Consider the following 144,179-nt stretch of genomic DNA (forward strand, 5'->3'; position numbering starts at 1 on the left):
CTGCTATGAACTCTGATTCAAAGGCACATTGCTTTCTCTTAAGGCATCGTAGGCTTAAACGTTTAGATTTAGTGATTAAAAGAAAGATTTATTTCAGCGCAAGACTAGAAATTACACAAACATATGCAGCAACAAAGCATTAGGGACAACACTCATCTGGGAGCACCCTGGAAAACATTACACGTTTCTCCTTTGGGCGCTGTGGTCCTCACAGGTGACCGCTACCACCTTTACCCAGAGAATTGTGCGGGCGAATGAAGGCCGACGGGTACCCACGCGGACCTAGAGGGCGCCTACCATCGGTGCGGAGCCCACCCACGCGGCCCGGCCAGGCCAGGCCCGGCACCACCGAGCGCGGACCTCCGGCGCATCCTAGAGCGGCCACACGCGGCCACAGCCCGCGGGGCACTTCCGCCCGCGCCGGCGCCGCCCGGTGGACGGCTGGGCCTTGCTGCGGGCCTGCGCCTCCCTCGGCTCCTGCCGCGGGCCTCGGGTAGTGGGTGAGTGGGACGGGGAGCACCGGAGAGGGGCGGGCCAGGGTCTGCGCCGCCGTCTGTCCGCGTTCGCCTTGTGGGCCGAGCCGCGCGGGCGGGCGCGCTTCCTCCGGACTCGAGGGCCGGGCCGGAATGGAGGACCCAGGCCCGGGGAGCGCCCGGGAACGAGGACGCGCCTAGTCTGTCCTCCACCCCCCCACCCCCACCCCAAGGCGGGAGCCCCCGCCCACCCCTCCTTTGGGAAATTGACATTGACTTGAGGGCGAGCCTGGGCTCGCTGGTGGTCGGAGACCTGGCCTGTGGCCCTGACTCGGCGTTGGCATCTATTTGTCTCCGGGCCACGGTTCTTTCCTTTCCAAAATGGAGGAAGGCAGTATGCGCCCTACCTAGATCACAGGGTGATTGCAGGGTTGGCGCTGCCTGTATGGAAACTGGTTCTCAACCCGGCAGCCTTTAGAATCGTTTGGGAAGCCTTCCCAATGCTGAGTCCCCAGAATCACCAGGTGATTGGGATATCCTGCCGGGACGAGAACCACTGGCCGGGAGTGTCAGGTGACAGTACTGTGGTCGTGTGCTGTGTTCTCCACTGGAATGTGCACTTGGTCCAAGGTGGATCATAGCCATGAGAAAGCAAGTGGCTGGTTTTATGTTCAAGAAGACAGGAACCAAATCCGGTCTGGTCACATTGAATTCCTGGTGCATAGAATGGTGCATGCCACAAAACATGAACCATTGTAAATAAAGTAATTTCTGATTACTTTCCGACCTACTGGGTGGGTTTTGATCATTTGGCTCATTTTTTAACTTTTTATTGTGGAAACTTCCACACATTGAAACAAGATACTGTACCGAATTCCCAACTCTGTTGGGTGACTCTTACGCTCACCTCACTAGCTTAATTTGAAAGCAAATCTGAATGTTCCGTTTTGTCTATTAAATACTTGTTTGCGTTTATAAAACACAATAATTCCTTTTTAAAATATCAATTTAATAAGCATTTCATGTTACCATCTATCCAGTCAGTGTTTACATTTCCCCAGTTGTCTCTTTTTTCTCCCAGTTCTCTTTTTCAGTCTGCCCAAATCCAGATCCAAACAAGCTACACATGACATTTGGTTGACATCTCTTATATTTCATTTAATCTCCTTATGCCATCCCTCTTTATTTTTTTTCCTCTGTATTTTACTTGTTGAAGCAACCTATTCATTTGTAACATTTCCTACGTACTGGATTTTGCTTCTTCCATCCCTGTGTTGTCCTTTAATAAACTGGTATTTAGATTACAGGCTTTTTCAGATTTCAGGTCCTACTTTTTGGCAAGAAAACCTCATAGTGTTATTGTGTACCTCCTATTGCAGCCCACCAGGAGTTACATAAGGTCTTGTTTCTCTTTGTGGTGTTAAGATTGGTCAGTGGGCCTTTTCTCTACAAATCGCACTGCAGGGTAACTAAATAATTGGCCAGACATTTACAGAAGGATGCCAACTAATAACTTCAGAAGGAATGAGAGAATATCACCTTTTGGCAACCTCTAGTGAAATAACCCAGGCAATGATTAGTGGTTGTTAAACATCAGGAAGAGAGACATTCAGACAGCATGTGCTTCCTGATGGGAGTACCCAATACCATGTAAACAAGCATTCTTGGATAAATACTTATGAAATATTCTTGGATATGAATGTGGGTGGTGGATATAAACCAAGATTGGCCATGAGTTGATACTTGTTGAAGCTTGGCGATGGTCATGTGGTAATGCACTATACTAATCTCTCTACTTTTGTATGTGTTTGAAATTTTTCAAAATAAAATTTTATTTTGTTAAGTTTGACTAATTGGCTAGTGAATTCAGGTCAGCCTGATCCATCCATTATAGTTCTCCATGAGCCTTTCACTAAGTGATTCTCAAACAGACTGCACATTAGAATCACAGGGGAAGAATTTTTTTTTTAAATACTAAAACACATGTCTCACTTGCAGAATTTCCTTTTTAATTGTTCTGGGATGGAACCCAATTATTGATATGTCTTAAAAGCTCTCCAGGTGATTCTAATATGCTCTCGAGTTCTGTACCATTGGCCTAGATCCATTATTTGTTAGGGATTGCAGAGTGATTATATTTTATTATTCCTTCTGCATTTATTAGCTTTTAAAATGTTTGACTTTCTATATTGTGTTATTCCCATCTCTGTTGCAAACTGCAATCCAACAGGAAAGCCTCTGCAAATTACCTAATTATCAGAGGAATGCTTGATTTTGGAAGTAGAAGTGTGGAGTAACACATGGAAGGGACAGTAGCATAACCTAAAGCCTGTGCATGAATTGGAGAGATGTACCATCTGTATGTGTGTGTGTGTGGGGGGGGGGGGGGGTTGGGAGGGCTGAACTGTGTCCCCAAACGGAAAGGAAGATTCGGTGATGTGTAGTTAGAAAAGTATGTTCAGCCTTGTGACCCATTTCTTTTTAATAATCAGTATTAAATAAATGAAATAAACATTGAAAATAAAGTCATCAGATGCTGCTCATTGCAATGAAAACCAATCCAAAGATTTAAAAGAAAACTTAATGACCACTCCCCACCATCACCATTTTAATCACTCCTGAGATAACCAATATTAACAATATGCTGTGTATCCTTACACACAGACTTTCTCTCTCATATAAATGCAGAGGTTTGGGGCATTGTTGTAAAAATGATGTTGTAAAAATCTGTAACTTTTCTCATTGTCGTCCCTCCCGGACAAGAGTTACAGAGCTGACTTAACTGCAGAATAAATAGTTGATGGTAGGAATGTACAGTAAAATATTCAGTCATTGTCCTGGTGAAATATATTCAGACCGTGTCCAAATTTTAGCCACCTTAAAAGTACCACCAGAAACATTGTACATAGGTCCTTTATTTCTATAGGGTCGATTCCCCAAAATAGGGTGGCTGAGTTAAAATGTACTGTTAATAGCATCATTATTATTGGTAATGTGTATTGCCAAATTGCACTCCCAAACATAAAAGCAGTTTATACCTCTGCCAGTAGTAACATGAGAATACCCATTTCCCCTGTGTTCTACCTATGCATTCTTCCCTCCTTCCCCCCCAAACCACTCTCAACCACTGGTCTTTTACTGTCTTCATAGTTTTACCTTTTCCAGAACATTACATAGTTGGGATTCAATTACAGTTTTTAATTGACTGGATCTGGCAGTTTTTTAACTTGTTTTTGTACGTGTGAGCAGCCATCCAAGGTTTGGTAACTTGTGGTTTTAACTCACTAAGAGTTATTCAAATCTTACTTGGGATTTCTGTATAAGAACCCACTCTCTTCTGAATAACGAAAAGATAAATGAATGGTAAATCTCACAACGACCTGTTTTTGGTGATATCGAGCAGTGATGTGTAATAATCCCTGGGTAATCTTTTCATTGCAGGGTGGAAGATGTCTATGGATGTGACATTTCTGGGTACGGGTGCAGCATACCCATCCCCAACCCGGGGTGCCTCTGCTCTGGTCCTTCGGTGTGAGGGCGAGTGCTGGCTCTTTGACTGTGGGGAGGGAACTCAGACACAGCTGATGAAAAGCCAACTTAAAGCAGGTTAGTGTGCATTCAACTCTCTCACCAAGACTATCTCTTACTCTGCTTCATTTTCTTGGTTCTCCTTGAGGCTTTTGCTCAGAAACAGCCCTCACAGTTGCATCCCACTTCAGTGCTAGAGCCCTGGCAAGGTTTGGAAGACCCTCAGGCATCCAGCCTCCCCCACTGAACTTTATCTACTTGTTCATACTGTAAATGTTGAGAGCAAGGATTTATATAGGGTTAGGGGGTGGAGGATGGGTTGGGATACATGAGGCATATTAGATGGATACTACGCAAGCAAAGGAACAGTGTACATGATTCCACCAGGAGATGGTTGTCAGTATCACGAGAAGATACAAAGAGTAATAGACGTTCAGAAGAGTGAGGTGTTCTTTTTCATGTGAGGTTATCAGGGTAGGCCTCTCACAGAAGGTGACCTGTGAGTCGTTGAAGGAGGTAGAGGGATTTGCTGGGCTGGGGAGATGAACATGCAAAGGCCCAGCACCAGGGAGACTGAGGAGTACAGTGGCGCAAAGCCTTGGCCTAGAGTCAGGCCAAGCTGGGTTGCAGTCCTAGCAGTGTCTTGGCTTTTGGCCTTAGCAGATCAACAAACTTAAGGCTTATTTTCCTTATCTTTTTTTTTTTTTAATGTTATGTATTTTTGAGAGAGAGAGAGAGAGAGAGAGAGACAACGTGCACGAGCAAAGGAGGGGCACAGAGAGAGGGAGACAGAATCTGAAGCAGGCTCCAGGCTCTGAGCTGTCAGCATAGAGCCCGACATGGGCCTCGAACTCACATGCTACAAGATCATGACCTGAGCCGAAGTCCGAAACTTAACCGACTGAGCCCCTTATCTTAAAACGTGGATAGAAACTCAAGTCAGCTTAAAAGGGGTGTTGTAAAAATTACATAAAATAATCCCCTTTCTGTGTGGTTGTTTCTTTCTCATCAGTTAAAGCTTAGCTCACATGCCATCTCCTCAGAGACTTTCCCTGAACCCCTGGAGTTCAGTAATTCCTCGTTCTTCTCAGGCATTTTACGGCTTTGTGCTATTTTTATTGACTTCTTAGCATCAATATCTAAAATTGTTATTTAAATAGTTGTTTCTGTGTTCGCTGTATTTTCCCTGTATGATAAAGTAAGCCCAAGGATCATTTATATCCTTAGTAGATGCCTAGTAAATATCTGATCAGTTAATGCATGAATAAGGTGTTCAGCACTTAGTATGGTCCCTCTCACTTACTGCATCTTGTTAACTGGAAGTTATTGAAATTATTCCTCTGATTCATCACAGTGTGTGGCATTGATGGCTATAAGAAAGTTAGTTCTAGTGTCCAGGGATCTCTTAGTCTAGTGGTGGGAACTGATGTATAAGTAGTCATAATGTAATGTGATAAAGAGAATAATGGATCTGTTTTCTAAATACTTTTGGAGCACAAAAGAGGGGGACGTTAACTGTGTGTTCAGAGAAGGCATCCCAGAGATGGTAACAGTACAGCTAGGATCTAAGTGATGATTAGAAGTTTCTCTGGGGAGAAAAGTAGGGATGGACTTTCAAGGAACAGAAAAAGTGAGCAAGAAGTAATCGAGTTTCTAGGAGAGAAGTGACATGTTTGGCCAGGATAAATGAGAGGTAAAAATGCTGAAAAAGTGAGGGCAGATTATGAAGTTCTCTGTGGTTTGCTAAGGTATTTGGACCTTCTTATTCTGTTGGCAGTAAGGAACCATTAAAAGTTTTTAAGCAGGGGAATGATATGGTCTGATTTATGTGTTAGGGACAGAGTTTTCTCGTGGCAGATGTACTGGGAGAGACCAGTGTTAAGGCAGTTGCATTCATCTGAGAGAAGAGAGAGAGGATGAGGGTGTAGGGATAGGAATGAAGATGAGACTCAATTTAAGAAATACTTGTAGACCTAGCAGGGAGTGGGTGACTGACTGAATGTCTAGGATGTGAAGAAGTGAAGGATTATTCCAAGTTACAAGGATGGTGTCTGAGACCTAAACAGGGAGACAGGAAAGGAGCTGTTGGAGGAAGGAACTAACGCATTTCACTTAGGACTCGTGGCCTTGAGGTGTACACAGTTCAGCCTAAGACCCTGAGGTCTTAGTATAGCAGGTACTATACTTTATTTCCCTTGGGTCACACAGAGGTTCCTTTCATGAGAACTCTCAGGGAGGAGCAGGCTGGCGTGGAGGCAGTAATACCCCATTTTATTTTATTTTTTTTATTTTTTATTTATTTATTTTTTATATATATATGAAATTTATTGACCAATTGGTTTCCATACAACACCCAGTGCTCATCCCAAAAGGTGCCCTCCTCAATACCCATCACCCCCCCTCCCGTCCCTCCCACCCCCCATCAACCCTCAGTTTGTTCTCAGTTTTTAACAGTCTCTTATGCTTTGGCTTTCTCCCACTCTAACCTCTTTTTTTTTTTCCTTCCCCTCCCCCATGGGTTCCTGTTAAGTTTCTCAGGATCCACATAAGAGTGAAACCATATGGTATCTGTCTTTCTCTGTATGGCTTATTTCACTTAGCATCACACTCTCCAGTTCCATCCACGTTGCTACAAAAGGCCATATTTCATTTTTTCTCATTGCCACGTGATATTCCATTGTGTATATAAACCACAATTTCTTTATCCATTCATCAGTGGATGGACATTTAGGCTCTTTCCATAATTTGGCTATTGTTGAGAGTGCTGCTATGAACATTGGGGTACAAGTGGCCCTGTACATCAGTACTCCTGTATCCCTTGGATAAATTCCTAGCAGTGCTATTGCTGGGTCATAGGGTAGGTCTATTTTTAATTTTCTGAGGAACCTCCACACTGCTTTCCAGAGCGGCTGCACCAATTTGCATTCCCACCAACAGTGCAAGAGGGTTCCCGTTTCTCCACATCCTCTCCAGCATCTATAGTCTCCTGATTTGTTCATTTTGGCCACTCTGACTGGCGTGAGGTGATACCTGAGTGTGGTTTTGATTTGTATTTCCCTGATAAGGAGCGACGCTGAACATCTTTTCATGTGCCTGTTGGCCATCTGGATGTCTTCTTTAGAGAAGTGTCTATTCACGTTTTCTGCCCATTTCTTCACTGGGTTATTTGTTTTTCGGTTGTGGAGTTTGGTGAGCTCTTTATAGATTTTAGATACTAGCCCTTTGTCCGATATGTCATTTGCAAATATCTTTTCCCATTCCGTTGGTTGCCTTTTAGTTTTGTTGGTTGTTTCCTTTGCTGTGCAGAAGCTTTTTATCTTCATAAGGTCCCAGTAATTCACTTTTGCTTTAAATTCCCTTGCCTTTGGGGATGTGTCGCGTAAGAGATTGCTACAGCTGAGGTCAGAGAGGTCTTTTCCTTCTTTCTCCTCTAAGGTTTTGATGGTTTCCTGTCTCACATTTAGGTCCTTTATCCATTTTGAGTTTATTTTTGTGAATGGTGTGAGAAAGTGGTCTAGTTTCAACCTTCTGCATGTTGCTGTCCAGTTCTCCCAGCACCATTTGTTAAAGAGGCTGTCTTTTTTCCATTGGATGTTCTTTCCTGCTTTGTCAAAGATGAGTTGGCCATACGTTTGTGGGTCTAGTTCTGGGGTTTCTATTCTATTCCATTGGTCTATGTGTCTGTTTTTGTGCCAAGTAATACCCCATTTTAGAGAGTAGGGGTTGAGGTGGTGGGATGATTAAAACAGAAACAAGAAACTGTTAAGTGTGGGTACTAGAGGTGTGGGTGTGGGGATTAGTCGTTACTTTTTATTTAATACCTGTGTCAGTTACCAATGCTGTATCACAGATTACAAATTTAGTGTCTTACTGCTTTTATTGTCTCATAGTTTCTGTGGGTCAGGGAGTTTGGGCCTGGGTTGGCTGGCTTCTCTGCGTCAAGGTCTCACTGGGTTGCACTCTGTATTTGGCTGGGGCTGAGGTCTCATCAGAGGCTCATCTGGGGAAGAATCTGCTTCAGAGCTCACATAGGTTGTTGGCAGGACTAAGGCTGCCTCAGCCCCTAGAGGTCTCCTCCAATTCCTGATCATGTGGGTTTCTCCTTTGTGGTAGCTCGATTCCTTATTGCCATCCAAGGGCAAAGAAACTCCAGAGCAAGTCTGCTAGCAAGGTGGAGTCTTATAACATAACATAATCACCATAATCACACTGCATCCCTGTGCCATATTTTACTGGTTAGAAACAGTTTGCAAGTCCCACCTACACTCAAGGAGAAGAAATTGTGAAAGGATATGAACATCAGGAGCCAGGGGCCATGGGTACCACCTCACGTCTATCTGTTACAGTACCTTTCTCTAATATTTTATATTTTGTAGCTATTTTATATATGTTTTAAGTAAACATTTTGCAAAGCTAAGCCTCATAAAAAATAAATAAAGTCTAAGGGAATCTTTAGTTTACTAAATTTGTATTGGCTAAAAAGATTACTGGCTTCAGAGGGGAGGGTGAGATGGTAATCCTAGAATATTATCTATGACTCTTTAGCATTTCAAAAGCCCTCAGTCTCAAACTGGAATGCAGCACCCTCAATTTATCTCGGTTACTTTCAACCCAATGTGGACCTGTTATTTGATTCGTTGAAACCCTGTCAGCTTATACTCCTCCTCTTATGAGTTTTGTAAGGAAGTGCTCTCTGTTTATCTAAACACACTTCTTTTAAGCTTCCTTGGCACTAATGTGCAAGCATCTGATTAACAAGTAATAGGTTTGTCATGTCTTATTTCCTTCATAATTTTTTTTTTTTTTTAATTTTTTTTTTTCAACATTTATTTATTTTTTGGGACAGAGAGAGACAGAGCATGAACGGGGGAGGGGCAGAGAGAGAGGGAGACACAGAATCGGAAACAGGCTCCAGGCTCTGAGCCATTAGCCCAGAGCCCGACGCGGGGCTCGAACTCACAGACCGTGAGATCATGACCTGGCTGAAGTCGGACGCTTAACCGACTGCGCCACCCAGGCGCCCCTTTCTTTCATAATTTTAAAGAGTGAGCTTAAGCTTTTCTTCTTTTTCCCTTAAAAATGATTATAAAAAGGGGGCGCCTGGGTGGCTCAGTTGGTTAAGCAACAGACTTCGGCTCAGTTCATGATCTCGCAGTCCATGAGTTCGAGCCCCACGTGGGGCTCTGTGCTGACAGCTCAGAGCCTGGAGCCTACTTCAGATTCTATGTCTCCCCCTCTCTCTACCCCTCCCCTGCTCACGCTCTGTGTCTCTCTGTCTCTCAATAATAAATAAATGTTAAACAATTTTTTTAAATGATTATAAAAAGTATTACAAAAGTATGATGAAAAAATGTTTACAAAAAGTATACTTAGGGAGCACCTAGCTGGCTCACTGAGAGGAACATGCAACTTCTTGATCTTGGGGTCATGAGTTCGAGCCCCACGCTTTGTGTAGAGGTTACTTAAGTAAATAAATAAAGACATTTTAAAAAGTGTACATTCTCATTGTAAAAATTCAAACAAAGCAGAAAAATATTTAAAAAGCCTAAAATCCCCCTTATAGGTAAATATTTTATAGATGTATATATGTTAAAGGTATAGGTATATTTGGTGTGTGTGTGTGTGTGTGTGTGTGTACAATTTTGCAAAACAGTATCATATTAGGTGTAACCTTTTTTTTTCAACTGAACAATAATATATTGCAGATATTTTCCTATGGCAGTAAGTATAACTGTGTCATCGCTTAGGGGATCCTTAGAATTCCACTTCTCTATGGATGGCATATTCCCCTGTAATTTTCTTGTTCGCAAGTGAAAGGAAATTCATGCACTTTGCTTTCTTCATTTGATAGCATCCCCTAAATTTGATAATTGAGGTTGCTATTCTGAAATCAAGTTTCTTGAAATGAAATGTTTGTCTTCCCTGAACCTGTGATAACTGTGGGAAGCAATTTTGACTTACTTAATTTGTCTCACTTGCTTTGGACTCACAGATTGTTTTGGTGTTCAGTTTTGGCTTTGTTTCACACCAGATAGGGAGAGGGCCCAGAAAGTCTCACTTGGCAGTTTTAAGGTCAACGTGGAGATCATGACTCAATAGCCATTCTAGTTATCTAGTTCTTTTGTCTGCAGAGGCCTCAGGTCACACTTATGTGTGTCTTGGCAGCTCGGACAGCAGGAAGGGGGGTGATGAATGGGTTCCAAGAAGTCAAAAGACAGCAACAACAGGGACTAAAAAGAGAAAACAAAAAGGAGCATACTGAGGATACTTCTGGAGTGCCTCAGGGTTCTCCAGATCTCAGATCAGCCTCTGCCCAACTGTTGTTCTCTGCCATGGGGCCTGGGTTTGATGTATTAACTCAGGAAAGACTTACTTGGAGAACACTTTCGCCTTGATGTCACAGGATAAATCACATTACAATAAACTATTCCTGTTCTTTTATGGTATCAAATACTTGAAATAGATGGGCCATGAGCTAGGAGCAGAAGCCTCTGTTATACTAAAATTGTGTTAATTGGGATTGTTACTTTTAAAATGCCTTGTGGTGCATCTCAGAGAAATGCTAATGTGGCATCATTCCACATACCAGCAGTAGATTCAGTTTACCATTGATGAATTCAAGTTACGACCTAAGCCAATATGTACTGAAAAAGCCATTGTGTTAGCTCACGTTGAAAAGAAGGCATGGGCACATGTACGTTGACATAATACCATAGGAGATCTTCCCTCTGATCTACATTCCAGCACCTATTGCCCACCTTCCCTCTGGGTTCTTCACCCCTTTCCTCTCCTGCCTCCTCCTTTCCCCCTCCTGTTTCATCTTTTCCTCCTCCCCCTTCAACCTCACTCAGACAAGCAGGCTCTGTCTTGGTTAATTCATCTCTGTCCAGTGCAGAGGGTTCTTACACGGCAGTTTTGGGTTCAGGCATTGGTCCAGTTGGAGCCTGGGGAACATTTGTTTTGCTGGAGGTATGTATTTTTTATTCTCAGAGGGAACAGTAGAGGGCACTGTAACTGTCAGATGCTTTTGACGTTTGAGGCCTATCTAGTTTAAGTGAACTATTTTGGTACACTTTTTGTGTCCCTTTTCTTGCTTGCTTGCTTGCTTGCTTTCTGGCTTTCTGTCTTTTAAATTTTTTTTGAGGTTTATTCATTTTTCAGAGACAGACAAAGCATGAGTGGGGGAGGGGCAGAGAGAGAGGGAGACATAGAATCTGAAGCAGGCTCCATGGTCTGAGCTGTCAGCACAGAGCCTGACACGGGGCTCGAATCCATGGACCATGAGATCATGACCTGAGCTGAAGTCAGACGCTTAACCAACTGAGCCACTCAGGTGCCCCTGTTTCCCTTTGTTTGCTTTGCTTTGCTTTGCTTTGCTTTGCTTTGCTTTGCTTTGCTTTCACACTCTTTGTTTCCCTTTTCTTCCCTTTTCTTTTTCTATTTCCTTTCTTTCTGTAAGAAGATATGTAGGAAAATACTCTTAAAACTGCAATACTATGTAAATTGAAGATGCTTTATGAAAAAAGTTACATCTAGATCTTGTTAAAACATAAAGCCTGTCTTGCTTCTGAAATCATGTAGAAAAATATAAAAAAATACGTTTATGGTAATAAATAAAATTCTAAATTCATTTTGCTGCTTTCTATGTAAGTTGTTACACATGTTTCAAGTAGCTTTGTATAGGTTTTTATTTCTGGAAAAACTCCCAAATTTTTTTCTCTGCCTCAATCAAAAGGGAGAATTACCAAGATTTTCATCACACATCTTCATGGAGACCATTTCTTTGGCCTTCCTGGCCTCCTCTGCACAATCAGCCTGCAGAGCGGCTCTGTGGTTACCAAACAGCCTATTGAAATCTATGGCCCTGCCGGGCTTCGGGACTTTATCTGGAGAACCATGGAACTCTCTCACACAGAGCTGGTCTTCCCTTACGTGGTCCATGAGCTGGTGCCTACAGCAGATCAGTGTCCAACAGAAGAACTAAAAGAATTTACGCACGTGAATAAAACAGACAGTCTTCCCAAAGAGGGACAAGGAAGAACTATCCTACTAGACTCAGAAGAAAACTCATACCTTCTGGTTGATGATGAACAGTTTGTTGTAAAAGCATTTCGCCTCTTTCACCGAATTCCCTCCTTTGGGTTTTCAGTCGTAGAGAAGAAACGACCAGGTAAACTCAATGCACAGAAACTGAAAGACCTCGGTAAGTGGTTTTCTTTCTTCTTCTTTTTCTTCTTATCAGTTGAGCTGTTGTTAGCTGAAGCTGTTAGAAGTGTCATAATAACCTTCCTTTCCTTTCTCCCAGGCCCGAAACTGACATTTCTCCACTTATTTCTTTTGCCCAAAGTCTGCTTATTAAGGGAAATTCTTGAGGGCAAAAGGTGCTATTCAGACCAAAATCCAAATATATACTTGCATCCTTTTCTCTTCAGCTCCCTGGATCCACATTTTTAGTCTCTCTTATCTTCAGCTAATGCTATCTTGCTTGGGAGGGTGGTTGTTGTTGTCCTAGGTCTAGGCTTTTATTTTTTCATGTCTTCCTTTTGAAATATGCTTTCAGTGACATCTTTGGCCTGAGAATTTTTGCCAGAGTTCTTAACCTTGCAACTGCAACCAGCTACTTTTCTTTGTTTCAGGATTTTCTTTCTTTATCAACTTTGCCTACTCATTCAACCTTGATTAAATTAATTTGATGTTCAGAATACTATGTCTCAATTGTTTTACATGCCTGGGTTCATCATAGGTGGAAACAAGCATACAGAGATAGACTTGGGCCCCATCTGAGGCTGTGTACCTCCTCCCTGCCAGGCCATCAAGCATGAGAGGATCTTCAGCACCTCTCTTGAAGCAGTGTCCAGGTCCTTTATACCTCCAGCATCACCACCTTCCTTGTCATGGTCATGTAGACCCTATAAAAAGCATGATGGTATCTTCTGTAGATTTGTTTCTTTTTTCTTTTAAATTTACTTGTTTTTGAGAGAGAGAGAGACAGAGTGCGAGCAGGGAGGGAAAGAGACAGGGAGGGAGACGCAGAATCTGAAGCAGGCTCCAGGCTCCAAGCTGTCAGCACAGAGCCCAACATGGGGCTCGAACTCATAAGCTCTGAGATCATGACCTGAGCTGAATTCAGACACTTAACCGACTGAGCCACCCAGGTGCCCCTAGATTTGTTTCTTTATGCAAACTCTTCCTTCCTCCTCAACTAAAACAAAACGCTAAATAATGAGGAAAAGTGACTTAGGCCAAAGGTATTTTTATTATCTAAAAGCTGTGGAAATACTATTATATTGGGAAACTTTAAATATGATGTATGCTGGAATTAGCGAACACATTCTATTTGTTTATAGGTATTGTTCAGAGTGATGATCATCAGGTGTTGTTCTATATTAACGTAAGATAATTAATATGTTTTACCAAACCTAATTTGGTAAACATGGAACTGCCCTGCCTACGAAGAAGATTATGTATGATTGCCAGAAGTTCTCCTTGATCTTGTGATCCAAACAATCCCCTCAAACAATTTTTTTTATTAAGTTAGTCAGTTTGTAGGTACTTTGTCATTATTTAAATGGACTCATTAAATTTACTCAAAAGATGAGCTTGTTAAGTAAAGCGGCCTCAAAAACTGTTATTCCTGTTCACAGCCGAGAATCAAAGCTGATAGCTTGACCCTAAGAAGGTCTTAGTGGGACTTAAAAGCTTAAAACTCATCTGACGTGTGCTTGGGAAATGTTTTAAGTACTAGGGCATCACTAACATCAATAGCCAACACTGAACTTTTAAAAATGTATAAATATTCCAGCTTTCCACAAGTAGTAAAATATTTATAACGATTATGAAAAGAATTGGATGCCTTTTCCATTTTGGTGCTGTTAAAACAGACTCTCTTAACAAGTCATAAATTCCATTCCCATGATGTGATGTTATCTGCCTCCATCATTAGGTGTGCCGCCAGGTCCTGCCTATGGGAAGCTGAAAAATGGAATTTCTGTTGTTCTGGAAAATGGAGTTACAATTTCTCCCCAAGATGTCTTAAAAAAGCCTATTGTTGGAAGAAAAATCTGCATTTTGGGTGACTGTTCTGGGGTTGTGGGTGACGGAGGAGTGAAGCTGTGCTTTGAAGCAGACCTGTTGATCCATGAAGCGACCCTAGATGATGCCCAGATGGACAAAGCAAAGGAGCACGGCCACAGCACACCACAGATGGCAGCAGCATTTGCAAAGTTGTGCCAAGCAAAGAGGCTAGTTCTGACTCACTTCAGTCAGAGGTACAAGCCAGTTGCCTTGGCCAGAGAAGGAGAAACAGATGGGATTGTAGAACTGAAAAAGCAAGCCGAATCAGTGTTAGATCTCCAAGAAGTGACTCTAGCAGAAGACTTTATGGTGATTGGCATTCCGATCAAGAAATGAAACCCGGGTTCTGGAATACATACTGACATGTCTGTGAATATGTTCCTGAGCCAACAGCCAAGTTGGTTGTTGTAGTTGGAGGTTGTGCTTCTAGTTTTGGTCTGAAATTATTTGGGTCCTAACCACCCTAAAAAAGGATAGAGCTGCATTGCTGAGCTGATTCAGCAGTGACAGGGAGCAAGCTTTTGGATAATAAATCATTTTAAAAAGAAAAAAACCAGCATCCTTCTTAAAGCCCAAATTTGACAAAACGATAACCTGTTCAGGTATACTTTTTGTTCTGTGGCTGCTGCCTCAGGTGTAAGCCAGTACCCCCATGCAATCCTGGGCTTAGCTTCTGCCCAGGTTTATCGCTGTTGTCGGCACAGTATATAGGGATTGGCCCTTTGGGCTAAAAATGGTATTTTGGCAGTTTGTTGAATCTGTTCATATTATTAACAGAATACAGAGAAATGTAATGAGACATTGGACATGCAGGATTGAAGGTAGCATATTAAATCTGTATTTGTTTGCTGGAATACTGAATGCAGGATCAAGGTAGGTGTTTATCTTCAGTCGTTGTTTTATGGAACTTTCTGCTGTGCTGTAAACCTGTGGGTCTCGGCTGGGGGTAATACCACTCCCTTAGAAATTATGGGGATGTTTCTTGTCAAAATGACTCGGGGGCTGGAGAGGGGTACTACTAGAATTTAGTCTGTAGGGACCAGGGGTGCTAGATAACTAAAAAATTTGAGTCCTGTACAGTGAAAAATTATCTCCCCCCAAAATGCAAATCTCAGGCCTTTTGAAATACACAGCAAGTTAAAACCTATACTCCCAATGTAAATATACTTTGTCAAAATTAGTGATGTGAATTGAACTACTGGGTAAGTCAAATTCTGCAGCAAGCATTAAAAACCTAGCTACATGAAGGTATGGGGATTGGAATGTTATATCAAATATTATTTGACAGAAATGAGCCATGAACTGGAACTTATGAATCTGGAGGTAAAGAAATGATATCTATTAAACTGAAGTTTAATTGATGTGTCCCTATTAATTAATAATTCTTTGAGCACAGTTTCAATAAGCTAGCTTTTCTTCCTTCTTCCTTCTATCTGCCATGGGGTTATCTGACTCATTTGACAGTGTTTCTCAAAATGGGTTACATGGAAAGCTAGTCTCAAGCATAGATTCATTCAGAAGGATTTCCTAATCACATTAGTTTGGGGAACACTTTATGTTGTGTGTCCCTCTGGAGGTGTTCTAGTTCTCGTCAATATATTAAAAACTGTACTGCTTGAGTGATAACAAACCAGTCTTTGGTGCCAGAAAGACTGATTTCAGAGTCCAATTCTGTACCTTATGGTGGTACCTTTGTGGCCTGGTGCAGATTACTTACTCCCTGTCAGCTTCAGCTTGCCTTTTCCTTTTCCTTTTCCTTTTCCTTTTCCTTTTCCTTTTCCTTTTCCTTTTCCTTTTCCTTTTCCTTTCCATTTATTTTGAGAGAGGGAGTGTGAGAACGGGGAAGGGGCAGAGAGAGAGGAGAGAGAGAAAATCCCACGTAGGCTGCCCGTTGCCAGCGCAGAGCCCGACGCAGGGCTCGAACCTGTGAACCGTTAGATCATAACCTGAGCCAAAATCAAGAGTTGGATGCCTGACTGACTGAACCCCCCAGGTACCCCTTGCTCATTCTACACTAGGAAAAATAATGAGACCTACTGTGTAGGATTGCTGTGAAGACTAAATAGGAGGAACATAGCATAAAAGGAACATAGCACATGGCTTAAAGGTTGAGAAGTCCTGCAGTAGAGGGGCCTGTCATCTGTTTTGGACCCCTTTCTCAGTCCTGTTTCACCACATACCATCTATGAACATGCAGGAACCTAGAGAATTTCATAGTACACATATTTACAAATTCTGTCATGGTATATACTGTTAAATCCCTTTAGGTTCTTTCTGGGACTTATCTCACAAAAACTTTTGACTGCTGATTCTACCCTACTCTAGGCTCCCGGGCCACCAAAGTTTGACCAGCCTAGCATATCTTGGTTTCCGAACTCAGTTACAACAAGCATTTATTAGACACCTAATGTGTGCCCAACCCTGTACACCAGGGACTGATTGGTAATACTCCTGGGGCTCTTGAGGTTAAAGACTGTAGCTTAATCACCTCTGCATTCTTGGAATTACCCACTCATCATAAGCACTCAAAAGTGTTTATTGAATGAAATGAGGCCTTGATATCATGACTGCATAAACTATATGGCCTGATGTTGAGGACCTGTGCTGAGCCCATTTCATTATTGCATTTGTCTAAAAAAATTTGGCCACCTGTTTGGTTGTGCTCTGTTCAACTGAGTACCAACTAAGTGCCGGGCTTTACCGTGTTATAACTACATAAGTGAATATAAGACACAATTTCAGGCTCAATGTCTGGTGGTAGAGACTACTAGTAAACAAAAGTAAATATACAATTCCTTCTCAGATTCTAATTTTGTAGCCTGGCACTCAATTTTGTTTTTCTTAAGTGTTATTTGGTAACTGATTTGAGCTGTGCCCTTAGAATCAGACCCTATTAATGTATGTGGTCTAAGTCATCAGAGACCATGGGAATGTAAGATTGATCAAACGTAGAGTGTCAGTCCATAGTGAGAATTCTTGGGCTCTCTCCTGGCCTAGAATTTTTTTTTTAAGTTTATTTATTTTTTTATTTTGAGAGAGAGAGGAGAGAGAATCCCAAACAGGCTCTGCACTGATAGTGCAGAGCCCAATGCGAGGCCCAAACTCATGAACCACGAGATCATGAGCCGAAATCAAGAGTCAGACGCTTAACTGACTGAGCCACCCTGGTGCCCCTAGTTTTTTTCTTAATGGTAGGACACATCCTAAGAATTCGTGGAGCTAGAATTAAGAATGAAGATTATACTGGACTTCCCAGAGCCTATAATATGCTCATGGTTGTATGACTCTAAGAGAGGATTAGAATATGTATCGTGCCCCAAAGTTATTTGATCATTGAATCCTTTTTGCCAAGGAACATCTTGGAGCACAGGAAAATACTGTTTCTTAATACTTTTCAAAATTATTATATTTATATTTTTTACCTGCACTATTTATTGAGTTAATGAATTTCGTATTTACACAGTATTTTTTGTCCTAAACTATTTATTTTTTTCATTTATTATTATTATTATTATTATTAATTTATATCCAAGTTAGCATATAGTGCAATAATGATTTCAGGAATAGAATCCAGTGATTCATCCCCTATGTATAACACCCAGTGCTCATTCCAAAAAGTGCCCTCCTCAATGCTCCTTGCCCATTTAGCTCATCTCCCGCCCACCCAAAACCTCTCCATCAACCTTCAGTTTGTTCTCTCTAAACTGACATTCTGTCAGGAATCTATAGGTACCTGCTTGCTTTAAATTTTAAAAATGAACTTTCCAATTCTCAAAAGGTGTTTAGACTTGCCCAAATAGACCCCAAATCTGTTCTGTTTTTCTAATACTAATGCTTCATTAATATACTTTTAATGAGCTTTTAATTACAAAAGCAGCATATGCTTGGCAGATAATTTTTTTAAAGAATTCCAGGAAGAAGATTACTCATAATTCTGTCACCCAGAAAGCACCTACTTCTCATTCACTGGTGTTCAAATGGAGGTGTGAATCAGTATCAATCAAGGTAGGCCGTAGGTGAACAAGGCAGGACATAGGTGGACAAGGCAGGATATAGGCAGACAAGGTAGTACGTGGGTGGACAAGGGTGTGTAGGTAGGCAGAAGTCCTAGGGCTGTGATGCCAAAGCCTCTAATTCAGTAGGTCTGGAGTGGAACCCAAGGATTTGCACTTCTAGCAAGCCCTCTAAGATACATGGATGTCTGACCATAGTGGGAGAAAAAGCTCTTTTTCTATGCACTAAAAAAAAGAAAGGAAGAAAGAAAAAAAATGGAGTGTGTGTAGATATTTTATATATATTTAAACATACTATGTTTGGGGCGCCTGGGTGGCTCAGTCGGTTAAGTGGCTGACTTCGGCTCAGGTCATGATCTCACGGTCTGTGAGTTCGAGCCCCGCGTCCGGCTCTGTGCTGACAGTTCAGAGCCTGGAGCCTGTTTCAGATTCTGTGTCTCCCTCTCTCTGACCCTCCCCCGTTCATGCTCTGTCTCTCTCTGTCTCAAAAATAAATACACATTAAAAAAAAAAAATTTGAACATACTATGTTTATGTATGTGTGTATGCTTTTACATGTAGGTTGACTTCAACTGTTTTTCTAATTTCACATTACGAGCATTGTCCCGTGATGTTAACTGTTCTTTGAAAGCATGAATTTAATGATTATAATATTCCATTCTATAGATGTAACATAATTTAACCTATTTCCTATTTGGGGGGCATTGAGATTCTTTTCCATTATGTATAAATAATACCATCATAAAGATTCTTTGGTGTCAATCTTTGTATCTCTGAATATTTCCTTAGGATTGATTGACTTATTGGAAGGCCAAAACCTCTGACTGTTGTTTTAGACTCTGCATAGGAATCACCCACCTGTTTTCTAGCTCACAGCAGTGTGAGAGAGGCCTATTTTGCTAGTCATTGGGTGGATTATACAGTTCATCAGTTAATGACTTTTCTAACACTTCTCTTCCAAGATATTTGTCTTGTAAAGATTATTTTTGCCTCCTAGTGCAAATAGCTTTATTATGTCTTTCAACTAGCATGTATAATTCAACTATAATTTCCTTGACTATTCTTATGCCAACTTAAAAAAATTGAACAGTTTTTACTTAATGGGGTATAAGTCCTTACTGCTTTAAGTGTGTTCATGACCGATGTACAGGGAAGGTACTTTTGTCTTTGCAATGTACTTGTTCTGTCCTTACTGATTGATGGATTTTTCAAGTAATGAATGAGTCAATATTTTTTCTTATTTGGGAAGAATAAAAAGAAAATGTTGGTAATGCTTTGAATATTCACTCTTGGCAGGATAAGAATAGAGTTTGGGCATGGTGGGACATGGGGTAAAATCAAGAAATTCTTTTCTTCCAAAGTAGAAAGTAAACAGTGTTTAAAACTGGAAAATAGAGGTGCCTAGGTGGCTTAGTTGATTGATCATCCTACGCTTGATTTTGGCTCAAGTCACAATCCCAGGGTTGCAGGACTGAGCCCTGTCAGGCTCTGTGCTAAGAGCATGGAGCCTGCTTAAGGTTCTCTTTCTCCCTTCACCCTCTCTCTCCCCCTCGGGCACTTTTCCTGGCTCACACTCTCTCCCTCTTTCCCTCTAGGATAAAAATTAAAAACTACTGAAAAATAAATAACGCTTTTAGCATGCTGTATTAAAAAAGAAAAAAGGGGGCACCTGGATAGCTCAGTCAGTTAAACATCCAACCCTTAATCCCAGCTCAGGTCATGATCTCACAGCTCATCAGATGGTACCCTGTGTCAGGCTCTGAGCTATCAGCACAGAGCCTGCTTGGGATTCTCTCTCTCCCTCTCTCTCTCTGCCCCTCCCTGCTCACTCTCTCAAAATAAATAAGTAAACATTTTAAAAGGTAAAAAAATATATATTCTCCTAATAATAAAGGGGGGGGGGTGTAGTCAATACCAGATGAATAGTTAGGAGTGGAGGAAGGGATCTTGAGTGGAAGGTGCGAGGGGTATGAGGAGGAATGATCAGAGGACTACTGACTTTTATAACCTAATATAATATGAGTACCAGTTGCTATTTTTAAAATACTGTTTGCTATTCTGAATGATTTATGTGTATATGTATTCATTTCGTTTAAAAATTATATGAAACACATAAATATCATTCAGAGTAGAATAATCGTATCAGTTGCTGGTTTCCACATGGCTGCTCCAGGTATTCGACAGTTTCTCTCAAGCTTTTTTTAACATCCAATCCATTCTCCCTACTGAAAAGTGATTTTTTTTTTTTTTTTTTTTTTTTGCAAAACGCAAATCTGAGCCCAGCATCCCCTACTTGAAACTTTTTAATGGCCTTGCCTTAACACCCTTTCCAACCTAATCTTTCTCCAAAGTGGCATTCATTTTTGCAGCTCCAGCCACGGGTCCTTCTTTTGCTTTGTTAGGGGCTTCTGTTGTTCCAACCTCCACTTGGAAAGTTCTTTCTCCTCCCCACAAGATAACCTTTAGTGGGCCTTCAGATCACAGCTCTGCAGTCACATCCTCAGAGAGACCTTCTCAGACTTCCCACCAGGAGGCATATTAACTCTTGAAGCACCTGCACCCCCACCTTTCTGGTGCTTGTCGCTTATATTTTCGTTTTGTTTATTTGAGTATTTGATTAACGTTCCTTTTTCCCACTAACACTGCAATCAGAACTGTATCTGATTTTGTTGCCTTTTGTGCCCTAGCTCCTAGCTCATTGGAGCATACTAGGCACTCAATAAATAATAGTGACTGGCTCAATTTTCCTTGCCATCCTGTTCTATTAAGATGCAACACCTCATTCTCCTAGGGATTTTTCCTGATCAATACTAAAAACAAAGAAAAATCCCCACCGTTACTCTCTGAACTAAAACTGGAGAGGAATAGAATGGTTGTCTGTGACCTTAATGAGGCAAATCCTTATAAATACTAATTCTAAAGCTTTAGCTTGTGTCCTAAGATATGCAGACAGATACCTAGAGTCAGAGAAAAGGTTGGAAAAAAGTTTTTGTGCCTAAGAAATTGGGATGTTGCCTTTTGCGAGGCATAGGAAAGTCAGAACAAAGGTAATAAAGAATGAGAGAAGGCTAAGCCTCATTCAGGGTAAGGAAACTGGGGGAGAACCTTAAAAACACAGATGGGTGATAATTCAGTTTTATGGTGGCTGCGCTGCTTGGAGTAAGCCCCTCCAATTCCCCCAGACTATCTTGGAAGTCTGATAGACACATAGGATTTGAGTAATCTCTCCTCAACTCTGCACACCAAATAAGAACAGGTTCTGAATTCCCTGACTGTGTTGATCTGGGTGGAAAAGGGACAGCAGAAGTGAGAGTGAGACAACCCCAAACTAACACAGTTGACAGGAGCTGGAGTCCGAGGTGAACACAGCCTAAGTCTCCCAGGAATTTTCAGAAAATTGTAAGGAGGGCATTGACCTTTATGTAACCCATGGGGTGGGGAGGCAGGAGAGGTATTGAGCCAATGTCATGTGTATCTTAAAGGAGAGGGCAACTTTGGCTAATGTCTGGACACATATTTCTGTGCCCTTGACAGAAATATTCTAGGGATTAAACACCTGTCATATCCAGGATAATAAGGAAGTAGAGGGGGGTGCCTAAGTTGACCCAAAGTAAAAAATATTTCCATTCCTAAATAAAGCGGAGAAACACTGTTGCTCAGATGTCAGCATGCTAATTATACACTCAGCAGACATGGCAGGTACAAAGATTAAATTCGCCCACGAAAAAGTAAAAGGGGAAAGGCAAGAGATCAAGTTTCCCAGCTATATAAATCCCCCTGTAACTGCCAGAAACTGTTGAGGCAACCTCAGCTAGAGCTAAGAAACATTTAGTTTGGTGTTGCCAAATGAAGCCAAGGTTATTTTGTCTAGGTTGTACTCGACATTGTTGTGGCTTCCAGAGATCATAGGTTTGTCTGAATGAGACCATATCTTTGTCAAACATCCTGGACTGGAGCTGACCTTGTAGAAGTACCTATGTCTGGGTCAGCAACCCAAATGCTGTTCCTAATTGACCACAAAGGGCCTTGCTTTGGAACGCATCTTCATACAGCTGGTAGATACTGGAAAACAGTTTTTTCTCCCACATGCCTCTACTAAGAGGCAGCATAGCCTACTGCAGTGGTCTTCAAACTAGGATATTTGTACCCCTCGGGACATGTAAAGACTTTCCTAAGGATACACAGGCAAGCTTCCATATGAAGGATTTCCTAAAATCAATCTTGCTGATAACTAGTGTAGGCACAGTATCTTTCTGGGTCCATTTCACAATGCTCCAGGATACCAAAAAAGGGGGAAATTGAAGTATTGGCATTGGGGCTAAGACATGAATGATTAGGTACCAAATTCTTTTGCAAAATGGGTAAGTAGTTTCTAATTTGTTGCTTTGAACAAAATTGAAGGAGGATCTAATCAAGTCTAGATCAAGGAGTATCTGACCTATCCAATGATAGATAGATTTCTTAAATTGCTTTATTGAGATAACAATTCACATACCATGAAATTCAGCGGTTTTTCTTATAGTCAGAGAGTTGTGTAAATATCACCATTATCAATTGTAGAACATTTTCATTATCCCCTGAAGAAACTCTGTACCCTTTGGCAGTCACTCCCACTTTCCTCCCAAACTTCATAGCCCTCAACCACTTTCTACCACTAATCTACTTTCTAACTACTAATCTGTTTTGTCTCTATAGATTTGCCTATTCTTAACATTTCATATAAATTGAATCACACAATATGTGGTCCTTTGTGATTGGCTTCTTTCAGTTAGCATAATGTTTTCAAGATGTACCCATGTTGTAGCTTGTATCAGCCAAATAATAATATTCCATTGCATGGATACACTGCATTTTATTTATCCATTCATCAGTTGATCCAATGATAGATTATTGAAAATACTCTTTACAATATGCCTATATCAGGAATGAAGAAGGAGACATTGCTACAGATCTTACAAATATTAAAAAGTGAAAAGAATACTATAAGTAACTTTAATTTTAGATAAAATTGCTAAAAGAACTTCCTTAAAAAACAAAATTTTCGGGCGCCTGGGTGGCACAGTCGGTTAAGCATCCGACTTCAGCTCAGGTCATGATCTTCTGGTCCGTGAGTTCGAGCCCCGCGTCAGGCTCTGGGCTGATGGCTCAGAGCCTGGAGCCTGCTTCCGATTCTGTGTCTCCTTCTCTCTCTGCCCCTCCCCCGTTCATGCTCTGTCTCTCTCTGTCTCAAAAATAAATAAATGTTAAAAAAAATTTTTTTTTTAAAAAAAACAAAAATTTCTAGAACTGACATAAGAAAAAATATAGGACTATTCAAATTTTCTGTTTTTTAAAGAAATTGAATTTGTGGTAAGAAACACTTCTTACAAAGAACCTCCAAACCCTGCCTGCCCCCCCGCCCCCCCAAAAAAATCCAGGCTTACATGGTTTCACTAGTGAATCATTCTGAACAATTAAGGAAGAAATATACCTTTCTCCTACAAATACTTCCAGAAAATAGAAAAAGAGGGAACACTTCCCAACTCATTTTATGAGGTCAACATAACCTTGATTCCACAACTAAAGGACATTAAAAGAAAGGAAAATTATAGTCTAATCTCTCTCATGAAAACCCTAAAGAAAATAATTAGTTAATTGAATTCAGTATTATATAAAAGGAATAAGACATCTTGACAAAAGGAGTTTGTTCTTCAAGGAATGCAAGATTATTTAACATTTTGAAATCAATATTATTCACAACATTAATAAAATAAGTGGGAAAAAGTGGTAAGATGATCTTCATAAATACAAGATTTTTTTGATAAAATTTAATACTCATATGATAAGAACTCTTAGCATATTAAGAACAGGAAGGAATGCCCTTAATCTGATATATATCCACAAAATAATAGACTAAATATTATATACATTTAGTAATAAAATATTGAAAGCTCCCCTTGTGATGTGAGAAACAGACAAGGATGCTCATTTAATACCACTTCTATACAACATTGTTTTGAAGGTCTTAGCCAGTGTAATAAGGCAAGAAAAATAAATGAAAGGTATAAGGAGTAGAAAGGAAGAAATAAAACATTGTTAGCTGATGATATGATTACGTCCATAGAAAAATTCAAAAGAATAAGCAGATAACATGTTACCATTATAAGTGAGCTTAGCAAGATGTCTGGATACTCAATCAGTGTATGGAAAATCAATTTTGTTTCTATTTTCCAACAATAAACAGATTTAAATATTTTAACCGAAGCCATTTACGGGGGCATCAAAACTATCAAAAACCTTGGAATAGGGGCAGTTGGCTGGCTCAGTAGGTGGAGCATGTGACTGTTGATCTTGAGGTTGTGAGTTTAAGCCCCATGTTGGGTGTAGAGATTACTTAAAAATAAAAATCTTCAAAAAAACAAAAACAAAACCCTGGGAAAAGATCTAATGAAAGATATGCAAAACTTAATTGAAAACTACAAAACATTATTGAGATATATTAAAGAAGACTCAAATACATGGAACTTTATACCATGCTAATAAATTTGGAATACTCAGTATTAGAAAAATGTCATTTATCCCTAAATTTATCTTTAGTTTCTTGATCTAGGTGAGAGTTATATGGGTACCTTTATGGTGTGAAAATAATCAAGGTTTTCAGTTCTGATTTAGGTATTTTTCTATATGTAGTTATACATCAATGAAAATTTAAGAACATTTTTGAGTTATATGTCAATTATATCTCAATGAAGCTGAAAAAGGGGGGAATATTTTTTGAAGAAAAGATTCTAGGAAGAGTTCTAATTTTTATTTCCTGGTTATTCGAGCAAGCACCAATCTAGGTACTGCTATGAATTTTGCAAATATGATTAAAGTCCCAAGTCAATTGACCTTAAGACATGAAAATTATCAGTTTGAGCCCCGCATCAGGCTCTGCGCTGACAGCTCAGAGCCTGGAGCCTGTTTTGGATTCTCTGTCTCCCTCTTTCTCTGCCCCCCCCCCGCCCCCTGCTCACACTCAGTCTCTCTCTCAAAAATAAACATTAAAAAAAAGATATGGAAATGATCTGGATGGATCTGATTCAATCAGGGGTGTTATTTGAAAGCAGAGAATTTTCTCTGGCTAGTAGTAGAAGGGTAAGTTAGAGAAGTTTGAAGCATGAGAAATATTTGAGAGTCCATTGCTGGCTTTGAAAATGGAAAGGGCAACATTCAATGACCTGAGAGTGGTGCTTTGCCAGTAGCCAGCTGGGAAACAGGACTTTGGTCCTACAACTGCAAGTATCTTAATTCTGCCAACAATATGAATGAAACATTTTCTTCCCCAGAGCCTCCAGATAAGAACTCAGTCCTACTAATATCTTAATTTTGGACTTGCAAGACCCTAAGCAGAAAACTCAGCCAGTAGTCCTAACCCCCTCTACCCACCACAGACTTCTCATCTACAAAATGGTGAGATAATAAATGGGTGTTATTTTAAGCTGCTGCTTTTATGGTATTTTGTTATGCAATAATAATACAATAGAAAACTAATGCAATCACTATGTAATTAAAAAAATATTTTTGTTTTATTAAGATAGAATTCACATACCACAATTCACTCATTTAAAGTGTACAATTCAATGACTTTCATTGTATTCATAGGGTTATACAAGCATCACCACAATCAATTTTAGAACATTTTCATCACATCAAAAAGAAATTCCTTACTCATTAGCTATCATCCCTTAGTTTTCCATCCCCTAGCCCTAGGCAACCACCAATCTACTTTCTGTCTCTCTGGATTTGTCTATTCTAGACATTTCATATAAATGGAATCATACGATGTGTGATCTTTTGTGCCTGATTTCTTTCACTTAGCATGCTTCAAGTTTCACACATGCTATATCCATGTATCAGAACTTCATTTCTTTTTATGTCTGAACAGCAAATATTCCATTGTATGGATACACATTTTGTGGATATATGCATACATTTTGTATGGATATATATTTTGTTTAGCTATTCATCAGTTGATGGACCAGGCTTTATTCTTCCTTCCTTCCTTCCTTCCTTCCTTCCTTCCTTCCTTCCTTCCTCCCTCCCTCCCTCCCTTCCTCCCTTCCTCCCTTCCTCCTTCCCTCCCTTTCTTCCTTCCTCTCTCTCTCTCTTTCTCAAAGCAAGATATATATTTTCTAATGTTTATTTATTTTGAGAGGGAGAATGAGTGAGCACACAAGCAAGGGAGTGACAGAGAGGGAGAGAGAGAGAATCCCAAGCAGGCTCCATGATGTCAGTGCAAAGCCCGACACGGGGCTTGATCCATCAAACCCTGAGATCATGACCTCAGCTGAAATCAAGTGTTGGATGCTTAAAGAAATGAGCCATCCAAGCACCCCTCTTTCTTTTTTTTAATAGTAAAAAAACCCAATAAACACATAAACTTGCCCTAATAATTTTTAACTGTACATTACAGTATTGCTATTACCAATAACACACTATTGTACAACAGACCTCTAGATTTTTTTCACTTTGCATGACTGCACCTTTATACCTATTGAACAACGACTCCCTATTCTCCCTCTCCCTAGCCCATCAGTCATATAATAATATAATATAATATAATATAATATAATATAATATAATATAATCCTAGCCCATCAGTCGTATAATATAAATGATATATGTAAATAAAATATATAATATAGAATAATAAAGAGTATATGGTAAATATTAAATGAGGTTATAGGATAATCTATTCCTTCTATCTATCTGTGTCTTTCTAGAAGAGCAGTTTAGCATGATGGCTAAGAGAGTGTTCTTTTAAATTCCAACTGTATCATTAGTCATGTGATTCTGGGCAAAATCACTTAATCTCTGATTCATTGTCCTCTTCTGTACACTGGGTAATATAATAGTATCCATCTCACAGGGTCATTGGGAGGCTTAAATGAGTTGATATGAGTGTAACACTAAGCATAGTGCCCAACACATAGTAAGTCCTCAATCAATGCTAGCAAACAATATTATGTCTAAGTTATATAGATTATAAATGCCTCAAAAGCAGGGGCCCTTGCATTCTTTATAGCTAACGTGTAGAGACTGCTCAAGTTTTGTCCATTTGCTTGGCTCAGCAGTATTAATTTATTAGCAGATGCAGGCATTGTCTTGCTTGCTGGTTTCTCCATCTGCTCTAAATTTAGGACTAAATAAAGACAGTTGTGGGGGTGGAGGAAGGTTTAGAGATCTCTGGTCCAAATCCACTGGGTTTTTGTTTTGTTCGAAAGCTGTAATACAGAGAAAATTTAGAAGCATCTGCTGAAGACCATTTTTAGGCATTTGCAGAAATGTGTAGCATCTATTTACATTGTTATGTGCATCCATACTTCGAATCTTCAGTCATTTGCATAGAGTAATATCCTAACTGGTGTTCCAAATTTGATGCTACTCTGTATATGGTAATTCCTAACTCATTATAACATATAGATATTAAATAAATTGATTTATGAGAAGCAATTCATTTTTTCAATCTTTGTAATTAGAATAGTCAGAATCTTACAATCCCAGATTTGAATAAAGATGTCTAAGAATAGGGCAGTGTAATTAAACTTTACATTTGTATAGTACATAATAATACCTTACATCTGTATATCTTTTTTTTTCAATGTTTATTTATTTATTTTGAGAGAAAGACAGCATGAGCAGGGGAGGGGCAGAGAGAGAGAGAAAATCCCAAGTAGGTTCCACGCTGATAGCACAAAGCCCAATGTGGGGCTCAATCCCACGACCCTGGGATCATGACCTGAGTCAAAATCAAGAGTCAGATGCTCAACTGACAGAGCCACCTAGGCACCCTAACATCTGCATATGTCTTTTGATGCAGGGGAGTATGATGAATTCCATTTTGTAGATGAAGAAATTAGAATCAAGAGATGTTGGAGCACCTGGGTGGCTCAATTGGTTAAGCGTCTGACTCTTAATTTCGGCTCAGGTCATGATCTCACAGTTCGTGAAATTGAGCCCTGCATCAGGCTCTGCGCTGACAGCATGAAACCTGCTTGGGATTCTCTCTCTCCCTTTCTCTCTGCCCCTCCCTCCCTCCCTCTTTCTCTTTCTCAAAAATAAATAAACTTAAAAAAAAAAAAAAGGAATCAAGAGGTATTGACTGACTTGCCTAAATTTACTAACTGGTATTAAGTGGCAGAGCCAAGGCTATCCTCAGATTTCCTGACTGTTAGCCAGTGCCCTTTCCATCTGTTGGCAGAGGAAAAAGTTAGGAATTCCCACTTTCTTCCACCAAGTTTTACATCCTGACTCTACTAAGGACCAGACATTATTTTCCAGGATGGTCTGTGTGTGAGCCTTCAGTGAAGCCCAGGCCTCCCTTGGTCAGTTCCATTTTGTAAATGCTACAGGCTCGTCCGCCTGACAATGAGGATTTATACTAGGGAAATATTGCAGATAACAGTGTTTACTGCATTGCTGGAACTGAGAAACTTTGGAATTGAAAGATCAAAAGCAATCATCTATTAAATAACTTGAATGATGAGGGAAAATCTTCTAGTCAGCACTCAACCTCTTTGCTTCTCATGTCAGGCTAAAGATGCCTATAAAACCCCATGTAATGTGGCTGCAGAAGGTGTTCTGTAGACAGAACATTGAATAAAATCCATCATAGGAGTTTTGCAGTTTGTTTTCCCTGGAGGAAAGCCAGCATCCCAGAATTTCTTGTCACTGAATAGATGAGAGGGAGCAGGATTAAAGTGGAAAGAGAAGTAGCCTGAACATCTAGTTGAATGGGACTGCTCCTATGTGGTTGATGGAAAGTATTTATACTGTAAAGGAGTTAGCTTGAGTGGTAGAGACAGAATGACTAAAATCTCAATGCAAGTTGTGTATAAATCCTGACCAGACAAGTATAAACTGGCATAGACAGGTATGAAGCATATGATGTTGGGGATAGAAACTGGTGAAGAGAAAGCCAGTGTAAAGGACCCATTTCGTGTAACACCCAAGTATGATAGGAGTGTTTATGTTTCAGAGGACCAAAACCAAACTGAATGAGCCTAAACAGTAACAGAAGTTAATTGATTTCTTTTAAGTCAAAAGAACAGAGATGCTACCAGCATCAGGTACAACTGGATCCAGAGCTCAAAGGAGATCAGGTTTTTTTCCTCTCTCTCCTTCTAATTTTTAGCTCTGCTCCCCTCTGTTTATCATCTCTTTGCTAATGTAGAAGGACTTCCTCTACCTAGCAGGGAAGAAGGGCAAACTGATGCTCCATCCTAGCATAGCAATCTCAGCACAAAGAAGGAATATGGCTTCTGTGTATAAATTCACAGAGGATTGTGATTGACTAGTGTAGGCCATATGTCTGCCTGTGGGGACATGGATATTTGGCTTATTTTTTTTTTTTTTTAAACTTAGTTGTTAAAGCAGCAGCAGGATTTTAGAGGAGTGACTCCAGTTTTAAATTTTTTAACGTTTATTTATTTTTTGAGACAGAGAGAGACAGAGCATGAACGGGGGAGGGGCAGAGAGAGGGAGACACAGAATCTGAAACAGGCTCCAGGCTCTGAGCTGTCAGCACAGAGCCCGATGCGGGGCTCGAACTCACGGACCGGAAGATCATGACCTGAGCTGAAGTCGGCCGCTTAACCGACTGAGCCACCCAGGCGCCCCCTTTTTTTTTTTTTTTAATTGCCAAGATTAAATGTCCCAATGCATGAAGAACATTTAACGCTGTGCTTGGCGTTTAGAAAGGCCTTTTTCTTTTTCATTTATTTTTGTGGATGTTTTCTTTTCGAGGGGCATTTTATTTTTAAATGATATGTTTTTAAATCTGCTTTCTGTTTATCTAAATACTACTCTGCAATTCTGCAAAGTAGGATTCCCTGTGTTTCCCAGCACCATTTTACTCTCTCTAAGGCTCAAAGGCAATGGAGTGCCAGAACTGGTCAATTCTTGCTCTTGTGCTCACACCCAAATCACAACCCATGGAGTTTATTATCAGGAAATTGGTGGTGAGAAATTTGGCTGGGCTATCACAGTCCACTATAGCTGTAGTTCTCCAATTTACCTGCAGATAAAAATCATCTTAGGGTATCTGGGTGGCTCAGTCAGTGGAGTGTTTGCCTTTGGCTCAGGTCATGATCTCATGGTTCTTGAATTCAAGCCCCACATCAGGCTTGATGTTGTCAGTGTAGAGCCCACTTCATATCCTCTGTCCCTCTCCCTGCTCTTCCCCTGCTTGTGCTCTCTCAAAAATAAATAAAACATTTAAAAAAAAAAGAGGGGGTTGGTGGTGCCTGGATGGCTCAGATGGTTAAGCATCCAACTCTTATTTTTGGCTCAGGTCATGATCCCACAGTTTGTGAGCCCCACATCAGGGCAATTTTCTCAAAAATTCTGTACTGCACTGTTAGCTGTTAGAGGGATTCTCTCTCTCTCTCTCTCTCTCTCTCTCTCTCTCTCCTCTCTGTCTCTCTCCCTCTATACCCTTCTTCTGCTCCTACTCTCTCAAAATAAGTAAATAAACTAAAAAAAGTCACCTTGGCCCATTATAAAACAGATGCCTAGGCTCCCCCCTCAAACCAATGCAAGCAGAATTTACAGGAGAGACAGATGGTAACTTGTATAGTAAACGAGTAACCCAAGTGTGTTAGTTTCCTGTTGCCACTGTAACAAATTGCCAAAATCTTAGTGGCTTAAAACAACATGAGATTATTGTCTTACAGTTCTGGAGGCCAAAAGTCCAAAATCAATTCAAATGGACTAACATCAAGGAGTTGATAGGACTGCTTTCTTCGGGAGGCTCTGAAGGAAGAATCTGTTTGTCTTTTTCAGCTTCTAGTGGCTTTCTAGTGGTGTTCCTTAGCTTATGGCCATTCCTCCATCCTCTTAGCATTTTCTACTCTGACTTTTCCTGTGTCCCTTTGGAGAGGGCCATTGTGACTACCTCAAGGCCCACCAGGATAATCCAGGATAATCTCCCCACCTCAAAATCCTTAACTTAATCATGTCCACAAAGTCTCTCTTGCCATATAATGTGATATTCATATGTTCCATGGATTGGGTCATGGACATAGTTGAGCCATTATTCATGCTACCATACCACATAATTGTTATTAGGTAGATTTGAGACATACCACAAGGACTGCTAGCTAATACTAGAACTGCAATGTAAATATTCCAAACCACAAATATACAAGCATCATTAATTATTTAACTGTATATAATATATAGATGCCCAAACTGGGTGGCCCACATACCATGTCTTTGCATGCATCAATTAATCTTGCCATTTTGTGTAGGAGACCATTGAATGAATTTACTGCAATCTGTTTGTATTTTCACCCATGCATGGATATTTGGCTTATTTCCTGTTCTATTTTGAATAAAACTACTTATGAACATTGGTGTACAAGTCTTTGTGAAGACCTATGTTTTCCTGTGGGGGTGGGGGTAAATATCTATGAGTCGAATTGCTGGGTCATATGATGAATGCATATATACATTTTTTAAGACACTGCTGAACTGTTTCCCAAAGTGACTGTACCATTTTACTCTCCTACTAACATTCCAAGTACTCCACATCCTTGCCAACACTTTATACAGCAAACCTCTGTAATTTTAGCTATCCTGGTGGCCACAAAGAGGTATTTCAGTGTGTGTGTGTGTGTGTGTGTGTGTGTGTGTGTGTGTGTTAATAAGCTCTATCTCTGTGTGTGTGTGTGTGTATGTGTGTGTTTTATTTTATTTTATTTTTTTTCAATATATGAAATTTATTGTCAAATTGGTTTCCATACAACACCCAGTGCTCATTGTGTGTGTGTGTTTTAATAAGCTCTAAGCCCAATGTGGGGCTTGAAGCCTTGACCCTAAGATTGAGAGTCACATGCTCCACTGACTGAGCCCGCCGATGCCCCTCATTGTGGTTTTAACCTGCATTTCACTGATGACTATTACTATCGAGCTTCTTTTCTTGTGCTTTTGGCCATTTGTATATTCTTTTGGCATTTTTTTTCCTTTTTTATTTGTACTATTTTTCTCCATCACCCTTTTTGAATTTTTTTGAGATCCTGTTAATGCAAATGCCCTTCAGGCAACAGTGGTACCTACATAGGTGGTGGTTTCTGCTAAGTGAGGCCTAGGGAGGAAGTGATGATGGTAGATGAGGTTAGGGAGGTGGGGACAGGTGGGGTCAATGCTGAGAACAGGGTGAGGAAAACTGGGAGACTTTGAATCAGGAAAGTTAAGACAAGAGCAGCTGCAGTTTGGGTAGAAATGAAAGCCTTCCTCATCACCTTGGGGCTTTCCTCCCTCAGTAGTGCCTACTGAATTGTGTTGTTTGCAACCAAAAGAGAACTATAGCCTAAGAAGGCACTGTGCTCCCTAGTCATCTGATCCAATATAAATTCTGACATTCCTGGGTAGTAACTGTGAAACTTCTTTGGATTTGTATCTGCTGAGCCTTTATTTTCTTATCTGTGAAAATGAGTTATGGCACCTTCCTCACAGAATTATCGAATAGCTGAAATGAGATCACACATCCAAAAATGCTTAGCAAATTGTGAGATACCCATAGGGTATACTGTGTTGTTGCTCCTAGAAGTTTTAACGCGGAAGTGATTGACAACAGGGTTAGCTTTGACAATCAGTTGGCTTGTGAAATTGCATTTCTAGATCCTTTTTGCCAACCTTTTTCAACTTCCAGGTGAAAATGTCTAAGAGCCACTTGGAAATAAGAGTTTGCCAAGAAGGATGGAACAAAAGAACAAATATTTGACTTGATTCCTGAATGTTACTCACTTGATTCTTACAATGGCCCTAAGTTTCTTTTAAGGGTAAGGCCAGGACATTTGCAACTACGTGGATGGAACTGGAGGGTATTATGCTAAGTGAAACTAGTCAGTCAGAGAAAGACAAAAATCATATGACTTCACTCATATGAGGACTTTAAGAGACAAACCGGATGAACATAAGGGAAGGGAAGCAAAAATAATATAAAAACAGGGAGGGGGACAAAACAGAAGAGACTCATAAATATGGAGAACAAACAGAGGGTTCCTGGAGGGGGTAGTGGGAGGGGGTATGGGCTAAATGGGGAAGGGGCACTAAGGAATCTCCTCCTGAAATCACTGTTGCACTGTATGCTAACTAATTTGGATGTAAATTTTAAAAAATAAAAAATAAAATAGAATAGAATAAAATAAAGGAAAAAGGATAAGGCCAGGAGCAGAACTGCGGGGTTGGAAGGCTATGTACTCCTGTTTCCAAGCAGTGATGCCAAGTGCCCTCCTGAATGGCTGCCCAATTTACACTCCCACCAAGAGCACCTTAAACGTCCTGTGCCCTAGTCACTGCCAGCAGTTAATGCTATCTGATTCTCCTTTTTCTTTCTTCTAATCTGAGATGTGTAAAGTGGTATTTTAGCTCTAATTTACATTTCACTGACTACTAATGAGTTTAAACATCTCTTAGGAGACTTAATAGTCATTCAGATTTCTCCTGTGAATTGCCTCATCACATCCTATGCTCATTTTATTTTCTGTTAGATTTCTTATATTTTCCTTGGAGCTATCTTAGGATTTTTAAAATATAAATCTTTATTTTGTGTTGACTTTGAATATTACAAATAAGCTTTCCCATTTGATCACCTATTAGTTGTGTTTATGGTGGCCTCTAGAAGACAGAAATAATATGATTTAATCAAATCTATGGCTTTCCCCCTTAAAATTTGTACATTTGGCATCTTTTAAAAGAAAATTTTCCCACCCCTAAAGTCCCAATGATATTCTTCCACATTTCCTTCCATTGGCTTTACAATTTTTTTCTTTCAAATTTAGGACTTAATCTGCTTAGAGGATTTTTTTTTTTTTTTTTTTTTTTTTGCATATGTTGTGAGATTCAACATTCAGCTGATTATTCTAGCTTTGCAATATGTCTCATTATTTGGTAGGGTGCATCCCCTCTTTTACTCTTCTTTTGAGATGTGTCTTAACTCTTTGTAGATATGTGTTCTTCCATATATATTTAATTCTCTATATATTTTAGAGTCAAATTCTCTTCAAGTAGGATTATAATACAATTAGATTTAATTTATAGGTTAAAATTGAGAGAATTGCTATTTTTATGACGTTAAGCTCTTCTAGCAATGAACATACAATATGTTCTCATTTATTCAGGTTTTCTTTAATGCCTTTTAATTGAGTTTTACATTTTTATCCAGATAGTTTATGTACATTACTGGGTAATTTAATTTCTGCATATTTTATAGTTTTATAACTCTGTAAATGGTATCTTATTTACTGGAATTTGAAGGTGTACAGAAATACTATTGATTTTTATATGTTGCCCTGCTATGTGGCAATCTTTGTGAATTTGTGTGAGATCTAATAACTTGTTAATTCTCTTGGATTTTCCATATAAGTGACAATAACACATTTATCTCTTTCCTTCCAATCCTTGAACTCTCTTCTCATGGCATTAAATTGGTCATTCCTGTATATTTGTATCAAATTGCAGTGGTGGTTAGCAAGTCTGTTTTCTTTCTGAATTAAAAGTAATCACATCTAAGGGGTTGCCATCTAAAGTCTTTGAATTCTAGATCCTCTTTTATCTTTTTATTTTTTTAATGTTTATTTATTTATTTTGAGAGAGAGAGAGAGTGAGAAAGAGAGAGCACACACACAAGCCGGGGAGGGGTAGAGAGAGAGGGAGAGAGAGAATCTCAAGCAGGCCCCACCCTGTCAATGCAGAGCCTGATTCGGGGCTCGATCTCACAAACTGTGAGATTGTGACCGAGCCGAAATCAAGAGTTGGACGCCCAACCAACTGAGCCACCCAGGTGCCCCGTAGATCCTCTTTTAAAGGGCTACCTGATTAGTCAGGCTCACCAAGGATAATATTCTTGATTAATTTAAAGTTAACTGATTTCAGAACTTTAATTATGTTTTTAAATTTTTTATGTTTTATTTTTATTTTTGAGAGAGAGAGAGAGAGAGAGAGAGAGAGAGAGAGAGATCATGAATGGGAGAGGGGCAGAGAAAGAGAGACAGAATCTGAAACAGGCTTTAAGCTCTGAGCTGTCAGCACAGAGCATGACGTGGGGCTTGAACTCATGAACTTCAAGATCATGACTTGAGTCAAAGTCGGATGCCCAACCAACTGAGCAACCCAGGCACTCCCAGAACTTTAATTATATCTGTACAATACTTTATTTTCCTTTTTTATCATGTCCCTTTGCCCTATAAAGTAACCTAACCACAGGAATGACACTTCATCATATTCCCAGGTTCTGCCTGCACCCAAGGGGAGGAGATTTCACAAGGGCTTGTCTCAGTGAGGATCATTATACAGTTCTACCTACCACATACTTCCAGTTCAAAGACAGGACTCCACACCTTCATCTATGTAACCCCTATATCTCCTTTCTGTCATGTCAGAAATCTCAGTTCTCAATAATACCAACCTAAATTACTCATTTCCTTTATCCTGCAATACATACTAGCATTCTCAGAATAATAATACTAAAACTCCCTAGCACCTAGGTAGCTTAGTCAGTTATGGGTCCAACTCTTGATCTCAGCTTAGGTCTTGATCTCAGAGTTATGAGTTCAAGCTCCATGTTGGGCTAGCACTGTGTTGGGCTGGGCATGAAGCCTACATAAAAAGAAACCATGATATCAAACCTCTACCACCAATGTGATTATCAAAAATAATTTTTAGAGATTTTTTATGTGTATGCTTATGTTTGTATTGCAGTTCTTTCATCCTCAGGCTATGTCCTGCTAGGGATATAGAGTCAAGTTATTTGTTTTAAAGTCACTTGGTGGGCACCTGGGTGGCTCAGTCGGTTAAGTGTCTGACTTCAGCTCAGGTCATGATCTCACAGTGCATGGGTTCGAGCCCTGTGTTGGGCTCTGTGCTGGCAGCTCAGAGCCTAGAGCCTGCTTCGGATTCTGTATCTCCCTCTCTCTGCCCCTCTCTGTTCACCTTTGTCTCTCTCTCTCTCTCTGTCTCCCTCAAAAATAAATAAACACTACAAAAAATAAAAATAAATAAATAAAGTCACTTGGAATAGCTCCTTTGTGTGCCACCAACTTGAAACAGAATCAGGTTCATCTGTTTCAATTTGTTTTCACATTTTAGGGATTGCTTTTTAACTTTAATTTAATTTTATTTCATAATTATGTTAAAGATTTATGTAGTTTTACAGTAAAATTCACGCAACCGGGTATATTTAGAGAATTCTAGTTTCTCTCTCCTTGTCTCTTTCCTCCTAAGTAGATTTTACGATTTCTTATGACTTAGTTTTCCATTGATTTTTAAAATAAGCAAATGTGTGTATATGTTTATATCTGATGGAGTAGGGGAATCTCATGACAATTTCAAATTTTTTAACGGTTATTTTTCTATTTAAAATTTTGTGTCAACAGGTATTTTCTGTTTTTCCAGCTGTATACCCTTCTCATCAATGTATTCAAATTTATTAGCAGATAGTAGTTAATAATCTTTTAAAAAATGCCTATTTTGTCTGTAAATTATTTTTTCCTTTTTATTTGGTGTTCTATTTACTTGCATACCTTCCTGCTTTTTATTGATCTTGGCACGATGGTCACTTTCAGGAGTCTTTTGAAAAAAATCATCTTTTAGTTTTGTTATTCATGTGTACTGCTTTTCTCCCCTCTCCCCTGATGCCTCGTTATCATTGATTTTTGCCCCATCTTTATTCCTTTCTGCTTATTTCTCTGGGGTTTTTGCACGGGGCACGTGGCTCATTTGATTTCAATATTTCTTATTTGTTAAATGTATATAACTCTACAAATCCTTTTTATGTACCAGCTATGTACAGTTTGACACACGGTGCTTTTATTATATTTTGTAATTTCCAGTATGATCATTTCTTTATTCTATTATTTAATAGAATTTTTCATTTCCAGACTTCTAGGAATTTGAAGGTGTTCTTTTGTTAATGATTTCCAAATTTATTGTATTATGATAGAGAACATGGCCTGAATGATGTGGATTTTTTTGGAATTTATTGAAGCGCATGACTAGTACATGACTGATTTTGGAGTCTTCCATACATTCTTGAAAAATGTATATTCTTTATTTGTTGAGTACAAAGTTCTCTATTAGATCAAGCTCACTAATTGAGTCATTCAGTTGACCTACACTGCATATACAATCTTCTTTGTCCCTCATGATGTTTTCCACCTTACAGTCTCTTTCAGATGATATGAAAGTTACTACCCTGGAACTGTTTTGGTTTATATTTACCTGTATCTCTTTTTCCATCCCTTAATATTCAGATAATGATTTCACTGGGCACTTTCTGAGGCATGTTGTACAACAGCATGGCAAGCATCAGGACGCCCTTGAGCCAAGCTCAGTCCCTAAGGTTGCAGTAGGCTAGGCTCAGCTGTCTCTGACCCTGCAAATCACCCTGCTCACTTTCTCATTTTCCTTTCCCACATCTGTGTTGTTCGTTTTTATATTCCTATCTCATAGCACAGTGACTGACACCTGGTAGGCACTCAGTATTTTCCAATGAATGAGTGCATTCAAAGAGTATATAGCCTCGTTAAGAAAACAAGACCCCTTTAAGAATAGTTGGAATGTATGGAGCACTGACCACATGCTGACGCTTCTCCCCACATATTACCTATCTGATCTTATCCCCTACCTTGCTCCTCTCTCTTGCCCTGCCCTAGCTGCGCTGATGTTACTGTTGTTCCATGAATACATCGACCTCGTTTCTGCTTCAGAATCTTTACACCTGCACTCCCCAGATTTTTGCATAGCTCACTTCTTTGTATCATTCAGGGCCCTGATCAAATGTCCCCTCTTCAGACATCCTTCCCTAATCATCCTATCTAAAATACTACTCCCCACCCTCTCCAAATCTAATCACTCTCTCTGGTATGTTGTGTTTTTTTTTTTAATGGTAATTATCATTAGTATTGTTTGTTTGGCTACAGGTTTATTGGTGTATCGTCAGTCATCCACCAGAATGTAAGTTCTTTGAGGACAAGGAGTTTGCCTTGTACACCACAGTATTGTCATCCACAGTAGTGCCTGCCAAACACCAGACACTCGGTATATTTTTGTTGGATGAGAGAATTTGCCTTTAATCTTTGGAGGAGAACATTTTTTTAACAAGTGTGATGATACCTACTTTAAGAGAGGAAGTAATTAAAGCTGAGAAAGGTTCAGTAACTTGCCCAGGAACACACAGCAATGGAAGCAGGATTTGAATACATGTCCATTTGACTCCAAAGCCCATCTGTAATCTCCACTTCTATGCTACTGTCTGTTAATAAAGTCTAAAGTAAACAGGACATTAGGAAATCAAGGGTCAGTGGAGTGGCTGGTGAGATCAGCTGGGCTGGAGTCGTTGGTAGGGGAGAGTTGGGCCTCCCGATGGGATTTGGCATGGTGAGGGAGGCAGGGAGGGAAGGACGGCAGGCAAACGCTGGGCCTGGGCCTGGGATTGTTCACATGGCCTTTTCCTTGGCCGAAGAATCTGTTGGGACTTGCTCCTGGGGGAGCAGTGGGAATGGAGGGCAGCTGTAAGGGAGGATGGCATAAGCCTGCATTCCTGGGCCTTTGGGTCAAAGCCTGCACAAAGAACCCCTGCCAAGGAGCCTTTGTGGACTGTGGCTAAGACCGGAGTCGGCCTGGTATTCTAACTAACCCATGGAGCCTCACAAGTTCAGACCAACTGCGGCTCCCGGGCCAGTGGTGTGTGTGTATGCTGGGGAGGGCGGGCCGGGCGTCCAGGCTGGAGACGTGCTGCGGAACCAGGGCACCTTTCTCAGTGAGGATCGGTGTCAGCGCTGAACCAGGTGGGGGCCAACCCGGGAACCAGCTTCCCGGAAAAACGGGCGGGAGGCAAACAGCTGCCGCCGCTGGTGGCCTCCCGGGGCGTGTGGCTGGGAGGGTGTTGACTTCTCACTTCCTTGCTGGTGAAAGATGCGCGTGTGGAGGCCCAGGTAGCCAGGCCCAGAAGGCGGCTCCATGGGCAGCAGTGCTCCCGCACGGGGCTGACCTTGCGTGGGCTGCACGGGGCGGAGGGCAGGAAGCGTGGGGACAGTTCATCCGCAGCAGCTGGGTGCAGCTTGTCAGAAGGGCCCGGGAAGTGAAAGTCCACCAGGCAAAGGAAAGGGGAAGAGAAAACAGCAGAGGGGAGAGGTGGCCGCAACCAATGGGCGCAAGAGAAAGACAAATCTGAGTGGCAGGTGTTGTGGGAGCTTCTGCCGGGCACCTTTTCTTGGAGGAGGGGACAGCAAGGAGGGGACACCTTTTCTTGGAGGCTGAGTCCTGGAAGCAGCTTCGCACATCCTTCACACAGCCGGTTCCCAAGGAGAAGCGAGGTAAGGGCTGTTCAAGCGCTCACAGCATCCTTCTCCTTCAAATCCTGCGTTTCCACCTCTGAAAAGGTGGCACTTGTTTATCCTTGAACCCTTTAAAATAAAATAGTAACTGCAATTTTCTTCCCAGGTAAAGTTAATTACCCGCCTCAAGGTTGTCTCCCAAGAAAAATTCTTTAAAACTTAGGAAAGATTTTGGTGATGTTAAGGTTAGATGTTTTCCCCCCTCGGAGCTGAAAGCTCAAAACCCTTTGCACAAATATTCATTATAAGATCCTTTTATCACTAAAACGATACCAACTCTACCTTTAAAAAAAATGTTTTGTTTTTGCCTTTGATGAAATTGTTATTTCCAGCACCCCCCTCCCTGCAATGTTCCCTGTTGTGCCTGTGACACTGACTGAGACGGTTAGATGCTACATTCACTTGTTTGAACCAAAAACTGTCTAGTTTTAAGGCAGATCTGGAGTCTCCTAGGGGAAGGGAGAGGCTGGATAAATTTTAGGCATTTCAGTTAATGTTCATCACCATCCAATTCCTCACCCGAAATAAAGCATGGCACCCAGTAGGCTCACTCTGCATGTTTCCTGAATGAAAGGATGTTTAAAAAAAGAAAGCTAAGCTAATCATTGGCAAGCATTTGAAGTAGGTAGCATCGCAACTATGGACTGTCTCCTAAATCAGCTAGTTTTCCTTTCTATTTCCCACCTCAAGAAATTTTGCAGTTTAGGCTCTAGAGATCTAGGCTCTGGAGTCTAGGGTCTTGCGTTCAGAGCTCTGATCCAGCCACCAGCTGCATCACTTCACCTGGGAGCCTGTTAGAAATGTGGCCCCACCTTGGAGTCACCAAATCAAAACCTGCATTTTTTGTTAAAATTTGTTTTTAATGTTTCATTTTTTTAGAGACAAAGAAAGAGTGCAAGGCCGGGGAGAGGCAGAATCCAAAGCAGGCTCCAGGCTCTGAGCTGTCAGCAAGGAGCCTGATGCGGGGCTTGAACCCATGAACCCGAGATCATGACCAGAGCCAAAGCTGGACGCTCAACTGACTGAGCCACCCAGGCACCCCAAACCTGTATTTTAACAAGATCATATTAAAGTGGAAGAAACACTGTTCAAAGGCACCTGGGCCACTTCCTGAGGCATCTGGTCAGGAGGCCCTTCTGGGTCCTGGCTTCAGATTTGGGTTGCAGGACTGCTCCACACTGCACTCAGTGTGGAGGGCTGGAGGCTGGAGAGGGCTCAGGTTCCAGCTCTGCTGTTAAAGGGACTTCATTACATGGGCAGGTAACTTAAAAATTGTTTTAAAAATCCAGTCTTACAGACAACTTGCAAGAATAGTACAAAAAACTTCTGCATATCCTTTACCCAGATTCACAAATTATTAACATTTTGCCACATATGCTTTAATATTTTCTTTCTATGCTTATATATTATTTTGGAACTACTGGAAGGCTAGTTACATACATACATGCCTTTCTTCTTAATACTTCAGTGTGTACTTACTAAAAACAAGGACATCCTTGGGGCGCCTGGGTGGCTCAGTTGAGCTCAAGTCGGTTGAGCATCCAACTTCGGCTCAGATTGTGATCTCGTGGTTTTTGAATTTGAGCCTTGCATCGGGCTCTGTCCTGACACTGCAGAGCCAGCTTTGGATCCTCTGTCCCCCTCTGTCTCTGCCCCTCTCCCACTCATGCTCTCTCTCTCTCTCTCAAAAAAAATTAAATAAATAAAATAAAATAAAATAAGATAAATAAAATAAAAACAAGGACATCTCTTATGCCACCATAACACCAGATTCAGGGCCAGATTCAGGGTGGAAGCAAGCAATGCCTGAGTCATGGCCCTGAGAGGGCTTCCCAGGAGCTTTGCTCGCCATACCCTAGGTCCTGGCTTTGCACACTATCGTTGCCCAAATCAGGAATCCTAACATGGATTCACTACTATTATCTGATCTGCTGTCCATATTCCAATTTTGTCAGTTGTCCCAATAATGTCCCCCCCTTCTTCCATCCCCAGTTCAGGAGCACGCACAGCATTTGATTGTCATGTCTATTGCGCCTCCTTCAGTCCAGAACAGTTCTCCAGTCTGTTTTTCATGACATTGACACGTTTGAAAAATACAGACCAATTATTTTATAGAATCTTCCCTAATATGGGGACAAGTTATTTTTAATCTCTTGATAGTTCAGTTTCACCACCTATAGATTGAGAATAATCCCTGCTTCGTGTTGAATTGAATAAATTAAGACATGTTATAGACTTGACATATGTAGGTGTAGGTGGATTAAAAAGTTAGCTAATACTGATTAGGTGCTTGTCAGGACCATGTTAGGTGCTTTACAGGCATTATCTCACTGAGTCCTCTCTACAGCTCAGTGGCACAACAGGCTTTATTTTTATCCCTGTTTCACAGATGAAGAAACTGAGACTTAGAATGTTTTGTCCCCTGTCTTATAGCTAGTAAGAAGTGAAATGAGAACATAAACCAAGTGAGGCTGCCTCCAAGGGCTATTTATTTGCTTAGTAACCTTGTTAGTGATGCTTACCTCAAATGTAACTTTTTTTTTTTTTTTTTTTGAGCAGCAGGCAAGTTTATTAGAGTATAAGATCAGAAAGGAAGAATAGTAGGAAAGCTCTCTTTACAGAGAGGGGGCATTTGAAAGTGAATGCCACCTAGAATGTAACTTTTTAAGATAAAATGTACATAACATAAAGCTTCTCATTTTAATAATTTTATTTCCCCCAGCTTTATTGAGAGATAATTGACATAAAGCATTGTATAGGTTTAAGGCATACGATGCAATGATTTTATACATGTATATATTGTGAAATGATTACCCTTATAAAGTTAAATACATCACTCACCTCACATAATTATACCTTTTTTTTGGTGGCGAGAACATTTAAGATCTTAGCAACTTTCAAGTATATATGATACAGTATTGTTAACTAAAGTCACTATGCTATATGTTAGATCCCTAGAACTTATTCATCTTATAATTGGAAACTGGTATCCTTTGACCAACATTTTCTCATTTCTCCCCCAACCCTTGGCAACCACCATTCAACTCTTTGTTTCTATGAATTTGAACGATTTTATTTATTTGTTTGTTTTTATTGAAGTATAGTTGACACACAGTGCTACATTAGTTTCAGGTGCATGTGTTTTAACCATTTTAAAGTGTACAATTCAGTCTTTTAATATATTCACAATGTAGCACAACCATCAGCACTAATTCCAGAACATTTCCATTACCTCAAAAACAAACCCCGTGTCTTTCAATTCCCCTCCTCTCCTGTCCTGTGACCACCGCTAATCTGCCAATCTACTTTCTGTTTCTATGGATTTGCAAATACACACAATGGAATACTACTGGACAATAAAAAGGAGCTAACTACTGATACACGCAATAACATTTTAGATCTCAAAAACATCATGCTGAGTAAAAACAATCCAGATGCAAAAATTACATGTTGTAAGATTCCATTTATATGGAATTTTCGAAAAACCAAAACCTGAAAAACAGGAAGCAGGCAGCTGCAATGGTTGCCTGGGGCCAGGAATATGGGGGTGGGGATTGACAGCAAAGGGGCAGAAGGGAACATTCTGGAGTGATGGCAGTGTTCTAAACTTGATTGTAGTAATGGTTGCACAATGTGTACATTTACCCAAATTCATCCAACTCCCTTAAAAAGTTTGTAAATGTAAGTTGTACCTCAGTAAAACTATAAAACCCAAACATATCTGTCCCCCGGTGGAGTTCAACTCATGAGCATGTCTTCCTTCATAGTCTGGCTCCAAATCTATCTTCCCAGCCTCATCTCTCACCTCTGTGCATTCATTCAACAAACATTCTCTGACACTTCCACACTTGTTATGCAGAAGGCCCTCAAGAGAACCTCTGTCCTCAGGGACAAAGGAACTCACAGTCTGGTCTGGGAGCAGAAAGAAAGGGCACCCAGTCCTGACAAACATCAGGGATCCTAGAGGATCATCAAGTCTTTTTTTTTTTTTTAAATATATGTATATATGTGTGTGTGTGTATATATATATGTGTGTGTGTGTGTGTGTGTGTGTGTGTGTGTGTGTGTGTATATATATATATATATATATATATATATATATATATATATTTTTTTTTTTTAGTACCTATCACGGGGCTCAAACTCATGACCCCAAGATCAAGATCAGGAGTCCCATACTCTTCCAACTGAGCCAGCCAGGCACCCTGATTATCAACAGAGTCTTAAAGGAAAGGAAGGGCATACACATTCCAGCCACTCTGAATTTCAAGTTTGAATCTAGTTTCAGTTTAATTTTTTGAATAGGTAATGCATCTACATGGATGAATAATAAAAGAAGTTATACAGTGGGGGCGCCTGGGTGGCGCAGTCGGTTAAGCGTCCCACTTCAGCCAGGTCACGATCTCGCGGTCCGTGAGTTCGAGCCCCGCATCGGGCTCTGGGATGATGGCTCAGAGCCTGGAGCCTGCTTCCGAATTCTGTGTCTCCCTCTCTCTCTGCCCCTCCCCCATTCATGCTCTGTCTCTCTCTCTGTCCCAAAAATAAATAAAACGTTGAAAAAAAAATTAAAAAAAAAAATTAAAAAAAGAAGTTATACAGTGAAAAATTTTCTCCCATCCATTCCTCATCTGTCCAATTCTCACTCTACTCCATACAACCATTATTGTTATAAACGTATACTATTTTTCCTCCTTTATGATAGAAAAGATAGCATAATATACACATTGTTTTGGACTTTGCATTGTCATTTGGCAGTAAACCTTTGAGATCTTTCCATACGGTACAGTGAAAACTTCCACTTAAATTACAGCTATCTAGTCTTCCATTGTATGGATGTGCCATAGTTTATTTATCCAGTCTCCTTTTGGTAAACATTTGAGTTATTTCCAACAGTCTGTTAAGGCCAACAACGCTGTAATATGTACCCTCTTGAATGTGGTGTATTGCGTTTTGCTTTGTTTGTATATGACAAGTATACCTATGGCTATATATTGAATTCCACAAACACACCAATCACTTTCATATCTGTAGCCTGTTTTCTCTGCCCTGAAAGTCTTCACTCAATCCTATTCTACTGGCAAACTCCTACTTTCCCTCAAAGTCCAGCTCAAATGTCACTTTCTTGTGAAGGCTTCCGAACTCTGGCAAGATTAGGTTGCTCCTTCTTTGTTTTTTCACAGCATTCTGTGGCCACCTCATCAGAATTATCTATTAACACTTCACTCTTCCCCCACTAGACTCGGCGCTACTCAAGGGCATGTGCTATAGATTTCTCTCTGAATCCCTTAGTACTTGGTACCTGGTCCGTATTGAATAAAAATGTGCATTGTGTGAATGGTTAGGGCTGACAGAGGGATGTGTACTGCTCCTGTCCCTTGCTTTCAGCTGCCTCTTGGTCTCTGTTAGTACTTAGAGGACTGCAGCCAGGCAAAGGTGGGCTGTGATTTCCCTTCCCCTCCCATGTAATTCCTTCCTGCCTGCCCAACCCCTTTCCCCCACTTCGGATTCTGTCCACAGCTGCCTCTGTCACCCTTGCTGGATCTGGCGTGGATAGCAGCTATTGTAGCTTTTTAGTAGATTAAAATAAATAAATAAAATGGAGCATTGGCTCTACCCATCTTCACTCTTCTTCATCAAGCCTTTGGCCTCCTATAGAGCTGAAAGAACAAATCACTTGATAGTCAAATGTACACCAGTCACTCTCAAACATAATGTTCTACACTTTAAGCCAAAGGAGATGACAGTTTACTGTAGTGCTTTTAGGGATGAGGGAAATAGTGCTTTGCAGTGTTTAGGTTAATCAATGTTAAATGATTTTCAAGGGCAACTTAGATTATTTTTTAAAGCATTGGGTTAACTCCCATTATGCTCCTAAAATAACCCACTGGTTCTACGTCTTTTTAAATGTATGAGCTCCTTTCATTTTATCAGTACCCTTTATTACTATTCACTAGACCTGGCATAAAACAATTATAATTTATCACTTGCCTAGCTAAGGAAAACAAATAAACAGAACCAAAACAGGCTGAAAAAAAATTGGGTTAACTCTAAAATGTCATGATGCCTAACTCATGCCTTGAGCTGTCAATTGCTACATCATTTCCACATTTCCATTAAGCATCTTTTTTTTTAATGTTTGTTTGTTTGTTTATTTATTTATTTATTTATTTATTTATTTATTTATTTATTTATTTATTTTTGAGAGACAGAGAGACAGAGCATGAGCGGGAGAGGGGCAGAGAGAGGGGAAGACACAGAATCTGAAGCAGGCTCCAGGCTCTGAACTGTCAGCACAAGCCCGACATGGGGCTTGAACTCATGAACTGCAAGATTATGACCTGAGCCAAAGTCAGACGCTTCACTGACTGAGCCACCCAGAAGCATCCAACTCTTGATCTCAGCTCAGTCATAATCTCACAGTTTGTGGGTTCAAGGCCCGCATTGGGCTCCGTGCTGACAGTGAATAGTTTTTTTTTTTAAGTTTTATTTATTTATTTTGAAAGAGAGAGTGTGATCAGGGGAGGGGCAGAGAGAGAGAGAGGGAGAGAGAATCCCAAGCAGGCTCCACACTATTAGCACAGAGCCCTATGGGGGGCTTGAACCCACGAACTCTGAAATCATGACCTAAGTGGAGATCAAGAGCCGGATGCTTAAATGACTGAGCCACCCAGGCACTCCCACATGAAAAATTATTCTATTTCTTCCTCAGTGGGCGGTGCTGGAAGTGGGACGGCTAGGTCTTCAACTCTGGGATGAAAAGGTAAAAGCTCTATGTTCTCCTTACCCTGGGGAAGCTCTGTTTCACAGGAGGTGAGCCTCAGAGAAAACAAAAGGGAACGAGAGCCCAGGGCAGAGACGGATGGAAGAACTGAGTGAGATGTTTCACCTGAAGAAGTCTCCGGAAAGGTGGTGGCTTAGGTCCCCTGGAGTGCCTTGGCACTGTGGTCTTCAAAATTTCTTGCTTGCATGCCTCCTAAGAGAAATTTGAGAAACGATGTTTCTTCCTGTACCTTTAAAGGTCATATCTAAAACGTTTCATCTTAAGTTTAAATAATGGCAAAGTTTGTTATTTCTGGCATATTATAAGTATTGGCATTTTAAAATAAGATTGTTACATCATTCTGTAAGTGTATCCAAGGGAATCTAAATATCATAATGCATCTATGATCTATTTAAAAAAAATACATGAACAAGCTTTTCTTAAAAAGAAATTCTGTATCACTCTTTTTCTCCTTATCTTGTACTTCCATTCTACTTGCTCCTGAACATTTTAATATAAGATTTTAGTCTGGAAAGTCTTTTATTGATCAGCCTATCATATTTCCCTAAAAATTAAAAAAAAAAAATCTTTGAGTCTCTAAGTTTAAAACATTCATCTTGCTTGTATTATTAATACAATTTTGAATACCTAATTGGTATAAACAACATAAAATGTTATAAATTTTGATGAACTACTGAAATTAAAATGCAGAATATTTTTGCTGGAATAAGACATGGTTAGAAGCATGAAACACCGTATTCATTTACCCAAACGAATTTATCAAGAACCTCCTATGTGTCAATAGCAACTCTAGTCACTTGGGATATATTAGTAAACACTATGTATAAATCCCTGCCCTTGTGGAGCTTACATTCTAGTGGGGGGTAGGAGACAATAAGCAATAAGCATAAATATAAGTAAATAACACAGTAAATGAGAAGAGCTATGAGGAAGATAGATCAGGGTAAGGGGAATCTGGGGTGTAGGGTAGGGTTCAAAATGAGTTATGGTTTTAAAAAGGTTAGGGTGGGCCTCATTGAGAAGATGACATATGACTCAAGAGGGTTAGGGAGTTAGCACTGCAGGTATCTGGGGGAGATGTGTCCCAGGCAGAGGGAAGAGCCAACACAAATGCCCTAATTTGAGAATATGGCTCATATCTTCTAGGGTCAATAAAGAAAGTTAGTAAGGCTGCAGCAGATTCATCCAAGGGAACAACAAGAGATGAGATTAGAAAAATAATGATTGGGGTAGGACGGTGGTGAAAATCTTGTGGAACCCTGTAGACTACGGTAAGGACAGTCTTTTACTCTGAGTGAAATGAGGAGCCATTGTGGAGATTTAAGCAGAGGAGTGACATCATTATGTTTTCGGAGGATCACTCTGGTTATTACGTTGAGAACAGACTCTAAGGGGCAAGATGGAAAGCAGGGAGAGCTTTTTTTTTTTTCTTCTTCAGTATATGAAATTTATTGTCAAATTGGTTTCCATACAACACCCAGTGCTCATCCCAAAAGGTGCCCTCCTCGATACCCATTACCCACCCTCCCCTCCCTCCCACCCCCCATCAACCCTCAGTTTGTTCTCAGTTCTTAACAGTCTCTTATGCTTTGGCTCTCTCCCACTCTAACCTCTTTTTTTTTTCCTTCCCCTCCCCCATGGGTTTCTGTTAAGTTTCTCCGGATCCACATAAGAGTGAAACCATATGGTATCTGTCTTTCTCTGTGTGGCTTATTTCACTTAGCATCACACTCCCCAGTTCCATCCACGTTGCTACAAAAGGCCATATTTCATTCTTTCTCATTGCCACGTAGTATTCCATTGTGTATATAAACCACAATTTCTTTATCCATTCATCAGTTGATGGACATTTAGGCTCTTTCCACAATTTGGCTATTGTTGAGAGTGCAAGCAGGGAGAGCTTTTAGAAGACTAATCCAAACATGAGATGGTGGTGGCTCAGACCAGGGAGGAAGCAGTAGAGATGGTAAGGGATGCTCTGAATCTGGACTAGACACTGGACATAAAAGAGAGAAGGCAGCATGCTTCCAGGGCTTTTGATCTGAGCAATTTGAAGGATGGACTTGTCGTCAATGAGAGAGGAAAGCTGGTGAGTTGAACAGGTTTAAGAGAGAATATTTTTTCAGTTTGTGGCATAAGTTTGAGATGTACAGCAGATTGCTGGATATCAGAATCTGGAGTTTAGATGAGAGGTCTGGGCTGAATCTATAAATTTGGAAATGTTATCATATATGATGATATCATGTATCTCTGATGTTGTTGAAAGTTAGGAGATTTAATGAGATCACCAATGAAATAAGTATAGATGGAAAGGAGAAGTAATCCAAGGAATGAGCCCTACGTCATTGCAAGGTTGTCTGGGAAAAGAGAATCAACAAAGAAGAAATAAGACGGGGAAAGAGGGATCAGTGATGAAGGAGGAAAATTGGTGGATGTGGTTAAAAAAAAAAAAGGTGAATCAAGTGATTAGCTATGTTAGCTGTTACAGACAGGTCAACTAAAATGAAAATTGTGAATAGATCAATGGACTTAGGCAATATGAAGTTCATTGTTGACCTTGACTAGAATAGTTTTGATAGAGTAGTAAGGATGAAAGCATGAATGGAACTGGTTTAAGTGGGAGACCTGCTCACTTGGATACTTCAAATATGCCACATCTGTAACCTTATATGCTCTGGTGTGATTCTATTACATATGCATGTAGTGTTATCACAGGCATTATATTTGGCATGTTTTTTAACTTTATATAAATTGTATCATATGGCATGAATTCTGCTGCTATAGGGTGGCAGGAGAACCAGAACCCGAAATCATGGAAAACTCTTGAAATTTTGTTGGAATTGAAGTACAGACACGAGGCAGTAGCAGACAGTGGAAGTGGGTCAAAGAGGCTTTGTATGATTGGAGAAGTAACAGCTGCTTGTCAGCTGGATGGGAATGACCCGGTATAGAGGGAAACATTGATAATTAGAAGGGGGCAGATAATTGCTGGAGTCATGGTGATGATCTTGATTAGTCAAGCCAAGATTGGTATTTGTTGCCTTAGCAGAGGGACTGGCTTTAGCTAGGAGCATGGAAAATTCAACTACGTAATGGAGGGAAGGTGGAGAAGAGGTTATAGATGTTGGTATGAGGGTATGGGTAGATGGGATCGTGGGATTGTGTGGAGATTTTCGTTTCATTGCTTCAATTTTCTCAACGAAACAGGAAGCAAGGTTACTGAGAATAAGGATGAAAGGGAAGGAGGTGTAGGTTAGAGGACAGAGAGCTATGACATCCAGAAGAATGGAGGAGTGAAGTGGGAGTCTGGGGCAGCACGGAGGGCACACTGGAGGTTGAGTGATGAGATTAAAGTGAAACTAAGCAGTGACATTGTGTTTTTCTCTAGCCACATTCAGATGCGTGAGTGCTGGTGTGGGGTAGGTGGGAGCTGGCTTGATCAGGATTGTGGTTTTGCCTAGCAAGCACAACAAAGGGGGATGAGAGTGTGCCGGGGTGGAGAATGTGTGCAAGGGAGTGATTGTAATGATTGGCCAGATATTTAACCTGGGTAAGGATGGGAGAGAGCAGATACGTACTTTCAACAATTGCTGCAAGGAGATTTGTAAATGAGATCGTGTTCAGAGTATATTTGAAATTGTGATTATGATGAGTTGCAAGGTTTGATAAGGCTCCTATGATTATGCCCATGGGAGTGAGTGGCAGACTTAGGGTAGGACAGGATCCTTGGAAGAGAAGTCAAAGAACTGAGAGGTCAGGATATTGGGAAGATCATCCACATGTACATTATAAGCACCTAGGATTAAGACAGAAGAGGGGCGCCTGGGTGGCTCAGTCGGTTAAGCGGCCGACTTCACCTCAGGTCATGATCTCGCACTCTGTGAGTTTGAGCCCCGCGTCGGGCTCTGTGCTGACAGCTCAGAGCCTGGAGCCTGTTTCAGATTCTGTGTCTCCCTCTCTCTGACCCTCCCCCGTTCATGCTCTGTCTCTCTCTGTCTCAAAAATAAATAAATGTTAAAAAAAATTAAAAAAAAAAGACAGAAGTGGTATTGGAGTGACTGACAGAGCAAATGGTGACAAAATGAAGGGGAATGAGAGCAACGATGAGGGGTACTGGATAGGAAGATTTAAAGCTGCAGGTTAGTAGGAAGAGAGGGGGATGGTCTGTTGAGGAGCAGGGAGGACACCTACCCGGCTTCCAGGCACAGTCTAAGAGACTTAGGATTGAAAACACAGTTACCACTACTTTCAAAGGGGGAAGGGAAAGCACTGTCCCAGGGGAAAGTCAGGTTTCCCTTAAGCAAGGAAGTGAAGAGAACTTGAAGACAAATTCTGAGGAGGTTGGGGTTATAGGATTATTATTTGCATAAATAAATAGACGGTGTAGTGGATTCTAATATGGCCCCACATGATCCCTGTCTTCCTATGTGGTCTCCTTCTTTTGAGTAAGGGCAGGGCTTGTGAGTTGCTTCTGGTCAATAGAGTATGGCAGAGGCACCTGGGTGGCTCAGTCGGTTAAGCCTCTGAGTTCAGCTCAGGTCATGATCTCTATATTCTTGAGTTCAAGCCCCGTGTCGGGCTCTGTGCTGACAGCTCAGAGCCTGGAGCCTGTTTCAGATTCTGTGTCTCCCCCTCTCTCTGCCCCTTGCCTGCTCTCACTGTCTCTCTCTCTCAAAAATAAATAAGCATTAAAAAAACAGAGTATGGCAAAGGTGACAGGATATATGCAATTATGCATACGTGATTGTTACATACGTCTGTTACCAGTGTCTTACACTGAGAATCTCCCCCTTGCTGTCTTTGAAGAAGCAAGCTGCTATATTGACAAAAAACTGAAGGGACCTCCAGCTGACAGTGAGCAAGGGACTAAGGCCTTCAGTCCTGTGCAGCCTGCAGGGAACTGAATGCTGCCAGCGACAGTTTGGAAGTGCATCCTTTCCCATCCAACCTTCATTTGGGATCTTACAGAGGACCCAGCTAAGCCATGCCTAAACTCTTGACCCACGGAAACTGTGAACTAATAAATGTGTGTTGTTTTAAGCTGCTAAATTTGTGGTTATATTGTCATACAGTGATAAATAACAAACACGAATGGCAAAGGAAGAGGTTTAGTTATACCAATGTTACTTTTTAACTCCTTCTGAGGTATAGTGCCTAGGAATCACATATTGATCTTTTACCAAATCACCGAGTTAGAGCTTCCTTCAATTTTGTTGGCAGCAAGAATTGGAAACCACCTGACTTGCAAAAGAATTTATAACCCATTCATTTGGGCCATTCACTTCCACATCACAGACACCCATTTCTGAATTGTCCCTTTGAATTGCCCTGGAGGTTTTTACATCTTGAGCTGATGCACCTTAAGTAACGGGTGAGAGTTTTACTTTTTTTCTGTCCGATGGGAGAAGGACGGTTTTGAAAGGGGACACTCTGTCCTCAGGTGATTTCTCAAGCTGAGCAATTTTTATTAAATAGTACATATAGCAGTGGAAGATGTGTAAATGAATTCCTTTAAAACTAGTCTTGGAAAGTCTTCCTGCACCCTAGGAGTAGGGAACACCAGTGAACATGACAGTTGTAGAGGCTTTCTGGTAGAAGAGGTAAGAGCCCAGGACATGATGGCGGGTAGGACAGCATGGGGATAGGAGGTAGGACACTGTGTGAAAGGTAGGAGGGCAACGAGACTTAAGAAATGACTTTAGAACTTCCCAATAATTAGTTTCCGTGGGACCCCCAATGGAGGTATTTCCTAGGTGGTAGAAAAGTAAAATAAAAATTAAAAAAATATATAATTAGTATGTGTTTTCCGAAACTTTAAAAATATAAAATAGGGGCGCCTGGGTGGCGCAGTCGGTTAAGCGTCCGACTTCAGCCAGGTCACGATCTCGCGGTCCGGGAGTTCGAGCCCCGCGTCAGGCTCTGGGCTGATGGCTCAGAGCCTGGAGCCTGTTTCCGATTCTGTGTCTCCCTCTCTCTCTGCCCCTCCCCTGTTCATGCTCTGTCTCTCTCTGTCCCAAAAATAAATAAAAAACGTTGAAAAAAAATTAAAAAAAAATAAACGCATGTATCTTGGAAAGCTTTCAAATAAGTATTAATTCAAGAGCAGAGTTTATGCCTTTCTCTACCCAACAGGTAACCTAGTTAACAGGTGTGTTGTAGGTCCTGGAAGGTCCCTTCCAACTCTGAGGTTTCACCTAGATTCTTCCACTCACTTTTCATAACACCTGGCCAGACTCTCAAATGTGACTCTCCTGTGCATCTCCTCAGCCCAAAAAGGGATTTGGCAAGTTTCAACACCTTTGGATCTAGTAATCCAGGGCTGGTGGAAAGGGAAAGAAGGTGCGGTCATCGCCTGTTTCTTCCCAACGTAAACCGCTACAACCATCTTCTCCCCGGAGCTGGCTGTCCAAGCCTAATTTTTGTGGCCGCAGGTCCTCAAAAAACAAGGCCCGGCTCATCGCTGTTTACAAACACTTACTGGACGCCCACTCTACTCCGAGCTCTCCAGCGCTGCTTGCGTACTTTTCTGTAAAGGGATGCCAATTTCCCTGATGAACACACTGCAAGCAGCCTCTCTGGGGCAGCGCCCTCCGCCAGGCCCGGAGCCCAGACCGGCGCTCCGGGCAGCTTGCCGACTGGTGCCGCCTCGTGAGCGCCTGCGCAGAGCGACCCTCCCGTCACTCCGGGCGGGAGGCGGGGGCAGCAGGGAGAAAGGAAAGCTGCAGGGGGAAAAAGGGCCAAACCCTGAAATTACCCGGATGTGGTCTCCGTGCGCGCATGCTCAGTGTCCTTCCGACAAGTTGGCAGCAACAACACGGCCCTGGTCGTCGTCGCCGCTGCGGTAACGGAGCGGCTCGGGTGGCGGAGCCCGCGTTCGCGCCCGCCCGCTCTCCTCGGGAGGCCCTTCCCGCCCTCCCCGCGACTCCACGGCCGCCCAGGGGGCGGGAGCGGGTGAGGGGAGCCGGGCGCCCCGCGAGAGAGGCCCCCGGTCGCGGGGCGGCCCGGGAGCTCTAGGCGGCCCGCGCGGGCAGCGGCGCGGCGCCGAGGAAGGGGCGGCCTGGCTCGGACGCGGCGGGGCCGGGGCCGAGGAGCGCTCCGGGCCGCCAGGGGAGCGACGGGCTCGGCGCTCCCGCGGACGAGTCGCGGCGGGAGAGTGGACACTCCTCGCCATCGCCCGAGCCCAGGTAACGCGCCATGTCCCCTCCCCTTCCCCCGGCCGGGCCCGCGCACCCCGCCCGCGGCTTCCCCGCCCCGGGGCGGGCTCCCGGCAGCGGCCGGGAGCAAGCAGGAGGCCGGCGGGTGCGCCGGGAGAGCGAGCGCGGCCCCCTGACGGGCCGGGCCGGCGGCCCCTGCGCAGGGGCCGCGGGGCCTCGCGTCACTCGGGCTACGGGCTGGGTCCTGCGGCCCCGAACTCCCCTTGCGGTTTGTGGCAGAATCAAGTTAAACTCGGACCGGGACTCCTGCTGCGGCCGCCGCTTCTCTTTGTTGTTCTTGAGTAGTTTCGCTGTCCGCCCCAGCCGAGTGCGCTGGGTTGGCCGGAGCGTGTCGCCTCAGGTATAAATGAAAGTTGTAAATGGCTTGTCTTCATTTCTTTTCTTAAGCAAATTTTTGTTTTCTCTTTGTCCTTCACTTTCCCTTCCTGGTTGTGTCATTCCAGTTTATGTTTCTGGCTTTGATTTGTTTACTTACTTTTTGAGTATGGTGGGTGATGGCGGTATGCGGGAAACATTCTCGACACCTAACTGACCACCCCCACCTTCCACTCCTCTAACAAAAAATAAAGGACGTAGTTTATTTTATTGCTAGGATTACGTGTACTGAGCGTGAAATTGGTATACGATGTAGGGCGGTGGCTCCATCACAGCCCCAAACTGCTGTTATAATCTCTCCGGCAAGATTTTCAAAGAAATGGGTGTGTTTGGTTAACTGGAAAGATTTCTTTGAGGGTGCAGAGAGGTTTTTAAAACTCTGTTGATGATTGATAGCTATCCCCCCCCCCCGAAAATACTGGTAAAAATTTTAATGAATATATTTTTAATTAATTTGTTTTGAATTTGGTTTCCTCATGCCTTTCGTTTTTGCACTCTAGTTTAAGGTGAAACCGCTCGTTTTTCCGGAATTACAAATATAAGATGATGTGGAATCATTTTAATTAGTCTGAGTTGATTTTCTAAAGGCATGTAATCTTGGCTAATTTTGTTAACAACCTTTGACTTTTGCCAGAATTACATCTTTTTAGCATCAATAGCAGTTTAATAATGTGGGTTTTAAAAAGTAGGTTCAGTATTTTTTGTTGGAAGAAACTATGTAGTCTTATAGAAAATAAAGAAATGCATACTTTCATAAAGTAATTAGATTTAGAGTATTGCAGTGGAATAAATTTTATTGTGGATTTCATTAACTGCCTTTGCCTTGTTGCACTGAGACTGTATTTCAGTTGAAATATAGCATAGGAAGTTCCAATGTGTAACTTCTTTTTCTGCTAAGGACTTATTTCTTATTTTCTCTTTTGGAAAGTTCTGATATGCTTAGTACATGACATTTCAAGTTGTAAATGATTGATATCATTAACGTTTTAAAATATGATATCCTGTTAATGCTTCCTAAGTTCATTTTTTTATGATTTTGTTTTCTTAAATGGGTTTGTTACTGAACAAAGTAATACAGGTAGGCTAAGCATTTAAGATTTGCAGAATCTTTAGATATAAAGGTGCTAATGAATTATGTAAGTTTCAGTTGTTGGAATTAAAACTAAAAGCCTTTCTAGAGAAAATTGATACATTTTGTGAGTCTATTAATAGAAGTGGCTTTTTCTTTGCTTTCCAGGTTTTTGGGGTGAGGTTGCTTTAAAGAGGTATTACACCTTAATTTTCTGATTTTCGAGGTGGGAGTACCTAATAGGAATTTCTCTGTATAGCTAAGTGCCTTCATTGTAAATCTTGAGCTTAGAAAAAAACTGCAAATCAATTTCAGATTTAATGAAAATTTGGGCTGAGAAGGTGAATTTGAAATTTTTGTATACATTTTATATGGATCTTTGGCCTTTTCTGATGGCTTTGTTGTTTGAAACAATTCTGCTTATACTATGAAGCAGCAATTCTTATTTCAAAAACCTATGCTTCACTTTTTAAAGCTACATTTTAGTTGAGCTATTTCTTCATTTGTATGTGAATTATTTTTTCTGCATTCCTCTTTAGATCTGCCCCCCAACCCCCCAAATTAAGAGCAAGTATTGAACTAATTTATGCTGCCCAGTCACACACCGCCTCTCTGGCTTGGAAGCTGTTTTTTCTGATTGAGCTGGTGTTATAGTAACATCATTAGCCACTATTCTAATTGAGCTGTGAATTGCTGAGGCCCCTACTAGGGCAGTTAACCCCACAGGATCTGCCTCGTTCATTACATTTAAAATGCATATTTAGTCTTGTCTAAGATTTTACCTACTTTCGTGAGATCATATATTATTATTTTTTTATGTTTAAACTTACTTCAGTTCTATTTTGGCCTCCTCTAGCTCATGCCTAACTTTTTTTTCATTTTTCATTCAGTGATTTTAAGGGTGAGTGGTTCTTTAAACATCTTATGTTGGCATTTCAGTGCTCCTTGTACATGTTTTGATTTCCTTTTTTTCTAGAAGATTGTGTAGTTAGGCAGGAATTTTTGTTTTGCTTAAGTGATGATTAAAGATGACTGTGGGGGCACCTAGGTAGCTCAGTTGGTTAAGCTTCTGACTTCGGCTCAGGTCACGATCTCACAGTTCATGAGTTTGAGCCCTGCGTCGGTCTCTGTGCTGTCAGCTCAGAGCCTGGAGCCCGCTTTGGATTCTGTGCCTCCCTCTCTTTCTGCCCCTTCCCTGCTCGCGCTCTCTTTCTCTCTCAAAAATGAATAAACATTTAAAAAAATAAACATGACTCTGAGGTGATGTTTAATCATGTGTAAAACTAATATGACTTTCATTGATTTCGTTATTTTCTACACTCAATGAAAGTTAAAGGACTTAGATCAGCATAACACAGAATTTAATTTTGTTAAATTATCAAATTTAGGGCTTTTTACTCAACAGTTGATGAAGATTCAGTTGGTTTAAAAAGAGAAACAGTTGACAAATATGTCTAGATATTCATTTGAATAACTTTCAGTATGATACTGTTTGCATCATAACATAACAAAACATGCTTGATAATGAGTCAGATTTAGTATTTTTGGATTTTTTGTTTCATTTTTAAAATGTGTAATTTTGGTGATGGAAAATGTGGCCGAATTCCAGTTTCTCAGGAACAAGGTATTTTAGGTTGTGTCACCTTGACACTATTATGTGATATGTTTGGCATCCAGGAAAATTTGTTTTAACCATGAAAGTGGATAGAAACTAGGGTGGTACTTATGTAAAACTAAGATGATGGGTGGTCAGAATCTTATAATTTAAGTCTTGATTATTTGCTACTGCAAATGATACAGGTCAGATAGCTAGCTACAAGAGACCGATTATAAAGAGTATCTGTTGGGGTACCTGGGTGCCTCAGTCAGTTGAGCATCTGGCTCTTGATTTTGGCTCAGGTCATGGTCCCAGGGTGGTGGGATCAAACCCCATCTCTGGCTCCATGCTGAGCGTGGAGCCTACTTGAGATTCTCTCCCTCCCCCTCTCTCCCTCTCCCCCTCTCCCCTCTCCCAGGCTTCTGTTCTCTCTCTCTCAAAAAAAAGTGTCTATTATAACATCTTAATTTAAAATTGGTGATAATTGGGGGTGCCTGTGTGGTTCAGTAGGTTAAGTTCCCGACTTTGGCTCAGGTCATGATCTCACGGTCCGTGAGTTTGAGCCCCACGTCAGGCCCTGTGCTGATAGCTTGGAGCCTGTACTGCTTCCGATTCTGTGTCTCCTTCACTCTCTTCCCCTCCCCTGCTCACACTCTGTCTCTCTTTCTCTCTCTCAAAAATAAACATTAAAAAAATTTTTTTTTAAGTTGGTGATAATTGTAAATACGTTTAGGCTCAAAGACTGTGTTAAATGAAAATTGCATTTTAGAAAACTTGTAACTGTATGGGATCCATCTTTTTATTGCCTTTTTACTCCCAAGGTTTAGGACAGTAGTTCTCAACTTTGGCTGCATTTTGAAATCTTTCGGGGAGCTTTACAAAATACTGGTGGCTGGATCCTACCTCCAGAAATTGTGATTCATTTGGCCTGGGGTGCAGCAAGATCAGAGTTGGAGGTGGTTTAGCTGTTAGAGTCCTCTAACTTAATTTTTTTAAATGTTTTTAATTTATTTTTTGAGACAGAGTGAGGGAGGGGTAGAGAGAGGGGAACAGAGGATCTGAAGTGGGCTCTGTGCTTGATAGGCTGACTGCAGCAAGCCTGATGTGGGCCTCGAACTCATGAACTGTGAGAGATCACAACCTGAACTGAAGTCAGATGCTCAACCCACTGAGCCACCCAGACACTCCATCTAACTTTATTTTTTGAACTGTTTCAACTTGTGTTGGCTTTACATTCTTTAATACAATGAGGTGTCTGTGTACTATGTAATCATCTCACATCTAATTTAATGGGTCTCTTGAAGGTATTGCCCCATTCGTTTTGCTTCAGTGTTTGTCTCTTCATTTGTCGCTCTCTCCCCTTTTCTCCTCTTTGTTTTTCAATTCATTTGAAGTGTCTGGTAGCAAGTTTTAGGTACTTGTATTTCCCAGGATAAGAAGTTGGTATAGCATCACTATTCTGAATAGGGAGTTGATCTCTCCGCCCCCCCCCCGGCCGGCCAAGTACTCTAAAATACTTACTTGGGCTCCTTTTAGAGATTTAGGATTTTGTGTAGGTGCCAAAATTACCATCTAAACTCCCAGTGGAATTTGTTCTTCAAGGGGGGAAGGTTAATCTGCTTGGAAGCCATAACATTTTCTAGGCACCAGTTAACTAGTCACTTCACTGGTTCTGAGAGGCAAGCTGCACCTTTTTGCTGTCAGGAGTTAAACACTGGGAGACAGTTGTTCAGCAGGCCCCACCAGTTAGCATTTTTTTATATCATCCAAGGAGGGCATGTCCAGTTCATTTACATCACCTGGAGTAGTTCCCAAGTGCTAGTTGAAGAGTGGTTGCATCTCCATCTCTGGAAGAGCTTTATTTCTCTCTTCCCATGCTCCATCCCAACACACACACAGATTCAGAATGGGAATTGAGTGGAGGAGGCATGGGAATCTGTATTATATATTTAAAAAAAAATAGCTCTTGATTTTATAGGCTTTGGATATATTAGTATGCTTATCCTTATTGCTTTAATATGGTACCAGCTTTATTTTGCAGTCATTGATGCACTGGAGTAATTTACTTAAAATCTGTCAAATCCCAATTTGCATGTTTAGAATGCATATCATTTATGTTTGTTTTTTTTTTAAAGGACTGCTACTATTTGTGTTTTTTTGTAGTAAGGGATAATTTCTATATTTTAATATTGATGAATTCAATCTTTTCAAGTCAAAATGTATTTCTGGTTTTTTTTTTCATGCTATATGATCTTTAAGTATAAAGACTTCCAATCACATCACCTACGGACCATTTTACCCACTGCTCTTTTGGCCCCCAGTCTCTTGTCTCTCTCTTCAGCAATGGTGAGGTGGATACCGTTTCCATGGGGAAGGGAAATCCATGTTTTGTTGCCTTTGTGATTAACAAAAATATTGGAGAGCTGGTGGCAAAGCTGTTGCCATTGGCATCTTTCACGTGACCCAGTTCTTCCCAGGTTAGAACCTTCAGTCACCATACACAGATTACCGGTATCAAACTTGATGAAATCAGTAATCTTTCTAGTCTCCAACATTCTGAATGGTGTCATTCACCTTGATTGAGGGGATCAGGATAGCAGATGGTGAGAGCATCATGGGTCACCAGATGAGGCATTCCTTTTATCCCCATAAAGATTGTTCTCATTTTGCACAACTTATACTTGGCCTCCTTAGGTGAAATCTGATGAACAGCAAAGTGACCCTTGGTGTCATAAATGAGACAAATTCTCCCCAGTTTTGTCAATGCTGATGACATCCGTAAAACCAGCAGGGTAGGTTGTATCAGTGTGGACGATGTCATCAATCTTAATAAAACACTACATACAGATCTTCTCTACTTCACGTCCTGTTAGGACATACCTAGTCTGATCTTTAGGGAAATAATGAGAAGGAGATGATCTCTCAGTTTATGGGGACTGGTAGATGGATGAGGGGCAAACATACCAATCAGTTAATCCAGCATCCTGTGCTCTGGAGCTGCTACATGCTTCAGAGGCTTCTTGGGACCACAAGCATGGCCACAATAGGCATGAAAAGAGCAAAATATATTTCTAAATGTAAAACTTTATGAAGGATATTTATCAATGGTATTCATTAGTGAATTCTAGAGCATATCAACAGATGCTAATCATTGTAACAATTCAGTAATTTGGTGAAAGGATGGCCGGAAGTAGTACTTAATGTGGTAAGATAAACCAGGTATCATTGTACACAAACACACTAGGTACATCTCTGTCATAGATATGTCCCACTAAATTAGTTAAAGGAAGAATTTCGTGTGTATACATGTTGAAATTAAGCAGCGAGTTTTAAAGAAAAATGATGTAACTTGTGCAGTTAGTCTTTTTTAAAAGTTTCTTAAATGTTTATTTTTTAGAGAGAGAGCGCGAACAGGGGAGGGGCACAGAGAGAGGGAGACATAGAATCTGAAGCAGGCTCCAAGCTATCAGTACAGAGCCTGACGTGGGACTCCAACTCACAAACCGTGAGATCATGACCTGAGCCAAAGTCAGGCACTTAACTGACCGAGCCACCCTGGTGCCCTGTGCAGTTAGTCTTTTTTATCAGTTGCATATATCCATGATACTGCAATTTGTTTCACTGTCTTTTTGCTAATTTGTAAAGTGAAGTATGTAGACTAGCATAGGCTAGATCAGTGCTTTCTGAAACTGACAGCACCTCAAACTCTTAGAGTGCTTTTTAAAGGTAGGGCCCCATTCCTGGTACATAGAAGGACTGGGCTAACCTGCAGGGGATTCTGAAACACCTCTTTTGAAAGAATAAGCTACATGAGTTGATAGTTTCCTTTGTGTCAAAGGTTTTAGGAATTGTATTTTTCAGTTATCAGTTATTAAAATTCAGTTTTTAGAACAGTGTTTCCCAAGGCACCTGGGTGACTCAAGTCAGTTGAGCATCCAACTCTTGGTTTCGGCTCAGGTCATGATCTCATGGTTTGTGAGATCGAGCCCCACATTGGGCTCTGGGCTGATGGCGTGGAGCCTGCTTGGGGTTCTCTCTCTGTCCTCCCCCACTTGCTCTCTCTCTCAAAATAAATAAACACTAAAAAAAATTAAAAATTGTGTTTCTCAAAGTGTAGTCCACAAAATCCTGGGGTCCCCGTGGCCTTTTTCTTTTAGGGGGCTCATGAAGTCATTATTTTTAATATTTAATTTTGAGTGAGAGAGAGAACACAAGTAGGGGAGGGGCAGAGAGAGAGGGAAACAGAATCTGAAGGAGGCTCTGCACTGTCAGCACAAAGCCTGAGGTGGGGCTCAAACTCAACTATGAGATCCTGACCTGAGCCGAAGTTGGATGCTCAACTGACTGAGCCACCCAGACGCCCCATCAAAATTATTTTTATAATAAAATATGTTACTTGCTGTATTTCTGTGTTGATATTTGCACTGATGGTGAAGAAGTGGGTGGCACACCGCTTGTACCTTAGCATGAATCAGGGCAGTGGCATTAAACTGTATGAATCTTTACTTGTTCTTCACAGCCAAACACATCTTAAGCGTTTGAAAAAGTCTTGTTTCATTTAAGAAAAGCCTTGGTGAAGCAGTAATAAGTTTTATTTTTGAAATCTCTACTCTGGAGTGCATATCTTTTTAATACTCTGTGTGATTCAGTGGAAGTGTGCATAAAATACTTCTGCACATCCAAGTACAAGATTCATCTCTAGGAACAGTACTTGTGTGGTTGAGCTGCAAGGTAAATTAACTTTTTTTGAATGGAATACCACTTTTATTTTTACTTAAAACTGACTGAGATGAACTATAGTTTCTCATACTTGGATATTTGTCAGGTATTTCCTTGAAAATTAATGAAGTGGGCCTGACACTCAAGGAGAATACCTAGCTGTTGCCAATGATAAAATCCTGATCTTTCAGGTGAAAATTAGATTTGAAAACTTGTGTCTGTCACCATGGGCAGATCATTACACCAGCTGTGTAATACTTAAAGATTTTTCTGATGAGATTGGTGATGATATTAAGGAATGTGATTTTTAAAAGATGTATATTGTGTAAGGAAGTGTGCCAGCATTTGGAAGATCTGTATAATTCATCGAACCAGTACTTTTTAGTGACCAATGCATGATGTTACAAGATATGTCACCAATATATCACCAGTATACACCAAACAGAGCCAAGAAGTTCGTTGATATGGTTTCAGATTTCACATTGCAGCTAACCTTTAACGATTGCCATTTGGTGCATTTTGGTGTTGAATAAAAGATGAATAATCATTATGATCTAACATGCTATTAAAATACTCCTCCCTTTTCCAAGTATGTGTGTGTGAGAGGCACATTTTCTTCATGTTCTTTAACCAAAACAACAGATTGAATGCAGAAGCAGGGGCACCTGCCTGGCTCAGTTGGTGGAATGTGCGACTCTTGTACGTTTGAGCTCTATATTGGATGTAGAGATTACTTAAAAAGAAAATCTTAAAAAAATAAATAAAATAAAAAAGTGCAGAAGCAAAGATGAGAATCTAGTTGTCTTAAGTTAGATACTAAAGAAATTAGCAAAAATGGAAAACAATGTCACTCTGAATACTGATGTTTTTGTTTTGGAAAATAGTTATTTTTCATACAACATATTAACACATATGGGCTTATTAGTTTAAACTAATTTAATAAAATGCATGTTTAAACACTTTTTAGCTTTAGCACATGAAAGAAACATTAACAAAAGCTGTTTGGAATTCTTAGTAATTAAGAATGTAAATAAGGGGACCTGAAACCAGACAGTTTGACAACTGCTGTTTTTTTTTAATGTTTATTTATTTACTTTGAAAGAGGGAGGGAGAGAGAGCAAGTGTGGGGGAGGGGCAGAGAGAGGGAGAGAGAGAATCCCAAGCAGGCTCCCTTCGCAATGCAGAGCCCAATGTGGGGCTCAATCCCACAACCATGAGATTATGACCTGAGCCGAAATGAAGAGACAGATGCTTAACTGACTGAACCACTCAGACCCCCCTTGACAACTGCTATTTTTAAGGTTATTAATTGTCTATTGTTGACAGGATTATGATTGGTTCCACTTTTTATGTGGTTTGTGTTATATCGCTGTTATTTCTGTGAATGTTAAGTCAATTTTTGCTTAGTAATTATGTACTGGAAAACATGTATCAGTCAAATTTTTGTCAAAAGGGGAATTCCTTGGCTTGGTCTGAAAATAGAGCTGGCCTCAGAGTGCCAGATCGTGGGTCACAACCAGCCAGTATCATCAGGACTCATTGTCTTGTATTTGCTTTCCTTTCTGTTAAAGTCTTGGGTCAGGTTGAGGATAACTACTTCCAGTGTCAAGCCCAGCAGAGAGAGATTTTTTTTCCCTTTGCAATTCCAACAGAAGTCCTGGAGCTGTGTCATTGATCTGACTTGGGTCCTTTCCCATCTTAGAAGCAACTAATGTGGCTAGGAGGTGGCTCTGGTTAGTCAGCCTGGGGATCGTCCCACCTGCCCAGATGGGGAGATTCTCCTTGGAAAATCAATTGCAGGATAGTTGGCAGACAAAAAACAGGTGTCACATTCACATAGAGGACTTCGTTGATTCTTTTTTTTTTTTTTTTTTTAATTTTTTAGAAGTGTATTTATTTTGAGAGAGGGAGCGTGAGTGAGCAGGGGAGGGATAGAGAGGGAGAGAGAGGATCCTAACCAGGCTCCGCACTGTCCGCACAGAGCCCAGTGTGGGTCTGGAACTCACGAATGGTGAGATCCTGACCTGAGCCGAAACCAAGAGTTGGATGCTTAACCAACTGAGTCACCCAGGTAGCCCCTGTTGTTTCTTCTTTTAACTTCTATTATGAATCTAGAAAAATGTTAATTTTTTTGGCTTAATAGAAATTTATTTTAACCTTAATTAACCTCTTTAAGTTTATTTTTTTTGAGAGAGAGAGAACAAGTGGGGGAGGAAGAGAGAGAGGGAGACAGAGAATCCCAAGCAAGCTCTGCACTGTCAGTGCAGAGTCCGACGCAAGGCTCGAACTCACGAACTGTGAGATCATGACCTGAGCTGAAATCAAGAGTTGGATGCTTAACCCACTGAACCACCCAGGCACCCCCTTAATTAACTTCTTTAAAGCTCTGTCTCCAAATATAGTCACATTCTGATGGAGTTCTGGGGTTTAGAGCTTCAACATATGAATTTGGGTGGGAGAGACCTTTTAGCCTGTAACACCCTGTCAGTAACAGTATTTGAAACTCTGATATGAAATACTCAGATCAGGCACATCTTAAGCTCCTTCTAAGATTCTCTGGATTCTTTAGCGGCTTTGGCAGCTTGTTCTGTTTCAGCTGTTGCTCCAGCCTTCCTCTTCTGTTTGGGACTACATGGTTTCACTACCTGGAGGTGACCATTCACTGAGACCTGCTGCAGAGCCTGACTGATCAGTTGTCACCCTGAGTTTCTGGCCTCTCCTCCTCCTCTGGGACCTGGATGAGATGCTGTGTGGTGGGGCATGGGATCTCATTTCTGGCACAGCAACCAAAGGGGCCAGATGATGCAACCCAGAAATGCAGAGAGGTTAAGTCACCATTGAAGCAAACTTTTTTTTTATTAAAAAAAAATGTTTATTTAAAAATTCTGTTTATTAAACAGAGAGGGAGAGGGAGACACAGAATCTGAAGCAGGTTCTAGGCTCTGAGCTGTCAGTGCAGAGCCTGACACGGGGCTTGAACTCATGAACTGTGAGATCATGACCTGAGCCAAAGTTGGACACTTAACTGACTGAGCCACCCAGGTGCTCCGAAGCAAACTTTTTTTTTTTAATTGAAGTATAATCGACATATAATATCCTATCAGTTTCAGGTGTATATCATGGTGATTTGATGTTTTTATATGTTATAAAAATATCTCCACAATAAGTCTAGTTACAAAGTTAATTTTTAAATAAGATTATTTAAGGTAAAGCTGCTATACCAGTATGACACTTACCCAAGACCAGTGGGTAAACAAGAAGCTTATCTCTAAATTTGTCCCTTGTAGTTCATCTTTCTCTTTTTTAAGTTTATTTATTTTGAGAGAGAGAGAGCGCAAACAGGGGAGGAGCAGAGAGAGAGGGAGAGAAGATCCTAAGCAGGCTCCGTGCTGTCAGCGCAAAGCCCAACGCGGGGTTCCATCTCATGAACTGAACCGTCAGATCGTGATCTGAGCCAAAATCAAGGAGATCAAGAGTTAGGTGCTCAACCAACTGAGCCACCCAGTCGTTTCCCCTTGTAGTTCACCTTAAATGTTAGCACAAAAACATTCTTTTTATTTGATTGTATTATTTGCACCTGAGATTTTATAATCACTTATACCTGTGCACTTAATCCTTTGTGCTCTTTGGAGTTTTTCTCCCGTTGCCCTCAGTTTAAGGAACTTCAATTCTTAGGAGCACCTGGGTGGCTCAGTCGGTTGAGTGTCTGACTTCAGCTCAGGTCAGGATCTCACGGTATGTGGGTTCGAGCCCCGCCTCGGGCTCTGTGCTGACAGCTCAGAGCCTGGAGCCTGCTTCGGATTCTGTGTCTCACTCTCTCTCTGCCCTTCCCCCGCTCACGCTCTGTCTCTCTCTGTCTCATAAATAAAATGTTAAAAAAAAAAAAAGGAACTTCAATTCTTAGACTTTCCTCTGTTTAGAAACTAGGCTATAACTTCTGCTGTAGGCAGCTGAACTAAGCCTGCACAACCTTTTTATGTTTTCTGCTTGTAAACCTATAGTTTGAATTTCTTTCTAGTGATATTTCACCGTGCCAGGCTTTTTTCCCCCTTGTTAAACAGAAGCATTTGTCTCATATTCCCATATTAACTAGTTTATTGATCATTGATCAAAATACCTATAACTTCTAGAAAATCTGTTTCATATGTATAATAGTGCCAATAATTCAAAAGTAAATAGCCATCTGAGAATAAAAAAATGTCAACATTCATTAACTAAAGTTTATGAATTCCCATGAGAACCTCTCAGGCCAGCATTCATCTTTGCTGTTTTAGAGAGTATCTTAATTAGTTTGGTTGTCTGGCTCTATAGTTCATGGAGTTCCTGTTAGACGTGTGGTCAGTATAGCTTATGATATATAGCAGGTGCAAGGCTAGAGACATAACACAATAGGTGGGTAGATGTAAGGGAGCCTCTATTTCTTTTGCTGACTTTTTACCTCCCATTACCCCTGTCATCATGGGATGGTTTGTTCTATTACAGAGACTTTATCTAATAGTTGTATGTTAGAGACTTTTAAATAGGCTTACCTTCCCTACTGAGCTCTTCAAACTCACTATATTTAAAACTGAATTTATTTACCCTTTTAAAATCTTGTATTCTTTCTTTATCATTTAGTTAACTAAGAAATGGGTCCTCTTTTGACTCTCCCTTCTTTTCACCCTTTATACTTAGTTGATTAAAAAATCTAGTCCATTCTACCTAGAAATATTGGTTCTCCCTTTGTTTCTATTGCCCATGCCTCAACCTATCACTTTTCTGATCATTGTCTCCTGACTAGTTTTCTGTTTCCCTTTCCAGAGTTATTCTCCATGTTCTTACTGTAGTTTTCTTTCTAATGCAAATCTAATGTTATTTCTTCCCCTTTCCTAATGATGAATCTAGACAAAACATCTGCACTCTATATCCCTCTGCTTGTCTGGATTTTCCTGCAGCCTGGCAAATTCTTATTCACGTGTGGTAGTTATTAGTATTATTCCACCAGTATTCTGATGGCTCTCTTCTGGCACATGGTAGTATTGTGCTTCTCTGCCTCCTTCCCCCACACTGAAATTAGGCATAGTCCAGGGTGTCGCAACCTCAGCACTGTTGACATTTTGGGTTGGCTAAATTGTTGTGGGTTGCTGTCTTGTGCATTGTAGGATGTTTAGCAGTAGCTCTAGCCTTTACCTACTTGACACCCAGTAGTACTTTTCCTCCTACCTCCCTATTGCAGTTGTGACCATCAAAAATTTCTTTAAACATTGCCAAAAGTCCCCTGAGAGAGTTTTTTCCTGGTTGAGAACCACTGACGTGGCCTTTTAACTTTGGCCAATCAAATGTGAACAGAAGTGATAGCCTTTAAAAGACAGTATGTGTTGGGGCGCCTGGGTGGCTCAGTCGGTTGAACTTCTGACTTCAGCTCAGGTCATGATCTCATGGTTCGTGAGTTCGAGCCCCGTGTCATGCTCTGTGCTGACGGCTCAGAGCTGGAGCCTGCTTCCGATTCTGTGTCTCCCTCTCTCTCTGACCCTTCCCCACTCATATTCTGTCTCTCAAAAATAAATAAACATTAAAAAAAGTTTTTTAAAAGACAGTACGTGAGTTATCCTATCTTTCCTCTTGCCATTTAAGGACATAGGTAGTGATGGAGTCTTTGTTAGCCTGATCCCTGAAAGATGTTAGTGAGCAGTGACCTTTTTATCTGTGATGGACATACAGTTTAGTTTATTCAGAAAATAAACCTTTGTTTTAAGCCACTGATATTTTGAGGGTTGGTGGTTGCTGCAGCCTAGCCTAGCCTAGCCTGATACATCATGCTCAGACTTACTTTATCTCTGGACTTCCATCCTTTCTCACTTATGGTCCTGAATCACTTTAGTACCTACCTCTATTAGCATCTCTTACTTAGTGTAGTAATATTTTGGATCTTTTAGATTAGTGGTTCTCAGTGGAGTAAGTAGTGCTGTTTAAGGGATGTTGTGGAAATTAGTGAGAGGAACTTTGGTAGATGAGGGTAAGGGATGCCATCCTGTAATGTGAGGTTCTGTGAAGAATTACCAATGCATCTCGTAGCACTTTGACATGCCCCAGAAATTCATGTAGGAGGAAAATGTTATAACTAGCTTACTATCTGACTCCATCTTAACGTATAGTCAGTTTTTCAGGAATTAAGTTTCTCTTAATTCTTTTTCTTACAATTTTTTAAATGTTTATTTATTTTTGAGAGAGAGCATGAGTTGGTGAGGGGCAGAGAGAGAGGGAGACACAGAATCCGAAATGGGCTCCAGACTCGGAGCTGTTAGCACAGAGCCTGATGCGGCAATCGAACTCATGAACCATGAGATCATGACCTGAGTCGAAGTTGGACGCCCAACCGACTGAGCCACCCAGGCGCCCCATCTTAATTCTTTTTCTTAAGTTGAAGTTGTTATGTTTGGCACTTTATCAAGAATTCACCATTTGCGGAAATCCGTCTCACCATCTGCAGTGCCATTGTGCTGTTGGAGTTGCCAAAACACCACACCTCTCTTGGAAGGTGTGAATTTGTCATAATTATGCTGTCATAATTAAAGTATTGTTAAATTTTTAAAAATACGTGTGTTAGAACTTTGTTTCAGAATAACTAAGAGGAGGTAATATAAATTATTTGTTAACAAAAATGGGATATTTGGTAGAGTTGAGAACCACTTTCTGATTATGTGCTACTTGCTTTTTGTATCTGGAGTGCTTTGTGCATATTTTAGATACAGAGTTTGTTGAATTGGTCAATTTATGGTTCCTAGATTGCTTTTTTTTTTTTTTAATTTTTTTTTCAACGTTTATTTATTTTTGAGACAGAGAGAGACAGAGCATGAACAGGGGAGGGGCAGAGACAGAGGGAGACACAGAATCTGAAACAGGCTGCAGGCTCTGAGCGGTCAGCACAGAGCCCGACACGGGGCTCGAACTCACGGGCCGTGAGATCATGACCTGAGCTGAAGTCCCGAAGTCGGATGCTTAACCGACCAAGCCACCCAGGCGCCCCCCTAGATTGCTTTTATATACACTGTTGCATTTGATTACCGTAGAGAATCTGTAAAGTTGTTCCCATTTTACAGATAAGATAATTGAAAAACATAGTAACTTGCCCAGTTATACTGCTAGAGTTTTAATCAGAACTTACAGTTTTGTTTATACCGTTCTAGTACCTTTGTCTATCATTCCGTACCACTTGTAAAAAATTATAATCCAGAGCTGTTTAACGTAGGAAAACACGTATATATCCCTGTTGGTATTATTTTATCTTTTAAAGATGTGTACTTATTTTGAGAGAGAGAGAGAGCACGAGTTGGGGAGAGGCAGAGAGCGAAGGAGAGAGAGAGAATCCCAAGCAGCCTGGCATTGTCAGTGGCTGTCAGCACAGAGCCCAACTTGAGGCACGATCTCACAACTCATGAGATCATGACCTAAGCCGAAAGCAAGAGTCCGATGCTTAACTGTGACTGAGCCGCCCAGGAGCCCACGTATTATTTTTTATGCAAGGAACTTTATATTATGTTTTAGGCACTTGTGATCATAGGAATTCAACAAGGATAAAATCAAGAACATGGTGCCTAAGAAAGTTTTCAAAGGAAACTGTTAAAACAGTTTCTAAGATACCATTAGGTCCCAAATAGCTTAAGTTTTAGGAATGGTAACATCTGGGTGTGGGGAAATAATTACACTCAAATGCTTTAATTATAAATTGGTGCAAATCTTTTGGAATGTAATATCAGAAAACGAATTTTTTTTTTCAACGTTTATTTATTTTTGGGACAGAGAGAGACAGAGCATGAACGGGGGAGGGGCAGAGAGAGAGGGAGACACAGAATCGGAAACAGGCTCCAGGCTCTGAGCCATCAGCCCAGAGCCTGACGCGGGGCTCGAACTCCCGGACCGCGAGATCGTGACCTGGCTGAAGTCGGACGCCTAACCGACTGCGCCACCCAGGCGCCCCCAGAAAATGAATTTAACAACAAAAATTTTGTATTCTTTAAAATTTGTTGCAAGGAAATGCCACAGAATAAAAAATCTATAGTCACTCCATATTTGCCTCATGTATGTCAGGAAGTGTGCATGGTGCTGGGAATTTCTAAGGTGAGAAAGTTTTGCTGTTTTCTTGAACTTCTAGATTTGTGGCAACAGTGTAAGACAAAGACGTAATCATATAACTGTAATATAACGTGTTGGGTTGTAATTGGGGTGTGTTTTAAATTTGAGGGAGGGAATCAATTAACATACCAGGAATACACAGTAAACATACCAGGAAAGTCATTCTCCAGATTGGTGGGGAGAGGAGACATTTAAGCTGCAATTTGAAGGATAACTAGGACTTAGCCATGTGGATAAAATGAGACTGGATGTTTTAGACAAAAGAAATAGCATGAGCATGGATCTGACAGTGCATACAGAAATGCATCCATTTGACCGTAAGGAGCACTCACAAGTGCTAGGAGTTGGGCACATCTAATGAATGAGACAAGTACAGTCCCTGTACTGTAGATCTTTCAGTCTAGATCTTAAAATTGTTGTGATGTTGGCATTCAGAAATTTCAAACTGGTGGTTCTCTTGGGCCAGCTTTTTTTTTTTTTATTGCTATTAACTATAATTTATTGTCAAATTGGTTTCCATACAGCACCCAGTGCTCATCCCAGCAGGTGCCCCCCTCAGTGTCTTGGGCCAGCCTTGAGTTGAAGGTGTGTTGTGTTTGGCATACACGGTGGTTTTTCTCTCTTCCTCTTCCTTCCTCCCCTTTCTCCACAAATAAGTTGCTGATACTTAAAAATAAGATTTTATATACAATTGGGCATTGGAGATCGGTTAGCAGTGGTCTAGCACTCTCAAACGCCACTTCCATGGGAAGTGAATAGTGTTTACCCATTTTTGATGGGTGTGCACTTGTGCTCCTCAGTACTTTTCTTTAAATCCGAGATATTTATATAATTTGCCTGGCTCCTGTAGAGGAGTTGTGAGTCCTGAATGAGTGATTTACTTCTGTCCTTGCCCTTCTGAATTTTCTTTTACAAGTTTTAATAGAAATACAGAAGCATGAGTAATGTGTTATGGGAAAATCTTCTTTTAAAGTAAACATTCTAGTACTCAGACTATAAACACTAAACATTTTAGTACTCACACTGTAGCTGCTTTTTACTGAACATTATGTGCTAGGCATTTCATGTAGTTTTTCTTCCTTGAGCTCTGTGTACTCCTTTTAAGCCACGTTCAGAGTTTAACTTAATCTGTCCAACTACTTAGTGTGAGAGCTGGGATTCTAACCCAGGTCTCTGACTCCCAGCGTCCCCCACCACCCCAGTCAGGTAATCTTGGGTTATTCAGAAAATCTACCTTCAACATGTATTCATTGAATGTGGGCAAATGCTTGCTATTCAAAGGTATAAGAAAACGTTCTCTGTATTGGGCTAATTTAGTTGAGAAGACAGGCATTTATGTAAAACAGATAACAATAGAGGAGAACATGAGGTAAATACCAAGTGATTGATAGAAATGCCTAGGAGACCCAAAACTACAACAGCATCAGGGAGAATAGAGAGGAGACTGCTAGAAATGACAAAGGTAGAGAATCATGTAACTTTGTGAGAGAATATGGGGGTAGTAAAAGAGAGAAGTAATGGGGGTAGGAAAAGAGAGAAGGAAGTCAGAGATGACTTATCACGCTTTCCAGTGCTGGGTAATTGAGTGGAATTAAATAAAGTAAAAGTCATCAGAAGAGTAACAAGCTTTGGTAGAGACTGATGAGTTAGTTTTATTAATTTGGTTGGGGGGGGGTGCGGGTAGATTAATTTTAGTAAAACTCTATGCCCAATGTGGGCCTTGAACTCGACCCCAAGAACAAGAGTTACATGCTTTACCGACTGAGCCAGCCAGGTACCCAGGGGGGTAGATTTTTAATGATTCAAGTAAATAGCAAAATAAAAGCAGAATAGGCATGGAATAGAATATCATCAGCAAACAAATTAAAAACAGCTCAGCATAAAGTATAGCCTCCACTCCTGCTTTACTTCATTTATTCTTAGACTGATGGCCTTTTCTTATTCCATGTGGGATCTTAAGGTTAGATAAGTTACTTTAGTTTCACACATATTGGATAGATGCTTCACTAATACTCATTTTCTATATTTTGATTTCTGTTGAAAATAACTTACTTTATTACAGGTAAAATCTTTTGAGGAATTAAGTGGTCTTTCATTTTAATAACAACTTTATTGGGGGGCACCTTGGTTTTTAATAACAACTTTATTGGGGGGCACCTTGGTTAAGCATCTGACTCCTGATTTTGGCTCAGGGCATGATCTAATGGCTTGTGAGACTGGGCCCTGTGTTGAGCCCTGTGTCGCATTGGATTCTGTGCTGACAGCACTGAGCCTGCTTGGGACTATCTCTCTCCCCCTTCTTTCTCTGTCCCTGCCCCACGGGCTTGCGGCTCTCTGTCTCAAAAATAAATAACCATTAAAAAGAATAGTAACTTTATTGAGATATGATTGATATACTCTAAAATTCACTCTTTTAAAATGTATAATTCAGTGGTTTTCATATAGTGATAGAGTTGTGCAACTATCACCATTATCAATTTTAGGATATTTTATTAGGCCTAAAACTCCATATCCTTTGGAGTTGCCTCTGGCAACCACTAATCTACTTTTTCTTTGTATGCATTTGCCTGTTCAGATATTTCTTGTAAATGGGATTATACGATATGTGGCCTTTTGTGACTGGCTTTTTTCACTTAGCATGTATTCCAGGTTCATCCATGTTTTAGCATGGTAATGGTACTTCATTCTTTTTTATGACTGAATAATGTTTACATTGTATGGATATATATACTCATTTAAATAGTCATTAGTTAATGGACATTTGTATTACACTTCTGGCTGTTACGAATGATAACTGCTGTGAACATTTATGTACAGGTTTTTGTGTGGACATAGGCTTTCAGTAATCTTGGGTAGAATTGCTAAGTGTGGAATTCCTGGGTCATACGGTAACTCTGTGTTTCACATTCTGAGGAATTGTCAAACTACTTTTCAAAGTGGCTGTACCATTTTGCAGTTCCGCCAGCAGTGGATGAGGGTACCGTTTCTCCACTTCCTCACCAATATTTATGATTATCTACCCTTTTGCTTTACTCAACCTAGTGAATGTGAAGTGGTATCTCCTTGTGTTTTTGATTTGCATTTCCCTGTTGACTAGTGATGTTAGCATATTTCATATGCATATTGGCCATTCTTTGGAGAGAGGAGTATTAGAACCTTTGCCCATTTAAAAATTTGTGTTCATCTTTTTTACTGTTGTCAGTGGTCTCTTATAACAAAGATGGGTGTTTTTAACTGATAAACAGCATTTCGTATCAGGTGATGGTAAATTTTTCATGTGTATTATGGTAGACATTTAGGTTTAACTAGTCAATCAAGCGTGTTTTAAAGTGCTGGTCTTCATTAGTAATCATTTAAAAAAGTCATGTTAAGATTTAACTTTAGGGTGACTAGTTCAGTCCACAAGACTTGATTGAGTATGCCCCTATAATAATGAGAAGGCCTAACTTTAATATTTTTTTTGAATGTCAGAAACAGCAACATTTTAATTAAGTTATTTAAAACTCTACAAAATTTAAATTATGTACATTGAGTCTTTGACTTAACTGAAGCAACTCCCTCTTTTCCCAAGTAATTGAATCTACTTTGTGAAATGTGTTTTAATGTCTATGTCTCATTTTTTTTAGGTTATCCTGAATACCACATGCCTAATAATTTTCCTTGCAACGTTAGTCATTGTTTTTCACTGCCTCCAAAAGATCAAAATTTCTCCGGAAATTGGAGACCTATTTGATTTAAAAGAATAACTTTGACAAATGGACAATATGTCTATTACAAATACACCAACAAGTAATGATGCCTGTCTGAGCATTGTACATAGTTTGATGTGCCATAGACAAGGTGGAGAGAGTGAAACATTTGCAAAGAGAGCAATTGAAAGTTTGGTAAAGAAGCTGAAGGAGAAAAAAGATGAACTGGATTCTTTAATAACAGCTATAACTACAAATGGAGCTCATCCTAGCAAATGTGTTACCATACAGAGAACATTGGATGGGAGGCTTCAGGTTAGTCTTGTTCTAGAGTTTTTCTATATGTTTTGTAGTGGCAGATTAAAATATTCTTGCTTTCTCTTATATTACTATTGGATAATTTAATGTTTGCTCCATTTCTTCAGGTACTCTACATCCTGTACCAATATGATTATGGGAATATATGGAAGAATAGATGTTCCTTATAATAAAGTTATATTTTAAGTTTTTTAATGTTACAAGAAAAAAATTCAAAGTAGAAAATTTGGAAAATAAAAGCAAAAAGCAGAAGAAACCCCATACCTTTAGCACTTTGGTATTCATTTTTGTAGCTTTTTTTCCTTCTTTTTTTGGTATTATATGTACATTTTAAAAACTGAGTTATATTTGGTCCTTTTATAATTTAGAAATCTGATACTGTATATTTGGTACTTTTATATGAAAAACTCTAAAAGAAATCAAGCATATCTTTAAAATTTAGTATTAAAAGCTTATATCTTATAATTTTTTTAATCTTTCATTTTCAGTGGTTGTATTTTTTGTATAGAACTATATCATATATCTTCTGTGCTGCGTGTTTTTAAAGAAACATACAGAAATCTTCTGTCATTAGATTTAAAATGTTTATTTCTAGATTTTAGAAATGGGTACTTCAGCAAACTCATACTTTTTTTTTTTTTTGCATTTTAAAAACTTGAGCACAGGTCTCAAAGAAGTAACTTTAGTTCATAAATGTTTCTCACTTATGAGATGGGAGTTATAATACTGACTTTGTAGGATTGTAAGAATTAAATGAGAATGTATATTAAGTGCCTTATTTAATGTATGATTAGTATATTAACTGATGACCAGTAAATGGTTGTTTGTTTTTCCTAGGTGGCTGGTCGGAAAGGATTTCCTCATGTGATATATGCCCGTCTCTGGAGGTGGCCTGATCTTCACAAAAATGAACTCAAACATGTTAAATATTGTCAGTATGCATTTGACTTAAAATGTGATAGTGTCTGTGTAAATCCATATCACTATGAACGAGTTGTATCACCTGGAATTGGTGAGTAGACCTTGCTCTTATCCTTAGATGCACAAAGGGAACAGATCTCAATAATTTGATTTTTCTACATTAAATTATAAATTTGGAGATAGCCCAGTACTTCAACTAAGGTTAAAGAGTCAGATATTCTTAATGAAATATAAATATTTAAATTTGAACTTTAGAACAGATTTGTATTTTGACTGCTAAAATTAAGTATACACTATAGCTCATATTCTGCCCATTTAGAACATTATTTTTAAAAAATAAGATGGAAGGCATTATAGGTTGAATAGTTTATGTATTGTCAGTTATAAATAGTAGTATTTATACTACTAATCTTGGATTGAAATGGTTTGTGAAGTAAAATTACATTTTGTAATTTTAAATACAATGGAAAATATTATTGTGGTAATGATTAATGTTTCATTTTCTTTTCCCCTTTAAAAAATTAAGATCTCTCAGGATTAACACTGCAGAGTAATGGTAGGTAATCTGTTTCTTGTAACTTTCTGTTTTCTTTTATCCTGTCCCCTCTATTTTTTATTGACCTAAAATTAGTTTGTGTGAGTTCTGGTAGCATTTTCAAGAAAAATACTTACTGTTTTGGAAATGTAGATTTGGGGGGACATTTATCAGTATTTAAAACTGGATTTAAATAGGCTGTTGGTTCTTTGGATTTGAACTACACTTATGTACCAAAATGGTCTAAAAAAAAATGATAGGAGAATATAAAACATAAACAATATTTTTTGATTGGTAAAAACAGACTATTTTGGAAGAAAATCTCACAGAACAGTTTAAATGAATATAGATACCGATAATGTCTGGTAATTTAGAGTCATGTGTAACATATCCTTTAAAAATACCAATATTCTACTTTTTCTTTGTTTCTAACTTATTTATATATGTAAATATTTTTTCAGTCTTGTTACATTTTGAGTCGATAAAACAAGGCTACTTTAACTTTCATAGATAATTTCCAATTCTGTTTTTAAAAGGAGAGTTTTGAGGTGGGGAAATTAAATCAATGGGGGGGTGTTTTTTGTTTTGTTTTTTAGTATAATATTTGAGAACAGAGTTCTGTTAAAACTTTAGCGCTGTTGCTTAGAACGTGTTAATTAACTAAAATTTTTGTAGGAACTAATTAATTTACAGAGAAATTCTGATAAAGAACCACTGTCATCTTAGAAAGGTGTGCTGTTCTGGAGGGAAATCGGTGGGTTGGCACTTCTTGTTGCAGAGTCTTAGGGGTGGGTCAGAACTACCATCCATTTGTTTAACAACCTTAAACAAAATTTAGGAAGAGCATGAAAGTCTACTTGTTTTTATTGTCCATTTTTCTTCTATGTCATGAATAATGGAGGAAGATTCTAGTGCCTTTTGTTACTTGTTAGTGGTTAGTAGGTTTCTGAGAACAGTGGGTTGGTAATGTGGTAGTGGTCTGGGAAGAGTACCTTTAAGATTGGTTCAAGCCCTTGATATTATGTCATTTATTTTCTTCGAAAGTAAATACCCTTCAGATTTTCACCTTTCTCCATCCCTGCTTTTGGAGAATTAAAGTACTAGGGTTTGGGAGACTGTAGTGATAATTATATCAGAATTTCCTTAGTGGTGGTGGTTGTGAGGAGATCCAATTCTGAGGACTCATCACACTCCTCCCTTACTCTGAAATACTGCTGTCATGAGTAGCTGTTATTGGTCGGATTGTGTGGATGATCAGCTCTTTTTAGTGGCTCTAGGGCTGTTTTAGCCTTGTAGGTCCCCCTAGTGGTGGTTTGTTAAGGCCAGGTTCAGTGGTTCATTTCCTCAGAAAACAACAGATGTTTTTCACAGTCCCTTCTAGATTTGGACAAAGAAATAATACAAAGCCAGGTAAAGAAAAAGTTAAGAAAATGGGATAATTCCTTCACTTTTGAGTTGGAATTTTGGTGATAATCATTTCCAGCTTATTTCCTGTCTTCTATGAAACTTTCCATGACCACATCAGCCTGCATATTCATTTTAAGAAGATTTAATGAGCATGTATTGCTTGGTACTGTGTTAGGATCTCGGGGTGATAGGATAAGTAAGGTATGTTTTCTCTACTCTAGGTAGCTCATAGTCTAGTGGAGGAAGGAAAAGGAAAAGGTAAATGAGACAGCAAGAGTAGCATCAGAGAAGTGCTGTGGTCGGAGGTGAGCCCAGTGGCTTCAGCTTTTCTGTCCCTTATACATATTCCTTACACTTCATAGGACATTTTCCAGTCACTACAGGTATGACTGCTCTAAAAGTACAATGAAATCATCACAGCTAACACTTACTAAGTACACATTTGTGTCAGGTACTGACTGAGCCAAGTGAATTCAAGTGTTGCACCATTCCCATTATCCCCTCCATGGTAGGTGGCATTGTCCACACTTGATTAGATGAAGATCAAGATGGACAACTAGGAGAAGCTGGAGTAATGTGTACTCAATATTAGATACTTAAACAATAAAAAAGTATTACAGAAGAGTGTAAGTTCTATGAGGGTAGAGATTTTTCTTTTGTTTATTAATATATCCCAAGTGCTAGAACCGTACCTGGAACATAAGTGCTCAATAAATATTTACTCAGTGGATGAATTTGTGGAATGCTAGTCCATAAAGAAAAATACTTAATAGTTTGGTGTCTGTTTTTCTGGACTTAAAAAATATATACTATATGTTTTTTAATTTTATTTTTTTGAATAGGCAATACATGGTCCATAAATCAAAATACTATAAAAAGGTATACAGTGAAAAGAAGTGCTCCCACCCTTGCCCCCATTCCCCCCTACCTCAGGTAATCACTTTTATTAGTTTCTGGTGTTTCCTTCCAGGGTTTCTTTACGCAAAAATACACGTATTATTTCCCTCCTTTCTTAAATAAAAAGCATATTGTGCACTTGTTCCGGACCTTGCTTTTTAAATTACGTGATGTGATTTTTTAAACATGCATGTGATCATAGTGTACAATAGTGTTTTGTAACCTACTTTTTTTCTTTTGCAAAAAAGTATATTGCAGACATCTATCCTTGATACCTACAGTTTCACCTAAGGGACATGGTTTAAGTTATTTGACAAAGAGACTTATGGTCAGGTAGAAGTCTCAAGCTTACATTTGGGGAAGGTTTAGTCAATGTATTAGGCAAAAAAAAATATTATGAGGCATAAAGTAGGATTTAATTGTTACAACTGCACATTAGGCCGAAGAGTCCACTGAAAAGCAAAAGCGATGAATATCAAGTTGACCAACTGTTTCCTCAAATCAGTAGCTTTCTCTTTATGTACTAGTAATACCAGTATCTGATAAAAAGATCCTAGTCAGTATAACAACAAAAACTCTAAAATGTCCAGGAATTAAATAGAGATGTCAGGATCTATATGAAGAAAATTATAGAACGTTGTTGAATGATATAATTTTTTTGAAAGATTGAATAAATACAGTAATACTCACTTTGTGTCCCAAATGATTTTTTTCTTGAATTTTTATGATTTGGCCAACATTAGTGATGAATGGTTGGGTCCAGTTTTTTCTTTTTTCACTTATACATAGTGATGTGTTAAGCATCCTTTTGGTTATCTTTTTGTTTCCCTAGAATTTTTTCATTTTTAGAAATGTTTTTAAATTAAATTTTATTTTGTTAAGTGTTTGTTTTGAGAGAGCAAGCACAAGCAGGGGAGGGGAAGAGCAAGAGAGAGGGAGAATGAATCCCAAGCAGGCTCTGCACTGTCAGCACAGAGCTGGAGGTGGGGCTCAAACCCATACACTGTGAGATTATGATCTGAGCATAAACCCAAGAGTCAGACACTTAACTGACTGAGCCACTCAGGTGCCCCTCCCTAGAATTTTTTAAAGAAAAACTTTTGGGAACAGAATTTTTTGGTCTTAACTATATCGGTGTCTTCATGACTTTTGATGTATGAAAAAGCCCTTTAAGAGATTGTACATAGTAATTTGAACAATGGCTTATTCTTTTAAATATTCTCAATTAAAAAAAAAGGTCATGTTGGGGCACCTGGTTGGCTCAGTCTGTAGATTACACAACTCTCAGGGTTGTGATCTCAGGGATCTTAGGGTCATGAGTTCAAGCCCCACCTTGGGCATGGAGCCTACTTAAAAAAAAAAAGCCATGTAACTAATTGGTATTTATGTATAATCAATGTTTTCAAAAACTGACATAAGGGAAACACAAAGGGTGCTGGATGTTGATTCTTAATGGAAAAGAGAATGTCTTCTTGTGGACTGTTAATTGATTATTCTAAGAGAACCTAGTATTAGAATTCTGTGGGTTGTAAAATTATGGGGTAGTTTTAGTTTAGAAGCAGTAAAGGGTTGTTTGCTAAAGACAAAAAGCATACCCCAAAACAATAGTCTAAAACAAATAGGGAGGTTCTGGGCAGAGAACAGTTGACATTATCAGTGCAGTCTAAGTTTTCTTTTTTTCCTTGAGGAAAAGGCAGCTTTCCCTAATTTGTTAAAGGAAAAGTGTTGTTGTATCAGCTAGAGTCTAGGTTTGCTTAAGGCGTAACCACATAGGTGAAAGATGTTGATTATTGGGTTTTTTCACACCATATGTTTATCAAACATCATTTGATTTGGGTTTCTAGAAGGAAATTTCAGTTTGACTTACCATTTAGGATTTTTCTTTTTGGTTCTAACCCTGGAGGGGACGGACATTGAATACGTTTCAATCTTTGAATGCATGACACTTAATAAGTCTAAATCCTGGAATTGGATAGCTATCAGATCCCACTCATTTCTACAGTGTGAAATTAGCAAGAAGATACAGCTAATTACTTGATCTCAATTTGGTCTTCTCATCTGGATAAACATTTTCCCCAGCCATTTGGTTTTCATCTAACTCCTGTGTTTAAGATGATTATTACCGGGGCGCCTGGGTGGCTCAGTCGGTTAAGCGTCCGACTTCGGCTCAGGTCATGATCTCGCGGTCCGTGAGTTTGAGCCCCGCGTCGGGCTCTGTGCTGACAGCTCAGAGCCTGGAGCCTGTTTAGGATTCTGTGTCTCCCTCTCTCTCTGACCCTCCCCTGTTCATGCTCTGTCTCTCTTTGTCTCAAAAATAAATAAACATTAAAAAAAAAAAAAGATGATTATTACTTCTAGGTTAATCAATAAACTAAGGAATACCTCTTCAGGATCATTGCTGGAAGTTGTTGGGAGTATAGTCTATCTTCACATTTCTGGGGGGTCTGTCAGATTGATTGGTAAAGTATATTTGATGTCACTATTTCTAAATGCATAGTTTTTGTTGATAAAGTAGTATTCTTTTCAAATATTATGAAAAAATTCTGAGTTAGAGTTATTTACGTTATAGTTAATTTTAGGTGTTATTACAATACAAGATTTTTTTTCTGGTAACAGAAGCTTATAAAATTTTTAAATGTGTTTACTTTTTTATATAGCTCCACCAAGTATGTTGGTGAAGGATGAATATGTTCATGACTTTGAAGGGCAGCCATCATTATCCACTGAAGGTCATTCAATTCAAACCATCCAGCATCCACCAAGTAATCGTGCCTCAACGGAGACATACAGCACCCCAGCTCTGTTAGCTCCATCTGAGTCTAATGCTACCAGCACCACCAACTTTCCCAACATTCCTGTGGCTTCCACAAGTGAGTAGTAGAATCCAGTGTAGTCAGCAAGTTGATTTTCCCTATTTAATATTTACATGTAGTCACTTGGAGGAAACTCCAAGTAAAAATTAAAAGTAATGTGTTATCTTTTATAGGAAAAAAGTATTAAAAAGGTCTTTCAGTTGGTCCTAGAAAAAATGGTGTTTGTAATTTTGCAATTTACTTAAAAATTTTTTTTAATGTTTTAGTTTTGAGAGAGAGTGTGGGCAGGGAAGGGGCAAAGAGAGAGGGGTATAGAGGATCTGAAGTGGGCTGTATGCTGACAGCAGAAAGCCTGATAGGGCTCGAACTCATGAACCTCGACATTGTGACCTGAGCTGAACTCACAAACTGCGAGATAGTGACTTGAGGTGAAGTCGGACACTAAAGCGACTGAGCCACCCAGGCTCCCCTACTTAAGTGTTTTTATGTTGATGTACAGTCAACTTGGAATTTAAGTAATAACTTTGATTATAATATTGATTTAAATTAATGGTCAATTTGTACTACCTCTACTACTACATGCAGAAGTAAGAACTGTCTTGAGCTTACAGGTATGTTTTAGAGAAGTGTTTGAGTAGTTTGGACCAAGATGTTTGTAAACATTTCTGTTAATGGAATTGCAAGCTTTACTTTAATCAGTTTTTATTTTTTATCTGGCAGAATATTACTTTATAATAGCCGTTTCAGTCTCCCTTGTACAAATTTAGAAAAAAGGATCTTGATAAAGTTGTTCATAACTTATATCCCTTAAGATAGACTTATGTATTTTAGTCAATTTTGAAATAAAGCTAAATTCTGTGTATCTTTTTTTTTTTTTAACAAATTTTTCTAAAAGGCTCTTCGTGATAGAGATACACCATCTTCTCTGCTACATTATAGAGACAGAGGGATATTAGGTTTATCTTTTCTTGGGCCTGATCAGGGCAATAATGATTCTGTTCTTTTTTTTTTTTTTTTTTTTTTTTTTTTTTAATTTTTTTAACGTTTATTTATTTTTGAGACAGAGAATATGTCTCAATTTATTTTGAGACAGAGAGAGACAGAGCATGAACAGGGGAGGGTCAGAGTGAAGGAGACACAGAATCTGAAACAGGCTCCAGGCTCTGAGCTGTCAGCACAGAGCCCAATGCGGGGCTTGAACTCACGGACTGCGAGATCATGACCTGAGCCGAAGTCGGCCGCTTAACCGAATGAGCCACCCAAGCGCCCTTTAATATTGCTCTTTAATATTGTTGTTTATTTGCACAGTCACCAAATGTTGCATGGTTTGCTGTTTGGCAAGTGGAGTCGCTTTTTTTTTTTTTTTTTTTAACTAATTACAGAGCAGGGTCTTGGCATGTATATGGTGTTATTTGCACCTGGTTGCTAAGGAGAGTGTATCTCAGCCCACATCAGCAGTAGATTGTTGATAGATCTAGACTAATACTTTGTTAGCTGCCACCAAAGGAAGCATTATTCTATTTAATATCAAATGAGATTTGGAATAGAAATTTGATCTTTGGAATAAATGGGGGACTAATTTCTATAATTGAGTTTACAAGTAAAGTATACCAAATATCCTCCCTTTAATTCGTTTTACCTCTTCACCAAAATGTATGTAGCAACATATTTTGGATTTGCTACCTGAGATGACGGTCTCACCATAGACAGCATATTCTAAGTGGATCTTATAGTTTAAGCATATACTTTAGAGCCTGGGCCCTCTTAATCACTTAGTGCTTCTATTATCTGTCTACTCTTTATTTACCAATTTGGGAATATAGTTTACAGAGTGGTCAGTGATGGATAATAAAAGAAAGCACATTATAGCCAGCCAAGCATAGATTAGTGATAGAGTACAGCCACTTACTTTTATTGATATTATCTGGAGATTAAATTTGCATGCCTTTGTTGATGCTTGCTAAAGTGACTTCATTCTAACTGTTCTATTCCCTAGAGCCAAGTCTATTGAAAACCAGGAAAAGTGATATGAATGAAATGCAGATAGTTTTTCTTGGTATTTTTTAGATATATTTTCATAGTCGAATTGTGATTTTTAAAGAATTTGTTTCAAAATGTTCTGTAGATCTCAAAAAAGTGTATTGATAGGATTAAAAGAAAAGAAATTGGACAAAATAGGGGAATTGGAAGACTATTTCAGGGGCTCCTGGGTGGCTCAGTTGGTTAAGCGTCTGACTTCAGCTCAAGTCATGATCTCCCAGTTTGTGGGTTTGAGCCCTGTGTCGGTCTCTGCACTGGGGGTGTGGAGCCTGCTTGGAATTCTCTCTCTGTCCCTGTCTCTCTCTGTCCATTCCCCACTTGTGCTCTCTCAAAAATAAATAAACTTAAAAAAAAAAAAAAGGATGACTTTTTCAAATAAGCTTATCTAGGTGTATTGTTTAATTTCATCTTACACACTTGGAATTGTGTAATAGAAATATTCAGTACCGATAACAACCTGTGTTCATTTGGCACTTGAATATCTTCAGGTTTTTTTTTTTTTTAAGTATCTGTAAATTAAAATAATCTCATTTCTCTTATATAGGGACACTTTTTGTAAGGTAGCTAAGAATCTGACATGTACAGTTGTTAAAAGCAAGAGTAAAAATGTCATTAACATTTGAAGATAACTTGGAAAAAATTTTTGGGGATGAGTAGGAAGGGAGGTTTCTAAAAACATCATGTTTAAAAATAAATAATTGGGGAGTATTGAAATAATCTCTTTAACTTTTAATTTTATAATCCTAGCCTTAAGGAAATGTGATTTGTAGAGAGGAGAAAAATGTTCCTTTTCCTTGATACTTTGATCGATGGTGTCATTTCCTTTTGTGTATCTTGATTATATTCCCATTTAGATGAGAAAAGATTGAAGTTATGTCAGTGATAGATAACAACTGTGAAATTTCATTGCTTTCCAAATGGAATAAACAATTGACTTCATTAATGCTTGCTTAAAGAAATCAAGCATTTTCCACTTAAAAAAAAAAAGGCCTTAAAAATGTAGGTCATTGGGTTGCTTGGCTGGCCTGGTTGGTGGGGCATGTGACTCTTGATCTTGGAGTTGTGGGTTTGAGCCCCACGTTGAAGATAGAGATTACTTAAGAAAAAAAAAACAATAAAATCTTTTAAAAAATGTAGGTCAGTAAGCAATATTGTAGAATGGTTTTGAATAGAATAGAAGCCACAGGAGTCTTACTCCTTCTGGTATATTACATATAGAAAGAGTAAGTAATTTCTTGTAAATCCAGGAATATGGTAGTGTTCTTAGAAAGAGATGATTTTTGGTTTTTAAAAGTACATGAAAAAATTTCAAAGTAGACTTCGAGTTTGTTGTGGTTTTTTGTTTTTTGGGTTTTTTTTTTTTTGTTATTTTTTTGTGTGTGTTTTTTTTTTGTTTTTTTGGGTTTTTTTTTCAGTGGTTTTTCGTTTTTGTTTTTGTTTTTGTTTTTACTAGCAATGCTCTATTGATTTAACAGTGAAGCTTGAACTTTTCTAAACTTCACCTTACCCATCACATTCCATTTAAAAGGTTTGCCTGCTCTGCTTTTCTTTTATCAAACCATAGCATTTTGCCATTACCAGTACCAGTGCTGATGATAATGAATTTCTAGTTTTCAACATTTTCTTGAGCCTGGACTTTTGGAGTCCTAATTAGAAGGGTCTAGAGCTAGATGGCATGGCCAGTGATGAGCTGATGTGCTTCTGAAGTTACTGTGATAGGCTAGACATGTAGTGGGATTTTGCTGGCACGTGAAGAATATTAATGAAGGAAAAGGCCTCTAAAATTAGCTAGGCAGTACTTTAAGGTAGAATAATTTTCAACTTTTTCAAGTTAAGGTTTGCCTTCATAGATGACTTTAGGGTTTGTTATTTGATAGACCATGGACTAGTTCCACTTTTTGCCCATCTTTATAGCTTCGATCATCAGTTATAGTTGGTCCTTCATTTACTGTATAAAAACGCAGGATTGCATCTAAAAATGTACCGTATTAATGTCTTCTTGTTCCTCTAGGTCAGCCTGCCAGTATACTGGCAGGCAGCCATAGTGAAGGATTGTTGCAGATAGCTTCAGGGCCTCAGCCAGGACAGCAGCAGAATGGATTTACTGGTCAGCCAGCTACTTACCATCATAGTATGTACATGCTTTTTAAAATCTTTTAAGTAGTTGAGAAAAAATAGGCAGACTTTATAAAAGCAAATTAATCCATGTGGGCCTTAATTTTTAGACAGCACTACCACCTGGACTGGAAGTAGGACTGCACCATACACACCTAATTTGCCTCACCACCAAAACGGCCATCTTCAGCACCACCCGCCTATGCCGCCCCATCCCGGACATTACTGTAAGCTCTTGTTTTTGTTTTAAGGGCCTTTTCTTTTTGAGAACTTGTTTTCTTTCTGTTTTTTTTAAATGTTTTTACATCTTTTATTCATCTTACAATTTAGTTTCATTAAATGATTACTGCTTTTCAGCATTTTGGTAAAAACAGTATTATTTACTTTTCATAGTTTTGTTATCATACCTTTGTTTTAGAGGAGTAATGTTTACTAAATTTATTTCTCTGTTGCTAATGTTTCATTAACATCACATTGATTTCCATTCATTTGTTTGTTTACTTTGTATATGTTCTTAGGTCTCATGTATATCTGTATATCCACCCTAAGTGGATTGAAATCCCTTGAGTGTCAAGATCTCAAGGTTTCCCTCATCATAGTATTCAGCAAAATGCAGACACTTACGTGTTGTCTCTATCATTACTCTGTGCAGGCTTGATTTGGAGGGATACTCTACTAATAACCATAGCTTGTAATTTCAGACAGAAGAGGAACATTGTTCATTTGGCTTAGTGAAATCAAGACCCTGAATTTTTCATATGTATCCAATTCCTTTTCCTCCATTATAAGATTAATGGAACCAGAGAAAACTTGGAACATACAGAAAAGTGTAAATAAGAAAATTTATAGAGTCCTACCACGTAGAGATATCCACTTCTAATATTTTTCATATTTTTTCTTCCAGTCATATAAACGGGTGTATATATATTGGGAGAGAAAGGATCATACTATGTATATATTGTTGTATCCTGCTTTTTTTCAATTATGTTGCTATTTTCCATATCTTAGGGAATGTCATTTTTTATGGCTGCCTGGCCCAGCAAAGTGGTTAAGGTGCTGAGGTTGGACCCTTAACTGGCTGTGTGACCATTGGCAGGTTATATAACCTCCACTAACTAAGCCTTAAGGGTAATAGTATCTATCTCAAGGAGTGTTATAAAAAGCAAATGGAATAATTCGTGTGAAGGGTTTAGCACAGTGTTTTAATGCTTAATAACCTCTCAATTTATCCTTAATTTAATAAACTTTAAACATTTGTTTTTAGAACGGACCTAAGATTTTGAATTATTGTTGTATATTGCATTGTAAATTACACTCTTATCACCTTACATGAATAATTCATTTATAATTTAAATCTTGTGTGTACAGTTATTGCAAATTGCTTAACAGCACTTGGCACATAGCATTAAAATGTTAGCTATTAAATATCCACAAAAGTACCTTGAGAGTATTTGCTTATATAAAGTAATCTAAACTAAGCTTTTAAATTTTTAGACATTGAATAAGTTTTAAACCACTCCTAGGGTATGATAGTTATATTTAAGTAAGGTTTATTAAAAGTTTTAGCATTGGAAAACTTTTAATAAATAAAATTGGGATTTTTATTGTCTTTTCTTCAGGGCCAGTTCACAATGAGCTTGCATTCCAGCCTCCCATTTCCAATCATCCTGGTAAGTGTATTTCAACAATGATTCCCTATATTTAGATTTTCTTCATAGTAATTAAAACACACACACACACACACACACACACACACACACACACACACACAGGTTTTAGTCTAGTTACACAGTAACCTACCTAACTTTTTAGATAAGTACAGTACTCCCTATGGCATTAGCTAATCAACAGTTTATGAGTAGCCAATAGAGTCCACATAAGCTGCCTATATTTGATACTTTTTAACTGTCTGAAATAAAAGACAAGAACTGTTTTTTCAGCTAAAATATGAAGTACCAAAGTGCTGGTTTTAGCATTGAATACATAAATATGCAGCAGAAGAAAACTAGGTTTCAAAATAGAACAGCTGTAAAAATGTAGTTTAAAAAGCCAGGGAAAAATCTAAAATGTGCGCTGGAAATAAAAATAATTCACTGTGTCTGTTTTAGAAGATAGATTCAGGAATTTTTGGTTAACTGGAATTTTTAGAAACTTTTTGATTAAATTATGTTCAAAGGAGTAAATAGCTGAATAGATTTCCTTAATTCAAATTTGAATATATCTTTTAAACCATAGAAGTAAAAAAGCAGAGAGAGTTAAAATACTGAAGGCTTCTTAACATAAACATAGCATTTTGAATTACTTTCCTCTATACCTTCATATGTTTTTCTTAGCTTAAAAAGATGCAAATAAAATTGATCGCTTAATTTTTTTCCTAATTAAAAGTAATTTGTTTTATTATGAAGAATTTCAAACATATACCAAATATCAGACAGCACCCCCACCCCCACCCCGACCCCCCATTGTACTAATCCCTCAGTTTCAGCCATTGTCAGCTAAGGACCAGTTTGGTCTCATTTATACCCTCACCTATTATTTTGAAGGAAATCCTATAAAATTGTTTTATATATAAATATATCAGCATGTATTTCCAATAAAATTTTAAAAATAATGTAACTACAATAACCATAATGATCATTTTAAAGGATAACTTATAGTTCTTCAAATAGATCTACATAATTTTCTTAAGCAGTGTTTGGTTTGTTATTTTTTATGTTGGTTCTAATTTTTCTTCCAGCTGTTAAAAAAAACCATTGAGGGTAAGATTTTTAAGCTTATAACACTTCTCATGTTTCAGTTTAAGAGATTTGAAGAGTTTCTGAATTAAAAGGCCAAACTGCTTTATAGAGATCACATCAGAGTATGAGAACCAGTTTTACTTACCATGCTTGCCAGCATAGGCATGATAGTTCAATAGTCTTTTTGCTGATTTAGGAGGCAAATAATATTGGTTTTGATTAGAAGAAAAATGCTACTGGCGGGGCCTAAGTACTTTTTAACCATACATATATACTACTTAAATTATTCTCTTTAGTGGGTTTTCTATATGTTATTTGCATATTTATTGAACATTGTTTATGGGTTAAGGAGCCTTCCCTTTTTAAAACATTTTTATCGAGAAATATAGAGAAAAGTATATAAAACAAGTATACATACAGTCTCATGAATAACAGTAAAGCCAACACCTAGGTAATCACCACCCAGATTGAGAACTACGACAGCACTCCTAAAAAACTTCCTACCCCATGCATTTTGTTTCAGTCAAAACTTTTCTTCTTCATCTCCAGAGATCGGCACTATCCTGCTTTTTGTGGATACTGTTTTTGTTTTTTGAAACTGATGAATGCATCCTTAGACCATCTAGTAGATTGGTTTTACTTGTTTTTAAAATTATATGAATGAAATCATTATATCAGAATCTTAATTTGTTGTGAATAAATATGTTGGGATAAGAGGGGAAAATCTAGAGTCTGAAGAATGAGAATTTTTTCTGACTTCAATGAAGCAGAAAGTCATTAGTCATTGAGAGTCATTAGTGATGCCTGGCATTTTGGGGAGCCTCAGTGTCCATATGGCTAAGTGGAAGGTGGTCTGCAGGAGGGAGGGTAACCAGAGCTCAGAAGAAAGACCTACTCTGGATGGGATGGTGAGGTGGGGTTAGAAATGGTGGCTGGTTATTTGGGCTTAATTTGGATTCAGCAATTGCTTTTGGTTTCCTGATAGATTTCCTTCATTCTCATGATGCAACTGATGTTGAGGTCTAACAGTTCCTGGTGGTTAGGGAATAACATTAACTAGTTATGAGGATACACATCTGGAGCACCCCACACTGGTATTAAAACTTCTGTCTTGAGTAGACTAGACTTAATGACTTAATGGTAAGAATTATTCTGAAAGGTCTCTGTCCAAGTGGTTGTGGGAGAGGATCAACTGTGCACATACACCTGTAGTGGAGTCAGCTGGTTGGAATGCAGAGGGCTGTGAACTCTTTGACTATGAATACGTAGAGGCCCCAGAGGAGTTTTACCTGACGACTGTTATCTTCATTACTCCTATTACAGTATTAAGAGAATATTTTAACTGGTCGCCCTGTTGGGAGGGCTTGTAGTCATGGTTTACTGTCTACTCTTATTCAGTATTTCTTTTAAAATTTGGATCCAATTATTTCTCTGCTGAAGAACTTGCATTAATTTCCCTGATCATTGCTTGGCCAAAAGGATGAAGTTGGAATTCCTTAGCTGGGCAGAAAATAGACTCTGATCCTGTTCCATGTGTACTTTTCTAGCCTTGTCTCTTTATGCTTTAACCATCCTGAAGCACATACTCAAGCTTGCCCAGGTATCATTCCTTTGTGCTTCTTCTTTGTCTTATGTCTTGTGCACTATATTAGTTACCTGTGTTCTGCAACAGACTACTCCCCAAACTTAACTAGTTAAACAGTAATAACCATTTATTATACTTAGTTTCTGTGGGCCAGGGATCTGGGAATGGTTTGGTTGGTTTGCTTTGGCTTAAAGTCGCATGAGGTTGCAGTCAGGTTGTTGGCTTGGGCTGCTATCATCAGAAGGATTTTCTGGGGCTGGAAGATTCACTTTCCAAGTGGTTTACCCATATAGCTGGCAAGTTAATGTTATTGTAAGCAGTAAGCTCCACTTTCTCTGCATGGAGCTTCTCAAGTGTCTTCACACGATAGCCAGCTTCCCTCAGAGTAAGTGATCAAGAGAAGGCAAGACAGAGCCTCGGGGTCTTTTAAGACTTATCAGAGGCACCTGGGTGGCTCAGTTGGTTAAATGTATGACTCTTGATTTTAGCTCAGGTCATGATCGCACAGTTCTTGAGTTTGAGCCCCACGTCGGGTTCTGTGCTGACAGTGTGGAGCCTGCTTGAGATTCTCTCTCTCCCCTTTCTCTGGCCCTACACTGTTCACACACACACCCTCTCTCTCAAATAAAGAAAGAAAATTCAAAAAAGAGGATCAAAAGTCATGTCATAATTTCTGTAAGGTCCTATTTTGTGAGGAGGGGATAACACACAGATATGAATATCAGGAGGTGAGAATCCTTGGGGACCATCTTGATGCCCACCCACATACTCCTAAACTCCTAAATGTGTGTGGCAAATTCCATTGATTGATTGATTGATTGATTGATTGATTGAGACAGAGCATGAGTCAGGGAGGGGCAGAGAGCAAGGGAGAGAGAAAATTCCAAGTAGGCTCCGAGTTGTTAGCACGTAGCCCAGTGCGGGGCTCATTCCCATGAACCGTGAGATCATGACCTGAGCCGCAATCAAGAGTCAGAGGCTCAACACCCTGAGTCTCCCAGGTGCCCCTGTGCAAACTCTTTGTAAAGATCCAGCTGGAGTATACCACTTTTGGGAAGCCTTTCCTAATCCCTGTGTCCTCTGCTACCTAGTACTTTTAATTCTACTAAATTACAGTTGGTAGTTCACTTCTTATCCTTGATTCATGAACGAATAGAAAAGAACGCAAAGTGGGGCGCCTGGGTGGCTCAGTTGGTTGAGCGTCCAACTTCAGCTCAGGTCATGATCTCACGGTTGGTGGGTTTGAGCCCCGCATTGGGCTCTGCGCTTGACAGGTCAGAGCCTGGAGCTTGCTTCAGATTCTGTGTCTCCCTCTCTCTGCCCCTACCCCGCTCATGCTGTCTCTCTCTCTCTCTCTCTCTCTCTCTCTGTCTCTCTGTCTCTCTGTCTCTGTCTCTGTCTCTCAAAAATAACATTTGGAAAAAAAAAGAAAAGAAAGCAAAGTAATACTTGTTTTAGGTGTGTGGTTAATGTGGCCCCTTAAGGTCTGATTAAGAAATGCTAAAATGTTCTACCCCAGACTTAGGACCTTTAAGAGGGAAAATAAGCATATACTTCAGAATATATAAAATATTTGAAATAATTAAAAATCCTCAATAATAAATATAGTGTATCTATTTTGAGAAATAATTTTTCTTTATTAAAACATTTTTTAATGTTTAATTTTGAGAGAGAGTACAAGCTGGGGAGGGGCAGAGAGCAAGGGAGACACAGAATCCGAAGCAGGCTCCAGGCCCTGAACTGTCAGCACAGAGCCCGACACTGGGCTTGAACTCATGAGCTGTGAGACTGTGACCTGAGCCAAAGTTGGACACTTAACCAATTGAGCCACCCAGGAGCCCTGCGAAACGATTTTTGAGGACAGTTACATAAATGCTTTCAGACACAGATGTAATATAAATTGTAGAAAATGAAAATAATTAGTATTGGTCATTACCTTGGTATTAAGGATTTCAGGTAGGCCATATACTTGATGATTTTTATGCTTTGACTTTGATAACTAAGTCGAAAAAAATTTTGGGCAAGGTTAGTCATTTTATTTCTTTTTTTATGGATTAACTTTGTTTTTGCTTTTTCTTAATGCAAAAGCTTTTTCTTTAATATTCATCAAATTAAATATTAATTGCAAATTAAAGTGAGTTTCCTCAGTGTCTTTGAGGTTGTTTTGGTAATTCACAAATGGATTCAAAATTGACAGATTTCCAAATTCAGGTTATATTTTAGTAGTTTGGAACTATACCATTCAAGAGAGAGTCTTTATGTGTAGATAAAAGATTCTCCTAGGGCATCTCATTCAGATCTAAATAATAAAAGAAATAATTCATAATGAGTCTCTTGGGCACTTTAGCCAAGTTTTTAACTTCTTGAATTACTTGCTGTCAGAAATTGAAGATAATGCCTTGGAGACTTATATTTCCCAGTGTAATTGAATAACATTTATTTGATAAACTGTGCTTTATAATACATTTCTCCATTATAAAAAATATTTAGCTAAGTTCTTATATTGTAAAAAAAAATTCAGGTTGCTAACTTAGTCTTTTAAAAACCTTTTCTCTCGCCTGGGTGTCTCGGTTGGTTAAGCGTCCAACTTTGGCTTACGTCATGATCTCACAGTTTGTGGGTTTGAGCCCTACGTTGGGCTCTGTGCTGACAGCTCAGAGCCTGGAGCCTGCTTTGGATTCTGTCTCCATCTCTCTCTCTCTGCCCTCCCCCCCTCCAAAGAATAAGTAAACATTAAAAAATAAATACATAAAAACCTTTTCTCTGGCCAGTAATGAGCAGTCCATAGGCTTCATGAGACCAGCTCAACTTCACTAGTTCAGCAACAAGGAGCTAAAAGTATCAAATGAGCAAGCACATTAATAATCCCACTCCATCTTGGTAGATGTTGTTGAGTTATTAAGAATGTTCTCTCTAATTACATCCTGCTGTTAATACTAGTTTTGAGAAGCTGCAGGCTTATCACTTATATGGCATTTGATCCTTGGAGCAAAAGAGCAAAGAGGGATCTAGAAAGTCTTTTTTTTTTTTTTTTTAAGTTTATTTATTTATTTTGAAAGAGAGAGAGTGTGTGAGCACAAGCAGGGGAAGGGCAGAGAAAGAGAATCCTAAGTAGGCTCTGCACTGTTAGCACAAAGCTGAATGTGGGCCTGAACTCACAAACCATAAGATTATGACCTGAGTCAAAATCCAGAGTTGGATGCTTAACCAGGTGAGCCACCCAGGCGCCCCAGGATCTAAAAAGTCTTAATGAGTGCTTCTTATTCCTTACTCCTGTTTATTACTCAATTAGCAAATTGAGAGTGGAAAGTTTTCCACATTATATACTGTATCCCAGGACTGCCAAGTTCTCTGGAACCCTCTTAGATTACCTCTGGTTCTCTCTGTGCTCCTAGATGGTAACCTCCTTCCTCCTTTCTTAGGCCTTAATAATCTCTTCACATAGCGTCGTTTTTCTTCCCTGATCAATGGTGTGCAGTTCTGATGCCAGTTTCTGTGTACTTCAAGTTTCTTACAATACTTCTTCCCAGTAGCAGGAGATCATCTCATACTAAACCTATTCAGATATGCAGCTTTATGTAACCATCATTGCTGTATGGTATCTGAGATAATTAGGTAAATGAAAACCCCTTTGGCAACTGGGAAATAAAATAAGGTTTAAGTGCAGTTGCAGATATTACAGTTCATGATGATAAAAGTATCTTTTTTTCTTATTTAAACATGGAGATTATACAATTCTCTTTTTCTCCTGTAAATTGACTCTAATGGAAAAAGGTTGCTCACCATGGAACTTTACTTCTGGATAGTGTTCTTCAGTATGAACTAGGAAATGCATGTCCTTGCGCCTTATTTTTTACTGAGCATTATAGACATTCATGACTTTAGGGCATTGTTTGTAACAGAATTTATTGTGTGGACTGTGTAAAGACCTCTTTTAAGTGCTATTACTGTTTTTTTTTTTTTTTGCTTCCAAAACATTGGGTAGTTGTTAACTTACCTTAACACAACCTCTTTAGTTTTAGCTTCAACCAATATACCTGCCAGTTACGTTTTCTGAGGCTTTTGGTTCATAGCATAATGGAATGTTTTCTATAAAGAATAACTTCGTAAATATTTCAAACTGTTTTTTTAAGAGGGGACTTCAGTGTATCACTACTTTTCAAGTTTAATGATAACCAAACATATTTAAAGAAATTTAAGTATTTGTGATTAGTTGATTTGATCTGTGTGGCAAAACATTTCAAGTTAAGTTTTTGAATCACCATCTTCATGTGGTCTGTTTTATTAATTCTTAGTTGAAAAGTACTTTCTTCCTTGACAGCATTTTTGTTTTTTTGTTTTTTGTTTTAAATGTTTATTTTTGAAAGACAGAGAGACAGAGTGAGAGAGGGGGAGGGGCAGGGAGAGAGAGAGACACAGAATCCGAAGCAGGCTCCAGGCTCTGAGCTGAGCCTGACGTGGGGCTCAAACCCAGGAACCGCGAGATCATGACCTGAGCCGAAGTTGGACGCTCAGTCCTACTGAGCCACCTAGGCACCCCCTTGACAACATTCGAAAAGCAATTAGATACATAGATTTTACAAGATTTTTGAAAATATATTTGAAATGTCTGTCATACTTCATTTTAAGATATTTTGGGAGTTTGAGAAGATCTATTGTTTTGTCATCCCAAGTATCTTTATAGATTGTTGAAAGTTTTATTGCTGCAAATTTTAGATGAGTCAGAGTTCATAAGGCACATTGAGAAGCAGATCAATAATTGGTTTATCAGCAGAAAGCTTTCAGGGACACCTGGGTGGCTTAGTTGGTTGAGCATCCGACTTCGGCTCAGATCATGATCTCATAGTTCATGAGTTCAAGCCCCACGTCGGGCTCTGTGCTGACAGCTTGGAGCCTGGAGCCTGCTTCAGATTCTGTGTCTCCCTCTCTCTTCCCCTTCCCTGCTCATGCTCTGTCTCTCTCTGTCTCTCAAAAATGAATAAATGTTAAAAAAAAATTTTTTTTTAAAGAAAGCTTTCATTCTCTAGTAAGTGGCAGTGGCCTTTTCCCCCTTAAATAAGTCAAATCCATTTTTATTCCAGGGCCTTTGCATTTGCTTTCTTCTTAGTATATGTGCTGCTGAAGCGAGCACATCATTTGCTTTCTTCTTGAAGTGTTCTGTTCACAGTCTTTTTTTTTTTTAAATTTTTTTTTTCAACGTTTATTTATTTTTGGGACAGAGAGAGACAGAGCATGAACAGGGGAGGGGCAGAGAGAGAGGGAGACACAGAATCGGAAACAGGCTCCAGGCTCTGAGCCATCAGCCCAGAGCCTGACGCGGGGCTCGAACTCACGGATCGCGAGATCGTGACCTGGCTGAAGTCGGACGCTTAACCGACTGCGCCACTCAGGCGCCCCTGTTCACAGTCTTTACATAAATACGTGGTCTTTCAAAGTTTATCTTTTCAGATAGGATGTACTCCTGCCCTCCAGTCTGATGATTCTTTCCAATCATCTTCTGTTCCACACCCCATTTTATTTTCTTTACAGTATTTATCATTACCTGAGTCATCTTACTCATTTATCTCCTTATTTGCCTCTGCATTTCCATGAGATTAGGGACAGTAGCGGTCCTGTTTATTGCTGTTGTATGCCATGCCTAGAATAATTTCTAGAGGGGTGCCTGGGTGGCTCAGTCAGTTAAGCGTCTGACTTCAGCTCAGGTCATGATCTCAGGTTTCATGAGTTTGAGCCCCATGTAGGGCTGTGTGCTGACAGCCCGGAGCCTGGAGCCTGTTTCAGGTTCTGTGTCTCCCTCTCTCTCTGCCCCTCCCCTGCTTGCACTCTGTCTCTGTCTCTGTCTCTCTCAAAAATAAATAAGCATTAAAAAAAAATTAGAATAATTCCTAGATACCCTATAAATTGTTAGTTAAAGGAAAACCAAATAATTTCCATTTATGTTGTCTCTAATAATTGTATTCAAACAAAAATTAGAAATACTTGATCAACTATATTTCAAACCAAGTAGTGCCTTTTTTCCCAATCCCATTTAAAATTATTTTAAATCATTTATCGTTGCTTAAATGAATACATGGAATACATCTTCAGAGTTAAAATTGTAGTAGTTAACATCAATTGACTTCACCAAAAACGACCTTTCAATCAAGAGACAGTTGAGAATTCCTATCCAGAGCAACTGTGTAGTGGAGTGTGATTAACCTTGACTCTAGTCTGGGATGGCTGACTTGCTTATGCCCTGTCTCTCAATTAGGGATCTATACAAATATGCCATAAATTGATGTTACTCAAGAACACTTCCCTGGAATATGTCTTAGAGTCAGTGTGTTTTAAAAAAATACAAGTTAGACTACGTAGAAAATATATGCAGCCAAATGAAACACTATGATAAAATAATTTATTTTAGATTCTAATTACTTCCATTCTTTAAATTCCTAGTTGGCTGTGTCCTTTGAGGTAAGAACCAATGTCCAGATTTTAAAAATGACTACAGTTTCAAGAATGCTAGGTACTGAGCTGAAAAATGGAAGACATGGAAGTGTCTACTTTTTTTTTTAATGTTTGTTTATTTTTGAGAGAGCAAGCACAAGCAGGGGAGGGGCAGAGAGACAGAGGGGGATACAGAATCCCAAGTAGGCTCAGGCTCTGAGCTGTCAGTGCAGAACCTGACACACAAACTGTGAGATCATGTCCTGAGCCTAAGTCGGGTGTTTAACCGTCTGAGCCCCCCCAGGTGCCTTGGAAGTGCCTACTTTTAATACATTGTCATTTTCATCAAATTTTTTTGGGTGCTTTTCAAATGCCTGTCTCTTCCCTTCACCCTTTCTTTTAGGAAAAGCTTTGTCTTAAGTGAAAGTGAATGCTTTGTATCTTACATAGGTAGGTGTTCTTCTGTTTATCCTCTGTAGCTCCTGAGTATTGGTGTTCCATCGCTTACTTTGAAATGGATGTTCAAGTTGGAGAGACATTTAAGGTTCCTTCAAGCTGCCCTATTGTTACTGTTGATGGATATGTGGACCCTTCTGGAGGAGATCGCTTTTGCTTGGGTCAACTCTCGAATGTCCACAGGACAGAAGCCATTGAAAGAGCAAGGTATTGTTGACTGTATAGTTATTTTAAAAATTGAATATAGTACATTGTCATTTATTCTTCAAAAATTTTTTAATGTTTATTTATTTTTTGAGAGAGAGAGCAGGGGAGGGGCAGAGAGAGAGGGAGACAAGGCTCTGTGGGGCTCAAACTCAAGAGCGATGAGATCACGACCTGAGCCAAAGTCGAACGCTTAACCGACTGAGCGACCCAGGCGCCCCCATTGTCATGTATTCTAAGTTCTGTTTTTCAGTGTAGACTTACAAGATTTTGAATATAGACAAAAAAGTAAAGATCATCTTAAAAAGTCAGAAAATTTGTAAGCACTGCAGTATAATTGTGGATGTTTGTTATTTAAGATATAATAAAAAGTCTTGTTTAAGTTAATGACGTTTCTATGTTTTGAATAGTAAACTAGACCTTTTGGTATCCAGTTTGAAAACTAATCTTTATTTCCTCTGATCATATATTATTTCTACAAATATGTTGAGAGGAAGTAATGTAAAACGAGGATGTTTTTGTAAATATTATTTATAATGTTGGAAAAATGATAAAGGGTAATGCTTAAGCATTTTGATGAACTTTCATTTTTTATGTAGTCATTAAAATGTTAATTAAAAGTTTATATATCAAATGTAAATGCTTAAGATGAAATATTATAGGAAAATATAATAGTTTTAGGCACTTTATGATCTCAACTCTTTAAGGAAGTGTATATGTGCATAAGTATGTACTCATGGTTCTATCACTAGCTATGTGACTTTGGTGGATTACTCTCTAAGCTGGTGCTAATAGAATTATCTGTGATGAAGAAGATAGTTTATATCTGTGCTGTTCACTGCAGCAGCCACTGCCTACATTAAAACATGGCTATTGAGCAGTTAGAATATGGTTCATATGATTAACTGAATTTTATAATTTAATTTAAATAGTCACATGTAGCTAGTAGCTGTTGACTTGGACAGTGTAACTATATGCTTTTATAAGCTTTAGTTTCAACATTTATAAAATGGGTTTAATGGTATCTACCTTACTGAATTGTAAAGGTTAAGTGAGGATTTATGTTAAGTATTCAGCAGGTAGTAAATATTATGTATATGCTCATCGTTATTTTATATGAATAAGATATTTTAAAAAAGGAAATACGCAAGAATGTTAATAATGGCTGTCTTTCAGTTATGGTGTAATATAATGTCTTTTATTTAAAATTTTTTTTAATATTGGGTATGCAATATAATCTGAACCAAAGCTTATTTTTAAATACTTATCCAAACAAAATGTGATTCTCTTTTTCGTCCTAAGGTTGCACATAGGCAAAGGTGTGCAGCTGGAATGTAAAGGTGAAGGTGATGTTTGGGTCAGGTGCCTTAGCGACCATGCAGTCTTTGTGCAGAGTTACTACTTAGACAGAGAAGCGGGGCGTGCACCTGGAGATGCTGTTCATAAGATCTACCCAAGTGCATATATAAAGGTTAGTTACAGTCTTACTCAAATATTTTAGACTTAGAAAGCTCTATTGTTAAAAGAATTGAGATGGAGGTGGGGGCAGTAGAAAAATGTCTTTTACGTATTAAACAATCAGAAGTGATATTTGTGTATAAAACATATTTCCTGGGGCATTTATTGATGTTATTGCCTATTGAGTTTTATGGTTGCATTCATGCCCTATTATTAATAAATTTGTTTATTAATAAATTTGTTTTACAGTAATACACAAGCTCTTGAAAATATTGAGTGAAATCTCCAAATTTGTATTCCTTTGATTTATAAAGTATGTAAAACTCAGACTCTAGAATTTTATCTTAGCCAATCTTCAGGATCGTATGGAGGGGAATTCTAAAATAAATAGCTTTTCAAATTAAGAACCTGAGAAATGAAAAATGCTTCAATACCAGGTTATTAAATGTAATTTTGTGCATTAAATGAACATTTATCTATTGTTTATTATGATATTTATTATATTGTTTTGCATATTAAGCCTGAGGTGTTTATCATTTATTACCTATTCAACCCATTTCAATTTTGGTTTATAACATAAAACACTCTTTTTGAAAGAAGTTGGAATTAGAAAGGCTAAATATATTTTTAATTTCAGATTTTGTACAGTCATCCTAAGCATCTTCATTGTTGGCTATTGTAAATTAGTGGAATTAACTGTATAACTCATCACTTATTTCCAGGAAATTCCTGAACATACAAATAATATAGTCAAATAGTGTATACAGAAATGGAATTGCTTGTTTGCCTCACAACAACAAACCCAATATCTCATTTTCAGTTAAAGGATATAGGGATCTATATAATGAAACTTTTTTTTTATAATGAAATTTCTAAATATTATCAAGTAGAGTGAAAATAAGAAACCTTCATGTACCCCTCATCCAGCTTCAACAATTATCAGCATTCTATCAACCTTTATTGTGCTTACCACTTTACTTTTTTTCTCTAGTAAAGCCATTTCCAAATATTCTTTCAGTTCACTCATAAAATACTCTCGTATGAATTGCTAATTGATAAATATTTCTAAAAGACATAATCACAATGCTATTTATCACACCTTCTGAAATTAACAGTAATTTCCAATAATTTAACAGTAATGTTAAGTCGTGACAGTAGAGAACCATTTATAGTTTTGATCTGTTAGAACAATGGAATACAATAGAACAATAAAATATTGAAATACATTTATTGATAGGATGTTTATGATGTGGAAATGTCAGCTGTTAAACAATACATAGACTATGATCTGTTAAACATTACATAGGATATTTGTATTCGTTTATATATATACCCACAAGTCAGTGGTGTGTACAATGTCTTACCAGGAATTGTCTCTGGGAGGTGGAATTATCTTCACTTGCATTTTCCAATTTCTTCACAAGGAATTTTAGTTATTTGTGCTTTATTGTTATTTTTAAGTGGTGTTGGATTTCCTCGTATGCTTTGCAGTCTATTTTATATTGGTTGGCAAATTTGTCTTGAGAGAATTAATTCTTTTTATTTTTTTTCCTCCCTGTTATTGCTTCTCCCTATAGGGCAGTTTTGCCTTAGTCTGGCACCCTGGGATCCACATCTCAGAACCAATTCTTATATTTAGGAGGTAGAGGAATTTTGTCCCATGAGGAAATTGAGTTCCAATCCCCAGGTATGCTCAGGGCCTAATTCCTATTGCATAGGTTTCTGTTGCTTATCTCTGCCATGGGCAAGAATTTTATTCCCAGGCGCATTTCTGAATTAGCTGTCAGAGTATTTTACCAGCACTTGGTTTATGGGCAAGTGCCCAGTTGTAGACCTCAGAGAGCCTGGCTATTGTATCTTTCCTTATTATTCTAAGAAGTTAAATTACTAACCTCCATACCTTCTTTTTTTGATCTCGGTACCCAAGTACCTCCTGTCTTTACTCCCTGCTCTCCACTGTAGATTTTGTTTATCCATCATCAGTTGATGGACACATGGATTATTTCCATTTTTTGGCTATTGCGAATAATGTTGCTCTGAACATTTACGTACTGGTTTTTAGGTAGATATATGTTTTCAGTTTCTTGGATATATACCTAGGAGTAGAATTGCTGGATTATAAGGCAACTGTGTTCAGCGTTTTTGGATGGATTGCCAGACTATTTCCCAAGTTGCTATGCCATCTTACATTTCCATCAGCAATGTATATATGAGAGTTTTAATTTCTCTGTATTCTCATCAATACTTGTTATTATCTATTTTAGCCATCTTAGTGGGTGTGAAGTAGTATCTCATTGTGGTTTTGATTTGCCCTAATTGATAATAATATTGAACATCTTTTCATGTGTTTATTGGCCATTTGTATATCTTCTCTGGAGAAATATCTATTCAGATCTTTTGCCCATTTTTAAATTGGGTTCTTTGTCATTTTGTTACTGGGTTATAAGAGTTCTTTATATATTTTGGGTATCAGTCCCTTATAAGATACGTGATTTGTGTATATTTTCTTCAATTCTTTGGCTTGTTCTTCATTTCACTTTCTTGGTGATACGACTTGCAGCATGAAAGGTTTTAATTTTGATGTAGTTCAATTTATCTATTCTTTGGTAGCTTTTGCTTTCAATGTCTTATCTAAGAAACTATTGCCTAATCCAAAGTCATGAAGATTTACTTCTATGTTTTCTTCTAAGTATTTTATAGTTTTTGCTCTTTATTTTAGGTCTGTGCTCCATTTTGAGTTAATTTGTGTTTATGGTATAAGGAAGGGATCCAGCTTTATTCTTTTGAATTGGAATATCCAGTTCTGGCAACCATTTGTTGAAAAGACTGTGTTTCTCTTATGAATTATCTTGACATCTTTGGTGAAATTCAGTTGACCTTGAATGTAAAGGCTTATTTCTGTGTTTATATACATATATACATACATATATATATAATATATATATACACACACACACAATTATACATATGTACATATATATACACGTACATATATATGTATATATGTGTATATACACACACATATATACATACATATATACACATACATATATATATATATATATATACACACACGTATATGTGTACACACACACACACACACATACGTATATAATCCTTATGACAGTACTACTCTGACTTGATTACTCTAGCTTTGTGGTAAGTTTTGAAGTTGGGAAGTATGAGTTTTTCAACGTTGTCCTTTCTCAGGATTGACTATTGACCACTCTTTGTATTTCTATGTGAATTTTATGATTGGCTTAAGGGATATATATCTTTAATAATTGTTCTACCCTTTGTATGTGCTTATAGCAGAGAGAAAAAAGTGTTCATGGATACTTACTCATCCATCTTGACTTGGAAATCTCTGGGTTACTTGAATAATTTTTGCAGCAAATGGACAGGGAACTATGTGTTGATTATATACTATGTGTCAGACAAGAGTTATGAATTTATTTGATATAGGGTCATTTTAAAACATTTGAGTAGACTCCTACAATTAAAGTAATTTTTAGGATTGTCAAATAAGTGTAACATCTCTGTTTTAGTACAAATGGCTCTTGAAAAGCTCCTAAGGTATGAGATATATCACCACTTGATAAACCACTGTCAATGGATAGATATTCAAAGTAATATAAGGCTTTTGCTGTGAACAATAAATAACAGTCTTGTGGGACATTTTAGTGGAGTAAAAAACAATATCCTGTTTTTATCATGTTAACTGTTAAGATTTTAAAGGAATGATTTCTGTTTACCAAGCATATTATTGTTCTTCAAAAGAATCTTATTAGCCAGAAAGAAGGACATACAAATATACCCTAAGTCTAACTATTGGCATGTTCTTAATTTACTAACTTTTTAGGCAGTGATAACTAGAGGATCTGTATAATGGTGTTAAGATTTATTGATTCTCACCAGAGATGGTATTACTGGGGTCAATTATATGCAAATAACATGAACCTCTGGAAGGAGGACCCACACATTGGGAATACACCTCTCCCTATCCCCCCAAACATGCATACACACACACAAACACATTTTTCTCTTTTAAAATGAGGAAAACATGAGTTTGGAGAACCATTCTTTCATTTTATAAATCAAGAAGCTAAAGCTAAATTGTGAAGTTTCTTTTCTCCTAAGATGTTGATTTTTCCCCCTTCATCTTTCATGACATTATAGTCATCTTTCATTCATGAAAATCTGATGTAATGAAATGTCATTTTACAAGGTTTAAATGAAGCAAATGTTTGAGTTCTAAGTGGCCTTGTTGTTTTGCTCTCAAAAGTAAGATGTTTTGTTTTGTTTTGTTTTGTTTTGTTTTGTTTTGTTTTGTTTTTGAGAGAGAGCACATGTGCGGGAAGAACGAGTGGGGTAAGGGCAACGGAAGAGGGAGAGAGAATCTTAAGCAGGCTCCACACCCAGCACCGGAAGGCTGATGCCAGGCTTAATCCCACTATCTGGGCAGTCAGGTTTTTTAACAGCTTTATTAAGATATTGAGATATAATTCACATACCATGTAATTCATCCATTTAAATTGTACAGTTCAGTGATTTTTAAAAATATATCCACATAGTTATGCAGCCATCATCACAATCAATTTTTGAGCATTTTCATCAGTCTAGAAAGAAGCCCTGTACCCTTTAGTTATCATTTCTCAATCCCCCATTTCTCTCAGCCCTAAACAACCATTAATTTACTTTCTCTATAGATTTGCCTATTCAGAACATTTTGTATAAATGAATTCAAATAGTGTGGTCTTCTGTGACTTCTTTCTGTCTTTTTTTAAAACGTTTATTTTGAGAGAGAGAAAGCATGCATGCATGAGAAGGGGAGAGGCAGAGAGAGAGAGAGGGGGAGAGAGAGAATCCCAAGTAGGCTCTGCACTGTCAGCACACAGCCTGACGCACATCTCAGTGTCACGAATTGTGAGATTATGACCTGAGCTGAAATCAAGAGTTGGACATTTAATCCACTGAGCCACCCAAGCACCTTTTCTGTGACTGCTTTCATTAGATATAATGTTTCAAGCTTCATCCACATAACAGACATGTGTAGTTCATTCATTTTATGGCAGAATAATATTCCATATACCACATCTTATTTATCCATTCTTCAGTTGATGGATATAGGAGTTTCCATTTTTTGGCTATATTATGAATAATACTGCTACAAACATTAGTGTACAAGGTCTTATGTGAATGTATGTCCTCATTTCTCTTGGGTATATACCTAAGAGAGGTATTGCGGGATCATAAGGTAACTCTGCGTAACATTTTGAGGGACTCCCAAACTGTTTTCCAGAGTGACTTAAACTGTTTTACATTCTGATCTGCAGTGTGGGAAGCTTTCAATTTCTGTACAGTCTCATCAACACTTATTATCTATCTTTTGTATTTTAGCCATCCTAATGGGTGTAGAGTGTTATCTCATTGTGATGGTTATTGATTTGCATTTCCCTGATGATGTTGAGTCAGGTTTGGTTTTGCACACATAAATGCTAGGGGAGGCTTCTAAACCATAGGTAGGCTAGGTTGAAGATTATTATGATCCCCACTTACGTTGATTTCCCAATTACGGTGTATTGTGATTCTTACCTCCAGATCAGGTAACTTAGCAAATTTTTAATGAAGTCTTATGTTCACATGCCCAATATACAACACAATTCCCTTTCTCTTTCTGGGTTGCTATTTCTTGGTGTTGATTCCAACTGAGAGTGTTGTAATTAAGCCTTATAATAGAAAAATGTCAAAATTTGACTCCTGGTTTAAAGTATTCTGAAGATGTTGACATTGAGCTTTAAGTAATAGGTTTGTAATAAATTTATATGAGAGTAACCACAGGAAGCATGCTTAAATAAATGGTAGGAAGGGAGTTGATTAGGTCAGCAGTGGTGATCAGAAATATCTTCTGGATCTGAGCCCAAAAGGGTATTTAAACTTTGATTCCTTTGAATTGTCTTTATTAATAACTCCGATTCTGAAAGGAAGATGGTCACATTTCAATGGTATCCTTAATTTTAGCATCCAGTAAAACAGATAAAATCTGTTATGGTTTAATGGATCAGATACAGTACTAGAAAGGCAACCCAGGTTTTAGTTAGGTTTCAGTTACTGGCAGTATAGCCAGTAATTAGAAGTGTTCTGGTTTGAGTGCTTTAATTACATAAATCTACTCTGGAAGGATTTGCTGAAGTGCTAAATAAATAATTTCTACATCTGCAGATAAAAGTGATAATATTATAAAATTTCATTTTTTGTGGTTACCTATAATAATGTGTAGCTGGTGTTAGCATAGATTTAGGCTAAGACATTCATAATTGTGATTGTTTACAACATTGTAAGGAACTGTGTGTGAAGATCTTTTGGCTATTTTTAATGATTCATGATGGGGGTGAGGGTACATTGAGAGCATATTTGAACCCTAGGCATTTATAAGGTATATTCCCTGCTCCTGGACAGTAAGACTATATAGGTACCATACTTGGTTAGTGATGTTTAAAAAAAATTTTTTTTTTGGTTGTAAAGAGCGAAGTGTAAAACACAAAACTATGAAACTCCTAGAAGAGAACATCAGAGAAAATGTAGATGACCTTGGGTGTGGTGGTGACTTTAGGTATGACACCAGAAGTGCCCCATGAAAAACAATTGATAGGTTGCACTTCCCTGATGAAATTAAAATTAAAAAATTAAAAACTGTGAAAGTTTGTCAAGCAAATGAGAAGATAAGTCACAGACTGGGAGAAAATATTTACAAAAGACACATCTGATAAAGGATTGTTATCTAAAATGTAGAAAACTTTTAAAACTCAGCAATAAGAAAACAACCTGATTTTTTGAATGTGCAGGGGGTGCCTGGGTAGGCTCAGTCAGTGAAGCATCCGACTCTTGATACTGGCTGAGGTCATGATCTCATGGTTGGTGAGTTTTAGCCCCGCATTGCTGCAGAGCCTGCTTGGGATTTTCTCTCTCCCCCTCTCTCTGCCCCTCCCCCACTTCAGTGGGTGCGCTCTCTCTCTCTCTCTCTCTCTCTCTCTCTCTCCCTCCCTCCCTCCCTCCCTCCCTCCCCCCCCCCTCAAAATAAATATTTTAAAAAATGTGTAGGGGTACCTGGGTGGCTCAGTTGGCTGAGCATCCGACTTCAGCTCAGGTCATGATCTTGTGGTACGTGGGTTTGAACCCCACATCGGGCTCTGTGCTGACAGCTCGGAGCCTGGAGCCTGCTTTGGATTCTGTGTCTCCCTCTCTCTCTGCCCTCCCCCCACACTTGTGCTCTGCTCCCTCCCTTCAAAAATAAATAAACAATAAAAATGTTTTTTAATATGTAAAAGACATGAATAAATGCCTCACTGAAGAAGATATACAGATAGCATATGTATATCATATATATGTATATATGTATATACATGTATGTATATCATATATGTGTGTATATATGTATATACATGTATGTATATCATACATATATGTCATATATATGATACATATATCATATATATGTTCCCTATATGTTATTAGGGAATTGCAAATTAAAACAATGAGATACCATTATATACCTAGTGGAATGGCCAAAATCTAAAACGCTGACAACCCCAAATGCTGACAAGGATGTGGAGCAACAGGAACTCACATTTATTGCTGGTGGGAATGCATAATGGTACAGCCACTTTGGAAGACAGTTGGTAGTTTCTTACATAGTTAAACATACTCTTACCATATCATCCAACAATCAGAGTCCTTGGTGTTTACCCAAGTAAATTAAAAACCTATGCCCACATAGAAACATGCACTGGGATGTTTATAGCAGCTTTAATAATTTAATAATTTACTAATTTAATAATTGCCCAAACTTGGAAGCAACCAAGATATTCTTCAGTAGGTGAATGGATAAACTGTGGTACATTCACACAATGGAATATCGTTCAGCCCTAAGAAAACATGAGCTATCAAGCCATGAGAAGACATACAGGAATCTTATATGCATATTACTTAGTGAAAGAAGTCAATATGAAAAGGCTACATACTCTGTGATTCTAACTACATGACGTTCTGGGAAGGTCAGAACTATGGAGACAGTAAGAAGATCAGTGGTTTCCAGGGATGAGCAAGGAGGGAAGGATAAATAGAGCACAGAGGATTTGTAGGGCATTCACACTACTTTGTATGGTACTCAGGTGTTGGATACATGTCATCATACATTTGTCCAGTCCCATTAAAATGTACAAAATCAAGAGTGAAACCTTAAGTAAACTATGACTTTGGTAGGTTTATCGACTGTAACAAATGTACCACTGTGCTGGAGGAGGTTGTACTTGAGTAGTACTTGAGTAGGGACAGGGAACTCTCTTTACTTTCTGCTCATTTTAGCATGAACCTAAAACGGCTCTAAAATAAAAAGTTTTATTAATTTCTTTCTTAAAAAAAAAAAAAGTGGTTGTAGAGCTATTTGGCTTTTCAAATATTTGAGTTCCTGCTTTGTGCTGTGCTGCATAATGCCTTCTGAGAGGTCATAGCCCAGTGGAAAAGTTCAGAATCTAATGGACTCTTCAGAAATCTTGAAAAAACAGTGGTTTCTGTTCTGGGCATAGTGGAATTTCTGATTTTCAGACCTAACTCTGCCATGTTTTCTGTCCTGAAGTCTTTCGGAACTTATAGTTTGGCCGGGTGTTACATACCTATATACTTGACAAATTCTTACCTCTTCAGAAAATGAGATAGTTTAAGTTTTGTCCTTTATTGATGCTAGAAGATAGGCATTGACTAGAGAAGTAAGTAAATAGAAATGTGATTTGCTATTTTGAGAGGATTGTTGTGTTTATTGTTCGTGTGTGTTCTTATTTTTTAGTACCAGGTACCATGATTAAAGACAATCATAATTTCTTTTTTAGGCATCTGAAAATTAGTGGTTTGGGCTCTAAACCTGTTGTTTATCTGAGAAAGTCATATGTTATGCATTATTTGATCTTTTCTTTTCTTGGCAAGGATAATTATGCTTGCTCATATTTGGGTTTTGTGCATACTAAGAGGACTTTTTAAAAACTTAATTTACTCTGAATAAGGAATATAATCACATGGTTCTGAAATTAAAGTTTGCATTGAACAGCCTGTTTCTACTCTGTCCTTGTCTTCCTTTCCCACAGCTTCTGTAGATGACCACTCTGTTTGCTGATCGTTCAGTGCTCTTTTTAAAAGCAAATATAAGCAAATACATTATTTTAGGAAGTTGGCTTTTTACTAGAAAGATGATATGGCTTATCATTCATAATCTGTTGCTTACTTAAAGAGCATGTCAGTACTTTCATAAGGATAAGGGTAAAAGTGGCAATCCCCATAACCAACCCTTGGTGTGGCTGATAAACCACCCGGAGATTACTTAGGAACTCCTTAACTCATCCTGAAAGGTAAATGGTGCAGGGGAGGCCAGAACCAAAATATTAGGTAACATTTATTGACAGCTTAATGTATATTATGCCAAGTTTACAAACTCTATGAAAAAGCATGTACACTTAGCATTCCCATTTTATAGATAAGTAAGTTGAGACTCTAGAGAGGTTAAGAAATTTAATTTAGCCCATGTAATTAATTAGTGACAGAATTCAAAGCTAAACTTTTTTTTAAATGATGAGCATTATCAAACATACAGAAAAGTAGAGAAAAAATAGTTTAATGAAATCCTGTGTACCCATCACTGAGATTCAGTCGTTGTTAACATTTTACATTTGCTTGATCTGTTGTTTTTTCCTTTATTTCTTAAGTATTTTGAAACAAGTCCTGAATGTTATGTGAATTTGCTCCTGTGTACTAAAGCATACATCTCTAAAAAATATAGATTCTTTCTTAAATTACGACAGTGCCATTTATTACACACCTCTAAGTAGCTAGAATGGTAAAAAAGTTGGCCCTGTGACCAAGGCCATCAATCAATTCAGCCTAAAGAGAACTCTCAGCAGTTTGGTTACGAAAGGGTGGTTTATTTTATGCAAGTGGTGGTTGTTCACAAGGACAGTGTGACTGACCCTTGCTGAGCTAGATAAAGGCTGGAGAGGCCCGTGGCAGCCCAAGCCCTGCTGGTAGTGAAGTGTGCCTTTAGGCTGAGTTCCAGTCCCCTTCTCTAACCACCAGCTGTAATTGACATAAAAACTTAGGTTTTTAAATTAATTATTCTGAGAGCTAAATGAAGCTATGAGCTTTAAATAGATTTTGCATTGGCTTTTGATGTGTGGTAGAATCTCTTCTGATGGACTCATAGCATTGAACTTGCACTTCTTGTTTAAAGGTCTTTGATTTGCGTCAGTGTCATCGGCAGATGCAGCAGCAGGCGGCCACTGCTCAAGCTGCAGCCGCTGCGCAGGCCGCCGCCGTGGCAGGAAACATCCCTGGCCCTGGATCAGTAGGTGGAATAGCTCCAGCTATCAGTAAGTATGCTTTTGGTACTTTGTTGTCAAGTGTAGTAGTTGGCACTTTATCTTGATTCACTCAGCTGATTAGTTACTTCAGGCAATAATGGAAACTAAAGTGTTCTTTTACTGGGATGATAACATTTTTGAATTAGCAAAAAACTGTTTTTCTGTAATAGTTGTCCTTTGTCTAGGACACTGTCTTCATTCTTTTTGTATCAAAAAGGGAGTATGGGATAAAGGAGAAAGGGGGTCATTGTTAGATTATATTGATCAATCTCCTGTTTTTTTGTTGATGCTTTTAATTCCTGCCTCACCAGCAAGGGTGGGTTGTAATCACCAATGTGCTTGGCTTTATTCTAGAAGGAGAGCATATTTCAAGTTCAGAATTAGGTACCTCTCCAAATTTTTTTTTAAGTACGCTAAGCATGGAGAGAAAACTTACGTGAGGGTGGTATTTTGATAACTTGTAGACTTTTTTTTAATTTTAGGGTAAAATTGAACTGTGTGCCAGGTTTCACACTGATGGGGAATTTTTTACTGCAGAGTTAAACTCCTGACTATAGACTTTTATGATGGAAACACGTGGCACCCATCTTCCACGTCTGAAGGCATAACTAGTGATTCATTCAACCCCTGTTCTTAACCTCTTCAGTGTGGTAAGCAAATCACACTGGCTAAGAAACTGCAGCGGCCCTGCAGGTTTCTGTACAGCACATGCAGACTCCTCCCACTAGTTTCACTGTGATATTGATGAATGGAGACTGACTATATGACTGTATGTTCTGACTGGAAAATTAGATGCAGAATCTCCTTTGTGACTTATGTTCAGGAGTTTACAGTGTAGAGGTAGATGAGGCATATTCCCTTAGAGAATTTGACTTTTTAAAAAATTTGAGCACCTAAACCATTAATTTGCTAGTGTTGATGTTATAAACATGCTTTTACTAAAGAGGCCAGAATTATTATTAAATTTCTCATTCTTATCTACTGCCCCCATTGAGTAATTGCACGGTACCTCTGTTACACTGTGAAATTGAGAGACAGACATCATCTGGGTCATCCAAGAAGTCTTAGTGGAACCAGGACTATTAACTGTCTCGTTATTAGTCATGTCTTTCATTGAACCAGGCTGTTTAGACAGACTAAGGTTCTTAGAACCAACCTGTGGACATGTGCTACCTCTTAAAAACAAGTTATTTTTTCACCTTCACCTCTCCTTCTAAAGAGAAAAATAGGTGGGGTGTTGGTGGATTGTGGTAATTTACTTTATAGTTGCTGGTAGCTAGAAGACTCCTGTGGAATGTGAATTGTCTTAACCAAAAGTTTTCAGTCCCTGTTGATAAAGCGTAGATCTACACTTAACTTCTTGGCACTTTGACAGAGAAGTTATATGCTGGGGAGAATGAAGTAAAGAAAGCTGGTCACTTTATTGATAAGGTGTAGGGAGGATGGAAGAGATCAGCCTGTCCCTCTGACGTCTTCCAAATCTTTTCTGTTAGGTTTGTCAGCTGCTGCCGGCATTGGTGTCGATGACCTTCGCCGTTTGTGCATACTCAGGATGAGTTTTGTGAAGGGCTGGGGACCGGATTACCCAAGACAGAGCATCAAAGAAACGCCTTGCTGGATCGAGATTCACTTACACCGGGCCCTCCAGCTCTTAGATGAAGTGCTTCATACCATGCCTATTGCTGACCCACAGCCTTTAGACTGAGGTCTTTCAGTGTTGGGGCCCTTAACATTGTCAGGATGGTGGACTATAAAATACAATCCTGTTTATAATCTGAAGATATATTTCACTTTTGTTCTGCTTTTTTCATAAAGGGTTGAAAAGTGTGTTTGCTGCCTTGCTCCTAGCAGACAGAAACTGGATTAAAACAATTTTTTTTCCTACTTAGAACTTTTCAGGCATGGCTCAGAGCTTGAAGATCAGGAAAAACACATTCTTATTAAATCTTTACCAGTTATGTATGAAGGAATCATTCCAGTGCTGGAAAATTTAGCCCTTTAAAATGTCTTAGAGCCTTTTATATGCAGAACATTGATACATGTGTTATTCTACAGAATAAATTCAATATTGCTGATTTTAAAGGAGAGAAGTTCTCAAAGTTAATTCACCTATGTTATTTTGTGTGCAAGTTGTTATTATTGAACATACTTTACTCCAAAATATTGTGCCATGTGGGTGAGTTAATTTTACCAAGAGCAACTTCACTCTGTGTTTAAAAAATAAGATAGTAATGTATTATATAACCTTTTATCCAAAATATTTTTTTGCAAGTTAAAACGAGTGAAGACGATTTCAATTCAGATGGTCTTGCAACTTCAGTTTTATTTTTGCCAAGGCAAAACACTAATCTGTGTGTATACTGGGAATTCCTTAAAATCACCCACAAAAATACACCATTTAAAATTTACACTTGTTATCCCTGTTCAGGGTAACTATTTGTCAAGAAATATTCTTTTGCCCTGTTATACAGTAGATATATTCTTTTATATTTCTAGGCACAAGGTGGTCACTACGGAGCCTAGAAGAGGAATTTCTTTCCTTCATTAATTCATAAGGAAAGGTTTTGTATTTTTAAAAACACTAAAGGCAGTGTCACTTCACCTAATATCTCACCATTCTGCAAAAGTGGCAATGCTTAAACTAAGTGAGTATTTTGGAAACTGCTAAATTCTATGTTAAATACTGTGCAGAATAATGGAAACATTACAGTTCATAATAGCTAGTTTGGATATTTTTGTACTTGATTTGATGTGTGACTTTTTTTTTTTCGTATACTGTTTAAATCATGTATGTTTTGACATTGTTTAAAATTCAGTTTTTGTATCTTGGGGCAAGACTGCAAACTTTTTTATACCTTTTGGTTATTCTAAGCCCTTTGCCATCAATGATCACATTAATTGGCAGTGACTTTGTATAGAGAATTTAAGTAGAAAAGTTGCAAATGTATTGACTGTACCACAGACACAATATGTATGCTTTTTACTTAGCTAGTAGCCTAAATAAAACCGAATCTCAACATACAAAGTTGAATTCTAGGTTTGGTTTTTAAGTTTTGTTTTCTTTTGCACTTTTGAGTTGAACCTCAGAAGCAAGATACCTTCTACTAAATGACAGGCAACAGCCAGTGCTATTGGACAGCTTTGGTTTCCCTCACACTCTGCCAGGACTTCCCCACAGACATTATGTATCGAGTGTAGAGTTGGTTGGGGTTTTTTTGTTTTGTTTTGTTTTATTTTGTTTTAGCTTTTATTTTACTGTAGCAAAATAGGCCTGATTGTCTACAAGGTAAATAGGTTGTCTACAGGATAAAATAGTGTGAAATAAAACCAAGGATTATCTTTCAGATGCTTTTGTGTTTTGCTTGGAGGGCCTTCTTAGGTGTAATAAGATTCTTGAAGGTGTGTTATAAGTATGAGATTTGAGAAACACTTAGAATAGTCATCCTTAAATGACTTAAACGAATAAGTCTTCTACTTCCTTGCTCAGAAGGTCATCTTCAGAAGACCATCCTAGGAGAACCACTGAGTTTGCTTATTGTGATTTAAACATAGATCTGGATCCAAGCTACATGTTTTTTTTTTTGTTTGTTTTAAAATATTTTCTCTGCCAAGCTCATTTGAACTCTTGAGTACTTACGGATACTTTTGTTAAAGACCAAATTTTAATCTGTAAAAGTTTGGTGATTTAAGTTTTATTGGCAGATTTTTTTAAAAAAGATCATCTTCATTCTCTAGAAATTGCTGACTTTAGGTCCATTTTACTGTGAATGAAGAATAGGAGTGATGAGAGATTTTTTAAATCCAGATTATTTGATTAGGATCATTTGATTAGCATGCTGTGATATAATCCGTTGCCTCCTTTTCTCCTTTGAGGAAGGTTTTCATGTTTAAATCGTCTGGGGAAAGTGTGTGGAAATATTTGCTAAAAAGTCTTTCTTTGAGGCCAAGCCACCTGTCTTGGTTTCTTTCTACTAAGAGCCATAATGTTAACTACCAGTATGTAGCATTACTTCTAGTTGTTAATTGCTTTATGTTTGTACCTAGATTCAGTCTTACGCTTCTGAGAAAACATCTAGTATGTTCATGATCAGTTATTTTTGAGAGCTTAGTTGTTAAACAGTATTTCCATTAGAGATAGTCATCTTTGATGAGTAAGACTCAAGAATCACTAGGTTTAAAATTTTATGGCTACTTTAGGGTAGAATAGTTTCTGCAGTTCTCAGAATCTGATTATTTTGAGGATATGGTTCCGGGTAGATTTTCTCCAGCTATTTCATATCTCAAAATGTTGAGCTTCAGTGCAAGCTGAATTGAGAGTTGAACCAAGTACCCTTCTAATCCAGTATGAGGCCATTCCACTTTGGCCCAGTGCCTTTCAGTGCTTTATCAAAGGGAATCCTAAAATGGTGTTGCCTTTATTTTCCAGGGAGTAGATTCTTTTGAGGGATATGCCCTATCTCATTTTTTATAGTGTGCTACCCCTGGTATACAAAGATAATGATAATAAATCACTGCCATATAACCTTGTTTTTCTAGAAACACTGCTCATTTGTATTGACCTACCCACCAAATAGGTCTCTTGTCCCATCCTTCCTGTAGTCATTGTAGGTTCACAGGTTAGGTGGTCTAGTTTAAGGACTACCATCCTCGAATTATCCAAGGAAACTGAATACATGTTAGCTGTGTTGTATTTCAAAGTTAAAAACCCATTTTTGTGGGGGAAGGGTGTGGTATAAAGGGGGGTATTTGTAATAGAAATTTTGAAGGTAAAATAAAATATCCTGTCTTCCAGATGGTAAACATCTTACTTTTACAAGTTTATTGCAGGTATCTTTTTGACTATGCCCATCTGGAAAAGGGAAATTTTACATTGTCCCATGGTGCTCCTCATGCATATATGGAGGTTAAGGAATATAAGGTGAAATATTTCTACTCGTGGTTTGGTGGTAACTGGTTAATAGTTACTCACTAGCTATTATGCAAAATTAGATTAGTTCAGATCTTTTTTAGAACCTTTTGGAAGAAGCAGTTTTATTCTGACTAGGGCAGAATCCTTTTTGGTGATAGTTTCTATAGTTCTCCTCATCATTAAGTCATTTTACTGGCATTTTATTTAACGCTAGCAGATTGGGAAGATGATGAATTTTAGGTTACTAAGGTAAATGAGTATATGAAAGCAATTATCTGCAAAATCACTTAACTTTTTTGTAGAGGGGGCTTGGCTAAGACTAGCAGATAATAGCATGAAGAAATGCTGTTTTTTTCTTCCAGTTTTCAAAACTCCTTACTACACTATTTCACTTGATCTTTATAGTAACTCTGTGAGAGGGGGTTAGAGGGAAGGAAATGCTTTTTTTTTTCTTTCTAAAGGCAGACCTCATCTTGTCACAGGTAGCTCTCTGTGAATAGTTGCCTAAATTCTGCTTTGCAAAGATTACAGAAAAGAGGCTCTGAGAATCTTTTGTGCAAGCCTTTCCATTTTTTTCTGACAACTAGGTAACTTCTCCCAGGATGTATCAGGAAGGATGTATATGGTTAGTGGCCGCATTCACAGAAGCATCCTCGGCTTGGCCTTGTCCCTAAGCACTTGTGCCAGTGCTTCCAGCTGTTGATCTTGTTTATCTGCTGTCACTGTGGAATGGAATTTTCTGCATTACCCAGACTTGCCTTATTTAAGCAGTAAGCCTTTTTATTTTAGCCATTTTGGGGATGGAGTTATTAATGTGTATATCAGAGAACATACTAGATACAGTGTTTTTTTGTGTGTGCCAACCTGTCTTTGGATGTCAGGGGCTGCTAAGGTTTTGCAGACTGCTATGGTTTTGAATGTTTACCTTTTTTCTTTTTTACACAGTACCTTTCAGTATTCTCCCTTTCTGAGAGGTCACTTCGTGTGTAGCTCCCCTTGTAGTTTCTTCTTCGCTTTCTGATTCGTTTTTCCAACTGCTTGGGCAAGAAACCCAGATAACCAGACTTAGAACTACCTTTAAAACACAAGGACAAATTGGGACAGGTCCCAAGAAACTTTCCTGTAAAGTACTGAAAAGGCCTTCAGTGCTTTGGTGTCTGACATCTGTTTGACTGCTTAGAATGATTCCTGATTCTTTGCTGAGTTCAGGTAGTTGAAATAGGGAGAAGTGGGTCAGATTCATATTTTCTGCCTTTGAAAGATTTTGAAAGATTTTGTTGCTTCCATCTCAGTGCTGCTCGTACAAAAACTGGGGTTACAGGGGTTACTAAATTATCATCAGTAGTCAGAGGCATGCCTTGCCTAGAGGATACCAGCAAAAAAACAAACAAACAAAAAAAAAAAACAAACAAAAAAAACCTAAATGAACAACAAAAAACAAACCTTAGGAAATGAGAGGGTTGTTTTTGTTTTGTTTTGGTGTCCCCTTTTGAGTCCTATCTTGGGGCTTTCCTCCTCTACAGATATTTTTGACCTATAGGTGCCTTTATGAGAATTGAGGGTCTGATATCCTGCCCCAAGGAGTAGCTAAAGTAATTGCTAATGTTTTCAGGGATTTTAACATCAGACTTGAATGAATGAATGAAGCATTTTCCTCCCTGCCCCCTCTCCCTCCCACCCTCCTTCCTTCCTTCCTTTCCTCCCTCCCTCCCTCCTTCCCTCCCCCCCTCCCTCCCTCCCTCTGTCTTTCTTTCATAGGAAGGACTGAGGTGAAGACAATCATTTCTGTCTATTGATGTGGATAGTTTTCAGTGTATTTAAGATGCTTTCACAGTAAGACTCAGAGCCCATGTTCTTATTCAGCCTAAAACTGGTGGCTCTGGGCTGGCACCAGGTACACTCTGGTTTGCACTCTGCCACTGATTTGATGTATGACCTTGAGCAGGTCATTTCCCTTCTCTGGGCCTCAGTTGCCTCATCTGTAAAATGAGGGAGTTGGACTAGATGTGTTCTAGCTCCGAAATTTAAGTGACCTTGCCTACCTCGCAGCAGTTTTTGATTTCTTCCTTAGTTTTGCTCTGCTGTTTGAAGGGGCTTTTTACTTACTTCCATGTTATTCAAATGAGATTAGGCTTGATATTTTATTACTATTCTCCAATGGACAAGAAGTTACATAGTATGTCCTTGAGACTTAAATTTAACCAAAGGCCTAGCACCACCTTGCAATAAATACCTAGAAAAAGAAAAAAAAAAAAAAAAACTGAGAGGAAGGGAAAAGCCTTCATTCTCTTTTCCCATCATCTAGATTAAAGGTTTCTTAAGGCTTTTTTTTTTGAGTCATGGCATTCTACCTTTTGGGCTGGTGTGTGTGTGACAGCATCCTCTTAATGCTGTGTGCTGGTGATTTTTTTTCAACTAAAATGAAATTGAAAACTTACTGTAAATGCCTAATGATATTAGAGGTCATTACTTCTGGTCTTTGGTTTCTTATCTCTTTTATAAGTTGAAAACAGGGGAATTCCTCTGAACCACATCAATTAAAATGGTTCATATGATAGAAGAAAACCATACCAGTGGATGATCATTCACTTTATTCTTGGCTCTTTTTGGGTCCATTTTGATTAGAATACTTTTGGGTGGAGCATTCCTTTCAGAGTACTTTTCTGGCCTATTCTTAGATGAGTATCATTAATGAACTTGTCTTTTTCAAGGACCTTGAGGACCTTCCTTGGGGGTGGGTTAAGGGTGGGGGGTTGGGGAGTCCTGGTAGAGGCCAGCTCTGTGATAGCTGGAGAGGAAGGGATGAAACCAACTGCTGTTGCTATGGCTGCTTGTCATTGATAGAAGGACTCATGGGCTTGGATTGGTTGAAAGGCTAAACATGGAGTTGACAGACTTCCTCCACATATTGGGTTCTGGCCAATGTCTTGGACATGTGATTTAAGGGAAAAGTGTGAATGCTTGTAGATGATGAAAACCTGGTGGGCTGCTGAACCATTGGAGGAAGTGACTGGGGGGTGGGGACTTATTTGGTCATGGTATTTCCCAACTCTGTCTCCTCCCCTAAAATCAGAGGAATGCAGCTATGCCAAAACCCAGAGAAGAGCCACACTTAGCTTCTGCTTTTGGGAAAACTGGTCAGCTAAAGCTCCGGTAGTTCCTTTGTGGCTTTCTGTATACTTTTGCCTGGTTGAAGTCTGTGGCTAAGAAATAGTTGAACCTTTCCTGAGAACTCTGTAACAAAGTATGTTTTTGATTAAAAGAGAAAGCCAATTAAATCATTATGTGCTCATTCTTTTTCTTAAGCTTGTGGATGTCTTGAATCTGAAAAGAGTTCCTGATCACTTAGAGAATTCTCAAACTTGAGGACAACAGTTTGCCTTCGCTGCTTTGTGACCGTTGAAATGGAAAATACAGCATTTCAGATATGCCCACGGAAGAACAGTCCCCATTCTCTTCTCATTTCTAAAAGGCGAGGGTGGAGAGATGGCAGTAGAAGAGGTGGATGCTAGAGGATTATGAGAACCAAGACACTTAAGGGAGAGGGGGACACTGAAAACTAGAGACCCTGTCATCGCCCATCTAAGGATTAAGGAAAGCCATTTCCCCCTTTCCCCCAGCTGCCTCTTCTGTGAAATGGGGGTCAAGGTAGCGGGGAGGGGGTCAGATAAGGTGGCTCTATGGCAATGGATTATAAATTTCATGAGCAAATCAATATCTTCTTTCTGATCCTGCTGACGTGAATTCCAGGGACGTTTATTAGGCTGAGAGACTTGTTCTCACCTGATCTAAAGTTTACAGGATTTTATTTTAGACTAGAACTTGAAGGGGGTACTCGTTTGGCATTCTTTGGGGGAAATATAAACCTTTCTTTGTAAAGCACTGACGTATGAAGGGCAGTTGTATGTATTCATCTCTGCTCTCTGCTCTTGACCCTTGACTCTTTATGCTTATCCTGCTCATCAAAACTCTCACAAACCCCAAATCCCCTCAGACCCTTCTTACCCTGTGATAAATTGCAGTGCCCTTTCCCCTCACCCCTTTCTGTTCTAAAAGAATTTTTTTTCTTTTAGCTCTGGCCATACTTTGGGGGTGGCACCCACTTCTGTATTTTGATGTTGGTCTGTTGAGCCACCACTTGGAGCTCATGTTGGACGAGCTGGATGTTGGAACCCTCCAGATGGATGGACAGAATGGGTTCAGAAGGTCAGAGAACTTGTCTCCGGCAGATGTACCTTAAAAGAGTGGCTAAAGGAAGTTCTCTAAACAGAAAGGAAATGATTAAAAAAAAAAAAAAATCTCAGGAAGAAGGAAAAAACATGGTAAGCATAAATATGGACAAATACAGTAGACTTTCCTTTTCATCTTAATTTTTCTAAATTTGATCGCTGAAATCAAACATTGCTGAAATCAAAGCAAAAATCTTATCACTGCCTAACATAATTCTAAATATGTATAAAGGAAATATTTGAAACTACTGAAAAAGCTTTATAAAGAGAGACAAATACTACAGATAAAATGGAATTCTAAAAAAAAGTTCAAGTAACTTAAAATGAGGCAGGTATAAAAAACAGAAGCAAAAAATAGAATGAGAAAATAAAATGGCAGACTTAAGCTTTAATGTGTCAATAATTAAATGTAAATGGTCTAAATATACCAATTAAAAGTCATTGGCAAGCTATTGGCAGGTTAAGAAACATGATCCGACTATATACTGCCTACAGGAAACGTTTCAAATATAATGATGTAGACAAGCTGAAAGAAAAAGTATGGAACATATATATCAAGTAAAAATTAAAGAAAAGCAGGAGTGGCTATGTTAATATCAGATAAAAGATTCCAAAGCAAAAAACAAAAAACAAAGGGACATTATATAATGATAAAAAGGCCAATCCATCAAGAAGATACAGTAATCCTGACTGTGTGTATACCAAACCAGGAAGCTGCAAAATGTGCGAAGCAAAAAGTGATAGGACTGAATGGAGAAATAAATCTGCAACTGTAGTTGGGAACTTCAACATCTTTTTAAACAACTGATAGAACAACTAAAGTCATCAAAGATGTAGAAGCCATCCAACAACACTACCAAACTGCATATGCTTTTCTTTAAAAAAAAATTTGTTTTAAATGTCTATTTTGGGGGGGGAAGGAAGGGCAGAGAGAGAGAGAGAGAGAGAGAGAGAGAGAGAGAGAGAAAATCCCAAGCAGGCTCCATGCTGTCAGCACAGAGCCCAACACAGGGTTCAGTCTCACGACTGTGAGATCATGATCTGAGCCAAAATCAAGAGTCAGATGCTTAACTGACTGAGCCACCCAGGCACCCCTAAAATGCACATGCTTTTCAAGTGAAAACACAACATATACCAAGATAGACTATATCTTGGATAGACCCAAAACTCAACAAAGTTTTAAAAATTGAAATCATAACAGAGTATTCTGACCACAGTGCAATCAAACTGGGAATAAATAATAAAAGGAAAATCTCCAAACACATAGAAAAAGGAGCACACTTCTAAACAATCTATGGGTTAAATAAGTAATTTCAAGGGAAATTAAAAAAACAAACTAAGCTGAATGAAAAGTGAAAATATATTGATATTTGTGAGATACAGCTAATGCAATAATGAAAGGGAAATTTATGGCACTAAATGCAACCATAGAAGAGGAAAAATCTCAAATCAGCACCCCAGGCTTCAACTTCAAACACCTAGAAAAACCCAAAGCAAGCAAGTAAGCAGAAGGAAGGAAATAAAGAGCAGAAATCAATATAGTTGAAACAGAAAAACAATAGAAAATATTAATGAAACAAAGAGCTGGTTCTTAGAAAAGATTAGTAAAATCAACATACCTCTAGCAAGATTGACAAAAGAGAAGATACAAGTTACCAGGATGGGGAAATATCACTTCTAGACTCTGGAAACATCAAAAGGATAATAAGGGAAAACACAAATTTGTCAACTTCCATGATTTCGATATCTAATTTTCAGCAATTTGTTGAAAAGCAAACTATCACAACTCACCCAATATGAAATAAATTATTTGAATGGCTCTATAGCTATGAAGGAAATTAAATTCATAATTATAAAATTCCCCAAAAGAGGGGCACTTGGCTGGCTCAGTCAAAACAGCAAACGACTCTTGATCTTGGGGCTGTGATCCCGAGCCCGTGTTGGGTATAGAGATCACTAAAAAAATAAATAAAATTAAAAATTAAAAAATCCCCAAAATGAAATCTCTAGTCCCAGGTGGTTTCACTGGAAATTCTACCAAACAAAGAAATTTAATACCAACTACCCAGTCTTTTCCAGAAGTGAACACTTCTTAATTCACTTTATAAAGCTAGTATTCTCCTGCTACAGAGCCAAAGACAATGCAAAAAATATCCCTCATGAATATGCATGCAAAGAGATCCTTGACGAAATATTAGCAAAACGAATTCAGCAACATATAAAACATACAGTGGTTGCCAGGGACTGAAGAGGGGATGGGCTGTGAGGGCACTGGATGTGAATGTAAGAGACGGATCCTTGTGGTGATGGAAATGTGTACCTTGACTGTACCTTGTGTTACTGTCCTATAGTTTCTATAGCCTCCCCAGTAGTTTCTATGGGGGGTTTCTCTGTATAATTCGTACAGCTGCGTGTGATCTATATATTGTTTCAAAATAAAAAGTTTAACTTGAAAAAGTCATTACTGAGTGGGTCCAGCTCCAGGATTGGGGCTTTGGGCCCCTAACAGAGTGTGCACCCAAGCAGCTGCTGCCTCCCATTTCTCCTGAGCTAAGGCGAGAGGGGTCTTGAGTGGCGAACCCTGCAAAGTTCCCATGGGAAGCATACAATTCTTAGAACCCACTGTTCAGTCTCCCTCCCCGCATTCTACATCCTCTTTTAACTGTCCCTCATCTGATGCTTAGTACTATATTGTCCACTTAAAACATTTGTTCAGAGGGTAGATCTCAGTGTTTAGTGTTATCACAGTAAAATAAAAAAAATTTAAGTCATTTCTACAATATTTATAATGAAATAGTCAATGATCTTTTAAGAAATTAAAAAGCAGGGGTGCCTGGGTGGCTCAATAGGTAAAGCGTCCAGCTTCGGCTCAGGTCATGATCTCATGGTTTGTGAGTTCGAGCCTCACGTCGGGCTCTGTGCTGACAGGGTGGAGCCTGGAGCCTGCTCCGGATTCTGTGTCTCCCTCTCTCTCTGCCCCTCCCCTGCTCGCTCTCTGTCTCTCTCAAAAATAAATAAACATTTTAAAAAAAGAGCAAGTATTTTAATCTATACTTAATGATTTCTGGTGACTTTCATCCTTTTGTGTAGATTTGAGTTTCCATTTAGCATATCTTCTTTATGCCTCAAGAATTTCCTTATTTCTTACAGCACAGCTCTGCTGGCAGTATGTTTTCTCAGGTTTTGTTTGAGAAAGTTTTGGTTTCATTTTTGAAAATTCCACTGAATAAAGAATTCTACGCCGACAGTATTTTCTTTTAGCACTTTAAAGATTTTATTGCATTGTTTTGTGGGTAAAGATGAATTTGTGTGTCAACTGAAAGAATGTGTCACTAAGAGAAGTAACACAGGGAATTAGGTCTACTAAGCAGGAATCACCTCTCCAAAAACAAATAACCAAAGTACCTAGGGCTGGACAAGGCTTCCATTTCAACGCCTGTGTTAGTGACTAGAGCGGGAAACTCAGTCTTCATTGCTAAGCTCAGAACATCCCCTCCAAAACCAGCTTTTCACCCAAGCAGGGCTGCCTCTTCCAGACCACAGGATCCAACCAGAGAAGCCACACTCCATGCTGATGCTAGTAACCCAGGATCCCTGGGGGCTTACCAGGAGGCCAGAGGCCAAGAGGAGGAGGGGACTGGAGTTCTTGCTCATGGCTTATTTGTCACTCTCTGAAGTCTTCCTGTTGCACGTACTTGGCACCTCAGCTAATAAACGGGGGTGGGGGGGGGTCACACTTCTACATTCCCACCTGCTTGGAACTATTTCTGGCTTTCCTATTCAGTTTCATGGGTTTGCCTATTCCTGTGTTATTAACATACTATTTAAATTCCTATGGCTTTATAATTTAACACATGTGATGTAATATATGGTATGTCAATATTTAATAATATATTTAGAATCTCTGAATAGGTAAGAATATATTTTAAATCTTGCAGGGCTAATGCATTCTCGTAGAAGATCCTAATGCACATAGAGTACAGTACTAGAAACTTGTTTAAAAAAATGTTTTATTTATTTTTGAGAGAGAGAGAGAGAGAGAGAGAGAGAGAGAGAGACAGAGGATGAGAGGGGCAGAGAGAGAGAGAGAGGGAGACACAGAATCTGAAGCAGGCTCCAGACTTTAAGCTGTCAGCGCAGAGCCCGATGCAGGGCTCAAACTCACGAACCATGAGATCATGACCTGAGCCCAAATCAGATGCTTAACCCACTGAGCCACCCAGGCGCCCCTAGAAACTTCTTTGCTGCTTACCTCCTACTTCATTTCTCTCCCTAAAGCTAACTAACTCTCCACAGATGTTTTATATCCTTCGATCTTTCCAATGTTTTTTCAATGTATATTTATACACACAGTTTATTTTCTGCTCACACCAACGAAATTATAATACAACATTTTATTAGCTATAAGATGTCATCAATAATAATATACACACATACTACCAAGAAGAGAATATACTGTAGGTAAACTGACACAGTGCTTGCTTTTCACTTATTTTTTTAAATGTTTATTTTTGAAAGAGAGAGAGAGTGGGCAAGGGAGAGGCAGAGAGAGAGGGAGAGAGAGAGAGAGAGATTGAGAGAATCCCAAGTAGACTCTGTGCTGTGAGCATAGAGCCCCATGAGGGGCTTGAACTCACGAACCGTGATATCGTGACCTGAGCTGAAATCAAGAGTCAGACGCTCAATCAACTGAGCCACCCAGGAGCCCCTTCACTTAAAATTTTTATATTTATTGGAAGTTTAGACTTATTTACACATAAGAAAATTTTGTTTGTATTATATCTCATGTCCATACATTAAACGGAAACATAAATAAGTTGGTTCAGGTGTTTGCTAAATTTCTGAATGTTCAGAATCTGATTTCTGAATCTCTTCTGACCCTAAACTGCCCATGACTGGTTTATACACTGTATCCTCCCGTGCATCATCAAGAACCTTGTGATGCAGCATTTCTTAAAAGACTACTTTGCTACTGTCTCAGGGAGTTTCTTCCAGATTGCTAATCCCTTCCCCAGTTGTTGATACTGCACTTTCTTGGCCTACCCAGGAGTTAACAGAAAGTTGTTAGGTGGTAGGGGTCATGTTCTTCCATCAAATAGTCCATAAGTGTTTATTTTTTTTATTTGAAGAGAGAGAGAGCACATGTGCAAGTGAGCAGGGGAGGGACAGAGAGAGAATCCCAAGTAGGCTCCATGCCATCAGCACAGAGCCCGACAGGGGGCCTGATCTTACAAACCGTGAGATCATGACCTGAGCCCAAATCAAGAGTCGGATGCTTAAGAGCCACATGGGTGCCCCCTTAAATGGTTTTGTTACCTGAAATTTTCAGGGTTTATGTATGCTCGGGCAACATAGCTACATCTCGGCTGGTACTGGGCCAATAGCACTTAAAACAAGCCATTCATTGTAAGGTGAATGTGTGGAAATGTGTTAAGATGTGTGTCTCAGAATCAACTGATAAAATATGACATGTCCGTATTTTTCTGCAACTTCCTTTTCTCACCTAATGACATGTGCAGGAGATCTCATGTTCATTCATATAGACCCGCTGAAGATTTTACATGTAAACACTGTGGTATTTTACAGTATATTCCATATACTGCAGTCTGTCTAAACCCTGTTCTAACCCGAAAAACAATCCAGTGAAGTAATGGGTAGAACACATGAACAGACACTTTCCCAAAGAAGACATCCAGATGGCCAACAGACACATGAAACGATGCCCAACGTCACTCATCATCAGGGAAATACAAATCAGAGCCACACTGAGATGCCACCTCACACCAGTCAGAGTGGCTAAAATGAACAAATCAGGAGACTATAGATGCTGGCGAGGATGTGGAGAAACGGGAACCCTCTTGCACTGTTGGTGGGAATGCAAACTGGTGCAGCCACTCTGGAAACAGTGTGGAGGTTCCTCAAAAAATTAAAAATAGATCTACCTTATGACCCAGCAATGGCACTGCTAGGAATTGACCCAAGGGATACAGGAGTGCTGATGCACAGGGGCACTTGTACCCCAATGTTTATAGCAGCACTTTCAACAATAGCCAAATTATGGAAAGAGCCTAAATGTCCATCAACTGATAAATGGATAATGGAAGATGCAGTGTATATATACAATAGAATAGTACTTGGCAATGGAGAAGAATAAAATCCCGCCATTTGCAGCAATGTGGATGGAACTGGAGGTTATTATGATAAGTGAAATAAGTCAGTCAGAGAAAGACAGATACCGTATGTTTTCATTCATAGGTGGATCCTGAGAAACTTAACAGAAGACAATGGGGGAAGAGAAGGGGGAAAAAAGTTACAAACAGAGAGGGAGGAGGCAAACCATAAGAGACTCTTAAATACAGAGAACAAACTGAGGGTTGATGGGGGGTGGGGAGAGGGGAAAGTGGGTGATGGTCATGAGGAGGGCACTTGTTGGGATGAGCACTGGGTGTTGTATGGAAGGCAATTTTGACAATAAATTATATTTTAAAAAGTAAATAAACCCTGTTCTAGTATAGATACCTGTCTTGTTTCTAAATAGTATGAAACTGCTACCCTAATTATCTTTCACCATGGATATTTCTCTAGGATAGATATTTAGAAGTAAAATTGTTGTTGGGGCGCCTGAGTGGCCCAGTCGGTTAAGCGTCCAGCTTCAGCTCAGGTCAGGTCAGGTCCTGGTTCATGAGTTTGAGCCCCGTATCAGGCTCTGTGCTGACAGCTCAGAGCCTGGAGCCTGCTTCGGATTCTGTGTCTCCCTCTCTCTGTGCCCCTTCCCGCGCATGCTCTGTCTCTCTCTCTCAAAAATAAACACTAAAAAAAATTTTTTTTAAAGAAGTAAAATTCTTGGATTGAAGTGCCTGCCCACTTAAAATTCTGAATTGTCCCCCAGAAGGCCTTATCATTTGCAAGTCTTAACAAATATTTGAGTGTCTGTATTCCTCATCCTTTACCACAATGGACTTTCTCAACTTAGAAATTGTGCCAATAACACTGGATTAAGAGTGATCTCTTGGGGCACCTGGGTGGCTCAGTCGGTTAAGCGTCCAACTCATGGTTTCGGCTCAGGTCGCGATCTCACAGTCTGTGAGTTTGAGCCCCACATCAGGCTCTGAGCTGGCAGCGCAGAGCCTGCTTGGGATTCTCTCTCTGCCCCTCTCTCTGCCCCTTCCCTGCTTGTCTCTCTCTCTCAAAATAAATAAAATATAAAAGAAAAAGAGAAGAGTGATGTTGTGATTTACTTTGCATTTCCCTGATTACTAATAAGATAAAAAGCTTTTGTATATTTATGGTCCACTTACTTTTTGGTGAGTTGCGTGTGCCTAATCTAGTTGTCATTTTAAAATGTATCAGTAGAAGCTTTTATCTACTCTGTATCTGGATATTTATCCTTTGCCTCTTGTATATCTTTAAACGCTTTCTCCCAGCCTGACCCTTGATGCTTTCACTTTTGTTATTGCTCCCAATGTTTACTTGAAACTTTGAGTTGATGGAGTCAAATCTCTCAGAAATTTCCATTACAGCTTCTCTATAGCTTGCTTAGGAAAGCCTTCCCAATTCAAAGTTTACATAAATATTTTTCTACTGTTTTGTGATACTGTAGTGCTTTACAGGCTGTATGGTTATCTACTTATCTTAGGCATTTAATTCAGTTGTAATTTATATATGATGTGAGGTTTCGAGATCTTTCATTTTTTTCCAAAGGGATACCTACCTGATTCCACACCGTTGATTAAATAAGCCATTTAGTCACTGATTTATTTCTTGGTGTGCCTCCTTTATCATGCACAAAACGTCCACACGTGTGTGTGTTCAGTTCTGGGCCCATTATTACATTCCATTGATCTGATTAATCTATCTGTATCCTTGCGTCAATACCAGGAACGTTCTTCTGGCTTTAAAATATTCTTTAATGCCTCCAGGGTACATCTCCCCTCATCGCTTTTCTTTCTCTGGGTGTAGGAGCAGGCATGTCCTGCCATTAGAGCTACCTACAGCAGATTTGAGGGAACACCCTGTCGTGGCAGGTTCCCAGAGAAATGACGACTGGTATTAGTTTTCCATTGCTGTGTAACAAATTATCACATACAGAGCAGATGAAAATAACACCCATTTGTTAGCTCAGATTTTCCGTGGTTCAGGAGGGAGTCTAGCACATTTTAGCTGGTTTCTGTGACATAGAACATAACCTAATCAAAACCAGCGTCTTCACAGTCTCAGGGATTATTCAGAGAAGGTACACCTGGAGTGCAGGAAATGTTGGGGTCCACCTTACAATTCTGCTTTTCATGTCACCTGAAAGGGGTGCAAAAGAGAGACTTCTTACATCGGATAAGAAGTTATACTTGATCACTATTCTATGCTGGGCACAGGCATTTTGCGTGTGTGTGTGTGTGTGTGTGTGTGTGAAGTACCTCCAAAGAAGCCCAGGTAGAGTTTCCACAAGGAGCTCATAGTCTGATAGTCTTAGCAGTTAAAGGGTGCTGGGCCACATGACTTTCTCGATGTCTTCTCTTTCCTAAGGAAACGTCTCCAGCAACCTCATCTATTTCTCATAGGAAATGGCCTCTAGACTTCTCTCCATTACTTGTCTCCTGCTGAGCAGGAGTGGAGAAAACAGGGCAAAGACACAAATTTGCTTCAGGCCAAGGCAGCAGGCAGGCAGGGCCTTAACTGAAGGGCCACCAGGGTCACCAGTGTTCTGTGAAGGAAGCTGGAGGATCAGGGAAAACTTCCTGAGGGAGATGGACTTTGAACGTGGCCTTGAACACTGGGGAGAATCTCAGCGGGACACAGGAAGGGTGATTCCAAGAATGGCACAGCAAGGCATGGATGTCGAAGCCTGTGGGCATTTCCTGGAAGGGCCAGGAGCAGTGTGCAGGGAGCCCCGAGGGCGAGGAGCCGGGAGGAATGCAGAGGCCGGTCTGGCCTACGAAAAGGCAGAGGAGTTCGACTTCCATGAGGATGCCAGATCAGCTTGACTTGTTTTGACATTAGAATGTTTTTTTGCCACTGCCTGGGAGGGAGAGGCTATATTCCAAGGTAATATTCCATGTCAACACCTAACATGAAGAGAGCGAACGAGAAACACAGGAACTTAAGCCTGAAGTAAACGCAAGCATTCCCGAGACCACCAAAGCATCACTGATGAACTAATGGACAGGAGTCACGGCTGAACCAAGTACATCTTTGGAAGGCGGCATCACCTCATAAACGCTGCCAACCCTTTGCTGGCTGTGACAAACCAAGCCCTGGGAACTTCGGTTTTAACTGAGTCAGACCACAAGCACTGGTTATGGGCTGAATTGTGTCCCTCCCCAAAAGATATGCTGAAGTCCTAACTCCTGGGACCTGTGATTGTGACCCTCTTTGGAAATAGGGTCCTTGCAGATGTGATCTGGTTAAGACGAGGTCATTGGGTGGGGCCCTGATCCAATTGGGCCAGTGTCCTTATACATGGAAGAGGAGAGACAGGCTGACACATGAGGAGAGGGCCACGTGAGGACGGAGGCACCCAAGAGACGCATCTACAAGCCCAGGAACGCAGAGCATCGCCAGAGGCAAGGAAGGGTTCTCCCCTACAGGTTCCAGAGGGACCACCCGGAGTTTGGACTTCTGTGACAGAACCGTGAAAGAGTAAGCTTCCGCTGCTTTGAGCCACCTGGTTCATGGTGCTTTGTATGGCAGCTGTAGGAAATTAATACAATGTTCATCTGTCCATTCTTCAAACATGTCACGTGTGCCTGCTGAGCCAGGCTCTGTATGGGGTGAGAGGCTGGCAGCACGGGCCACGGTGTCCCTAAGGGAACCCACCGAGAATGGGAGCCTCAATCGGGAAAGATAAAGGCTGAGGGGCATATGGGACGGGATGGCAGCGAGGCTGCGAAACCACCCAGGACAAGTTAGAGCAGCAGGACTTTGCTGATCGCTTCCTGGGGTCCTGGAGGTGCCATTGTTTGGCTCACCGAGGACCAGCAAAAAGGGGTGCTCAGGCAGGAGGGGGAGTAATGAGCAGAATGTACCCAGGGTGAAGCGCCTCTGCGGTAATCTTTGCACAGTTTACATAAATCAGCTGCCAGGAGCTGGAGCCTGTCTGTCCTAGCGGAGGGTCTTGGTGACTGTCAGATCTTACACCTTCTTTAAGTTTCAGTTTCTTTACCTGTACAACACTGATAGGCATACTTAACGTCTGAGGTTTGACATGGGGCAAAAAGGAGAACAACGAGTGTAACTGTACTTAAAAATGTGCCTGGTGCACAGGAAGGGAAAGCCAGTATGTTTGGGGGATGCCCCTTTACCTTTTTGATGTCCAGTGTGTCACTGTACCCACTGGAGGAGGGCTGCTTTGAGGTCCTCCTTCCTGCACTGGTGACCTCCTCCCCTCACCGGTGCAGCCTCTGCCATCTGGGACGTGTCCTGGGAGCCCCTAATCTGGCCCCAGGCAGACTGTTGCTCCAAACTTTGGGGCTCCGGCTGCCAGATTTCAGGTACAGGGCAAAACCTTTGCCAGGTGACAGACAGCATGAAGCAGAGGACCCCTGGGTCTCCTGGAGGGGGATGGGAGGGGGGGGGGGGGGGAGGAGAGAGGGTCTTTTTCAGCACCGGCTTTGAATTCCCACAGATCTGTCAACAGGAGCCAGGCGAAGGGGTTGGGTAGATCGGTGTTTACTGGGAGACCAACAAGTAGTCAGGGGACAGGTATCCTGGGGGGATGGCGGGGGGAGACCGGCGTCAGAGGCGTGGCCAGTGGGACCCTGGCACCGAGCCGGCTTGTCCCCAGGAGGGGCGGAGGAACGGGGACCAGCGGCCTGGGGCGAGCTGGCAGGGGACAGAGGAACGCAGGCAGTGGCGGGGAGTGGATGGAAGGAGGGAAGGGCCCACCCGGGAATAGGTAGAGAGGCCTGGAGGCGCCTCTCTGGGCTTTCCGCTTCCTGAGATGACCACTAGGTGTCGCCATTGCCCCGCGAAGCCAGCCGGAGCGGCGGTCCTTTGAGGCTCCTCCCTCTCCTCCTTCCCCGGCAGTTCCCAAGTTAGACTTGGTCCTGCAAAGATGACACGCGCCGAGTCCCAGCCTTGAGTCGGATGCCAGAGGCCTGTGCAGAGTGAAGCGGGCCAAGCCCACCTGTTGACCCCTGAGGCCTGGGAACCAGACCGACTCTGATGCTCTTGATACCCGAATTTTTGCATGTTAAGGATGTTGAATTTGATGCTGCAAAGGGCTCCTTGGGAGATTACCTGTGTGACAGCGGTCGTATTTAGTCTACAAGACCCTGGGTCCTGCAGATGAACTAAGCCAGGCCCTTAGTTGCCAAGGATCTGGAAGGTGGTGGTGTAAGCTCTGCTCAGGACATAGACCCCCCCTCCCTGGGACCGTCCAACTTGGAGGCCTGCGGGTGTCCTGGGCCCCTTCCCTTCCTGGGGCCCAGGGGGCGCTCCTCAGGAGCGTTGGGTCAGAAGCTTCCCCGCCGCATGCTAGTGGCTTGGGTTTCAGAACATCAGAAGGAAAGTTGTTACCCCCCACCCAGCATCGGCTCTCCAAAGAGCCCCTGTGGCTGAAAGGCTGCGGGAGCCCCCCTGCACATGGGGAGCTGAAGCCAAAGAGGAAATTCTACAGCCAGGCCCAGGCGGCATGAAAATAACGACGATGCCCAGGAAGACTTACATTTAGTAAGCACTTACTGTAAGCCAGGCACTGTTGTAAGCACATTACCTATAATCACTGACTTAATCCTCATGAAGACTTTATAAAGGAATCTGATCACTTTCGTGCAGATGGGGGGGGGGGGTAGGTAGTGAGGCACAGAGATCTTAAGTCTCTCTGTGACTCAGTTTCCTGAAAAGCCAACAGTTTTGAAGGAAAGTGCCCTAAACACCCCATGTGAAGAGAGTTAACTGACCTGTGGCTCCAGAGGAAAGATTCCCCCCACCCATCCCCCCACCATGTGAGCCATAAATTATTCTACTGAAATAGAAGGCAACTTCATGAATAAGTGGCAAAGTGTAAGGGTGAGACCAGGAAAATGTTTTTTTTGGGGGGGTGGGTAGTGCGGGTTGTATACTCTGCGGTGGGAAGTGAGCATTAGAAAAACTGCTGGAGAGAGCCTGCGGGCTCTAAGGAGCTGCCCGGGAATTTTTCACTTAAAGCGCCCCCTGGTGGTAAGGGCGCGCAGTGCCGCCGCCTTGGCAAAGTTCCTCGGAGGTCAGCCCTGGAAGGGGTTTCTCACCCTGTTGACGGAAAGCCTCCTGGCGGCGTGGGCAAGGGGCAGCTTGACCACTAGACACGAAGCTGGGAGGGACACTCGTGGAGTGACTGTCCCGACTGGTGGCCCGCGACAGGCGGGCGTTTGTCGTGTGTGCACCATGTGGTGGAGGCGGTGTTGGGCAAAGGCAGACTTGAAGGGGCTGGTAAAGGGGGATCTGAAACCACAGCAGTCCCAGAACTGCCAACAGTGTGAGAAATTCCATCACCAGAGGGAAGAGGACATAGCACAAGGCTGGGTCTCACATCTGCCCCTTTCAGAATTTAGAAACCTCTTCTCCCTGTTGAGGCAAGGGCTGGTCCCCAGTCACTTCCTTCCAGGCTAGGAGGCCTAGTTCCACTCCAGGGAGGGCCTCTGAGGAAGGAGCTCATCAGGCACTTTCCAGAGCCTGGGGCTGGGGGTGGGGAGCAGGACCTCCCCCTGGGCCTGCAGAGGGCAGATTGAGGGTGTCTGCCCTCTTTAAGAGCTGCCGTTACAGTGAGAACTCACACTCCTGCCTCTGCTGCCCCAGGCATGGTTGTGGGCGCTCACGGAGCCCTCACACTGCCCTTCTGGGTCGGCAAGTCGCGGTGGGGCACGCTGCTCCTGAGAATCATGTACCCCCATCAGCCTGGGTGCAGGAGCTTTCCAGGCTATTGTTACAGCCCCTCACTTTGCTTGCCAGCTCCAAGGCGCAAGTTTCCTGTCTGGTGCAGCTGCTCTAATGGTTGGGGGCTCCTCTCAGGCTCCCTGGCAGCCCGACCCTCCCCCACGATGCTGGGCCCACAGTGGCTGCAGCTCCCAGTCAGCCAGGGGTCACGGAGGGTCAACCACGGACACACTGACAACCGTCTGTACCCACACCCCATCCTTTTCTTCGCTTTCATTACCTGACATAACCAACGCTTTCTTATAAAACAGGTTCTGTGTGAGACCATTTTACCCGACTGCAGGCTCGGACACGTGTTCCGAGCTCATTGACCCGAGGGTTGGCCAAACTATCGTGTTCCGCACGTGAGGTGTGGTAAATGCCTTTTCAGCCTTACAAGATTTTCAGGTTTATCAGGACGTAACCCCATCGCAAGGGGAAGATACGCCGCAGATGATTAAGTCTCGGAGAGAAGAGGCTGAAGAAACAGAATGCAGCTTTTGGTCAGACGCAGGAGGGTTTCCTTTTTGGAGGGAGCCCGGGAGAAGGAGGCCCAGGGCTCAGAGGTGGTCACCAGCAAGAACTCGCAAGCCTGGCTGCTCAGGTCTGATCCTAGCTCTTCCACTCACGAGCCCGGCCTTCGTTCTTCTGAGCCTCAGTTCCTCATCTGCAGAATGGGAATAATCACGACCCTCATGCGGCTGGCTGTATAAGGATTAAGTGAATTCGTGTATATGAATAACTCAGCACAGTGCCTGGCTTGCTGAGAGGGCTCTCTGTAAGAGCCAGCTCCTACACGTGATCCTTGAACAATGTGGGAGGCTGGCGGGGAGGGGGTTAGGGGCACTGACCTCCCTTCCCAACCCTGAACAGATGAAAGTCCAACTATGACCTTGATTCGCTCAAAACTGTACTACTAATAGGCTGCTGTTGACTGGAAGCCATAAGTGAAAACATAAACTGTCAATTAGCATGTATTTTGTATGTTGTATGTGTTATATACTGTATTCTTACAACAAAGGAAACTAGAGAAAAGAAAAAGGTATTAAGCAAATCCTAAGAGAAGGGGTGTCTGAGTGGCTCAGTGGGGTAAGGGTCCGACTTTGGCTCATGAGTTTGAGGCCCGTGTCAGCTCTGTGCTGACAGCTCAGAGCCTGGAGCCTGCTTTGGATTCTGTGTCTCCCTCTTTCTATGCCCCTCCCCTGCTTGCGCTCTCTCTCTCTCTCAAAAAACAAATAAACATAAAAAAAAAAAAAAAGAAAACCATAAAAGAAAAATACATTCACAGCACTGTACTTTATAAAAAACCCAAACCTGTAAGGGGAACTGCCCAGTTCTAGCCCGTGTTGCTAAAGGGTCAAATGTATTATTTTTCTTCTGAAGTGAACACTTTAGCGAATTTGTGGATACGAGCGGGCAAGGTCCAAGCGGATGTCCAGCCTAATCGTTTCTTCTACAGGTGAGAGCACAGCAGCCGGGAGAGCTGCTCTCCTCGCTCCCACCTGGACCCTGGGCCCAACACCTGCCAACACCTTTCTCTGCCTGCTTGCGGCCAGGTCGGGACTGTTTGTGCAGCTCTCCCGGGAATCTGTGTCTCAGCAGGGGCAGTGCCTGGGAGGGGGCACCATGGCCGGTCTGTGCCTCCGTCCAGGGGCCAGGAGCGGACAGTCCAACTCAGAAGAGTTTAACCCAACAGCAACAAAAAGGTGACGGCCCATGTGAGTGGCAAGTCTGGGGGGCTTTTCAGGTACCGGTGCATCTGGGGCCGGAAAGGATTCCGTGAGGACACAGTGTTTGTGCTTCTCATTTGTGTTTCTTCCGGTGGGTCTCGGTCCCAGGGAGGAATGAGGGGCGGCCACCAGCAGCTACAAGTTTACATTGTCCTCCTGTTTAAAATGTGGGTTTTACTATGATTCAGATGTGATGAGGCCAACCGATCAGGAGACGACTGCCATTGGAAAGATAGTTTGTTACTCAGGGTCCCCAAGAGGGGGCTCACCACGTCCTGCAGGGCCCGCAGGTCAGGAGGCAGAGGGGGCAGGAGGCAAGGGAGGGCAAGAGCCTGTACTATGGACGAGCAGGCTAAGCAGGTTTGGGATTGCTGATTTGGAACAATTTCAGAGAGCTCTGGGGAGGAGGTGTCTGGTCCTGGGCCCTGTGGTGATAAGGGCAGGGAGAGAGTAAGAGCCCCGGGTAGGAGGCGGTTGGAGGGGGGGGTTGTGTGGGCTCTAGACTGGTCCATCTGCATATGGAAGGCAGGAGAATCATTAGCCAACTCTTCGAGGGGCAATCTTGTCAGCAAGTCCCCAGACAAAACATCAGAAATACAGCACAAAAACAAAACAAAACAAAACAAAACAAAACAAAACGTAAAACACCTCCCACCAGTAAGGACGTGCCTCTCAACACCGCCAGCTCACGTCTGGGAGATGCTCTGATTGGCCCTCTGACGTCATAGCTTAACACTAAACGCTGGTAGAGGGTGCCGGGGAAACCGGATCCCCCCTACATTGTTGACCGGGTGGAAAATGGTAGCGACACTCTGAAAATGGCTTGGCAGTCTCTTAAAAAACTCAGCAGACACATGACCTGGCAATGGCACATTTACCCCAGAGAAATGGAAGCTCGCGTCCACACACAAACAAACCTGTGCACGGATATTCATAACCGTTTATTTGGAGTAGCCCCCCAAAAGCCAATCTCAAACTGTCACATGTTGTATGATTTCACTTGTACAACGCTCTTGAAATGACAGAAGTAGAGAGATGGAGAAAGAGGTTCCCGGTTGCCAGGGATTAGGGATGGGCGAGTGGAAGAGGCAGTAGGAGGGTAAACCTCTCTGGAGCTGGACTGGTTCTACATCTTGGCCCCGGGTGGTGGTTCTGGGAATGTGTACACATGGGTACAGCTCTACCCACGCATTGTATCCGCGTCGATTCCTCGGCCACTATACTCATGTAAGATGTAACCACTGGGGGGAAACGCGTGGAGGGTACTTGGGACCTCTCTGTCTTTTTTTTGCCACTTCCCGGGAGTCCGTAACAATTTCTAACTAGAAAGTAAACAGATGTTAAACTCTTAGCTCTAAGGGGTGTTAAAAACCCTTGGTGGGAACTCCAGCTCTGTTAGGCGGACGAACAGTCACAGTTGTCTTGGGGAAAGGCGTGGGTTCCGGCTCTATTTTTCTGCTTGTGTCCCGGGAGGACACAGTCTCTGTTTTGTTCTTCTGTCAAACTCGGTTGCGGCCATGAATCTGCTGAGTGATGAGCGTTAGCTAATCAACCGGGTTAGCTGTGGAGATAAAGAAAGACCGAGGGTCTTTAGAAAGAAGAAAACTGATGGAATTTTATGTGTGTGTGACCAAAATGAATCCCACCTGGCAGCCTGGGAAGAGCTTATGATGTTCAGTGAACTCATTAGGAGACAATTTTATGTGCCCTATGATCGTACGCACATATAACATATAAAAGCAGATGGATGAAAACAGAAAGAGAGTAAGCACAAATGACTATGCTTTTACAGCAGTTGGGTAAATAGTGGATTTTCCTCCTCTGTTTTTTAAACAATTTATGAATTATCTGTGGTATTTTTATTTAAAAAAATTTTTTAGTGTTTATTTATATTTGACAGAGAGAGAGACAGAGCACGAGCGGGAGAGGGGCAGAGAGGGAGAGGGAGACACAGAATCCGAAGCAGGCTCCAGGTTCTGAGCTGCCAGCACAGAGCCCAACGTGGGGCTCGAACTCACAGATTGAGAGATCATGACCTGAGCCGAAGTCAGACACTCAACCGACTGAGTCACCCAGGCGCCCCTATCTGTGGTATTTTTAAAAACCTGCTTATTTATTTATTTTTGAGAGAGACAAAGAGAAAGTGTGCACAAGCCAGGGAGGGGCAGAGAGACAGGGAGACACAGAATCCGAAGCAGGCTCCAGCTTCCAAGCTGTCTGCTCAGAGGCTGACATGGGGCTCGAACCCACGAACTATGAGATCATGACCCGAGCTGAAGTCGGATGCTTAACAGACTGAGCCACCCAGGCACCCCTGGTCTTTTTAGTTTAAATTTTACTTTATTTTTTAAATGTATACTCTGAGATGTATTCTTCTCCCTTGTCCCCCAGCAACCACTTTTGTTAGCGTCTTGTGTGTTCTTCCATATTTCCTTTAATTTTTTTAATATTTATTTTTGAGAGAGAGACTGGGAGTCAGGGAGGGGCAGAAGGAGAGACTCCCAAGCAGGCTCAGCACTATCAGCGTGAAGCCTGATGTGGGGCTCAGACTCACAAAACGTGAGATCGTGACCTGAGCCATAAGTGAGATGCTCACGACTGAGCCACCCAGGCGTCCCTCATATTCTCTTGATGGAAATCCAAGCAAGCCTGAATAAGATTCTTTCCAGCCTCATTCCACCATAAAAGTAGCATTCTAGACGCATTGTTTCTGCTCCTGGTTTTCACCCAGCGATCTTTCCGTATTCGTGCATGGTACTTTTTCCGTAAACAAACCGAGGGGAAAAACAAATGGAACAAATGGGAAAAACACTGCCAATGGAAGTGTGAATGTTGTGACTGTGAACCCGGCAAGGAAATGAGGATTCTGCATGTACAGCTCACCTGGTTGGTCGAAGTGCAGGCCACCTCCCTCCACTGCAGAGCTTTGTCCCCACTCGTCTCCTAGCGAGATGAAGGGCTCACATCCTTTGCCCTTTTACCCGGCAAGCATCACTCTCCAGTCCAGGCAATGGGGCAAACATGTGTCTCCATGTTGTTTCATCAGTTTTGAGGGCTCGATGTGAATGGGCTTTGCCAGCCGCTGGGGGCATGAACCTGCCGTGCCCTTGTCACAACAACTGTGGGGAGCCGAGAGGAGCCCAGGCTCCGGGGGCCGCCCCGTTCCAGTCAGGCTGCTGACCCCACAAAGGCAAGCCTCGTCTGGGACCCTGCTTCGCCTCTTCTGAAAGCGGCAGGCGTCTGGGTGTGGCCGGCCCCACCTCCTGGAGACAGGACTGCACTCGGGGCCCTGAGGGTGGGATGTCCTCAGGAACAGAGGATGGCCTGAGAGTCGAGAAGGTGGCAGAAATGCCAAGCCGAATATCTCACCAGGGGTGACTGCCCTCAGTCCGGCTTAATTTGTGTCTTTCTCCTTCCTCTGCCTGGATGTGGCTCTTGAGGAAAGCCGGTGGGGGGGGGGGGGAGGCTGAGTACCGAATTTTCCTCCCACCTGTGGTACATTATCTGTCCTTGGGGCAGAAGAACCAACAAATGGCCAACAAATGGTGACCTGGCCCTGTAGCATTAGGGCTGGAAAGCCCCAGACCTCAGACACCCTGGGCCTCGGGGCCCCCACTCCAGAGCCAACTCTTTGTATCTGGAGGATGGTCACCTCTCAGGGCCTCAATCTCCTCATGGGAAATGGCTAGAATGGCCACCTTCCCTTTTGTCATGGGGTGCAGCAGAAATAAACAGATCAGACGGCAAACCCAAGTGCCCCTGGTGAGGAGGGAGGTGCGTGGGGGGAGCAGCTGAGGAGAAAAGGGTTTTTTCGCAGAGATACCCAGTCTTCTTGGCGTAGCTCTGATTTCTTTGCCTTTTGATCAAAAGAGGGATGGAAACCATTTCACTCTCCTCTTACCTCTGTTCTGAGAAAAGCCGGACATGTAGCTGATTACGGCCGTGAGCCACGGCAGGACCCCGCGGAGGGGACAGGCAGAGAGAGGGCTGCGGGGCTGGGGGCGCGAAGCCACATCCAAGGGGCAGCAGCTGCTGAGCGCCAGGCAGGAAACAAGGCTCCGGTCCCCAGAGCTAAGTTTCCAGGAGAATTGGAACCCATTTTTTTTACTGACATTTCCTCATGTTGAAACGTTGGCAAATGATTCAAAAAACTGTTAAGACGCCGCGAGCCAATCAAAACAGGTCTGAGGGCCAGATTTCAGCCTCAGTCTGCCAGTTTGCTGACCTCAGACTCAGACCTCTTCAAGGCCGCGTGCTGTCTGAGGGCGCACAGCCAGCCATTTCCGCCAGGGGACAGGGCCCGCGGACCTGCCCCCCTCACCCCCCTCACCCCCCTCACCCCAGGCTGGCATTCAGCTGTGAGACATTGGAATACTTCGTTTTGAGGCAGAAATGCACGAGGGATATTCGGGGAGTTTGGCACCTGTCCTTGTTTCACGGGAGCAGTTTGAAATCACGTGCATGCTCTGCAGTGACACCGGGTGACCCCGGCCAAACCGGTCACTTCTCACTGGGCCTTAGTTTCATCGTCGGTAAAACCGAAGGGGTCCAACGAGACACTCATCCAGGTCAAAATTTCCTTGGCTCCAGGACCAATGTTTTGTGTGGTGGGGTGGAATTTTCGTAACGTGATATTATATGTATTTTTAAAGGTTATTTATTTTGAGTGAATGAGAGAGTGGGGAGGGGCAGAGGGAGAGAGAGAGAATCCTAAGCAGGCTCTGAGCCAACAGCACGGAGCCAGATATGGGGCTCGAACCCATAAACTGTGACATCATGACCTGAGCCAAAACGAAGAGTCTGAGGCTTAACCGACTGAGTCATCCAGGCGCCCCTGAAAATTTTAAATGTAAAATTGAAAAATGTTACATCTGAGGCTCACATCACATTTCTGTTGGACAGTGTGGCCTTAGAGACCCTGAAATTATTGCATTTTAATATCACATTAGGAGGGGCACCTGGGTGGCTCAGTCTGTTGAGTGTCCGACTTGGGCTCAGGTCATGATCTCACAGTTTGTGGGTTTGAGCCCTGCATCAGGTTTCCTGCTGACAGCATGGAGTCTGCTTGGGATTTCCTCTCTCTCCCTCTCTCTCTGCCCCTCCCCTGCTCACTTGTTCTCTCAAAATAAATAAATAAACTTAAAAAAATTTACAAAAAATTTTTCTAGTAGCCGCATTAAGAAATAAAAAGAAATAAGGGTGCCTGGGTGGCTCAGTCAGTTGAGCGTCCGACTTTGGCTCAGGTCATGTTTTCGAGGTATGTGAGTTCGAGCCCCGTGTCAGGCTCTGTGCTGACAGCTCAGAGCCTGGAGCCTGCTTTGGGTTCTGTGTCTCCCTCTCTCTCTACCCCTCCCTCATTAGTACTCTGTCTCTCTCTCAAAAATAAACAAACATTAAAAAAAAATTTTAGGAAGAAATAAAAAGAAATAGATGAAATTAATTTTTTTTAAATTTTTTTTTCAACGTTTATTTATTTTTTGGGGGACAGAGAGAGACAGAGCATGAACGGGGGAGGGGCAGAGAGAGAGGGAGACACAGAATCGGAAGCAGGCTCCAGGCTCTGAGCCATCAGCCCAGAGCCTGACGCGGGGCTTGAACTCACGGACTGCGAGATCGTGACCTGGCTGAAGTTGGACGCTTAACCGATTGCGCCACCCAGGCGCCCCTAGATGAAATTAATTTTAACAATACATTGGATCTAATGCAATATGAAAATATTATCAGGGGGCATCCGACTTTAGCTCAGGTCATGATCTCATGGTTTGTGAGTTTGAGCCCTACATCGGGCTCTGTGCTGTCACTGCAGGGACTGCTTTGGACCTTCTGTCCCCCTCTCTCTCTGCCCCTCTCTTGCTGGTTCTCTCTTTCTCAAAATAAATAAACATTAAAATAAAATATCAGTTTAACTATAATCAATTTAATTTTTAATTTTTAATATTAATTTGTTTAATGTTTATTTTTGAGAAAGAGAGAGAGCGAGTGGGGGAAGGACCGAGACAGAGAGAGAAAGTTCCAAGCAGGCTGCCCTCTGTCAGCACAGAGCCCAGTGTGGGGCTCCAACTCACGAACCATGAGATCATGATCTGAGCAGAAGTCAGACACTTAACTGAGCCACCCAGCTGCCCGTATTTTATTTTATTTATTTATTTTTAAATGTTTACTTATTTATTTTGTGACAGAGAGCATGAGCAGGGGGATGGGGCGGGGGGAGAAGCAGAGAGAGGAGAGAGAGAGAATCCCAAACAGGCTCCATCGCGTCAGTGGGGCTTGACCCCACAAACTACAAGATCACGACCTGAGAGGGAGAGAGAAAATCCTAAGCGGGCCCCACACTCCGTGAGGAGCCCCACGTGGGACTTGATCCCACTACCCTGTGCTGAAATCAAGAGTCGGACGCTCAATCAACTGAGCCACCCAGGCGCCCCCACGTGAATCAATTGTAAAACTATTACTCAGGTATTTTTTATTATTGAAAACCCAGTGCATAGTTTGCACTTCAGCACATGTGGCTGGTGGCCATCAGGTTGGACAGCACAGCTCCAAGGCCGGAAGTGACAACCATTCCCACATTCCCAAGTGAGAGGCCAGGTCCCCCAAGGGGGAGTGAAAATTCTGCCTTTCACCTGGTGCACAAGAGCGGTGCATTATCTTCCTTTCCCTGCACCCAAATTTTCTTTCCACTGAAAACACGTCTTCCTAGCGGAGGGGGGCCGCACCGTGTTCGGCTTGCCTGACACGCACTGCTCTCCGACCCAGGCGATCTGACGCGCGTCTGCTTCCACCCCTCAGCCGCCCGCCCTGGGGGTGCTTCTGAGTAGGCGAGACCTGCATGGGAGACCCGAGGAAGCCACTCTGGGGTCACAGCTGCCCACCACCTTTCAGAGCCGGTGGGGAACATCCTCTGTGTGCTTACCTCCCCCTGAAGGAGCCAGAGGCAGATACCAGCCCAGGCTCCCAGCCTGCAGCAGCCAAGGTGGGTGGGGGGTGGGGGGTGGAGGAGGAGAGGCGGGTGGCGGGAGGGGTGGGGTGAGGGGGGAAGCTTGAACTGGAGATGAAGTTTGGAAGTCCTAGATTACTGAACTGGGGCTATTTTTGTTTCTAGAAGCAATTGGAGGATTTGTCTTGAAATATCCCAGCACACACACACAAAGTGTGTGTGTGCTGGGGGGAGAATGGGGACGGGTGAAACAAGAAAGACCGTTCATAACTGTTGAAGCGGAGTGACTGGCTACGTGGGGTTCATTGCAGCACTTGTACAGACGGTGGTTGTGTGTGAAAATTTCCACAATGAACGTTTTTTGTTTTTTTTTTAAACATTTATTTATTTTTGAGACGGAGAGAGACAGAGCATGAACAGGGGAGGGGCAGAGAGAGAGGGAGACACAGAATCGGAAACAGGCTCCAGGCTCCCAGCCATCAGCCCAGAGCCCGACGCAGGGCTCGAACTCACGGACCGTGAGATCATGACCTGAGCCGAAGTCGGACGATTAACTAACCAAGCCACCCAGGTGCCCCCACAATGAACGTTTTAAAAAACCGTTTAAATGGGGAGTGAACAGGAGAGGCACAGAACCTGCCAGAGACTCACTCCTGTGCAGAATCAGAGCTAGCCCCACAGAACAGGGTTCAGTGGGTAAATTATGGGCAAAAATGGTAAAACAAGGAGACCCTCTAGTCCGATGCACCATTTGTTTTTGCCGGTGGGTGTATACGCTCCCATCCGCCAGCTTTCCCCTGCCTCATTCCTTGGGATGCGCCTTGTTGCTGACTTCCCCGGCACGGCTTTTCTTGGTGATTTGATGACACAGTGGCTTCTCGTGACAGACACCTAGATGGATGTTCCCGAAGCACAGAGGCCCTCGGAGCATGAAAGGACGACCTCTGGGAAGATATTGAGCACAGCAGGGGCCATTAGTCACCAAGGATCATTTGACATTTTGAAATGAACTCATGGTCTCTCATAAATAAGCCCAAACACTGAATCATGCCTGGGGCAGGGCGGCCGTGGCTGGGGGTTGGGAGGTCCCCACACTTCCGCGTGAAGTGCTGCGGGACGCGTTGTATAATGTCTAAATGTGCGTAAAGTGAGCAGAGGGAGCGAGGGGGTCCTTGCGGGTCTCCTTGAGGCCCACTGTTCCAAGCCACAGCCCCCGGTGGCTCCCGGGGCAGGCAGGTGGATGGTTGTAGTCACTATCTGCATTGGTGACCAGCCTTTCCTGGCTCCTGTGCATGAACTTAGCCCTCAAGCTTGGGACCCGGGCCACTGGGCCCGTCCGGCTGCCCTTTCTCAGGCCTGGAAGGTCCTCAGGCCAGAAAAGCCGTTGTTCATGTTGAGCCCATATCTGAGGGTCACAGTTGAGGCCTCCATGGGCTTCTCTGCCTCTCTGAGAAACAAGACTTTCGTTATGGTTTTAACTTCTCCCCCTGAGTAATTAGCGAATCCATTTTGAAGACTTCCAGGGTGCGAGGCATCGTTCAGTACTTGTGTGAATTATTCAACCCTCCCTGAGAGGAGGGGATTATGGCTTCCCTGCCGCATACGGAGATGAGAAAGCGGAGGGGAGGGTTGCAGCAGTTGCTGCTAAGTGACCTAAGGACACACAGCAAGCGATGGTGACCAGATTCAGCCCAGCACCCACTGCGTGATCCCGCCTCCCAGGGAGCGGCAGGAAACCAGGCTCATTGTGCACACAAATCGAAAAGGACCTGACTCAAGGAAGGCTCTGGGGTGGGGTTCCCCTCTGAGGTCCTGGAAAAGGACCGCATTTCCCGAGCCATGCAGCTGTGTGACCGTCCAGTATGTCATGGTGACAAGGCTCCCTTGCCAAGCAGGGGTTCTTGGGTAACCCCAAGGAGAATAATTGATGAAGAAGAATTTGTGATGAGGTCACATGTTCCTTTTGAAGTGCAGGAGAGTCGTTCTGTGGGCTAACCTGCCCTCCACCCAGCTGGCTGCGCCCATCAGGTGACAGACATCTAGACGGATGTTCCCGAAGTACAGAGGCCCTCGGAGCATGGAAGGATGACCTCTGTGAAGATATTGAGCAATGTGCTTGCTCAATTGTTCAGTGGTCCTGCAGAAACCATCTGAAGAAATGAACTAACAACGCTCAGGGTTCACATAGTGCTTTCCTTACGTGATTTGTTTCTCTCTCGCCATAACATGGCAGCCGTACTTTAGACCCATTATAGAGATTAGGAAGCAGCAGCCTACAGTGGCCAGATCTATTGCTTGGCAGCTCGTCCAGGACTCAAAGCGCAAATTCAAAATCAGGTTTTCCAATTAAAACAAAAAATGGAAAAGGAAGACGGATGCCAAGCTGATGGGATTTTAGTACAACCACCTTGTGTGTCCTAAGGATTTCTCTCCAGCCCAGGCCCTCCGTACTTTCTGGTCATCCACATACCCCTCTTCTCCCTCCTCCCAGGGCTTGGTGCTGATGAGTAAAGATACTTTATAGTCACTCACCTTGGACAACGAGGGCAGCGTGATTGCTGAACTCATCAGCAAGCCTAAGTTTGATCAGGCTTCTGGGTCCAGATTTCAATAAAAGTGGATCCTGCCAGGCTGGATGATGGTTTAGGATGAATTAAACTTGACTTTTCATTGCAGTACTTAGATCCATGACAGGGATACAGAATTCATTGAGCCTCCTGAGTAAAGGCTGAGGAAAGCCCAAGGGAGGGGGGCAGGTGGGGTGGGAGAGGGGTTGTGACTTACCTGACACAGGATCATCTTGGCCCCATTTGGCCAACGGGAGCCCAGGGCAGTTAGGAGCCCCCTTCCGAGAGGCAGACGACCCTGCATGCCCTTATTTGATTTCTCAGACCTCTTCTGTGTGTTTTGCCTGCCCCATCCCTCTGGCTATGCCTCCTTGGCCTCTGTCCCTCCCCTGCAGGTCACTAGCCTGCACAGAAACAGTCCTAGCCAAGGGGCTTATAAGGCATTCCTGTTGACAAAGAGCTTCGGTGCAAAGCTTTGAGGCTTCTTTTGCTGACTCCTCCATGAGGATGAAGAAAGGTGGAATGGACTTCTCCAAGGTCACACAGAGCCAAGCTGGAAACCCAAATTTCCTGTTATAAGCCCAAAGTCTTTCTGCTCCAGCGCTGAGAAACAGGTCTCCTTCCTTAACTCCTGCTGCCTGTGGTGTCTTTAAGATGCATGTGCCTGTGAGCATACTCACTTGCCAGGAACTCTTAGATTTGTTATTCATAAATATATATCTCCCCAACTCTGAACTCTAAGCCCTTTGAACCAACTCAGTATATTATAAAACAAATAAACAAAAACAGTGCAAGGAGGCAAAAAAAAAAATGTGCCTATTATTCCTGTGTAAGACCTTTTCCTTAAATCTCCAAATGCCTCCTTCCGACCCTGTTACCCCCCAACTCCAACAGGTAGTGTGGGCCCTGTGGTAGGATATGTGTTTCTAGAAATGCTTCTCAGAGGTGCCTAATATGGACTTGTCCATTGAGAGCTCCCCAAATCTTGGGAATGTTCATTTGCTTGCTTATGTGGGGATGAAAAAGGAAAAAAATATCACAGTTGCTCCTTGAACAATGCAGGGGTTAGGGGTGCTAACACCCTGTGCAGTCAAAAATCCACATATGACTTTTGACTCCCCTGAAAGTTGACTACAAACAGCCTACTGTTGGCTGGAAGCCTTACCGAGGACATAAAATTATTATATTCTTACAATAAAGTAAGCTAGAGAAAAAAATTAAATTATTAAGCAAATCATAAGGAAGAAAAAATATATTTACAGTAGTACACTGTACCTTTATCCATTCATCAGTCAGTGGACATTTGTTCTCTTTCCATAATTTGGCTATCGTTAATAATGCTGCTATAAACATCGGGGTACATGGACCCCCTCGAATCAGTATTTTTATATCCTCTGGATAAATACCTAGTAGTGCAATTGCTGTGTCGTTGGTAGTTCTACTTTTAATTTTTTTTTTTCCAACGTTTATTTATTTTTGGGACAGAGAGAGACAGAGCATGAACGGGGGAGGGGCAGAGAGAGAGGGAGACACAGAATCGGAAACAGGCTCCAGGCTCTGAGCCATCAGCCCAGAGCCCGACGCGGGGCTCGAACTCACGGACCGCGAGATCGTGACCTGGCTGAAGTCGGACGCCTAACCGACTGCACCACCCAGGCGCCCCTGTAGTTCTACTTTTAACTTTCTGAGGAAGCTCCACACTGTTTTCTAGAGTGATCGTGCAGTTGGCTCTTGTGTCTTTGATAGCTCCTTTTCCATCCCTTATGACAAGACATCCTGGGCTCATTTTGTACAATTCTTGTCCCAAACATTTCTCCTTGAGGCACTGGTTCCTTTCAGTGGGAAAGAATGCACTACTATCAAAATCTGGTTACTGAAAATAGCTGAAAACATTACTTTGTGCATGGGGCAGCTGGGTGGCTCAGTTGGTTAAGCTTCCAACTCTTGATTTTGGCCCAAGTCATGATCTCACGGTTTGTGAGATCAAATCCCGGATCTGGCTCTGTGCTGACAGCGTGGAGCCTGCTTGGGATTCGGATTCTCTCTCTCTGCCCCTCCCCCCGCTTGCATGCTCCCATGCACTCTCTCTCTCTCAAAATAAATAAACTTAAAAAAATAAATAGAATAAAATACTCACCTTTAAAAAAAGATTGCTTTGTGTGTGTATACTCCAATCTACCCCTTCCTCATTTTCTTTTAGGAGCATTAATACATATGATAATCTGTCTTTTATACCCTTCATACAGTCTTCGTTTTAATTTTTTTTTAACATTTCTCTATTTTTGAGGGGGGGAGGGGCGGAGAGAGAGGGGGACTGAGAATCCGAAGTGGGCTCTGTGTTGATAGCAGCTAGCCCGATGTGGGGCTCGAAATCACAAACTGTGAGATCATGACCCGAGCCAAGGTCAGACGACTGAGCCACGCAGGTGCCCCGTGCAGTCTTTGTTTTACATACACACACACACACACACACACACACACACACCCCTATACACAGCTGTCATTTGGTTGTCTGAACTTCATTCTCTAGTAGTTTCCTAAGCAAGGGCTATAGAACCCACATGTCCTGCATTTTTACATGTTGTTACTGTAATATTTATATTTAAGAACCAACTTGGCTGGATAAAAAAGTGCTTGGCTTTCGTTTTCTTTCCTTGAGTATCTTAAATATCTAACCCATTTTCTTCTGGCATAAAATTTTGCTGTCAAAATGGTTTTCGACAATTGAATTTTCTTTTCCTTGAGTTACTTGGTCTTTTTGCCTAGGTGTCCAAAAGATGTCTCTCCTTTTTATTTTTAAAGTCCAATATTTTACTAGAATATGGCTTGGTATTGTTCATTTGGAGTCAATTAATGTGGTGTGTCTATTTAGTTCCTTTCAGACTTTTTGTTTCCCCAAAGGTTCTGGGAGAAATGTGTTACCATCTCCTAACGATACTTACAGATTTGTCTATGTTTTGTTTTAGTCATCAATGTTTTGCTTCTTACATTGTTGAGGCTTTTTTATTATGCACATATGGATTTCGATTTGCTAGATCTTTCTGATGAATCAAATTTTTTATTGCTACAAAATATCTCTTTACCGCTAGTACTGCTTCTTGACTTTAAGTCTTTTTTTGTTCTTTTTAAGGAGTTTAATTTTAAGCAGTCTGTCCATGCAACATGGGGCTGGAACTCATGACCCCAAGATCAAGAGTTGCACACTCCACCGACCCAGCCGGCCTGACACCCCCAAAATTATTTTTTCCCCAATATTAATGTCTACTCTGACTTTCGTTAGGTTTTTAATTGCTATATATTTTTCCGTACTTTTAACCTTTCTCTATCTTTTTATTCTAGGTGTGCTTCTTATAATCAACTTATAATTGGGTTTTATTTTTATCAAGTCAGACTATCTTTTAATTGGAGCATTTAGTCTATTTACATTTTAATTTAATTACTAATTCACTTGGGCTCAAATGTTATTCTTTATTTTCTCTTTGTCCCAGTCTAAGTTTTCTTCTCTTTTCTTTCTTGCCTTCTTTGTTCTTTTTATTTTATGTATTTTTTATTTTTTGTTATTTAACTTTATTTATGCTCAAGTTAGTTAACAAACAGCACAGT

General features: G+C 40.6%; 2 protein-coding genes and 1 pseudogene across 5 annotated transcripts; 2 read left to right on the plus strand and 1 right to left on the minus strand.

The window, feature by feature from the left end:
• The first annotated feature begins 400 nt into the window (after positions 1 to 400).
• Positions 401 to 15,928, plus strand: ELAC1 (elaC ribonuclease Z 1). The gene is made up of 4 exons (XM_047826654.1): positions 401 to 500; positions 3,915 to 4,079; positions 11,737 to 12,204; positions 13,945 to 15,928. Exons 2-4 carry the CDS (start codon positions 3,923 to 3,925, stop codon positions 14,409 to 14,411), a joined length of 1,092 nt encoding a protein of 363 aa, XP_047682610.1. The 5' UTR covers positions 401 to 500; positions 3,915 to 3,922; the 3' UTR covers positions 14,412 to 15,928.
• Positions 3,952 to 115,506, plus strand: SMAD4 (SMAD family member 4). 4 transcript variants are annotated; one of them, XR_007145671.1, is made up of 13 exons: positions 53,034 to 53,412; positions 72,941 to 73,318; positions 74,159 to 74,333; positions 74,769 to 74,798; positions 79,739 to 79,951; positions 83,946 to 84,065; positions 84,160 to 84,276; positions 85,669 to 85,719; positions 95,278 to 95,461; positions 96,761 to 96,929; positions 107,190 to 107,328; positions 107,857 to 107,969; positions 108,813 to 108,938. XR_007145671.1 is itself a non-coding variant. In XM_047826653.1 (12 exons), the coding sequence occupies exons 2-12, from the start codon at positions 73,070 to 73,072 to the stop codon at positions 109,022 to 109,024; spliced, it is 1,659 nt and encodes a 552-aa protein (XP_047682609.1). In that variant the 5' UTR covers positions 3,952 to 4,079; positions 72,941 to 73,069; the 3' UTR covers positions 109,025 to 115,506. The 4 variants fall into 4 exon arrangements, 3 of the variants coding, with proteins under 3 accessions (XP_047682609.1, XP_047682607.1, XP_047682608.1); XM_047826653.1 differs by lacking the exons at positions 53,034 to 53,412; positions 107,857 to 107,969 and adding an exon at positions 3,952 to 4,079 and having other exon boundaries at positions 108,813 to 115,506; XM_047826651.1 differs by lacking the exon at positions 107,857 to 107,969 and having other exon boundaries at positions 53,238 to 53,412; positions 108,813 to 115,506.
• Positions 58,749 to 61,012, minus strand: LOC125148669 (40S ribosomal protein S4, X isoform-like; annotated as a pseudogene).
• Positions 115,507 to 144,179: the final 28,673 nt, after the last annotated feature.

The sequence above is a fragment of the Prionailurus viverrinus genome, chromosome D3 (assembly GCF_022837055.1).
Source record: "Prionailurus viverrinus isolate Anna chromosome D3, UM_Priviv_1.0, whole genome shotgun sequence".
Taxonomy (NCBI): domain Eukaryota; kingdom Metazoa; phylum Chordata; class Mammalia; order Carnivora; family Felidae; genus Prionailurus; species Prionailurus viverrinus.

What these genes read in the sequence shown, in the direction of transcription:
- SMAD4 (XM_047826653.1), top strand. Translation starts at nt 73,070, where the DNA reads ATGGACAATATGTCTATTACAAATACACCAACAAGTAATGATGCCTGT. An exon ending in ATTAACACTGCAGAGTAATG is followed by an intron (nt 74,799 to 79,738) that starts GTAGGTAATCTG and finishes TTTTTTATATAG; the next exon opens with CTCCACCAAGTATGTTGGTG. An exon ending in TCCCATTTCCAATCATCCTG is followed by an intron (nt 85,720 to 95,277) that starts GTAAGTGTATTT and finishes TATCCTCTGTAG; the next exon opens with CTCCTGAGTATTGGTGTTCC.
- ELAC1 (XM_047826654.1), top strand. Translation starts at nt 3,923, where the DNA reads ATGTCTATGGATGTGACATTTCTGGGTACGGGTGCAGCATACCCATCC. An exon ending in GAAAAGCCAACTTAAAGCAG is followed by an intron (nt 4,080 to 11,736) that starts GTTAGTGTGCAT and finishes CTCAATCAAAAG; the next exon opens with GGAGAATTACCAAGATTTTC. An exon ending in ACAGAAACTGAAAGACCTCG is followed by an intron (nt 12,205 to 13,944) that starts GTAAGTGGTTTT and finishes CTCCATCATTAG; the next exon opens with GTGTGCCGCCAGGTCCTGCC.